Here is a 129,227-nt window from a genome sequence, read left to right as displayed (position 1 = left end):
CTTCAAATATGAGCTCTGAAGTGAGACACTACAGATTCTGAAGAGAGGCCAGTCTTGTCTAGCTACATCACAAGGGTTGCTATAAATGTTAGGTCTACAACAGAGCCTTTCAAGCCAGTGGCCTGAAAATTGAGGTCTTAGATGGAAAGGGTGAGGCTGAAGTGAGGAGCAAAGGAAATTATCCAAACCTGCCAAATTATATAGATTCTGACAAGCATGGAATGTTGGAGGAGTGTGCTGAGTTACTTTGTATGGGGTCTGTCGATCCCATGTTTTCCTTCAGTCGGAAGATACATCACTGTGTCATCTCAGAACAAGATGGTTGCTCTTTTTTTTCTTTGAGCTGCAAATCTTATGCAGTGTGAAGCCATGGAAAACCACCTGCTGGATCTCAATTACATTTTTCTGAGTAAATAACATGAAAAGTTTGCATTGTTTAAAGTGCAGGGGAAAGTCTGCGAGAAGTTTGTTTGTGTTCTACATGTCGAACAAATTGTTCTTCTGTATGAAAGATTTGGCAGCCAACATTGTGCCTTGAGCCCTCTCATGACATAGTATCTGTAGAGAAGAAACGGCTGTTTTTAAGTTTGGTGTAATACAAAGGTTCAGGTTCTATACTTTCCTGATATACACAGACACAGAGATTGTTTAAAAGACAAGTGTGTAAGTTGCTTATCTTGGTTTTCTCTTTTTTCTCTTCTTTTCTTCTGTTTTTGACAGGTTAGCCCATCCCTCCTTAGTTATATCTTTGGGAAATTTCCCAAGAAACCTACGAAATTCTCTGAGAGGAATGTGTTCTCTGAGCTAAAAAAGATACATTAAACTGTACTTCTACAATTTCAAATTACAAAGGAAGATTATGGAGGACATACTCGTATGTCAGATCAGAGTAAAACTTTATAGGCTGCTGTGTAAATATATACAGAGTGGTTCCTGATGTGGTTTCCCACAATAGTTGCTCTAGGCTTTCATCTGGTGCAATTTTCACTGAGCGCCATAATGACAGGTTCCACAAAGCCCCCCTCATTCATTTTTAGCTCTACCAAACCAAAACAGAAAAAATCAGAAGAGAACAGCCAGTAGCTAAAACCAGACTCAGAAACAAGAACTTCTGCTGGTAAATCCTGCCTCCACACACTGGGGACTGGTCACTGTAACTCTGCTGAAAAGCTGTAGATATAGGCAAATATTTAGGATCCAAGTAGATGGAGATGGTTCCAGGCACGTGAGGTAAGGTGAATGTGAGTGGCAGCAAGAAGTGAAGTAATTTTATGGTACGGGTCAGTTTAACCAGGTCAAAGGGGCTAAGCACAAAGGCTCAGGATCACATGGAGCTACCCCCCCAGCAAGTAGCCAGCTGTTCATGTGCAGCCTTGAAACCATGTTCTAGACAAAGTCAAGTAACAACTTTACCACGCTAAGGGACTAAAATCAATGTGAGTTGAAACAAAGTCTAATGAGTTTGCTGTGAAGATACTGTCCCTAATTCAAAGAATTTTAATAAAGCAGTAAAGATGTTCTAAAGGAAAAAGAAAAACTTAATAAGCAAAATTAAAATGATTCAGTTAGAAGGAACTTCATTTCTGTCTCTGCCTGAGCTGTATTTTTGGTTAATTGGAGGAGTTTGAAATCATAAATAGTAACGTAAACAACAAATAACTGTATTTCCTGTCATGACCCTTCCCCGATCATTGCAGGTTACCTTTCTGTGACAAAATTCTACATGATAACCTTCCCCCCCCCCAAAAAAAAAAAAGTTTGTTGAAATATGGATAAAATAGTCCTTTGGCAATATTCCATCTTGTCCTAGTAACAAGACCGTGCTCTTCACTCTGCTCCACTGCCCAGCTCCTACAGAGAGGGAGTTTAAAGCTGCCTTACCTCATCAAGGTAGTCGATGTAATTATTTAGGTAAATTAATGAAGTCAGAGCTCTATGTAGAAGCATTTTGGCTTAGAACCTAACCAACTGAATATTCATGCTTCTTCCCTTCTGTACTGTAGATTGACTTAAGGTAGCACTCTGTTGATTGACTGTCGATTGAGTTATATAGATTGTGTTTACGTGTGGTAAGCTAAACCTAGATGTAACCATTTCTTCTAGTCAAAACAACCATGGTGTTTATTACCCTAAATCATCAGTGAATATGTAAATACTGGAAGCATTGCAATGATGTTTATGGAGCACTGACATTTGTATCTCAAATTTACTCCGGAAGAACAATTTTCTTGAAAGGATGACTCTGTATATGAATGCCTGCATTTCAAGTAATTGAATCTTGATCATCTGCTTTGATTTCCAGACTAATAGAAGATTGAAATGGGAGGCTTTGTATAAAGGAAAATTTGGATATGAATACAGTGATGATTCTGCCAGAGGTACATCTCGCTTTACAAATTCAAAGCTTTCTTTGTTTTCTACCTCATTTAACTTCTTCCGTTCTGCTTCTTTGTCCTTCCTATTCAGATGTTCTCTTTTTTCAAATTACTGTGAGCTTTATTTTTCATTTTCTCATAACATCTTGAAAGATGATTCTGCAGCACAGTTTTCTAGAGAACAAAAGCACACTGTTGAAACATTCTTTTTCCTGCACGGCTGTATTTTATATCATTACAATCCAACTCCGAGTAATACTGTTAATATGAAAAATTATTCATCACAATCATAAATCTCCTAAGATTTCTCTAATTACTATTAGGCATTCTCTTGAACATTGCTTGAGTCCTTTGTGTGAATTAACATGTAAGTGAATACATATTAAACCATGGGTTTTAAAGGCCATATACAGACATAACCTTCATAAGGATTTAGAAATGCCAAACAAACTGCAGTCACATCTGTTATGACCAGATGAAACACAATGTAATGCATGAGTTAATGCTGCCACAAACCAGGTCAATCTGCCCCTTGGACACTTACCAGATTGTGCTGTTTGCTCCCAGTCCACTGGGCCTGGTATGTGTTAAGCTTCTGGAGTCTGAAGAGACTCCAGTTGTTTCATTTGAGTTTGTATTGTGAGGTGCAAACTTTAATGCTCCCTTCTGAAACCGAACATACAGTTCAACAAACTGACTCCTGTGCCTGTTGTTGACTCCTCAGGCTCCTTTGCTGTTTAAGCACACTTTCAAGAAGAATTCGATTTGCATAGACATTTTGGGCTATGTTTTAGTTCTTTGGTCATACACACACGTGAAGGCAAAGACTTAGTGAGTGGCAAAAGAACTAAAATGTGATCTGTCTTTACTTATAAGGTAGCAGATTTATTAGTTAGAAAACAGTATCTAAATGCAATGCGCTTTTTTCTTTCAAATCATTAGAAGTCTATCTGTTCAGTGTGACAGGACTCCTTCCTGCAATTGCTCTACCTGCTTCGGGTGAAAATGCCCAAGTAGATCAGTTCTTATTATTTTTTAAGTTCTCAGCCCCTCTTCCATAAGACTTCTTAATCTTTGTCATCACCTTTTGGAACTAGGTGATACGTAGTGTAAATGCCCCATCCTTTTCTCCTGCTGCAGACTGGAAAGGGTGTGTTGTAATACAAGCATCTCCTTGTCCAAAAGATAATAGCCAAAATGTTACCATCATATGCCAACTTCTCTTGGAATTCTGCTTCAAAATGCAGGTAAAGAAATGACATATGGGCTTACAATCAATATTTTAAGTCCAAGGTAAACGCAGTTCATAATCAGACAGATTACTCAAATCCTTATAAGAGGTACATGAGTACAAATGTGTTCCACATAGACACTATATATTCATGACAATGTTTAACAGTCATCTAGTTTATCTGATTGGATTCTATATTAAATGAACCATTTGATACTGGGGAGAAAGCCTGATATGATTAGAAGTGTTTATGGCAGAAAGGTATTACAACAGAGAAAGATTCATGATAAGGACACATGCTTACAGTGCTCATGAAGTACTGATTCGTTCTTACTGAGACATTTTACAGGCTGACATTTCAGAAAAAACTTTCCCACCAGATATATAGCTGCTCTCCTAGTTTCTTTGCCTCCTTTTCTCTCTCCATTCTTCATATGATGATGAAAGGAGCTCTTTTTACTCCCACGTCAATATGTCCTGTTCTGAAGGCCTCCAAAGCATCATTCTTGGGGCTATGTTTTTCAGGATTTCTTCCCACAGTTCAAAATTGAAGCTTTGCTGAACAGACAGGTACCAGCCTGGAAAGATTATCTGCTGTCACTAAATGGAATGTCAGATTCTGGATGGAATCCCATCTGGTCTGCTCACTGAAGAGTTTGCCCAAGAGATTGGCAGTCTTTTTCAGACCGTAACAACAATTCCAGACCTTTTTCCAGGGGTCATCCTTGTGATCTCATTTAGATCTATGGTTAGGGACCTCTAGTGACTCAAAGGATTACTCCAATGAGATTGCAAAGTTGAAAAGCTTTGAAAGGTCTATGTTTCAGACACCTTGATAAAACTCTTCCTCACATTTTTTACATTTTTTATAGTCATAAGAGAGAACTTTTGAGGAGACAGAGAGGAGTCGAGGTGACTAGATAAATGGGTCTAACCAAACTGACTGTGGCCACGGGAAAGAACAGTTAAACTGCCAGCATTTTTTTGTTGGGTTTTTCCTATTTCAATTTTGCTGGTGTGTTTGTCAGCATAGCAAAGAGTATTGTTCTCAGACATCAAAAGGAATGAAAGGAAATAAATGATTACTCTAGCATTTAGAGATGGATCCTGTTAGCTACTGGGCTGAAAGCCTCTTAAAAAGGGCTAAAACCTTCAGCTCCTTTTGATTTGATTAAGCGCACTAATCATTTGTTCTGACTTAAGTCAGTGAGAGGTCTGGGTACAAACACTTCACAGGTTGTTCTCTGTAGCGCTCTGACCAAAGCCACAGTAAAGTCAGGCTGAAATGAGTATCCGTCTGAGGCACTGAAGTGAGAGATTGCTACTTGGGAACCAAGTTAGCTGTTAGTTAACTAACCAACCAACCAACGGTTGCTGCTGCCACTATTAACCAGAAGGGGGGCCACAGGAAGTGACCAATTCTGGGTGTGAAGTATCACCAAGACAGCTTGCAACAACAGCTCTCCTCATAACTCTGGTTGGTAATGCATCCCGTTGCGGATTAAAGCAGTTATTCTGGGAAAATGTGAATTCTAAGTTCCTTAGAGATGTCTTTAAGAAAGTCTTTCAGTTAAAGCTGCTTCAGACTTGCACATCTGGCAAATAATTCCATATTTTTAACCTTTAGGAAAATGTCTGTAGTTTGATTATTTTAGATCAGAGTTTTCCCTGTTCTTGAGTCACTGGATTTAAGCACCTTATGAACTGAACTAGAAATGTGTTTTGAGTCTCTGTTAGCTTTGGCCCTTGGGTGTTCTCCACCAAAATACATTTTATAATTCTATACTAGTAAATGCCACCATGGTAGAATAACTTTATTTAATGTATATGACATAGTAATATTTAGGGTGTATAAAAAGTCTTCGGTTTCAAAGCATTTTCCTCAAATTAAGTAGCTACAGTAAAAAGAATGATTATTCATATGTTACAGAATGGGAAATTGAAACAGAGAATGACAGGCCAAAAATCTTTAGAGTCAAGTAGTAATTTTGCAGACTTATTTAAAGTACTCGTTTTTCAAGGATGCTTAGTATCTATGTGGCTTTAGTAGTTCTGGGTATTCCTCCAAAACTTATGTCAAAAGGTCTGATACTGAACAACAAATAGTGGAGGTATAATGTATAAATTACTTTTTCCCTTCCAGTATGCATTTCATCATCCTTGTCCTGTTTTCTAGCAAGCAGACCATACTCTTCTGGAAGCCTTTAACGTACTTTTTCAGTGGTGATTCTTATGAAGCTACCTTTCAAAGTTTAGTCATTCTGTGGTAACTCACCAATCTATCTTTTAGTATCCATGTGTACAACACTTGTAGCTTGTAACACTTTCATACAGAATGGTTTTTTCCATCTTTTAAAGTTGTTGTGGGCAACATTCTATTTATGAATTATCTTGGAACTTGCTATTTCCATTTAGAAAAAAATAGAGCTTGAAATTCTGTATATTTGCCAAAACTGCTGAAGACAACTCAAATAACAAAATTTCTTTAGAAGAAATCATTCCTGGGGTAAACATCAGTTACATTCTCAAAATGTGCCATGGTTTTATTAGAATAGAATAGAATAGAACAGTTCAGTTGGAAGGGACCTACGACGATCATCTGGTCCAACTGCCTGACCAATTCAGGGCTGACCAAAAGTTAAAGCATGTTGTTAAGGGCATTGTCCAAATGCCTCTTAAACACTGACAGGCTTGGGGCATCGACCACCTCTCTAGGAAGCCTGTTCCAGTGTTTGACCACCCTCTCGGTAAAGAAATGCTTCCTAATATCCAGTCTAAATCTCCCCTGGTGCAGCTTTGAACCATTCCCACGCGTCCTATCACTGGACACCAGGGAGAAGAGCTCAGCACCTCCCTCTCCACTTCCCCTCCTCAGGAAGCTGTAGAGAGCAGTGAAGTCGCCCCTCAGCCTCCTTTTCTCCAAACTAGACAAGCCCAAAGTCCTCAGCCGCTCCTCACAGGGCATGCCTTCCAGCCCTTTCACCAGCTTTGTTGCCCTCTCTGGACGCATTCAAAGATCTTAGCATCCTTCTTAAATCGTGGGGCCCAGAACTGCACACTGTACTCAAGGTGAGGCCGCACCAATGCTGAATACAGAGGGATAATCACCTCTTTTGACCGGCTGGTTATGCTGCGTTTGATGCACCCCAGGATGCGGTTTGCCCTCCTGGCTGCCAGGGCACACTGCTGACTCATGTTGAGCCTGCTGTCGACCAGCACCCCCAGATCCCTTTCTGCAGGGCTGCTCTCCAGGCACTCCTCTCCCGATTTATACTTGTGCCTGGCGTTACTCCGTCCTAGGTGCAGAATCCGGCATTTGGTCTTGTTAAATTTCATCCCATTAATCATAGCAAACAGACAGTCAGGCTGCTACAGTTGTTTTCAACAGGTGGGTATGCTTGTGATACAGCCCTCTATTTAGCCCCCCCCCAAAATCTTTTCATGATGAGGTAGATATTTTCCTCCTAAACGTATTATTCTTAAGAGGTGGATTTGCATGTTGAGAGTAATAAATTATTGAAAAGCACTCTAGTGGCTCACTTTCCATTTGCAACAAATCAAATGACTGAAGAAGAAATTGTATTACAAATATTTCTGAGAAAGGGATTTCCTCATTAAAGAAAATTTGTTTGTGTTCTAATGACAAAAACTATTATTAAGCTAAATGATCTATGTAGTGAGAAGCAAACAGAAAGTGGTAGAATACTTGTAGCTGGTGAGAAAGCAACTCAATAGCACAGTGACATTAGAAATTACTTTGCAAATCTTTATGTACAATGTATTTACTTTAGTTGAAAACCGTCTATTCTTGGAAGGAACTTCCCTTTCAACAGTTGTGATTTGGCAAACACAGTCCTTAGGGACATTATGTCCTGGGATTGTTGACAAGTGTGAAAGTCCTCTGTATGTCCTCATCCCTAATAAAACAAACTGTTAGTTCACATTCACTTTCTTTCTCAGCTTGTCTCTCAGTAGGATCATAGCTAAGAAGAGCTCGTCCTTCTTTGGCTTTAGGGTAAGAACTGTTGCATATCTTTTCTTCATCTTTTGCTCACCTGACAGGAGCTGTAACTGCTCATCCTCCTCCCAGTTTTCTTCTCTAAGCACCTTCCTATCTTCCTGCTGGATAACCTTCTTCCATTCCACTCCCAATCCCAGAGATCCCACCAGGTTTAGCTTATTTACGGGATTGCCACAAGATTTTTTTTTTTCCACATAATGTCACATCCAGTGATGTGGAAAAAGAAATAAAAAAAAGTAGTTTTCTTCAAATGTTGAACGAAGACTTTAATAGGAATAGAGAAAACACCTTTAAAGTTATCCTGTCTTTAGTTTTGCTTCACTAGAGATCCCTCTGTCTGGAGTTTCTCAGTCTTGCTCCTGATGTTTAAATAAACAATACACCTGTCCTTGTATCTGCCAAAGACTGATGCAACAAGGTGAAATTATATAGTACCTAAATTTAAAATAGACAAAGTTATATGGAAAATAGACGGCTGTCATATAGATAAATATTCTTGACGTTTTGAACATTGGAATCAGGACCAGATTTTTTTAAGGGCATTAATTACCTGAAGACACAGAGAAGCACGCAGAAAAGTATTCAGGTTTCTAGGTGTATGTCTAGTTCCCCATCAAATTAACTAGCACTCCTGAAAATGTCAGCAGTCACCTAGGTCTACTTGCGGTCACTGTGTACCTATAGAGTACACAGATAGTCAGGTATCTTCAGAAATCCAGTACTTAGCTCTCGTGTAAAGTTAACTTTTTATGTTGTTAATGACAAAGAACAAAATAAAACAAATAAACCCCAAACCAGATAATCACCAAACTGAAAGGCAATAGCCTGAATTATTTCTTATTCATTGAATGTCCTCTAGTGGTCATCACAGCTTTTACAGCAGTTGAAATGCCAGCACTTGGAACATTCTAGAGATGTGCATTTTTTGCAAAATACGGAGCATGAAGATCAACTTTTTCAAAACTGTGCACTATGCACTTTTGCTCTACACCTGGAAGGCTTCCTTGTTTCACTATTAAAATCATATTTTATTTCACTTTACAAAGTGAGCACCCTGTGAACTCTACAGCAGTTTTAAGCCAGAATTCTAGTGTCTGCCCCTTGCTGTCTCTCTTTGCTAGCCAGTACCTCCCTCAATCTACCTCTCTTGAACTTTGTCAGAGACAGCCTTCCATCGGACAACACAGCGTTGCTGCGTATCCTGTTACCTTGTATGACATCTGTTCAGCTTCTTATAACATCATTGTATTACCTGGAACTGGCCACCAACCATCATCTCTCACGGCTGGCCAAAATAGACCACTTCATTCTGAACACTGATGGCACATGGAGTGAGTTTATCTGTCTAAAGAGCAAACTCAGCAGATGGAATACTGGCAAAATAATTGGGAAGAGAGCTCTAATCCTCAGTATTGTGGGGCATGAAAAGAAATCTGAGTTGAACATTCAGCAGTATGTCAGAAAACAAATGGTATTCTCATCACCCCGGGTTTTTATTAGCATTTCTGCTGATCTTTCTGTGGCTTCTTTAAACAGCTGGGCCAGATTGTTCTTCTGCTGGACGTACATATCAGTCCAAATATTAAAGAATTTATTAAGAGCTTTTGCTAAAGACAGAGAATGGGTTCCTAGAAATATCTCCTCTATTCCCATCTTTCTCAAATATGGCAGCTATACAGGACTTCCTGCATTCGCGTATTTTTTATGTAGATGAGCATATCTTGTCTGCAAACCCAAGCTGCATTACAGGTGAAGTATGCACACATTAATTTCGCTAATCTCAGGTAGCTTTTGGCGGTCATCTTTTCCGCTACACAAACCTGGTGACAGAAGAAAAATAGCACCTCCAACAGGAAACCACTGAATGAGGAATTCATGGTTAAGAGCCATTAGAGATTGCTTCATGGTCTTACTACCAGTGTCGAAAAATGCTTGAAAAGAGCTTGAACAAAATGCTTAATCTGTTTAAAAGGCATTCTGAAGTTCTCACTTACTAGAATGGTGTCAAAAGAAAATGATTTATGTGAGAAATAAAGTTTGGAAACAATCCTGACAGAACAGTGATGAGCCTTTTCTATGTAGGCAGCATCATCTACATTGAAGATGATATCTTTCTCAAAAAAAAAAAAAAAAAGGCAAAACTACAGACAGCGTGCATGAATACCTGAGTTACACTGCTGTGGGTATTTTTCAAGAATGAATAGATGCAGCTTTACATGACCATGACATGTCAACAGAATTTGATCAGAATGCTTACCAGAGGAGCAATTCCAGTATTGAAGGAATTTCTACCCTAACTTCTCATTTTATTGAAAGTGACTACAGTAGGTGGATTCTGGAGAATGCTTCATTAATACTGTTTTTCTTCCTAGAAATAAGAGAACATGCATCTTAAAGAAAATATTTATAAATAAGGCATTTCTGGGTTCGTATATCAATCATACACAAGTAGATGGTCAGTCTTTAACAGCAGAATACTTTGACTCTAGTCTGTAGTCTAATTCAGACATTCCTTTTATGTTATAATTGATGTCTGGAAGCTACTCAAAATAATCTTGTCTATTTTTGAACATCCTAAAGCTTGATTTAGCTCTGTTGTTTCAATTGACATCTTGGGACAGATTGCCTGGTGAAACACTATATTAAAAAGTAAATATCAGACATCATAATTTTTTAATATTGTGATTAAAGAAATAATTTTTCTTTAAAAGCTGATTTTTCCTCTGCAAATCTGTACATTTCTTTGGAATATAACCTAAGATGAAATCTCCTCCTCTTTTTCCCAATGTGGTCAGTAGCTCAGATTTTACTGGAGGTTGAAACTGTATGGTACCGTGTATCTCTCTGTTTGATAATGTTAAATAATGCACATTGGGACTCTTACGATATGTCTGGGATTGATTGGTATTAGATAGTATAACTGGGTACGCAGAAGCTAGCTCAGTAGAGAATTATTTTCTATGGCATTATCACTTTGTAGAATTGAAGGGATTTCGCTATGAGTTGGTCTGGTCAGCATTTCCATATGTAGAATTTGCTCTGGGCTGTCAGTCCGTCTTCAGTGGTATTATATGGGTGTCAGCTGCTTTGTCTAAAACTTCATCTGTGCTCAAAGTCTGTTTTTCTCAACCTTCAAATCGGAATCCAACACAGTTTCTTTAAGTGGTCCCCATGCTGCCTATAAAGAGTCTAGTAATTCCTTTTTAACAAGTACCTCCATTTTTATGTAATTTCCCTTTTTGAAATTAAGCACAACAGTAGTGGATGTTTTGTTTTTGTTGCTCCTGCAAGAGCGTTAAATCCAAATTTATTATGGTCATTTTACAGAGCAGCTCTTTGACAGAAGTATTCGCATCACAATCAACTCAAGAATACTAAATCCCGGTGGTTCTTCCAGAGGTAGAGTGGGTCTTCTTTTTGGGGGCTCAGACTAGCCAAAGATTTAGCTCATAATATCATTTCTGCTGTCATTCTCTTACCAGACTTTAACGTTTAGTAAGGGCACAGGCATACAGCACGTTAGCTCCATAGAGAAGTGTTGCAAGAGCACCTGCTGTCATGAGAACAGCTTTTGATCTCAGGTTGGAAGCAGATTAAGAAATAACAGTGATTCATCAGAGATTGTTTATTGATTTGAATTTCACTAAGGGCTCCCACAGAAATTTGCTTTTCAAGTTCAGAAAACACCTGGCTTGGATATCTAAATCAATCTATCATGAAAGATTTCAGGAAAGTGGAATTGGAACTTACCCTTTAATACCCATGCAGAACTTACACGTAACCTTACAAAGAATTCATAGTCTGTTCATTTTCCCCAAACCTTTGTATAAATTAATATATCTTTGCTTCCTATGTTTAAAGAATGCTCTTCTCATCTCCCTTTGTAATAGTTTAAGGAGGTTAAGATGTTAGAGGGAAAAAATGCATGGGCAGTTCTGGATGGACTTATATGTCAAACTTCTGTACACCGAAAATGTATTTACATTTTCACTGAAACAGCGTTCACAAGAACTGATGAAATACGACCTATGCTTGTGACATTAGCCTCTGTAAAATATGTAAATGTTGGTTATTGCCTGATGTACATCATCTACACATGTGGCTTTACTATATAGTTAATATTTTACTATATGTATGTATACATTATTTTAGAATGTTAGTGTAATCATAAAAGGTGATCTGTTTTAGGAATTGCTGTTCAGAAATGTTTTTTTATTACCTCTAAGATTATGTCATTTGTTTGACCACCAGTGTCTACATTTGCAGTCACACTTCAGTTTTCACTACTATATGGTCCATTCATATCAGTTTTTTTGCAATATTTTGTGGAAGGAATCATGCAGCTCCCTGCCTTCAGTCTGTTTGGGCAGTATTGTGCATACATCTTGATTAATACAATGGCACTTTCTTCTCTTGTGATTTTCCAAACTGCAAATACCGTTGCCTAAAACTTCACCTGTGCCTAAAGCCTTGTTTTCTGAACTTTCAAATCAGAATCCAACACAGTTTCTTTAGAAACTAGGTGGCAAAAGAATCCCATGATAAGATGGAACTTGCTGGCAAACAGCTGAGCAAGGCAAAACTCCTGTGCAGACCATTTAAAAAAATCCAATGCGTCTTGCTCCCAGTCAATGTGTGAGTATTACAGGGGAGCCAAATGTACCTCTAAGAAGTCACCTGCATAGTTAAGTGGGCTGCCTGTGTTTCTTGATTTAATTTACAACTTTTGCAAACTACCATTTTCCCACTATTGTCTCTCTGACTGCAGAATGAACAGTATCAATCTCTAGCAATACAGTTAGAATAACGTAACAGTAGAATTTTAAAAAGAATGTGATTGTAAATAACATTTAGAATTACTCTTAAGCCACGTAAAACAATGTTGTGGAAAGTGCAGTTAACCAAGCGTGCCCTAGACATAACTGAATAGTCAACAGAGGAAGCCCTCAACTCACTGTTCCACGGCAGTATGCTGGTTCTCTTTCCATGCTTGGGAGAGCATTGTGTGAGAGATTTTGCTAATTAAAATCCAGGCCCTGCCTCTGTCACTGTCATGGTCAGAATGTCCGTATACAGCCAGGGACCACCTGTTGAACAGTTACTTGCAGGGCAGCATGCTGTACAACCTTGTCTTCAAGTCAAGCCTAAATAAATAACTGCAATTGTTACATCTCTTAGTTACATTGTATTAATTCTATCTGACCTTCAGATTGCCTGAGAGCATTTCTAATTATTTTTCCTGATTTCAGAGAGGTCATCTATCTTGCATAAGGATTTTAAGATTTTAATCTGAATTTCAAAATATGCTTTAAAACCAACACCTTAGTATCGTTGGAAGGATGTCTTTCTGATATAGCAGGAGTAAACATTCACCCACAAAGAGGGCCTTTTTATTTCCTGTTTAAACTGTCAGGGAACAAACAAGCTACAGAGATTATAAATGGGCTAATATTTTTACAGTAAATGAAACTCATGTTAGTACAGCACCATTTCCACCATAAGATTAGCACTTAAGTGCTAAAGCAGTTCCTTTCTTGAACTGATATAAATGGACTAATATTTATACAGCAAATGTAACTCCTCAAATGTAATATATCTATACAGCAAATGTAACTCCTCCTCCTTACTCAAATGTGAGGCATCATCTCCACCTTAAGATTAGCACCGGAGCGCTAAAGCAGTTCCTCTCTGGAAGTAAGAATCCAAGAACTTCCGGTTCTAAATTCGCAAGAAGAGACATTTCCTAGAATGCAGCACAGGAGTAGCTTTGTTTGTTGGGGAAATCCTTGTAAGGTGGGAGATTTAATCGAAGCAATGCTTGCCTTCCAAGTCACTCATGACTACATCACCACCGGTGCCCGTCCTGCTGCTTCTCGGAGTGTCATCACCTCCGAGCTAAAGCTTTGCAGCAAAGCCCTGTCTTTCTTCAAAGGCAGGGGAATTGGCTATGTCTTTAGCTTGCCCCTGTCACAGAAACATGAGGCAGCCACTTCGCCCTCCCCCCCCCAACTTTTCCTGGTGGCCTCAGGAGCGTAACAGCCTCTCCTCCATCTCTGTCTGGTAACTGGAGAAGGCGGGGAGCTCCTGGGTTACTGGTGCCAGCTGAGCGATCCTGGCAGCGGGAGCAGGCAAACGGGCTCTTACTGCTGCGGTCGTCTGCAGTTCCAAACGCGTAGGACTGACTGTGCAACCCAAAGCACCACACGCAAGAGATAATACCTCCGTAACGCCGCCCAGCGTAACGCTATAGCGCAGAGCTGCCTTGGCAGCAGGCAAAGCGCCGGGCCGCAGGGGCGGGGGCAGCCCGCCGGCGCGGGGCAAGCCCCGCCGCCCGCCAGGGGCAGCAGCGAGCGGGCTGGCCGGGCCGGAGCGGCAGTGGCGGAAGCGGCTGCCTCCCGCGGCCACCGCCCACCCTGGCGCGCGTCACGGCGGGGCGCACGCGCGTGGCTGGGCTCCTATGCCCCGCCCCTCTCGCCCCGCCGCCTCCCTGCCTCCCGCAGGACCGCGGCTCCTCCCTGCACCACCTTTGGCCAAGCCGCGGGCGGGGACGCGCACACGGCACAGCTCCCCGGCGACAGCGGCTTCATCCGCGTCAAGCATCGGCGGGGAAGGCGGGTTCTCCTCTCCCCTTTCTCCTCTCGCTGCCCCCTCGGCCATGGAGCTGCCCGAGAGCCAGTGCAAGAAAGTCAAGCTGAGCAACAGGGTGCCGAGCTGGGTGAGCGGGCGGGGAGCGGTGCGCGCGTGGGCAGGCGGGCGCGCGGGCGTGGGGGAGAGCGGAGGGAAGGAAGAAGCGGCCGAGCTCCGTGGCGATGTGGCAGTGGGTGGCAGCGGGAGCCGGGACGGGGGGCTCCCTGCGCCGCTCCCTGCCGCCCGCCCGGGGCGGGAAGGGATGCGGGGCGGAGGGCGCGCGCGGGCGGCGGTCGCTGCGCGCGGGGCGCCGCGAGCAGGGACCGTTAACGGAACGGCCGCGCGGGCTCCCTGAGGGGAGCATCGCCACGTAGCCCGGCGGGGGCGGCCCCGGGGCGGCGGCTGCGCCCTGTCCCCGGTGTGCCGGTTTTCCGTCGCTGCCCTCGGGAAGGTGGGGGCTGCCTGTGGGGAAGGACAGGAAGCCCCTCCGCAGAGGATTGGGGGTCTGGGGGTTTCATCCCTGTCTCTTCCGTCGTGAGCCCTCAGCTTCCAGCGTTTTGGAAGAAGGAAGGCTTAAGAATGCGATGTACAATGTGGCCATTCATAAACCTGGGTTGGCCAAAGACTGAGGTTCTTTGTACGGCGGGTGTTATGTGGAAAACTGCCGAGGCAGGGCTTAAAAAAATCTAACCAAAGCCTTCATTCTTGTTCGTAAAGATGGGGGAAGATTGGTTTACAGCGAAGACCAAAATGCAGCTATTTAGAAGATATGTTGCAGGCCTTTGCTGAGAACATTTGATACTTTTGATGATGCAAGACAAGGTGGGGGGGGAAGTATGATTTCTTTCAAACAATGCTGAGCTGAAGTAGCTCAGAATCAAGATCCAGAAAACATTTGATATGAAAGTAACACTGTAAAACAGTCTTTGAAGTCTTGCTGTGAATAGTACAGGCCACAACTTTATTATTAAAATGACAAATCTATTAAAGAAGAATCTCACGGTTGCCTGAAAAACGGGGAAGTTGGTATTGTACTGAAAAGAGTTCAGTAGATGATGTGCCTGTCCAGGCCTCTTCCATTATGTACAAATTCAAACTTGTTTACATAAGAGAGTATTTGGTAAGATACATTCTTTCAATTTTGATGAGGAAAAGGCAAAATCAGATGTTATGAAGGTAGTGAAATAGATCATGTCTGGGTGGAGGTAACAAAGTGTATTCAAAAGTTACTCTGTATCATTTAATTTGTCAGACGCAAAACCAAGATAGATTCGTCCAACCCAGGGAAATCTTATGTTAAAAAAAAGTTGACTGACAACTGTTTGCTGAGTTCAGTTGGGTTAGCAACCCTCTGTATGTTACGTGGCAAGCAGAGGAAGTCTTCCGCTTCTCCCTTTTTCTTCAGAAGACCTCAGCTGAAATGCTCTTTATAACCCAATAAGCTTCACCAGGAGAAAAAAAAAATGCTGCTGATTCATATGCTCCACAGACAAATGTTCTGGCACTCCTGACTCTACGTCTGTTCAGTTGAGAGAAAAGTCAAAGCCACCTATTATACTCCGATGGAATTGGCAGCCCCTAGGAGAGTAGGAAGAGCCTTGGCTTCCAAACTTTCTCTGGGCATCCAGCACTATTCAAAATACACCTCTGTCTGTGGAAATCCCTTCATGAAGCCCACCTCTGAGCACAGCAAACTCCAAGTTAAAGAGCAGCACACAGCATAGCCACAAATACTGCCATTACACTAGCTTGGTAGGAAGACTTGTGGAACGCTTTCTTTAGTGTCGCTCAAATTCCTAACATGACTGAGGTGTTGCATCATTTTGCAGGTAATTCCTAAAGAGAACTTGCTCCAATTCTTGTTTCTGAGAGCATATTCAGCAGAGGCATTTCTGGCTTTGTTTTTGTCCATTCCTCTGATGCCAGCCAATGACTCCGCTCCAGCACTGGTGGACAAGCTGTTGGTCATGCTGTTACTGCAGCAGGTGGCAAGTGACGATATACTCATTATAGTACGGTTATCACTGAGTTGCTTGTATCCACAGTACTGTAGAAGATTCTGGCTGCTTTCTGCTGCTGTGATTTTCGAAACTGTCCCAGCATTAGGACATCTGGCAAAGATGAGCTAGTCTCTGTAAGTGGCAGGAGAGCATGCATTTGGCAGATTGGGTGGTGCTACATGTAAAGGCATTTAGATGCCTTATTGTATCAATATCACTGTGGCAAACTGCATTCTGGAGGGCAGTTGTGAGGATAAAAGTAAGGATTTTTGTTTTAAGTGGGAGAAAATGTAATGCTGTAGGCTACGGCAAAATACGGATTGGTGGATTGTTAGTTTTTTTAGTAACTGTAAAACATCTTATTGTTCAGGTATCATTTCTGGGCTTACTCTTCTTTCCCAAGCACAATTGTTCAAGTCAAAGCACAAATTTTCAAACCAGAATTTGAGAAAGTAGCTATTGGAAGGCATTCCTGGCAGATCTTTTAGTGAACAGGTCCTGAAACCTCATCTAAATATGCGAACAAACAGACTCTCAGGTGAGGTGCTGCTGTTTTAGCATCTGTGGTAGTTGAATATTTATGTTGGAACTATGTCTGTTCTCCTTGCTTGTGTTTGTATGTAGACAAAGAAAATGGGCAATGTTCAGTCTGCTTGAGTTGCTGTTTGGCTATTGAGGAGAGCAGTTTGGAGGGAAAAAGAAACCTATCGTTTGGTTGAGTTAACAGTGCTGGAGAATAAATGTCATAAAAATGTGGTGTTGTTGGGGTATCCCTGACTTATAAGAGGCACATGGTGAGCAAGTTAGCAAATGACCTAGAAAATATCTGAGATGATTAGGCAATGGGAAAGGCATTAAAGATAAGACTACATTTCAGAGAATGATGCTGGGATGTGTTGCTGTTGTTAGCTTATGGGAGTTGTTAGCTTGGGGAATCGACACTGTCACCTTAGAGCAGAAGAATATGGAATTAGCCGCAGCTTCTTGAGTATCTATGGTTTGTATAGAAACCACTCCTGTTTTTTACACGGTTCTTTCCTGATGCTTTCAACCTCAAAGCTGTCTCAAGTTGGTGCTGTAGCTTGGGGAGTCTCTGCTTGCCATTGAAAGCTTTACTTCTTACCCCAGAGGTCTTGCTTTGTGAAAAGTTAAAATTTGATGTGAAGTGACTGTAGAAGCACAATGTTTCATTGTTGCTCTGAAGTAATGAAGAATAAATTCAGTTTATGCCAGTGTAGTGATATGTCTGTTAACTATGAAACAATTAAGCAATAATCTTTTCTTTCTGCTGTCTTCTGATCTTGGTGTTGCAACTTGGGTTTGCTCTTCATCTGGATGTCTGATCTGAGTTCTTACATCAAAGGTGTTTGGCACTGATAGTCAGATTTGGCTTTGGTAAAAAAAAAACAAACTATAGTTGCAACTGGGCAAAATGTCAAGAATAAGATAAGAAAAAAAATATGGGTCAAGTCTATCTCAGCAAATCTTTACATAGAGAAATTGACAGAGTTAGTATTTCCTTTTGGTCCCCAAAAGGAAATTCTTTCTTTCTTTTGTTCCCATAGTTCTTAGATGTCTGTATTCATTTCCCTGGTCAACTACCTGCAAAGCTAAAAGGTTACCTTTATGCCAAAAAAAGTAAGCTGCGGAGTCGTCCTTCCTTGCTCTCTTATCATTACAGTGCACATCTGTGAAAGGCTTGTTACTTTAATACTCCAATTTTTTTATCTTCAGTACAAAGGTATTAGCCTATTATGGCACTTCGGATTTCATGTGAGAAACAAACTAGCATAGTGGGGGAGAAGAAAGGAAGGATATGTCAGCCTTCTCAACTGACATTACTGTTATAATGAAACACAGTGGACTGAAGCATTATTTCTATTTAACATGGTGAGTAGGAGGGAAAAATATTAAAATGCAGTGTTTGTATAAGTAGTGTGGAAGCACTTAATGTGTAACACAGGGTGGAAGAAATACTGTTGTCGGCAAATTAGAGAGGAAATTTCCAATGTTTTTAAGAAAAAAAAAAGATAAATAGACCTTTGAGATTAATGCCCTTTTTTTTTCATTAGCCCCTTTACAAAAATCTAGCGTGTCCTTTCAGTAGGGACTATTATAGTGAATGTAATTAGGCTAAGAAATTTAAAATAGCTTTTTTTAGAGAGTACTTGCTCATCACATTGAGTTTTTCTGTTACTCATTTTCTTATGTTCCATATTATCAATGTTAAAAGAAATGAGTCTCCAAGGTGAGCGAGGCTTTGATATAGTGTAAAAGGAAATGACTGTTCTTTGTTTCTGCTATCATTTTGGATGGCCATTTAATTTCATCAATTGATACTCATCAAATTTTATGTACAGGAATTTGAAGACTGGCTAAATAATTTAAGAGCAAAACCAATGTGAGCCACTGATTTCTGCTCCTGACTATTTTTCTGTGCCACATCAATATTTGTAGTAAGTGTATATATCAGGGATAGTAATTAAAAACTTACGTTGTTGAGGATCCAATGTTCAGCTTTTGTTGCTCAGTGGTGGTAGTGAATCATCCAGTAGCAAAGTGGACATGATTAGGAAACATGACTAGGTTTGTTTGGTTTTTTTTTTTCAGCAAGAGAGAATGACTTGCTAAATTATTAACTCTTTAGAGCACCTCTGTAAAAAGCTGTTTTCTCTTGGAAGATAAGGAGGATTTTGCTACTGCTTTGCCCAGGAGTACTACTGAGCTGTCTTGTTTGTGTGCATGAGCACATAAACAAAAGGTGGGGCTGCTGGTGATGGGTGTGTTTCTGAGTGCATTCAGACTGTTTCGGCACTATAACCTTTAGTCTTAGATGCCTGCTTCTGAAGTACAGATGGATCGTTGTCCCACCACAGAGCTTGCTGCCTGCTCTGTTGCACTTGTGTGCCTTCTCCTCTAGCAATCTGTTGGCCTTCTCGTTGCTGTGATTTGTCGTCTCTGCTGATTCGTTACTTGATACTTTTTTGTTTTTTCTTTTTTAAAGTTGTGTCTTTTTCATCATTTTAAGAATCCTTCTTGCCTGCTTCCTAGTGCAATACCCTGATCAGTTTCATTGCTGCTTTGCTAGTTCTAGAAAATGAATAAAAATGATGTAACTTACTGAATACAGACTGGAAGAAGTCTCCTTGGATGAGACATTTGACCTCCAAAGTATTTCAGTCTGATAATAGACTCATTGCCTGGAGTCAAAAGCAAAGCATGTGTGTTTTTATCTTTTAATGTAAAAGAGCTTACTGAGACGGTGGCATGGCAGCTGTGCTTTGAGACTGTCTTCTGTGTATCCAGTGCCTGATAAAATACAGTACAATTGAAATTAATGAGAAAGAATGTTGCTATTAATGTATTAGTTTGAATTGCTGTGTACGTTCATTATGCACAGTATATATTTCCTTTAATTGAAGGCTAAGTACTTAAATTCTTTTTGTTGTTTTTAATTCCACAATTTATGCATTTGCTTGCTGAGATCTCCAATTTTATGTAGTGCATAACTGTTTCTACTATAAGAAGAAAGACTTTTTGATTTTTTTGACTCTTTGACTTCTGGTTTTAGTTAGCTGTATTGCATTGACTTCGTGTGCAAACCAGCTTTGTTTTAGGAGATAAATTATTTGAAGATAACATGATCAGCAAGTATAACTTCATTTTGTATAGTTATAACCTGTTTGCAGGTGGTGGTTTCTTATGTCTTGGCATTCAGTCTTCATCTAATTTTAGATGCTGGACTGTCACCACTGAATTACTGAATTGTTGTATTTAAAAACTTGAACATCTGTTCCTACCTTGAGTTTTTGTTTGTATAACTATGAGCCCAGCTGTGTATAGAAGTGGGGACATACAATCACACAAATTCATAATTTCCAATTAAGTTATAGATAAACTTTTGAAGTGTTTTTCTACAGAAGAATGATGTAGCAGCAGTTCTTGAAGCCACAAGTAGACACCATTTTTCTGTTAACGCTACTTTGTGGTGTCTCTCTCTAAAACTATGAACAGCTCTCTGCTAGTACTCCATAGATCAATATCCTCCCTTCTTTCTTTTTTTTAATTAAATGTCATAAGTGCTTTCCTTTCCAGCTAGCACTGATACAATGATGAAAGAGAAGATAGTGCAAATATCTTGCAATATGTTTGTGAGCAAGAGAAGTCAAAGCAGCATTACATATACCACTAATCCCTCTCGCCCCCCCCTTTTTTTTTTTCTTAAGCCTGCTCTTCTGTTTGATTGTTCATGATCTGTATGGTTATCTGAGGTCTTGATCTTTTATGAACAAAGTTCATATGACTACATACCATTAAAGCTTAAGGGAATGCTGAGGCTGATCTTCCTGTGGGTTCCCTTGCCTTAGATTGTGAAATGTGTTTGACAGCAGTGTCATCTTACTTAAGATATTTGTACAGCAGCTTATTATGATGAATAAATAGTTTTAAGAAAGTCTGTAACAGCTTTGTTTTAATTAAGACTATATTACAAAAATCCCATCTTTTTAAGTAAATTATTTAATAAGTCACTTAGAAATAATACTTTCTTTAAACACTCAGAATATATGATAACTGTCTCAATTCTGGAGACCGAAGATATAGGTAAAGGCAGAGTGGTTTGGAGGTGTGTCTGCTGAACTGAAAGTTGGACCAGACGTGCATAGTTTCCAATGAAAAGGCCTTTTAAGAGTTAAAAATGAGCCAATGTTAGGCTGTTTTATGACAGAAACCTTTAGCTGAGAGAGAGAGAGAATCCATTTGACCTTCTTAGATTTAAATTACTTGAACAGAAGTCAAGTCTAGCAGCTCTAGCAGTTCATCTCTATTTTTATAGTTGATTTTTCTTAAACAAGTTGTATTTGAAAGTAGTAGACACCTAACCTGGCAATCCCAAGTTTCACAGAAGGAGCACAAGGGATGTGGTTTGCTATGGGTGGCTTTTCTAATTTCCTCTGTGTCCTTTGATCTGTGCTGCGGCTGATGGATTGGGTATTGTTTTTACTTCCATTGGTCTGTCTCCAAGTCTTTCTTTGTGTCTGTGAATAAAGTTTTAGTATGCTTTGCCAGCTCACCCTTTCAGAAGTTAAAGACCTAATCAACTGCTTCTTTTACAGGGAATGCAGAGAGCAACCAATGTTACCTACCAAGCTCATCATGTCAGCAGGAATAAGAGAGGCCAAGTGGTAGGAACAAGAAGTGGTTTTCGTGGCTGCACAGTCTGGTTAACAGGTACAGTCACGGATTTCTGAGGATCCTTTCATTTTAGTTACTCTTCTGAAAAGCTACTTGGCTGTAGCTCCTTTTTTTCATGCAAAGCTGAATGTTTGTGGAATCTAGGACCTTGATGCAATTTTATTATTATTTTTAGGTAGAATTGCTCTAGGACAGATAGTAACTTGAGAATGTATTTTGTTCAATGCTCGAGGAGCATTGTTTATTTGGCACTGTCTGCTGCTTAATTCTGGTTGAGTTTTGGAGTGTGTGGGGGGTGGTTTTCATGTTTTAACCAATTCTGGCTCTTCTCACTGTCCATTTTACCTATTAACAAATGAAACCTAACTTTTTTTTTTAGTCCGTGTTTCTGAATCTTTGTTGTAAAGGTCTCTTTTCTTTGGAAAGTTCTTGTCTCCTTGGGTTGAAATAACATTTCAGTATGCCTTTGGACAGCAATTGCATGTTAAGGCAATGCATACTGGGAGTTATTTTTTTAAATCAGCACCATGTTTTTTTCACTGAATTGTTTTGACTGTAAAAAGAGGAGGTAAGTAAATTATGGAAGACAGCTTTGTTTCATAACTGTGAGAGGATTTTTTTGTTCTGTCTTTCAAAGTTTGTGGAAGCTTTAACATATTTCCTTTGGAGTTTTTTTTCAGTTAAAACTGAAAATAAAAAATAAATAAACAAAATGTGTTAGTTAGTTTGTAAACCATTTAGAGCACTGTTGTATTGCGATACAAAAGATCTTCACAGAGTATTAGAGAAACTTACTACACTAAGTAAAATTTGTTTCCACTAGTGTTAATGAATGTGTGTGAAAGGTAAAGCAGTAGTTGATAACAAATTGCTGAGAGACATTCCAAACAGATTTGATACAGTAGCTTGCTGTCAAGTATTCCTTTGGTAAAAGAATGGAGCCCTTTCTCTCCCTATTTCTGTCACGTAGCTCCAGCCTGTCTCTCAATGCTCGAATGATCTGGTAGGCTGCCTTTCTGTTTCTCCTGGTAATTCATTAATATCCTTTTGAAAAAGGTCATGATAAAAATGTTTTCTCAGTTATCTACACGGCAACATTTTCCAGTCGTCATTCTTCTTAAACAAATGTAATCTTAATGCCCAATTTCCTTTTTTTCAGGAGGAAGAAGGGTGGTGGTAGAATACAGAAAAGTAGGAAGGCTGTAAGGTATTAAGAAGAGTGTGTTGGGGAAGCTAGATTATTGAAGACGTTTGAGCACTAATGTTAGGGAGTGAAATGGACTGTAGGTATTGAAGTAAGCAATACTACCCATTCTAGAACTGTGCAAACATGAGTCTTCAAAACTCTGCTGAGCTTTAGAATAAAAGCTGAAACGGTGGTATACTCCCTTCAAGATTCTCTCACTTCTTCAGCACTCATGGGCTGGGAGTGTGTGGAAAATTATTTCAGAGATCACTTTTCATTTTTAAGCTAAGATTTGTTTGAGAGCTAAATTCTAATGAATGTCTTGTGCTGTCGAGTCAGAGGGTCCTAGTAAAAAAAACCCTGAGGAATGTATCAAAAATGTGGAAAAGCATTACTTTCATGTGTAAAATAATATGCAATTTTGAGAGTGTAAGTTATTTTGAAGACTTGTCAGCTCAAAAGCTGTTTTTAAAATTCATTATTATATAACGTTAACTTTTGCATTTCATTACACATCAGAGACCAAATGATGTGTGAAAAGCTAGAGCATTTGAGTGAATAGCAAGCTAGATGTGGGGACAAAAATTGCAAGTCAAAGACTGCATCAATGAGAAGTAAATGATGAAGTTGCTGAAATCTTAATTTGGACTGCCATGCTTATTTTCTAGGGCGGGGTGTGCTTAATTACTGCCAGAAGACGACTATTCTGTTTCCAGCCTTGCTTTCCTTCTCTTGCCTCGCACAAGCTGTAGTGTTTGCGCAGCCCAGCATTGAGCTGATTCAACTTGCTAAATCATCAGTGAACTTAACACAGCCTCCCCACACACAAAAAAGGGGGGGGGGGGGGGGGGGGGGGGAGAAAAAGGAAAAAAAAATTAGCAAACTGAGTTGGCTAATGGGCACCAGAGGTTGTGGAATAATAGAAGTAGGATGGTGTGAGTGGAGAGAAGGGGGAGAGCAAGAGAGCAGGACCTCCCCTTTTGGAATCTGGTTCTGGCTTAAGTCATAACATTCAGCTTCATCATGTATAGCTGTTGCTGTTTTCAAAGTAGACGGGTAAGCATTGACACAAGGAACTTGAGTTGTCCAAGAAAATGTAGATAATTTGTATAGATGATGATAAGTCATTATTCACAACTCTGCAATTTTTTTTTTTAGAGTTTTGAGTATGAGCCAAACCATACTGAAATCTGTGAGATGGATGCGGGGGCTTTTTTTGAGACAGAGGTGTTGGCTTAAGTTCTTATGTAGGACTTGTTCTGGGATACACATATTCTTATGTTTTCAGTAGACTGCTCTGCATCTTCTGGATATTAAATTGAGTGAAGGAGGAACTAATGCAATGACTCCTCTTCTTTAAATTACCCTAAACTATTGCAGGTGTCAAGGTTTCCTTTGCACTTTGTGTTTTCTTGGAACATGCTTGTTAGCATGATTGTCGTCCTTTGCTGTAAAGTCTTGGAAGTAATACCAAACTGTTCTTTTGTGTGATTTTTTTGCTTCTTTCTCTGAAAGCTAGAATAAATCTTAACCACCACTAATAAAGATCAAAACATTTTTCTTCACCCACTAGTTCTATTTTTTTTTTAGACTACCATTACCCTTATTCTTTTTTCTTATTCAAAAGATTAATGTCATCTTATGAATATTTGAGTTTGTGTCCCATTTAGGAATTGATTGCCCTGTATAAGCTGAAGCATGTGCTCCATTTAAACTCCTGAAATCCAGTCTAGAAAATTATTTAAATACATTTCCAACTTAAAGCAAACGGTAGACTTCTTAGTGCCAGCAAGACTTCTCAATTGTTCAAAGGTTTGTTGCCGAAGATTCTGAACTGGACCAAAGTTGAATATTAAAATTGTCTTTGCTTGTTTCTGACACACTCCAGTTAGTGGAGCATGACTGTGGTGTGTGAGTCTTGAGTGAGTGAGTTTTGTTGTGTCTGTGGTGTCTAATTCAGTGCTGTTATTCTGCAAGAAATAAGAACAGAGTGTGGTTTGGTCTGACCCCATTTCTTTTGTTGACTGAAATTCACTTCAGTGTGAGATCTTCCTCTTCTGATATAAATGTAACATCTTAACTCTGTGTTGGGTTTCTGAATTTAGTTCGCTCAGGTAGTAACAACTGCCAGCAGCAGCACTGGGGAATGTGCACCACCTCTATAAGCAGCAGCAGTTCTCAAGGCCGAAGTCTTTTGTCTGCTTTTAATTGCGCACTTAACTTTGTGCCTTACTCTCCCTATACCTATTGTCTGTGTAAAAGGCACTTGGCTTATATTGCAGGTAAGCATCTCCGAAAGGCATTGCTGCTGCCGCTTGTCACTTTGGGTTTTTCATACTAGCAGTGGTACATGTACTACAACTTGCCCTATCTTGTTTCTATGTGTATAATATTCAATAACAATATAAATATATATTCTAGGTCTATCTGGTGCTGGGAAGACTACAGTGAGCATGGCACTGGAGGAGTATTTAGTATGCCATGGTATTCCATGCTACACATTGGACGGTGACAATATTCGCCAAGGCCTTAATAAGAATCTGGGTTTCACACCAGAAGATAGAGAAGAAAATGTCCGTCGTATTGCTGAGGTTGCTAAACTGTTTGCAGATGCTGGTTTGGTGTGCATTACTAGTTTCATCTCTCCTTATACTCAGGTAAATGTGAAAACCCTCTAGATAAAGTGTAGGGAAAATAAAAAATGCAAAATGTCACTCAGAATTTTAGTTGTAGGAATCCCTCACTGAACCTAGCCAGAATCAAATGCTTGCCTGTTTGTTTGGGTTTTTTGACATTTGTGCTTTCTAGAGATGATTACTCAAATTTCAGAAACATTAATCTTAAATATAAAAAAAGTTTACATTAGCCCTATAACTGGAACTGTCCTTCAGTCTATTAGGCAGAATTATTAATCTAATATTAGGAACAAACCCAAATGATACTCCAAAAAGAGTCTTAAAATTACAGTATCTTGTTTGATCCATGTAGATTCCAGTACTTCATAAATATGAAGACTAGGTATACACTTAACCTGAAGACTCAGTTAAATTGTTTCTAAAAGCAGCTTCTCCCTCAGTAAATGAATGGCGTGAGCTGTATTTTACCAAGTGGCTTAAGGGAAAGATGTTTAATTGCCCATAGTTCTTTTTACTTTATTTCATGCTGTGTATACAACATGACATTAGATAATAGTGAAAATTAACCTAAATCTATGTTCACATTGTTTTGTGAAGACTTTTTTCATCTGTGTATGAGAACACGGATAGGAGAGACAAAAAGGATGTGTGAACACCAAGTATCTTGAAGAATGACCCAGGGGCTGTAGCTCAGACATTTCACAGCATGAGAAGGTGTTATTTCTTTGGTTATAGTGGTATAAACAGTTCTTCTGATAATAATTTGGGGAACTCAAGATCCTGCAATAAAACAGAATTCTTTAGATATGAGGAAAAATAACCATATTTAGTAAGAGATGGTTTTAGTGGATTTCTTTGAGTGTTTTTTGTTCTCTAAATGAAATTCACCAATTGTTTCAATGCTTGGCAAGCCATACAAATACAATAATATTTGGAGTATACAAGTCTTGTCAGATTAACGAATGTAGAGAAATCTGGTGCTCTGGAGAGAAGGGTGGTAGTATCAGGAGCAGCAGATAATACCTCCTCTGACTTTAGTGAGCTAGGCAGATGTAATTTGGGGATGTAACTCTTAAGATAGGGGCAGGTATAGAAAATTCTGCACTCTATGCCTGGGTTGTTTGGTTTGTTTTGTTATAAATCAGGTTAATGTAAACTGTCTCAGATCTTCATGTCAGCTTTTACAATGTGATGAACTGTAGCCAAACTGATGTAGCTTGCAAGGCACCGGTTGATCAGATCATGTTTCTTTTTTCAAACTTTGAAAACTTGTTTACATTTTACTATCAGCTTCTTTAAAATGAACTTCAAAAGCAGAAAGACAATAACAATATGTGGGTGCAATCTTTTAGGTTTTTTTCTATTTTCTTTCAGGATCGTAATAATGCCAGACGAATTCATGAAGGGGCAAGTTTGCCTTTTTTTGAAGTATTTGTGGATGCTCCATTGCATGTCTGTGAGCAGAGAGATGTTAAAGGACTCTACAAGAAAGCCAGGGCTGGAGAAATTAAAGGTGAACCTAGATGTAGTCACATACTTTCTGTATAAGTGAAACATTGGTGTAATTTGACTCCACATAAGCGGGTGTGCTCAAGTCTGTGAGTGTACCACCCTTAAAAGCAGCAAGGACTGGGGACAGGACCGAGCAGAAAATTGGCATTGACTTCTAGCTCATGCAACTGAGTAGTTAAATGCATAGGAGAGTAAAAGGGCAAAACTGGCTATCCTCACATCGAAAAACCTTGAGCAGATTACATAGTTTCTATTGCAAGCTCTTATGATTGACGATTAGTCTATCTCCCTTGTGTGTCCATTGACTAGTTAAAAAAGAGCCTAATTCTCTCTGAAGTTTATAAAGAATTGCATTAATAAGAGTTACTAACTTCTTACAAAAAGTAAAGCATGATCACCATCTTTCTGTAAAGACCATTAAGTACACTTCTGAAGAGACTAACTTTTATTTTGAAATTAGGGTTCTATGCTAGTGCCCATGAAAATGCTTTCCTATCCCCAGCCTCAGATCAAGATTTAAGTACAGCCTGCAATAAAAAAAAGCTTAAATGTATGATCACTCTTTGCAAGTATTGTTTCAGGTGCTTCTTTGCTCTGTGTTATAGTTTGCAGAGGCTGACGACAGCACTTTTTATGTGTATTAAGAAGCAAAGCAGTTTTTAAAGTAATCACTTTCAGGTGCTGTGTTAGCAGATGCTGTAATGATGAACTCACCATTAATCAAAAGTGATATAAAATTCAAGAAATCTAAGACATTCCGCATGACTTGTTGCTCGATACTTCTAGCGCTACCAAATATATCATGTGAAGACCAGGAATAAATAAGGCTGAACTAAGGTTTGCTCAGAATCAAAGCAAGATGGCTTGAGATAGCATGATACAAAGATATAGTTCTGTACAGAATCCTATTTGTGCTGTAGTACTTCCTTAATATTTTGTTAATTTTACAAGCCCCATAACAGAATTGTGTCACTTTAGAATCATAGAATCATTGAGGTTGGAAAAGACCTCTAAGATCATTGAGTCCAACCGTCAACCCAACACAACCATGCCCACTAAACCATGTCCCTAAGTGCCTCATCTACACGTCTTTTAAATACCTCCAGGGATGGGGACTCCACCACTTCCCTGGGCAGCCTGTTCCAATGTTTCACCACGCTTTCAGTAAAGAAATTTTTCCTCACATCCAATCTAAACCTCCCCTGGCGCAACTTGAGGCCATTTCCTCTCGTCCTATCGCTAGTTACTTGGGAGAAGAGACCAACACCCACCTTGCTACAACCTCCTTTCAGGTAGTTGTAGAGAGCGATGAGGTTTCCCCTCAGCCTCCTCTTCTCCAGGCTAAACAGTCCCAGTTCCCTCAGCCGCTCCTCATAAGACTTGTTCTCCAGACCCTTCACCAGTTTCGTTGCCCTTCTCTGGACATGCTCCAGCACCTCAATGTCCTTCTTGTAGTGAGGGGCCCAAAACTGAACACAGTATTCGAGGTGCGGCCTCACCAGGGCCGAGTACAGGGGCACAATCACTTCCCTACTCCTACTGGCCACCCTATTTCTGATACAAGCCAGGATGCCATTGGCCTTCTTGGCCACCTGGGCACACTGCCCGGCTCATGTTCAGCCGGCTGTCGACCAACACCCCCAGGTCCTTTTCCACCGGGCAGCTTTCCAGCCACTCTTCCCCAAGCCTGTAACCGCTGCATGGGGTTGTTGTGGCCGAAATGCAGGACCCAGCACTTGGCCTTGTTGAACCTCATACAGCTGGCCTGGGCCCATTGATCCAGCCTGTCCAGGTCCCTCTGCAGAGCCTTCCTATCCTTGAGCAGATCAACACTCCCGCCCAGCTTGGTGTCGTCTGCAAACTTACTGAGGGTGCACTCAATCCCCTCATCCAGATCATTGATAAAGATATTGAACAAGACCGGCCCCAGTACTGAGCCCTGGGGAACACCGCTCGTGACCAGCCGCCAGCTGGATTTGACTCCATTCACCACAACTCTCTGGGCCCGGCCGTCCAGCCAGTTTTTGACCCAGCAAACAGTACACCTGTCTAAGCCGTGAGCCGCCAGCTTCTCTAGGAGAATGCTGTGGGAGACAGTGTCAAAGGCCTTACTGAAGTCCAGGTAGACCACATCCACAGCCTTTCCCTCATCCACTAGGCGGGTCACGTTGTCATAGAAGGAGATCAGGTTGGTCAAGCAGGACCTGCCTCTCATGAATCCATGCTGGCTGGGCCTGATCCCCTGGTTGTCCTGCTCATGCCTTGTGAGCGCCCTCAAGATGAACCGCTCCACAATCTTCCCTGGCACCGAGGTCAGGCTGACAGGCCTGTAGTTCCCCAGATCCTCCTTCCGGCCCATCTTGTAGATGGGTGTCACATTGGCAAGCCTCCAGTCATCTGGGACCTCCCCCGTTAACCAGGACTGCTGATAAATGATGGAGAGTGGCTTGGTGAGCACCTCCGCCAGCTCCCTCAGCACTCTCGGGTGGATCCCATCTGGCCCCATAGACTTGTGAGCCTCCAGGTGGCGTAGCAGGTTGTTAACTTCTTCCTCTTGGATTATGGGGGGTTCATCCTGCTCGCCGTCCCTGTCTTCCAGCTCGGGGGGCCGAGTACCCTGAGGATAACTGGTCTGCCTGTTAAAGACTGAGGCAAAGAAGGCATTGAGTACCTCAGCCTTTTCCTCATCCTCGATGACAATGTTCCCCCCTGCATCCAATAAAGGATGGAGATTCTCCTTGGCTTTCTTCTTGTCATTAATATATTTGTAAAAACTTTTTTTGTTGTCTTTAACGACAGCGGCCAGTTTGTGTTCTAGCTGGGCTTTTGCCTTTCTCATTTCCTCTCTGCACGACCTAACGAGATCCCTGTACTCTTCTGGAGTCGCCTGCCCCTTCTTCCACAAGCGGTAAACTCCTTTTTTTTCCTGAGTCCCAGCAAGAGCTCCCCGTTCAGCCAGGCCGGTCGTCTTCCCCGCCCGTTCTTCTTACGGCGTACAGGGACAGCCTGCTCCTGCGCCTTTAAGACTTCCTTCTTGAAGATCGTCCAGCCTTCCTGGACCCCCTTGCCCTTCAGGACCGTCTCCCACGGGACTCTCTCAACCAACGTCCTGAACAGGCCAAAGTCCGCCCTCCGGAAGTCCATGGTTGCGGTTTTGCTGCCCCCCCTCCTTACTTCACCAAGAAGCGAGAATTCTATCATTTCATGGTTGCTAAGCCCAAGACGGCCTCCGACCACCACATCTCCCACCAGTCCTTCTCTGTTAGTAAACAGCAGGTCGAGCGAGGCACCTCCCCTGGTAGGCTCACTTAGCAGCTGTGTCAGGAAGTTGTCTTCCACACACTCCAGGAACCTCCTAGACTGCTTCCTCTCTGCCGTGTTGTATTTCCAGCAGACATCCGGGAAGTTGAAGTCCCCTACGAGAACAAGGGCCAGCGATTGAGAGACTTCTGCCAGCCGCTTGTAGAATGCTTCATCCGCCCCTTCATCCTGGTTGGGTGGTCTATAACAGACTCCCAGCAGGATATCTGCCTCGTTGGCCTTCCCCCTCATCCTTACCCATAGACACTCAACCGTACCATCATCACAATCATTGAGCTCTAGACAATCGAAACACTCCCTAACATACAGGGCCACCCCACTGCCTCTCCTTCCTCGCCTGTCCCTTCTGAAGAGTCTATAGCCATCCATTGCAGCACTCCAGTCGTGAGAGTCACCCCACCATGTTTCCATGATGGCGACTAAGTCATATCTCTCCCGCTGCACAATGGCTTCCAGTGCCTCCTGTTTGCCGCCCATGCTGCGTGCATTGGTGTAGATGCACTTGAGTTGGGCTATCGATTTCACCCCCGGCATCGGCACGCCACCCCTCGGCTCATCTCTAGTGAGCCTGGTTTTATCCCCTTCCCCCTTTGAACCTAGTTTAAAGCCCTCTCGATGAGCCCTGCCAATTCATGAGCAATGATCCTTTTCCCCTTGTGAGACAGCTGGACTCCATCTGCCGCCAGCAGGCCCAGTGCCATGTAAACCTCTCCGTGATCAAAAAAGCCAAAATTCCACTGATAGCACCAGCCCCTGAGCCACGTGTTGATCAGGTTAGAAGTGGTAGTGAGGTATACAGTGCCTGAGTAAGCTACAAGTGGGTCTAGCAGTGGCTGTATCTTATGACCTATCTGATATATGAAGGATGAAAATTAACTGAACTTGCCTGTTCACAAGGAATGTCAACAACTGTTATCTTCTCTTTCTCCTGCAATGGTAATGGGACGCTTTCTTTGCCCCCTATTCCCACTCCTCCAGTAATCAGATGCTTACAAAATATACAGTTTTTGGAACGTATACCGGCCTTTCTTTATCACGTGGGGTACTGCAGCAATTGATCTTTTTCTTAGATGGGGAATTAAGCTACTAATTTTAATTAGTATTAATATTAGAATATTAGTATTAATATTAGAATATTTAAGTCTGAAGTGAAAAACTTGAGTTTTAATGTTTGTATTTACAATTGCAGAGTATGCAGATGTTCAGTTGCTGTAGCCCAGCTGGTATTTCTGCTGCAGATCTGACTTGTGCTTGCATGCTTTGCCTTTGGGCTTGATTTTTCCTTTTTGTTTATGCATGGTTAGTCAGAATCTCCTCTGTTTCAAAGCAGATTGCTAGCTAAGTAGGCCAGAACAAGTGTCACTGGTAGCTTGTACAGTCTGTGACAATAGTTATTATAACTACAATAAACACACACATCTACCTTACATTAACAGCTATCTTAAGATGGGTATGTTAGCTAAACTAATGTAATAGGTATTGGGATTCCGTATTCTTCAGAATATTGCTTGGTGGCATGAGTGTAAATTTACATATATACAGGTCATTCAACATCAGGCTTTGTGTTAAAAACAAACAAACAATCAATCATAGCTAATAATGAAGGACAGCTGATGGATGACTAACTCTGGGTTGATGTGCACAGTTCTGCCTGTGCCCCTTTCTTTATTCACAGTATAAACCAAATAACTTCACCAACAAAAATGTGCTATGTATGTGCTGCAGAATGCTGAAGTTTGATGCAGTCATGTAGTAGGATTAGCAGATGGTCTGATAAAGAAAAAAACTGTTCATTTCCTTAAGAAATCCTGTATTAAGGAAGCTAAAACTCTGTGCTCTTGCCTGTTGTGTTGGTTTATATCTAGAAAACTGTGAACAATGTTAAAATAGTCATCTTTTGGAAAAAGTCACTTCAAGATTTTTGTCTTATATTCTGTAGGTTTTACTGGGATTGATTCTGAGTATGAAAAACCAGAAGCCCCAGAGCTTGTGCTGAAAACTGATTCCTGTGATGTGAATGACTGTATACAACAAGTTGTGGAACTTCTTCAAGAGAGGGTGAGCAGAAATGCAGATATATCTTAGTAACTTCTTTCAAAGCGTTTGTGCCTGCAATCTGAATGTGCTGGGAAAAGCAGAGACAGTTTTTATGAGTTAAAGGCTTATACATCTTTAAAATCTAGCTTTTAAACTTGTCCTATTGTGTGTTTCCTTTTTAAACCTAAACATTGCAACAACATTGATCTCTGTCAAATAAGATTTGGACAAGTGGAAAATTAATTTATATTAATTATCATAATTGATAACTGGAAGGGAGAGAAGGTTGTCTCAGTTGTTACAGAACCAATGATGAATGCTGACTTTAAAATTGGTTGCTAGCATTTGCAAGAGTCTGAAATTTTTTACTTGGTCTCTACAGTGTACAAATTAATATATACTGCAGATTTGAAGAGGCAGGGATGCACTTACACAGTAATTTCAGCTGGGCTAAATAGGGGCTGCTGTGGTTGTGTCTGGTTTCCCTTGTTTCCACTGTTTTTCTTGCACTAGTAAAAGTGGTCTCCTGCAATTGTGTAATGAGCGGTTCAGGAAGCTGATGTTCTTGACATGACTGAGTTGAGTTAATGGTTCATAGCTTCTGAAAAGGTAGGTCTCTTTCCTCATTCATGCCTGCAATCTACACCATCCCTTTTGAAGCCTCCGGGCCTCCTCCTGTTGTCTGCTAAGTGGATTCTGATCATTACCCAACGTAAACAAACAAACAAACAAACCCCAACAAACCACCCACAGAAAACAAAATAGACAAAAAACCCCCAAACCCAAAACTCACTAAAAGTGAAGGCAGCCATGAAATGGCTTTATTCTCTTGAAACCATACCCCCAGAATTTGCTGATCTTCATGTAGAAGAAATGTGTCTCCTTACAGTCTTATCTATAGTCAGTGGGTAGTAGGATGACATTTCAGACAATTATTTTAATTTATATACTCTAGCAGACAATTATTCATGTGTTTTTTTGTGAGGTGGATGTTCTGGAAATTTAGGGTGTAGGCAGTAGCTTGAGTAAAGCTCCATCAAGTCTTGAAGTTGGTACAAGCAAAAGACCTCATCATGTAGCCAGCATGGAGTTAATTTTAACCCTCTGAGCCAGTACAGCTCTGGAGAGATTTAGTCTCTTGTATCTAAATTTTCAAGAAAACTCTTAATAGATAACTGCTTGCTCAAGGTTGCTCAGGAGATAAGACAGGGCAGAAAACCACAGCAGAATTCTAGATTTTTACCCTAATGCTCATCTGAATATTTTTTTGAAGAAAAAAGGAGAGAGCTGTGTAGGAGCTCCCACCTATGGGAGGTGGCAGTTCCTGACTCTGGGAGGCCCTGCGCCTCCTGCTCAGAAGAACAGTTCAGTATGTTTGGTAATTGTAGAAACCAATGTCGCATGGGCCAAGATAGTGATCCCCAAAGTCTTGCATTAGTACACTTGGTACACAGTGCCTAATGCTGGCTCCTGGCCCAGTCAGCTTTTCTCTGTCCTTTGCTTAAGGCATATTTTAGCACTTATTTTTTTTTCTTTCCAGACAACAGTATCATGAATGCCGAGATAACTTAGTGGTTGCTTACTTTAATGAGAGACAATGAAACCAAGGCATGACTGAACAGGCATGTCTTGTTCTCAGGCCATATTAATACAGTGATATCTTGAGAATCTAATTTCTGTAGGTTTCCTTTATTTGGAACAAGCCGTGTCTGTGGTTTTTTTTTAGTAATCCATTGTGATTAGTAAAGAAAAAGACCATAGGCCAGCAGCATTAAAAATAATTTGGGATGTTTGTTTTGTTTCAATAGCTGTGAAAAACGTTGGGAAGAAGGCTGCTTAAAGTATTGGTAATCCTTGAATTTCAAGGACTGTTTTTATACTAGTTCAGACAATAATGGCAGCGAAGAGAAGACAGCTGGAACTGTATAAACGTGTGTTGAGATAGACAGATATACACACCTATATATTTATTAAACAAGGATTTGAAACATTGTTCTTTTATAGGTAGTGGAATTATTTGGTTCTTAGAATTTTTCATAATATTTGAAGAGAACTCTGAAAAAAAATTTACCAGGTCTTTTCCAAAAACATGTTCAATCCTTTATGGAAGAAAAAGGAGGTAACCACACACAAATAGGAGTAATAAGCAGCTGTTGAATCTGGAAAGTTATTGTGTGGTATAACTTGGTTTTGAGGGTCACCTGGTTTGGTTTCTTTGCATGTAAATGCAATAGATACTTTAAAGTTCTTTCTAGGGACCTAGAATGCAAGCTGAGTATCTCCTAAAGCTACTGAGTCTGAGTCATATGAAAAATTCCTTCCCCCCCAACTGCTTTCAGTACTATACAAATCAGTGCTTGCACCCCCCCTTTTTTTTTTTTTCCAGCCAGAAAGACTTGTGTGGCTTTTGAGCTTGATAAATTTGGCTTTCAATCTGCTGATGCTTTCCAATGGAGTCAGACAAGCCTAGCGCGGGTGTTTGGCTGTAAAGATTTCATTGTTTTCATTCTTGTTTTTCCTGTCAACAAATATAGCTGATCTAGCCCATTGCACAAAGTTCATATTTCCTTACTATGGAATAAGTTCAATATTGAGCCCGGAAAATATTTTCCGAAGAAGTCGTAGCTCAGGAATGCCACCTTTATTGTTAAGGAAGTGCAAAAGTGTACAAGGAAAGAGTTGCATTTCCAGTAGGTAACTTCAAACTTTTAACTACCTTTGTATAAAAGTTCCATTCTTAGGGACATCAACTTGCAGCGGCTCTGCGAATACCACCCCCCAAACTGGGATCTGATTGTGCAATTCTACTGCTATTTAGATCAATCCACTGTGAGTGTATGTATAAACTTTCTCTCCCTTCTTCCATCTCCCACCCATCCCCCAACAGTTACAGCCAACTTCTTATCTAAGCTTAGCATTCTACTTGTATTTGGGAAGGTGGTCCTCATGGTAACTTATAGTACTGATTTCCTAGCTATATTCACACAATTGCCTGCAGTTGTATTAAAATTCTGTATTTTGGAGTGGCAAGAATTTGGAGCAGAGTAGAAGTTAGGGGTTGTTCTTTGTTGTGGTTTATAAGGTCAGTCTCTTTTTTTGTAAGATATGAAGCTTGAGGCTGGAAAATACGTAGAAATGGGTTCTGCTGTTCTGTACATCTGGGTTTTGGGGGTTTTTTTGCCTCAAATTATGCTGCAGCTATCACTGTAACAACACAATGATTCTCTCTGGAGCAAAGTTCTCAATCTTGTCTAGTTTCTCTTTCACTTATCAAAAATTTGATAATAAAGAATACTCCATGTGATCACCTTGGTCATCGACGTGAATTGCAGCAGGCTCCAAAACATCTTTCAGTATTTGTTTTTATTGAGAAACTTGCAAACATGGGAGCTTAGTATTTTTAATATTTGTAACATTCATGTAGAGCAGGCATTACAGGTCTTCAGCCCACTTTTTCATTATTTGACTGTAAATTAGGCCTTCAGTAGAGTATATGTGACACAATTAATTATACCCAGCTGCTAGCTGGGTACTGAATCATTATTTTACATGAAACCTTGTTTCCTGTATCCTTCTGCTTTCAAAATCATTTCAGCAGAAAATTTGTATGAATACAACTGTTATTTGTTTGGACGCAATGTTCAAACCAAATACCTACAGCAAAAGGTGATTGGGTGGGACAAACTGGGATTCATAAGACAAAGTGCAGACCATGGGGATTTTATAAATGGTTTATAATGCTGGAAGTAAGCATTTGTATGAAATACAGTACAGTGACATTAACTTGCAGCATACCTACCTTTTAACTTTGATATACACTGACATTGTGTGGAATAACTCACCTTTTTGATAACTAAACAAAGTATCTTTCTTCCTAAGACATGAGGAGGATACAAGAGAACTGAAATAAATTGTTCAGCATTATAGAAACATTTGTCAGCATTATGAAAACGTGCCCATGCAGCAAAGAAGGCCAACTGCATACTGTACTGTAATAGCAAGAGCATAGCCAGCAGGTCGAGAGAAGCAATTCTCCTGTTTTATGTGGCACTTCTGAGACCTTATCTGGATACCATGTCCAGGTTTGTGCCCTTCTCCTTCACCCAGTAGGAGGCAGACATTGATGCACTAGAGTGAGTTGAGCGCGAGGCCACCAAGATGGTCAGGGGCTGAAGCATGTTGCCATACAAGGAGGGGCTGAGTGGAAGTAGACTTGTTCAGCCTGGAGAAGAGACGGCTAAAGGAGGTCTTGTTGCTGTTTCTAGCACCCCAATGGGAAGGTATAGAGAAGGCTTTTCTCAGAGGTGCACAAGGGTAGGATGAGGGGCAACAGACATGAGACGAAATATGGGAAATTCAAACTAGACATAGGGGAAAAAAGCCTTTCACTATAAAGATGGTCAAATATTAGAACAAGTTGCCCTGAGAGTCTGTGGTTGCCTCCATCCTTGCAGATACTCAAAACTTGATTGGCCAAGTTCCTGAGCAGCCTGCTGTACTGGGACGAGTTTTGAGTAGGAGGCTGGACTAGATGACCTCCAGAGGCTCCTCCGTGATTCTGTGATAAGGCTAATAGTTATTTAGTGTGAGAAGCTGGGGAAAAAAAACACGCTCTGTGTAAAGGATATGCAAGATTATACTATTAGTTTTATACTGTTACAGTGAAGATTTAAACACACAACAGTAAAGATGTAAGTCCATGAGCAGAAACCAGTATAAGCTTTTACATATAATTTAAAAAAACCCACCTCAGTATTCAACTTCTGTGATTCCCACATCAATAAAACATTGATTTCTTCTCATGCTTAGGAAAGTAAGCAGAACTTCCTGTATTTTAAGTTATGGATTTCCTGTTTTTGAGGTATGTGTGCTTTGGTTGTGGTTGTTTTCTTCTGAAAATATACTACTGAATGTTATAGAAAGAGATTTCAGTAGCTCAAATTGGTAAAAAAGCATGTATAATTTTGGAGTTATTATTAAAGAACAAGCTTCAGTTACATTGAATTGTGTAATCATTAAATACTGTGATGGTGTCATTTTTGTTACTTATTTCTTCTGCTTTCTTTTCTCGTTTTTAACTTCTGTATTCTGGGAAAAGGCACAGACAAGGTTTTTGTTCAGAGCCATTCTATATTAATTGCAGAGACTCTGGTTAGGCAACAATCATCCAGTTAGATCTGCTGACTCATAGGTTTGTATGAGTATTTCCTAGATGTTTTCGGTCAAAATGATTTAGGTTGATACAGATGTACTATGTAAGCTAAACATGACTTACTTTGGCCAAAACAAATGTGTAAAGGGTGTCTTTACACATTTGAGAGAAACAGCAGTGAATGGCTGGGGTCGAAAATTCCTCTTGTTAGCACAAGAGGAGGAGTGTTTCTATGGCTCAAGTGAATTTGAAACGTGATAGAACACAACTGAGAGGCAGAAAAGAGGCCCTCAGTCCAGAAAATTGTACCTCTCTCTGTTAAGATCATAGCTGTCATTGCACTTTTCAGTTTTCCCCATACTTAAAGTACTGACAAACTTCCCTGCAAGCTGTAGGTACCCAAACTTAAGTGATTATTATAGTCAAGCAAATACTTCTGTTTGTTTTTTCCATATATAAATAATTTAGCAGTCTCACACCTCAATTAATATGAACTTATAAGACTAGTCATTCAGTAATGTAAATTGGATGTCACTTGTGAATGCCCATTTAATGGAAACTTGCCTGAAGGCCCTTTCTTTACAGACTGTTGAGGATGTTAGATAGCATCAGCAAAGAACCTACCACTGCAGTCTAAGGAGGCACGTTCCCATAAAGCATCTAGCTTATTTTTGGATCTAACTTATCCTTTGGTAGAATGAACCTTTGAGTAAAGTTACTACCTTAACGCGGTCACTAGATGGCTTGCTAGCCTAGCATTTTCCTAAAATTCATACAGTTTAAAGACCTATGGATTCCTCTTGCTGCTGTGTTTATTTTTGGGGTTTTTTTGGTTTTTTTTTTTAAATCTAAGATGTTATTTTAAATACCATTTTTATGTCTGCAAGGGAATGTAGGTTTACTAATCCTACAAATTCTCTAAATGTCTGACTTGGTGTTGCTAGAACTGTCTTCAAGCTGTTTACATCCTTATAATGAGGTAAGTTGTTGACAGGAACTGCATTGTGAAACCTTTTCCTTCACTGTTTTGCCCATTAGTGGGACACTAAAAACAGGATAGTATTTGAAGAGACCTTTTTAATATGCACATTTATTTTAAGCTTTTGATGGTTTGTAAAATTAGGACATTCTAGCATGGTAATGAACTAGGGTCCAGAGGGGAAGCTTCTGTGAAGCAGCATAATGTGTATTCAGTCATTATACTTTGCTTGCAAGGTCTGCTGTTCTTTACAGCAGGCAATACCTTTATGTGATTCCGGGCTTATTGGTGTGGTGGGAGTCTGCTGCAGGTCTCCTGGGTTGTAATGCTGCTGCTCAGGCAGAGAAAATAGAAGGCAGGTTTTGCCTAACTTACTGTCTAATAAAATCAGCTTCCCAAATGATGTCTGATATATAATGGACTGAGTTTAAGTTGTTTTCCTTTTATTTGTCTTTGGAGATACGAATTATGTAACAGCCAGTGAGACTCACCATGTCTTTTTACTCCCGCAGTCATTTTATCTCCTACTTGCTTTCATCATCCCACTCCCTTTGTTTTATTTTCATGGAGGTAGTGCCTAATGTCTGATAAATGCTTGGAAAAATGCTTTAAAATGCTCGGGCAAACTTTGTGTTTCCTACAGACATACCTGTTTACTCTGGGCTGCATATACTGGAAAAATAAATATAATTTCTTTATTCTTATTATCAGTCTGTATATACTTTGCTGTAAGGGTGAGCTTTTTTTGTCAAAAAGTAAAGCATTACTTTACAAAAGTTTCCAAAACTCTGAAAAACCTGTTTTAAAAAGAACTGGCAGCTGCTTTTCACTGATTTTTTTGCTACTGAATATCACTGGAATATTTGACTGGGTTTTGACATTTTACACCATCCTTTGTCAGAGGAGATTCTTTAAAGTTTTATCATCATGGCCTTCTCCCCCTTTTTGTTTTTAAATTATGTTTTTATCCTTATATTCATATCTTACGAGAAGTTTAAGGTCTTGAGCATCGCGGTGTGAGAATGTCTTGTTTAAAACACATGGAGAAAAACTGAATTTTTTTCAAATAAAAAATGTATATTCTGCGGTATTCTGGTTATAAAACTAGATTTCAGTTCATTGCATATATATGCACAGATGGCCTCATTTAAATGTTCTAAGTGTTAGTATATAGATTAGGACACTGGTGTTATGTCATTAGCTGTAGGTAATACATTTAATTTGTACTTCTGTATTAATCACTTTCAGTTGAGAAAGATATTTTTTTTTATCTCCATGTTACCACTTCTAATGTATGTTGTATAGTGAATGACTTAAATTATAAATGCTCAGTCTCTAAAACTTTTTTTACTTCTTTAGCAAGTATAAAAGCATAGTCTTCCTTTCTGCTGTAGATAATGTAGACATTAAGTCAGAAAAACTGCACTTAATTCAATAGTTAAATATTTACTAGTTAAATATTATATGGGGTACTTAAGGTTTAGAAAAAAATCTCTTGTCAGAATGTTTCACTTTAGTTACTCAAGCCAGCAGCTTGGCAAGCAATGTATCATAATCTTGGAATAGTGCTGGTTTTTTAAGTAAGTGAATATTGCTTAATGAATAAACTCTTGCTACAGGGTGGTGCAACATTAGAATTTTACTTCTTGACCATGTGTTCAGTGTCCAAGAAGCATTCTGAGCAAACATTAAGTTCTGCTTATTCCTTTTATACAGGACATTGTACCAGTGGATGCCTCTTATGAGGTGAAAGAGCTTTATGTGCCAGAAAACAAGCTACAGTTGGCCAAAACTGATGCTGAGTCTCTGTTAACCTTGGAAATAAATAAGGTATTGTGTGTTTGGTTGTCTCATTGCTGAAGTTGAAAGACAGTCTAATCTGTTGCTCAGCAGAAGTAGTTATAGCTGAAATACCTGTACTGGTTACAGAATCTAACTTGATATACTTTTTCCCCTCTTTTCTTGAGAGAAATCACAGCATCTGTGTTTTCTTTGATCACTTACTAGAGATAACAGTTGAATCTTTGTGATTTCATAATGTCCGGTATAGTGTTAGTTTATCCCAAGCCTGGAGATTAAATTTACAGTGACTTCCTCCCATGCCTCTCCCCCCACCCCACCCCGCATCCATGGACTAAACCATGCCTGGCATGTCTTGTATGAGTAGTTGTTTCTAGAAGAATTACTAACTTTTTTTTTTAGTTTACTTACACAAACCTTTTTATTTTGAATTGTAATGACCTAGAAATATGAAGGAAATCAGTCACTGCTTCTTGATTCTCCTTGTTGGTAACCTTCAGCTGAATGATAGTAACCTTATATACCGGGCTCACACAGTTGCAAACTTAAGTCTACAGAGAGATGATCACATCTACTTTATTGGGTTTTTTTCTGGTTAGAGCATATTCATGCTACTTTTCTGGCTTTCAGCAGAGAAAATGTGGAAAAGCGTGGATCAGCTTGATCAACTGTTCTTATTTTGGTTAAATGCATTATTTTCCAACTCAGATAAATTAGACAAAACTGCTTCTGGCTGTGTTTCTGTTCTACCTCATCTTCTTTTTCTGAAGAACTAGGCCTAAACACAGATACAATGCGTGAGTTTTTTCACTGGCTTTTTGACAGTATTACTAGAACTTAAAGCTAAGCATTTGATCTAGGACCTGACTAAGCTCAGAGTTGAGCATCTGCAGTCAGCAACTTGACTTTGAAGGACTGAGACGACATACTAAGCACTGAATTAAATAGTTTTAAAATTTGCCTAGCCTTCTACTAATAATAAATTTTAATACTTCCTTTCACTGCCTCTTACTAGATGCCTTTCACATATGTGTCTGTAAAACTATTTATTGCTTTGATAAGGAATAAATATTTAAGGTCACCATTATTAAATTTCTCTAGTGTCCCATTCTAAATTGCTCCCTATCTAGAAAAACAAATCCTTTCCCCCTCCACTCCCAACCAGGGGTTTGTTAAATATCAAGCAAGTATATAACGTAAGCTTGGGAAGAAAATGTGTGTTGTACTTGCCTCAGCATAAATTAAACAGTGTAATAAAATTAGTCATGCTCTTTGCAAAAGAGACTTGCACAAGCAAAGCCTGTCTTTGTCAAAGACTTGACCAAGTCTTAGTAATGCACATGCAGAAATAATAGAGGCCACACACTAAGTCATAGTGTAACTGTTTAAGTGCTAAGGAAGGAAATTCCCTGTAAGCTGATACCTCTTAAACTAAAATAAGTACTAGTCCCGAGAGAATTTTACTTGTGGATTGCCTCACTAGTTTCTGCAATAAAAATTTTCTTTCTGATCTGTTTTAAGATTAGACCTCTTAATATTCACCTCCATAATTCTCATATTTTTGTGGTAATTGTATGTGTTGTGGTTTTTTCTTGGTTATCTTGCTTTGTTAAAAAAATAAATGCACGTGGGACTCTCTAATTCTGTTAAGTTGAACTTTATCAAACATTTACAAATAAAGTTTGTTGTGGGGTTGTTTTTTTGTTTGTTGGTTTGGTTTTTAACACATGGAAATTTGATCTAGTGTAAGGACTGGAAAATAGCCAAAAATATGAACAGTGAGGAACAAGTTGTTCTTTTTTTCTTACTTGTAGAAACTTTGAATTCTTCGTGATTAAAAACTGTAATACTGAGAAATCTTCCATTTATACTGTCCTGCATTTTATGGGTAAATCATGATCTATTATGATTAATACCTGATGTCAATCATTAAGCAACAACTTTTATCTGCTCTAAGTCTATTTCTCCGTTTCTTTACAAGGTGGATATGCAATGGGTGCAAGTGCTAGCAGAAGGTTGGGCAACACCCCTGAATGGCTTTATGAGAGAGAGAGAATACCTACAGTGCCTTCACTTTGACTGTCTCCTCGATGGTAGGGTAAAACTTACCATTTGTAAAACTGAACAAACTAATCCTACTTCTAAAATATTGTTGATGTTTTGCTTCTTAGTGATGATGTGGTAACACGTTATCAGGCTTGTTCACAACCTGGGGTAAGAGAATAGTGTATTATAATCATCAGTTTTAAACTTGATGGTTTTATTCTTTTTATACCTACCATTGTGTTAGAATTTAAATGTCTTGTCTTTTTGCCTTTACAAATTATGTTTTTCAATTGTTTTCATTTTTGAAAAACATTTAAACCTAAAATTCATGTTTCTAATTTGTATTGAAGAAATTGATTTTAGAATTCAGAATTGCAATTTAATTGCTGTTTAGCTCTGTGTGCCAAAAGATTTGTTCTGTAATAGTAATGAAGGAAAAGACAACAAACTGACTTGAGTGCTGGAGCTATTGCAGATATGAAATCAGAATTTGAGGAGGTGGCTTGAGTATGGACAATTGTCATGTGTAATTGAATTACCATGACTTAGTAATTATCCTGTGATGATTTAAATGAATATATTTTATTTTGCATTACCAATTGGCTAAGAGCAAGCATTAGTTAAGGTAACCAACAAGTGATAACATACTCAGGTTTTGGAATTTGATTGTGATACTCTGTCATTTTTCATTTATTCCTCTTTGAAGGCTCTGTTTCACTCCAGCCTTTTAGGGTTTTTTTGCACTCTATATCAAAGAGGGATAGAAAAAATTCCTGTCTTCCCACTTCCTTCTGCATTACTCATCTCTTGCTGGAGACCAAATAGCAGAAAAAAAAAGTCACTTGTCTTTCAGTTCTATGATCCAGACACCTGTTGTCCCTCTTACATTTTCTAGTTCCCTTTTCTGTAAGTCTCTTGGATACTATCCTAGGCAACATAATGCCATCCTGTTATTTTGGAGTATCTAAAGTTTTCAGTATCATTTTGGACTGCTAGTTTTGTTTTCATTCCATCTGCCTTCTGTGTGTCTATCCAGGTGAAATGTACTCTGCAGATGGCATGCTATGCATTCAACTGCTAAAATAGCTTGTAGCTTCTTATTCTGCCCTGTAGTCTTCTATAAATCAGAATTTTTATAAGGCTTTTAAGACCTTGTATAGGTGAGTGTTTCAGATATGGCAATATTACAAGTTTTTAAGCTTCTCTTGCAATTGTTTTTAGCACCTCACGTATGCTGCAAAAAATATAAGAAATGAATGAGGAATAACTTATTGATGGAAACAATTATCAGTCCTAAGCTTGAATAGAATAGTCATGTTCCTCTAGATGCTACCATATTTCCTCTTCTTAGATATGTAATGCAACATTTACGTATTAGAACCTTTTTAGAAAAATGTGATTGCCTTAAAACTGCTTTGCTACTTGAAGCAGTGGCAACGGTTAAATCAAAACAACATCCTGAAAGTTTCCTCCCTGATTGGTATGTTAGTTCTGGAGTCTCACAGCAGCAGTCATTTTCCAGGGTTTTGATTTTGAAGAGAAGGAAATTGTTTAATACCTGCAATGCATCTCATCCTTTGGGCTCTAAATGTGATGTTCATACTGACTGACTTATACACTATGGAGATCAGTGCAGGTGTGTTGATATTCTCACTTTAAAGCCTAATTATCTGAAATAGTCTTAAGCTGACACTGTGCTCATCTGTGACTTAACAAACTCACTCTGCTACCTTGCCTCAGTTTGTCATTTGTACAGTGGCTGAAGACAGATGTCAAAGATGTTCTATATTTATTATTGGTCACTGACAAAATTTTAATAATCAACAGGTTTGAGATCTCTTCCCAGTTTGAAACAGTTATTTACTTGTTTGCAAAGCAAAAGGATTTTTTTAATTACCAAGTTAGGGGTGGCAAATCACCTTCTCTGTGACTGTTGCCAAGCTCAATTTTATGACCTAGTTGCTTTGAAAATAACTCTGAGTACTAAGACTGAACTTGGGAGAAGATGGCAGCATGCTTTTCACTTTGCATTATGAAGGAAGGGGGGACCTATTTTTCTCTTAAACTTTTCATCCAACTTCATAATTTTTAACTTCCTACCACACTTAAGGTAAAATTGAGAGAAGGTTATAAAAATTGTATTGGTCAAATAATGAGAAAATCAACCTTATTTAGAGTCTTGGTCCCACTAAAGTCAATAGCAAAACCCCCATTAACTTCAAGGTGCCCATGACTTTTCTCCTGGAGACCACCCAAAAGTTTTGTACTCTTTCGGCAAGTGTATGCTCATTAGAATTCAAGCCTTTGTATGAGACTTACAGTATTTACTCCACTGGGTTTCTCAAATCTCACTCTTGTAGTCAAGAAAAATAAGACTTCCAGCATCTAGCAGTGAAGTAAATGCTTAAAAATGAGGACCACATGTAACCTTAAAATTCAGATACATTGGTTTAGTTTTAGAAGTAAAGTAGCTGGTAAGCTTTCAGCTGAACAAACTATGCAAAATGTCTGCCTGACTTAACATTTTTTTCTGAAATAGATATGCTTGAATCTGAATCCAGTTTTAAGTAAACAGCAAAAGTCACCTTTCGAAATAGTTGAATTATAGATGCTAACTACTTGGGTACATTTGGCTGCTTCTATCACATTTAACTTTTCTTGTGGACCAAAAGTATGGCTACTGAGAATGCTATTTCATTTTTACTCATTATCCACTCCAGTAGCAATCTTGCCTAATATATTAGATGTTCTGTTTAAAAATGTCAATTGTGTATTTCTGCTTACTATATAGCTTCTTGTTCAAGATATTAATTTGAGATCCCAAAAGAGTAGTATCATCGTAGTCTAAATACTTGTGTGCATCTATAAGTACTTGCTATTTTCAGTACTGTCTTTGCTCTTTCTCAAACCTCAGTGCTTGCACATTTTTATAGCACACATGCCTTCTGCAAGAGTTCATTCTAAAAGTTGCTTTTAACCCCTGTTAAAATAAGCACTTGAACTACCTGTTGTGTGATACACATACAGCCTGGACTGTAGCTTGTTAGGAGGGTAGATTTTCATAATATCATGGATGACCATTACTAAGGATAAGGGCCTTTTTTTTTTTTTCTTCCCCTTCACTTTGCAGGGGGAGTTATTAATCTGTCAGTGCCTATAGTGCTAACAGCTACTCAAGAAGACAAAGAAAGACTGGATGGGTGTACAGCAATTGCACTGGTGTATGAAGGTCGCCGTGTGGCCATTCTCCGTAATCCTGAATTCTACGAGCACAGGAAAGAGGAACGCTGTGCTAGGCAATGGGGAACGACATGCAAGGAACACCCTTATATCAAGGTGTGTGTTTAAAAGTTGAAAATCTAGTCCTATTAGCTATACTGTTTGTGGAGCTGCAAATTAAGCGAAGCTGATGTCTGTGACTGGTGTATTTCAACAGCAAAACTACTTTGAGAACTAATTAAAACATTTGAGCAGAAACAAAGGTGATTTTTTTTCTTTTTGTTCTATGCAGCTGTTGAATAGTCTGCACTTAGTGTGAAAATCTGTCAATATGTGCACATGAAATAAATTTAGAATGTACGGTAGAATCTGTGCTACAGAAGAGGGAACTTTGCCCTCTAGTGTGCCTAGGAAACGCATCCCTCTGTGTAGGCAGATGGATCATCAAAGCTCCTTAATCAGTGGATATATGCATTGTGAAGGCAAGAAGACTTCTATTCTGCCTGCATGTGGAGCACATGAGAACTGCCTGGTTTAGATACTTTTGAAATAGGCCCCGTTCCTGGAGAGTTCATCATTTAACTCTCTGGGGAGCTATTTCCCATCCATTGTGTTCAGTGTGTTTTATTATCTTGACCTTATGTGTATGTCATACTGAAATACTCCAATCGTAACATACTCATAGCAATGCTGTGTTGGTTTTGCAAGCTGATGTAAATGTTGCATCTTAGCTCTGCATTGGCAAAATATGTTTCTTTCTCCATTTGTCTCTATAATAGCATTTTGTTTACAACTATGACAACGTCATATAAAAAGAAATCAAACAAACCTCAAATTATGAGCTTGCTGTTAAAAAGGGAAAGCCTTTGATGTGTTCTAAAAGTATCTGTATCACTAATACTTATGTGAAAACTACGGAGTTTTTGACTTCTTTATTAATGTATAATCAATTTTTTTATTAATGTGTAATGATAATTACTGACTGAAGTTGTATTCAGGAGTATATCTGAAAAAGGACATCTCCTGCTAGATACAAGTAAGAGTATTCTGGAAGATTTTCAAAGCTCTTGATGTGTTCTGTGCTGATGAACATAAGAGTACATCTTTATTGAAAACTGAACACAAATTTAAGAAATTCTAAGAAAATCTCATGCAGACAAGATTTGAATGACTTGTTATAATGCATTAGTAATTACTGAATGACATGGCTGAAACTAATGTAGACGATGAGGAACTATGTTCTTATGTCTGTACTGGTGTGCATAGTAGTATCACAACAGCATATGAATGTGTGCATAGTAGTATCATGACAGCACACGAATCTGGTGGCCCTTCTAAATTAATCAGAAATCTTTGGGTGCCTGAGAGTTACTGTAGTGCAGAGTTTTCTCATCTTCATATCTTTATCACACATTCCCCCCACCTTGGTAATATGTCAAAGTTGGGCATTTTTTCTGGGAAGGGGGTGGTGACTGTAGCATCATTTAATTCCAGCAGGTCCTCTGTCTCAAAGCAAAAATAAAATTAAGTGTGGATTTTTCAATTTAACATCTTGGCTCGTGGGTTTAGTATGTAATGTGTTATGTTATATCAACATTTGTTGTCATCTTTGATAATTTTTTAGCCTTATCTAATTTAGAAATGTGTATGAAACTTGGAAGTTTTTTGTGGTTCTATCTTCAAAAGAAAATGCATTGTCAGAAATTAGCAACTTCTGAGTGATTTCTGTGGCCATTGCTAGAGTATGTTAAGCAGCTTGCCATAATTATTTTTTGATAACAAGTGAGGTGATATTTGAAGATAAAAAAAGAATTCTAGTGAGTGTACAATATATGTTGCCTTGGTAAAGTGCGACCTTGAAATAAATCCAAAAGCTGTCCTACTTCAAAGATTCTGATTTTATTCGTAAATTAAAGTGTGTGAGTAGTTAATCAGAACTGTTTTATTTGTTACTCTATTGCTGACCAGAACCCTGTGAACTGCAGGGTGATACTGGAACTGCATTTGCTTTGACCAACAACTATAAAGCATGCAACTTCATTGTACTTAATATATTAGGCTTTCCAGCCACTATCTCTTTTTGTCAAGTAATAATGTTGGTTAAGAATACTGGCTACTTACATTTCTATATATTAAAAAAATCCTTTATTTTGAAAGAACAGCATATGCCTACTGAAGATTTGTGCATCTCTCCTGCACCATGGTATAACATGTCTGGACTATGTTCCAGTAATTTTATTCTTTTTTTTAAACATTGATGCTTGACTTGAGACTGTCAAAATTAACCTGAAACTCTTCCCTTCGTAAAGATGTACCCACATTGCAATGCTCTAGATGCTCAGGGGAAGCTGACAACCAATCCTAACAAGGATTTTCCTTTCTTTTCTTAGATGGTTATGGAGCAAGGGAACTGGCTTGTAGGTGGAGATCTACAGGTCCTTGATCGTATTTATTGGAATGATGGACTTGATCAATACCGTCTCACTCCAGCTGAACTAAGGCAGAAATTCAAGGAAATGAATGCCGGTGAGTAAATTTTTCTTGTTCTGTTTCTTCCTGCAAAGTTTTATTCAAATGCCTGCTGCCTCAATACCACAGGGGCTAGCATTGTTTCAAGGATGAAGATTTTGAATGCTCTCTTAGGTGACATTCTTTGCCTTTTACTGGTATTAGTTTTTATGATCTCAGGCATTGCATTGCCTAAATATACAGGAGAAGCTGATAATGCCTGAGGTTCTGTATTTTATCTTTCCATGCACACTAGACATGTTACTAATGCAAGAAAAGATAATGTTAAAATGTAGTAGAATGTGACTGAAAAACTACCAGGTTCGGCTAAAACCGTAGAGGGTTGAAGGCTGAGCTTTTATGCTCTTCTATTTTTAAGTCTGTTCCATGCTACTTCTGGGGAGCAAAGCTTATGACAGTAATGCAAGTAGACTGGTGCAAAGTGGAATGTATCACAGTTTAAAAAAAATTGTGAGCTAACTGCTAGCTTTATATTGCAGAAGAAACAAAACAGTTTTTCTCACTAAAGCAGTTGCGTTAGGCAGATAAATAAGAGGCTGAGTAATGTCATAAAGCAGAGAACAATCAAACACATTGCCTTCATTGTGGCAGCGACTGGCAAGCAGCTGCTAAGCACTTCTAAGTGTGAGGGAAGAGATTAATCTCAAGAATGCAAACCGAGATTGGTTCTGAGCTCCTGTCTTTTTTCAGTGTGGTCAGTATTTCCAGGATCTGCCGGTTTGAGATACTAGTCTTTGTTTTAGCTAGCCTCTAAATAAATATATTTGATACCTGAAAAAACCCTGTTCTCTAGATTTCATTGGTTCCTTATTGGGAAACCTCTCAGTTATGGTGATTTTACTGTCTTGCAGGGTACCTTAGTTCATCTTAATTTGCAGAAGGGAGAAATCCTAGTTGTGTCAGGGTTTTTCATTGAAGGCTTTGTAATACTTTGGAATAGCAGTTAGCCTTGCTTTGTTCTTACTGTGCGTAAACTCTACTAAGCTGTTTAGGTGGAGAAAACTTATTAAGGCACATTAAATCCCTTTTTATTTGTTTTGTTGCAAACATGTCCATTTGTTCTCCTGATGATACATTGACCCTTTAAGACAGGTATCATAGTTTGATTTCCTCTTAGAATTTAACTTTATATTATATGCTCATGCAAGTGAAAAATCCAAAGAGAAGATTATAGCTATTGGAGAAACTAGAGTAATTCTGCAGAAATCTCAAAAATGAAGGAAGTTGACTTATGGTTTTTTTAGTATGGTTGTTTTTTATTAGTTTTGCTTATTGAGTATAGTGATTTTATAATAATTCATAATCCTTTAATGACCTGTGACTACTGCAATTATACTTGTTTAGTAGAGTTCAGAGGAAAGATTGTACAGAGGAAAGATTCCCCCCCCCCCCCATGGCTGTACAACTGATAAAATAATTTACTTTCCTTATATCTTTTGTCTGTTTCTTCTCCATAGATGCTGTCTTTGCATTCCAGTTACGCAACCCGGTACACAATGGGCATGCTCTTTTAATGCAGGATACTCATAAGCAGCTTTTGGAACGTGGCTACCGGCGCCCAGTTTTACTCTTGCATCCACTTGGAGGCTGGACAAAGGAGGATGATGTTCCTCTCATGTGGCGCATGAAGCAACATGCTGCAGTACTGGAGGAGGGAATCTTGAATCCAGAAACAACAGTGGTGGCTATATTCCCTTCCCCTATGATGTATGCTGGACCAACTGAGGTAAATACATCAAGAGTTTAAAACAAAACCAAACCCCTTTGATAGTGCACTAAAGTATTTCGTGCTATGCCTGATGTTTGTGCACTGTGGGTTTTTTTTTTAATGGAGAGAGGAGACTAATTTTCCTTGGGAAACCAGATTGCAAAGGCTCCCTCTGTTATCAACCAAAACATTCTTCTATGAAGAAACTTCTATATTGGAGGATTTTGCTGGAAATGGTGGGAGACAATATAGGGTTTATGTGCTCCTTTCTTTACAGTTATAAGGGTATGTCCTTTTTTACAGTATTTTTCAGAAGGAATTATCAAGACCTGTTAACATACCAAATAGTTGTCCTGAATGTTAAGATACTTAAGTTTCATGACTGTTAAGCAAAAGTTTGTATGTTGGAGGGCTATACACAAAAAAAAAAAAGTCTTTGTTTATTTTTTGGCAAACTTAATTCAGAGAGAATTGTTTCAAGGCTTTTGTATGAAAAAAATCTTTGGCAACACTTTATTTAGAAAGTCCAACCTCAGGTCTTGGGTTGGAATCCCTAGAGGTTTGTGGGAAGCAGCAGAGAGAATAAATGCTCTCATTTGAGGGCAATTCCTTTAGGGGATATTGGTTCTCCATCTCATTACTTTTTTGGTGGTTCTTCCCTCCCCCCCCCCCCCCCGCCATGAGTCGCAGGAAGTTGCAATTCTGACCAGGCTGAAGAGGTTAACTTTGTGGTAGCTTTTTGATAGATAGGAGATCTCACCAGAGGAATTAAATTAGACAGGTGTCGCTTATTTTCTGCTGGCCAGTTGTCTGATCAAACAGAGCTTGCACTGCCTTTCAGTCCAGAGAAAAAACTGTAGTCCAGATCTAGTTGAGGCATCTAAGTGAGTTACTGTAGGGAATACTGTGCTGTTCCCATAGACCCTTTGTGAGAATTAACAGAAATCTTCTACTTTGGTCTTGTATTCACGAGCATATGAGGAGGAACAAGGTCCATGATCCTTATTCTGAACAGAGTAAGAGTTTTCTCCTAACCTATATGGCATTTCCAGTGACCTCAGAGTACGGCCTGACAATAACGTTTGTAGCCAAGTAATAAAAGAGACTCTTCCTTTAATCATTTTCCATAGGTCATTTAAAAGATATTGGTACCAGATTTGTTTCTGTAGCACAGGTGCTTTACAGAACAACAAGCAGCTGTTAGTATGGTTATCCACAGGATGGATGTGGCCTTCCAGTCTGTAAAGATTTTAATGGACATGTTTCATAAGCGTCAATTTAGCAATTTTGTATTTTTAACATTCCTGATAATTACCTTGGAGAAAAGAAACAGTTCTATAAGGGAAAATTCTGTATCAAAATGCAATAAATTCACTTGCTTAGGAAAGTAAATATGTTCTGAAGTAGCATGGATGCATAGAAATGGGACAAGAGGTGCTAGTTTTATGTCTCAGTCATGTGGTTTACATTGTTCTAAATTGTCTTAGTCAAATAGCTTCACTTATTCGAAATGGAGTTCTTACTTGCTGTTACCCAAATGACAACATGAAACTTAGATTTCTTAACTATGCTAGAACAGTTTCAGAGAATATGCTGCTAGCTGCTGTGGTATGCTGGAATTTCATGTGTATGGCCCACTCTGTACTTGTAACATAAATATTAAAATTATTAGCACAGCTATCAGCATCCGGATGCTTCCATAGCACCCTATATGCTTGAATAGCAGTTGAATCCATCATGTGTAATGTCTGGCTGTGGTCAAGATGAAAACTGATACCAACAGTACCCTCATAACTCATGACTTGTTCCTAATTTCATTATGTGACTACTGATTTACAGAACTCTGTCCATATTAACTGCAAAACTTCCTTCTTGAATGGTTTCTATAACGATTAGTTGTAGAACTAATGTAGAATTAACAGTTAGTTACTACTTTGAAAAATCACTTTTGAGCTTCTTGCCTACAGCTTATTAACATAGAACAGCATGCACAGTGCCTAAAATAGGAAACACTGATTTTGTTTTATGTAAAGATTTGCAGTAAGCAGATGAAAGTTTGTTTTGTAATGGAAGGAAAATTTATCCATGACACTGTCCATTTACTACAAGGTAGCGGCAGCAACTCTTGTTCTATGATTTGCAGGGTTTTTCCCTCCTGCCTCCCCTTCTTTTTTTTCCCTTTAGTGCTTGACAGATGTTTTGACAGATGTTTATTACTGTTCAACTTGCAAAGCTATTTTACACTATGTAGTTACTGGGTAGGCCCTTTACTTTTTTGTGAAGGTAAGGCTGCGCATGTAAGAAACTACTGTTATATACTTACTAGGTTTTTTTTAAACTCTTCTCTGAGTATTCTTTGGCAGGTACTAAGCTATATAGATGGTATGACAGTTCTTTCAGGGGAACGCTTCCCAGTATGAGAATATATTGATATTTCCTGAAGTCGTGTGTCTGTTACCTAAAGTAATGTAATAGTTATTTTACTTTTCCTGTACTGTACAGTTAAATTTTCTTTTGAAAATATTACATATAAAAATGAATTAAGAAAATTCACTAACAGTCCTATAACATGAGAAGTCTAAAAACTGTCATAAGTGTAACATATCTAACAGTCTAGGATCTAGTAAATACTGCAAACAGTCTTTGGGAGGAAAAACAAATCCTCTCACCATATTTAGTAAAAGAGATGCATTTCTAAATAATTTGAAAGCATTTCTTTGGTTGTAGGGTGCAGATGATTGAATAGTCTGTGTGCAGAATTTCCTTTGGAGTATTTTTTTACCTTCAGTAGTAACTGAGCTATAAGGAAAAAAGTAAAAATCAAGCTGTTCGTCATGAAACCACTCATTTTGAAATGTGCAACAAAGTAATGTGGGAAAGCTGTTTGTCTTCAAATACTTCAAATATTAGGTGGAAGGGAGTTGGTGCATCCCAACAAAAATTCAGTAAAGCTAAAGTTTCTGATTTTGACATTGGTTCCTCCCCAGTTTATATAGATGTGTTAGAATCAAATTATTTCAGAATGGTTGGGGAAAAGTGACTAAATAGTTACCAAAACTAGAGTTGCTTTATCAGTTTTCATCTTGGAAGCTTGTGGTATAAGTAGGAAGTCTTAGTGACAGGCAGGCTGTGAAAGCCTATTCCGAGCATTCGTGTGCAGTATGTACCTAGTTTATATGTCCTTTGGGTCTTAATATTGACACAGACTAAGTGTTAAAGGCCTGCCTTGGACAACATCCTTGCCACATGCACCAGGTGAAAATGCTGAGCATGGCTAATTTTTCTGTTTTAATGTGTAGATAGGTTGATTAGATCACTTGAGAACACTGTGTTTTAGAAGCCTATCTTGTCTTTCTTCCAGTGAGATGTTTGGCAGCTATCTATTGGTCAGGGTGTCTTTTTAGAGGAATTACTGTGGTTAAAATAGAGCAATATACGGCTAGATCCCACTAAGCTTCCCAAAGCAGTTGCTTTTGCATTAATTTTTTTATATAAAAGGAAAGGGATGGAGGGTGACATCAGGAAGAACTGAGCTAAGAAATGGATGAGCTCCATCTTTCTTGCCCTGATTATACTGTTCCAAACACTGTGGTAAAATAGTTTAAGTATCCTAATGTGCAAATGAAACGGGAATAGTATGTCTTAACTGTAAGTTTGGTGGTGATTCACATAATTGATTCTTTGTTTTGTTGTGGCTCCATAGTAAAAATCATGTCTGATTAGGGAAAAAGTGGTAATTATACAATGCATGCACATTTTAAGGGTCATATTTTGACTGTTTTCTTCTGTTAACTGTTTTTTCCTGTCTCTGTTCTAGGTTCAGTGGCACTGTAGATCACGGATGGTTGCAGGAGCTAACTTCTACATTGTAGGGCGAGATCCAGCAGGGATGCCACACCCTGACACTGGGAAAGATCTGTATGAACCAACCCATGGTGCCAAAGTGTTGACAATGGCTCCAGGCCTCAGAGCACTGGAAATTGTACCCTTCAGAGTTGCAGCTTATAATAAAAAAAAGAAGTGCATGGATTATTATGACTCTGATCAGTAAGTTGTATTTTCGTTTTAAGACTTTTTGAGCAATAGCTGCCTTTTACACCCCCGCCTCCATAAAAAAATTGGTTTTAATTAAATTCTTATTGCTCAAAGATGGCAGTGTTTAGATGTGGTTTTACATCACGAATGCAGCTTGACTTCAGCATGATTTGGGTGCGGTTTCACAGCACAACTAACCCGATCCAACTTTAGCTGCCCCTGGAAGCTCTTCTTTTCCTCCCAGGTACTGGAGTTTCTCTAATTCTGGAACATGTTGGCACAGATTGCTAAATCCACAGAAAAATATTACTATTTATTATAATGGTAAGATTAGCTTTCTGCTGGTTTATCTTTCTAAATATGCTTCTCGGGTGTTAAGTATGCATCAGATACGATGGAAGAGAAACAATGAGAGAGTGCAGCAGGGGGAAGATAGTGGACAGGAAAGGGTGACAAATAGCTATTTGCTCTGTTTAACAATAATGCAAAATGATGCCCTAAGTCCATTGTATGTCCCAGGGTTTTCAGCCATGGTTTTTTTTTTTTTTTGTTTGACCCAGTTACAGGACAGGTAATTTCACCTTCTGCATGTTCCAGTATTATTTTTCACTTGTGTGGCATAGCGGAGTCCAAAACTCACTGTATGTGTTGCTGTGGTGCCAATGAGTGGGACTGGGAAGATGACTTGTCATTATAGTTTAAACCTCTTCATTTAGATTATTGAGCTGTACTTTTGCTTTACATCAAACTGCAGTTGTAGTTAGTACTGAAATGCAAACTGTTAAGCAAGATGTTTTTCTAAAAAACATTTGTATCTTTTATATTCTGACTATTTCCTACTGCTTCTAACTAAAGAAGTATGTCTGTACAACACAGTTCATCTTTGAAAGCATGAAATCAGCATGGGATGGATTGATCTGTAAAAATGAACCCATCTCTTACCTCTTGTTCTTCAGCTGCTTATGCTGCAGTTACGCTGAGTATAAAAGTCTCCAAGGATGTCACTGTGGCTTGTGACAGTCGACCAACAAGTTTTATTCAGCAGTTTGTGTCTTTCTTACAGTGAATTATGTTTATTAGTAGATAGTGTGCTGGCTTAACCTTGATTGTAAATTATGTAACTGCTTTATATTTCAGCAGTAAATTCCAAGCACCTGAATTAGTCTGCTTTATTTTTAAAAGCTGCAAAGTGTTATCGTCTCTTACATAACTAAATATAACTTTATGGTATGTTCTTCTGTTGTTTGGAAATCATAAGCAGCATGATAAAGGCAAGTCTGTTGAAACCTGACAAGAATTAAAATAGTTTCGCTGTGTATTACTCTACAATGTCCATATGTGTTTAGAAATTTGATGATTTGCTACATTGCAGATGTTTTAAAATTGAAGCTAATCAGGGACGCTTATTTAGCAGTTGTAGTTTGCTGATGCTGTTCTTCCTTCCTCCTCCCTCCCATATAGGCAGCATTCCAGAGTAAGGTTCTCCTTAGTGCTGTGAAGCTTCTTTTTGGATGGCATTGCAGCAGGGTTTTTTTTTCTCAAGTGGAGCTATGGACAGTAGCGTCAGATCAGACCTATGCCCTGGTACATATGGTATTTTCATTAGGAGGAATAAAATCAGCAGGAAGGATACTCCTAGCATATATGACATGAAAGTCTTTTCCTAAACTTATTGCCTCTTAGCTAGCTATTGAACGCTTCACTACCTTTGTGCCTTTCGTTATTTGAGATGCATCTAGAAGTCCTCATTGCTGTGCACAGTAACTAGATTGTGATGTAAATATTGCTAGTTTTATGCAAACATTATAACATAAGGTTCAAAAAGCTGTTGTAGTAGATACTATGGGTATTTGTCCTGTTTGTTGTCCCAGTAATTCAGCAAGTTTTAGAAGATAAATACATAAAGATTAAAGTGAAATAGTTGTACTGGTGTGTCATTTCTTAATAATTTGGCACAGAAGGGGAGCAGCAACGTGAGAGGCCAGAATTCTCATTGTATAGAACAGAAAATCTTTGTAGAAGAATATTGATTCTGTGATCATTGATACTGTACTCTTAGGATAGATTTGATTTAGATCAAGGGGAGTAAAATGTTCTGTCATTAGCCAGAGCAAATGATAAAAAAATAAATAAATCTGTGGTAACAGGTTTTGCCTTTTGTCACAGACTGCATTATGTGCACCCTATTATCCTTTCATCATGCCTGTGGGGACCCTTTGGTTTGAGACTTTTTTTTTCTGTTTCTGTCACTGTCTTGGAAAAAAGACCATGCTGCTATTAGTGTGCAGTTTTGCCCTGCTGCTGTCAGAATGTAAGACCATTTGTCCTGTCCTTCCCTAGATGCTGTTTGTAAACTACAGGGTGGACTGGAGTGCAGCAGCAATCCTCTAGATGGCAATGCGGACACATGCAGACTCCCTGAAAAGAGAGCCATTATTGCTCCTGCTTGCCATAGACAGAACACTGTGGTAGGCTCCAGACAGAATTAGAGCTTGGGTGGGTGCAGCTGGCTGCATTTCAAGATAGTCTGTGTAATGCTGAAAATGTGGCAGACTCCTGGACCATGTGGTGTTTGACTCTGTAAGGATGATGGCAGGGAATAGAGGATTGTCTGGAAATATGGGAGGATCGGTACTGGTGGAAGACCCTTGGGTGTGAAATAGTGATGTTCGTGGAAATCTTTCCTGAGCTCACCGCTTACCTGGTGAAAAACACAGTATGAAAATGTGGGGAAGAGGGTTGTATGCATAGAAGCGTTGCTCTGACTTGTTTTGGAAATGGGTAACTTGATTTCTATTGCACCTTTCTCAGTTCTTTGAGGCTTGGAGACTTGACAGCCAGCTAGGCAATTCAAGAATTTACATCACTAATGGATTCACAGAAGGTTATGGCAAGTGGGTTTCCCTTGGACCGAGCTATGGCTGAGCTGTGTGTCTTAGCTGCTGGAAGTAGTTATTCTCTCCCTGAGTGGTCATCTCTTCTATTCTTTCAGGCCTCCTAGACTTCTCTATCTGGGAAGGTGCTTGTGAGAAGCCATAATGGGCACCATCTGCTATCTTGGGTGTGCCTCTAATTTGGCAGAGTTGGGCCCACACCTGGCTTGGCAGCAAAGACATGCAGAGGTTATTGCAGTTGGGCTCTTTGATGTTAGTGAATTATCTTTCCACTTCTGAAGGCAATCTCAAGCCATGGGGACGATGGGGGATGAATCTTTGGCTAGTGGTGAGAGGTTACCAAAAGCTTGATCCAACTGCCAGAAGGATGTCTGACAAGTTGGGGCTGCAGCATTAGCAGTGGCAGAGTTGCTTTGCTTGTGACATTTCTAAACATTAATGCTCAGCTTTTATGAGAAAGGTGTAACAGTTGCTGATAGCATTCCATGTATGCCTATGGGGGCTAGGTTTTCACATGCTGGGTTGGTACTGGTCAGCTACATACCATAAGATACTGTGCAACTATGTGATACCTTGCTGTGGCTAAGCTGCTCGTGACCTGGTGGCAAGCCTGGGAAGCATCAAAAAGCCTACCACTGGCCCTGCCTCCAAATTAGTAACAAAGGCCCTTACTTCTCAGGTGTGCTGCCTGTGATTCTAAGAGGTCATTGTTTTAAGGTCTTCAGCTCCCAAAGGTGTCCATGCAAGTGCAGTTTTGTGGAGTTGATACAGAAGTTAAGTTTGTTTCTCACTTCCATTAGTATCCTCCAGAATGCATGCTGCCCTTGGAGTTTCAGTAGATCCCGTATCTCTGCTTGGGAACAGTCTGGAGAACATGATCGTTAGCTTTGAGCGTAAGGGCCTCAACGCTGCTGGTTAACAATGTTGAGCTGCTGTGGTGCTGTGCTGGAGCTGAAGTCACTTGGCAGCGCGTGTATCTACATGTACCCCTGTTTATAAGGAAAGGCAGAGATATCCTCATTGCATTCAGGGACAATCATGGAGCATTGTGCGTGAGGAAAGGGGGTAAGAAAAGACTGATGTAAAAGCCTTTATACTAGCTGCGCAGCAACTGTAGCTGCAGAATGGTGCACAAAGTTTAACTTGTATAAATTGTTTGACTAAAGTTACCCTTTAAAATATTAAGACCTGCGAACAACCAATGACTTTGAAACTGTATTTGTATTTTACATTGTGAAGCCACCACAATTTTAAATTTGTTTCTTGGACATCTTAGAATTAGGTTTAGCCCCTCATGGAACCACAGTCTTAAAACATATTTTTGGAAAAGTTGTGTCTAAAACTAAGATTTAGGAAAGGGATTTGAGGAATGCATTTGAAGCGATGTATAGCAGCACAGCTAGAGCTAAATTCATTTTCCCTTTGGTCAAAAAGAGGATAATAATAAAAAAAAAAAAAATTCCCTTTTTGTTGTTGCTGAAGTCAGATAGCAAGCCTAAACTAAGTTTCTGTGGGAAGCTTGAGCATTTCCACTTGCACAGTATTCTGAAGAAATAATATGTATAGAAACTAGTATGAATATTGGTACAGTCCTTTGCTTATCATAGTTTTTACCCTTTTAGATTTCGTAGAATTTTGGATCAATCATTGAATATGTCCAAACACGTTTTGGGAAAGTTTATAGGAAGAATTCTGGTTATAATGGAGAAATTCCAAATGAATGTCTGATCTGTGAACCACTGTTAGACTGAAGTGTAAAGAAAAAACAACTGAAGAACTAAGCAACCAACAAACACCACCAGCCCCCAAAAAATCCCTATCCAATGCTGAAATCCCTTCAGAAAAACAGTTAGTGTGTTTCTTCAGCCAAAAAGGCCTCTCAAAGAGTTACCACAGACAAGTGCAATTTGGGATTGGTGGCTTAATAATAGTAGTTGTTTGGGTGAGCAGAGATTCCCAATTCTTTACAGAAGATCAGTCCTATAAAATGCAGCCACAGGCTGCTGCTGAGAAAAAACTCAATTAAGAAAGGAAATTAGTCTGGCAATTAAAAAAGCCACAGCAGTGTCTGGACAAATGGATTTTTTTTTTCTTTTTTCTTTTTTTTTTTTTTTTCCTCCCCTGAAAGAAAACTGATGAGATCATTTTGGCTAAAAGAAACCCATAAGTAAGGTTGCTGGAGCAGACTGTTCATGATTTCTGTAAAATGTGAATGAAGCATGGGTATCGGTGAAGAGGAGCGATTTTAACTTTAGATATATTTTATCCCCAGGACCTTTAATATGGTTGTCATAACTGCTTTAATATTATCAAGTCATACTTATAGGACAGCTGTTCCAACTAAGTATATACTATTCCCAAATTTGTTTGGTGTGATACCTGATTTTTAAAGTGATAGTAAGCGGCTGATAAGCACACTTGGCTGTCCTCCTTAATTTAGCTATGTGAAATATAGTTTCTCAATTAACATTAGTACATAATTTAGGATACATTGAAACACTACAGCAGCTCAGAAGACTTAAACCCTCCTGCCAGTCAGAAAGCAATTTCATTCACAGCAGGTAAAGGATTTGCTGTGCATACATTGACATGAATCGCATTATTATGTTCTATTTTCACGAAGAGTTTGTTTGTGGCCAGTTAGGTTTTGAACCTAGCTGATACTAGCTGGTTCATTCAGTATCGTGGGGCATTCCCAAGGCATAACATAGACTGACATAACAAAGACTTGACACTGTAAGGGACAATGTCCTGTTCCTGTAGGAGTTACGGTGCAAGTCATGACTTCATGCTGCAAAGGCAAATTTAAATTTGGTGAAAATCCTTCTGAAAAGGGTTGTAAGGTTAGATTTCACCTCATGAGAGATCCTGTTCAGGAAGTGTGAAGTTGGAGAAGAATAGTTAAAGGACTGAACCACAGATAAGGAGGCTGTGAATTGTCCTAGGAATTAATCGGATCTAAAGTTTACCAGCTGAGTAGAACATGGCAGTCATTTTGAAGCCAGACCAGGGTGAATAAGTCATGTTACTGTTTAATTTCCATACGTTTGTTTCCAAAAAGCGTATTTTTATGGATAGGTGAAACTATGAATGAATGGTCTGTACTTTTATCATGAGTCTTGTATTTAAAAGTAACTTCTTAAGACCTTGACAGCACAAGACATTGCCCTGCACAGAGAATGGGAATTCCAAGAAGGTCATTTGCACAGTGCCAGATACCCTAACGGAAGGTCGGGGTTCCCAAGATTATGACTGATCTTTAGTGCTCCCAAGTGACAAATCAATTATGTAATATATTTTATACTTAGATTAAACCTGTAGGGAATAATTGTTGAAGTGGAAAAAATATTCTCCTCAGTCACTGTATTAAGGTACTGTATTGACAGTACTGTATTGACACCTCAGAGATAGAGCAGAGGTTTCCTGTAGGACTGCGGGCATCTTCATGCAGTCATTTCCCACTTGCAAACTGGTGATAATTTCTTTGTTTTATCACAAGAACTGTAAGGTCTTTGATGTCTTAACCTCACACACTGCTCTTAGAGTGTTTGAGCTCATAACAAAGCATAAAGAGCTGTCGTTGCTGGGGTCACTTGTGGTATTATAGTAAAAAATAACTACTGAATGCACAAAAAAAAGGGAAATCATTTAACAGATTAAAACATTAGTCTGTAAATGAAAGAAAGGAAAGAACTGGTGTATGAGTTCTTAATCTTCTGTGCATGGTTTGTAGTGTCCTTGGAGACTGATGCTCAGTTACTGTGAATAGTTTGAAGATTAATTAACAGCACAAACTTGTTCCTATGTTATTCTGAATAAATCACTTACTGCTTTCCAGATATATTATCTTGTGCACCTATGGGTGTCTGTATATACATACAGCTCTGAGTGTGGAAGGAGGGCACAATGTGAAGTGAAGATTCCTTTTCTCCTTTTCCTAGATGTATGAGAGCACAGCACAGTTACGTACTTTGTCTGCCTAGCCCTGTCCTCCATAAGTAAGGAGATTTCACAGCGTGTGTATGTAAGGCTGTTTTCACACTGTGAGTGTAATAGGGTTCTAGGATGCTATGCCATGGAGCAAATACCAGTCTCAATGTCATATGTTTCAAGACTGGTTTTCTTTTGACAAGTTTTTGTTGTGGATTTATTTCTGCCTTTTTTTCCTCTTTCTTTTGGAGAATGCTTTTAATTGCATTGGCACCAAATACTACATCAATACTAGTCAAACTCAATTGGTAGTAAAAGGTCAAATCAATGTTACAAGCATTTACTACCATACAATGTGGCTCAAAGAAAGCTAATTCCAGGAGCCACTGAATAAAAATTTCAAAAGCACTTAAATCCCATGCTCAGAAAAGGCTTGGGTTAAGTTTCACTGAGAGTCATTCCAAATCTCACTTGAGAATGGAATTTGGATGGCTTTGGCATTTATATTTCATAGCAGCTTTAATGGTCAAATGTTTCCCACTCTCATGTTCCACTCAAATCCATTTTAGGTAGAGTAACTCCTAGTATCCTCAAAATTCACTATTGAACAAAATTACTTGACTCTTCTTTCTGGTTTCTTTTTTCACAAAAGCAAATTACTCATACTGATATGTTTTATTTCAAATGCTCGTGGTTCACATCACACTGCAGTGCCAGTACTGATAAGGTATTTCTGCTTAGTGTAAATCTCAGTTTCTGATATTCAAGAGATTTTATTTTTACCGTTAGTAAAGACAATGAGTATTGAGTGGTTATTCAGACACTCCGTTTTAGGCATGAAAGTGGAGATTAGTGCATTTGCAATTTTGTTTCCAGATTAATTTTTAAAAAGGCAAAACACACTGTGTTGTTTCAACATACAGTATATACTGCCAAAGCTTCATTTGAGTCACTTTAGTGATTACTAATTAAGGTAATTTTTTTGTTAAAGAAAAACCCATTCAAAAGAGAAGCTTGGAATAATGAGAGGGCATCATTAGTACTTTTGTACTTTTTAACTGTATTTTTGAAATGTTTCTAGAAATGTTACGAGATGATGAATGTAGTGTTTCTTCAATGATTCTTGCTCATGTTTTTCTTTCCTTTTCTTATAATTTCTATAGACCTCCTTAGCTTCTTTTCATGTTTCTCTCTTGATATCTCTGATTTCTAGAGCTGCTTTTTATGCAACTAGGGATAAGAAGAAGCTAAAGGAATTGGAGGTGTTACTAAAGCAAACTTATATGGCATAGCTAAATTTATTGTCTTAGTACCTTTATTTCACTTGCAGGGCACAGGAGGAAGTTGAGTGCTTTTCTGAAAACTTAACAGGCGAAGAGGGGATAAAGCAGCTAACGTTTTTTTAATGCTCGAACTTTGGTATTGCTACCACACTGTGGAGAAAACCACACATGGAGCAACTTTATAGCACTTGCTTTACTCTTCTCTTCCTGATCATCTGAAGACTTAATATTTTTTCACTAGAATTAACCAGGCTTATCACTTCCCCACATGTATTTTGTAGAAATAGTTCTTTGCAAAGAATGCAAGTTACCTTCAAGCAGTGTTAGTGAACAGTAGGCATCTCTCTGCCAAGGAACAAAATTTTCAGGCATTATAAATAGCAGTGACATAACATTTTTTTTCTCCCATGGGCTTACATCAACTTTAAGTTTTCATTTTTATGTAATTTATATCTTGCAGAGTTGAAGCACAGTAGGGTTTTTTGCCTTGTTGTGACACTTCAGGAACCCACAGTCCCGAATTGAGAGCAATAAGAAAAGAGCAAGTATGGTAGTGCTGCTGTGTAAATGTATACAATCCAAATCAAAAAGTTATGGGGCTAGTGGTTTTGTGAAAGGGAGCTGTGGAATGCTTTCTGCATCTTGCTAACTTCCATACCCTACTGATCATAGCTCAGCACTTAGAGCCAAGTTCTGCCCTCTGATGCACACACTTGGCTCTTGTTTCTGTCTAAGGCATGTGCATCTGAGATCAATACTTGGCTTTTATTTCAAACAGACAAGTAAAGAATGAGTCATGCATACATGTTGCAAATTGAGCAAATGGCGTAAGTAAAATTGCATATTTAATTTAAGAATATTTTTTCCTTTGGAGCATTTGGTAGAACTCTGGAATTCTTGTCTTGCTTTTACTGTTTCAGTCCTGTGAGGAGTAAGAGTTTAACTTGCGGAGCTTTTGCTGCTTATGACCACGTACCTGAGAAGTTAACATTAATTTAGATTGTCATGTTAACAATGATAAACAATCCTGATCTGGGTTCACTTGTGCATTTGTCCAACTGAATTCTGTTTTTTAGGGAAAAACATCTTTAGGGGAAGGTATTTTTATTATTCCCCTGCTTTTTTCTTTATTTTGAACTGTATGTGCCACATTACTGATATGCATATATATGTATATGCATGCTCAGTGGCTTGCAATGGCCCAGTTGTGGAAGCTGTGGAGCTTGCCTCTAGGCTCTGAGGCTTTTACTTTCTCTGTTCTGCAAACTATCCTTCACTAAGATTTTGTGCAATGCTGTTTTTTCACATTCTCTAATGGCACTGAAATGACCTTCTTCAACTAGCACCGGAACCTTCAACCAGCACACAGGGCTGGTCTGCTGCCATGGCAGGACAAGGTGCAAAATAGGATGGCTGCTGTTGGTTGGCAGAGGGCTGAGATAGGAGCTGGAGGAGATGGTTCTCTCTCAACAGCAGTTCCCTGTTTCCTCATAGAGAGCGAGCCAGGCTAGATGGAAGCACAGACTCAATTCAGTCCACAGGAGATCAGTTGGACCATGCTGCTAAACCTCAGGAGTTACCTAAGCTGAATATTGTACAGGGTGTATATTCTAGAGATTTACTGGCATTGCTGGCCAAATGTCTGGAAATGACAGTTGCTATACAGCATTATACTCGCAAGAAGAAATTTATAAAGTATCAAGAAAGCAGAAGGAATATGAGCAACTTTGCCTGCTTTTAAAATATGTTCTTTTCCCCCCCGCCCCTTGTTCCTCTCCCTCTCCCCCCTTGCCCCAACTCCTACTCTCCCAGCCATGAAGACTTTGAATTTATATCGGGGACCCGCATGCGCAAGCTGGCTCGAGAAGGACAAAACCCGCCAGAAGGCTTCATGGCTCCGAAGGCTTGGACTGTGCTGACAGAATACTACAAATCCTTGGAGAAGGCTTAGGCCTCTTATTAACTGCAGATCAACCTTTGACGCCTGATTTATTTACGAGAAGGGGACCACACAGTCACCGTTCATGTTGCTTTGTTGTGGTGTCTGTCAGGAAGTTCTTCTCTGAAAACAGACTCTTTCTCCCTAACTTAGCATCATTCTCTGCCTATCCTTATGGGTTCTATTATGTCCTGGCACCTAACTAGCTGCTGGTTTTAATGTCTTCTCTTTTATTACAGTTAATATTCTTGCAGTAGGATTTTTAACTCTTGTCTTTTTTTTATATTTTACTGCCTCTGTCCTATGAGTTCTGCAGCTGTTAAATAGATGCAGCTTTTCTCATATGTTATTTAAACTGCTGGGTAGTGTCTGGTTTTAGTAGTTTGTAGGAGAAAATGTAATGGTTAGATCCTTAACTATGGATAGATTATCTATAAATCGAAAAAGTAAATAAGTTGTAAAACATCCGTAAAAGTGTCCTCATCTTTATCTCATCATCATCTCCAGAAGCACTTAACATCACTTTCTGACTATATGTAATCCAAGAGCAGAGTTTTTTATGAAGCATAATTAAACTTTTTTGCTTTCTTTGTTTAGTTTTGGAGTTCATTGAGTTGTCCGGTGATTCTCTCCTGCTGTGGACCTGTAAAGGTGGCCAAGTAATGAATAAAAGAAAATATCTAGTTTTCACTTTGAACTGATAACTAATCCAGATTTTTTTTTAATATGTGCTTGTTGCCATAGGTGTCAGTAGAGAATGTTTTATTTCATTTGATATAACTTGCCAGTTTTTGGTTCCAGATATACTTGTTCAGCCTACTACAACTTTAAAAAAAGTATGGCAGACCAACCTTGAATTCATGTTTAATTATTGCAAGAAAAAAAAAAAAGTCGTTAGATCTTGGCATTTCCTGTGGTACAAAAGCTTAGTCCTGAGGTTAATTTTCTGGCTATTTTTCAAGGTCTCCAGAGAGTAATCTGCTTCTCTTGGTTCAGCTTTGCTTGTTTGAAAGACAAAGCATAAGTTCTTCTAGGATTCTTCAAAAATCCTGAAGTTGGTTAATTCAGTATGTGAAACATTAACTGCTAAAGGAAAACATAAAAAATGAAAAGTAAAACACTTCTTAAGTGTAAAGTAACGCTGACCTATTGGGAACTTTTCAAGCATTTGCAGGTAATCAGTGGAACAGTCATAACCCCTCTTAGCCTATTAGCTAGAAACTATCTCCTATCTTTCTCACAGAAACTTACTTTTCTGTTGTTAAACAGTGTATATAGGAGGAACCAGCTCAAAATTGTTTTTAGAATGCTGATACTGGCCTGCTACTGAGCCTGGATGAAGCATATGTTCATCTAGATGAAGGTTGTGATGAGGGGACCTGTGTAATGAATGGGATGAATGCTACTTGCAATCTTTGTTTACTTGTTCACAGTAGTATTTAAGACAAATGCTTTGAGAATTACTTCCTTCTCTTTTCTTCCTCTGCCTCTTTGAAGAGATGTAGAAAGTATCTTTTAATGGGATTCTTACCTCTGATATAAAGTGAGGCAGAACTGGGAAAAGACAAGTGGCATGTTTATTAGCGAACCACAACAATTACTTGAGACTGTGTTTTGGTAGCGTAAAGCTTATTTCTTCAGAATTGCTGAACAGATTTTGTAGGATGTGCAAAATCCAGAAGAAAGAGTCAGTTCATCTGTGTGCAGCTGTTCATGCAAAACTTCAAGTTTAACTATGAAGGTGAACAAGAGTTATCAGCTGCTAAAATGGGATCTGCTGTTGGGAGTTTGGATTCTTTGCTGTCAGGTTTGATTCTTCTGCTAGCTATGATGAAAGATAAAAGTATTTTTGCAGAATAGCAAACACAGGTGAAAGTTACAGAAATTAACGTTTGAAAAATGCTACGTGTGCTATGTGAAGTCCAGAAAATAAGTGGGAATGGTGAGCATGAATGTGAATCATCCTGTAAAGTTAATTTAGAAGCAGGAATGCCTTCAAGCAGATTAATACAGTGATAATCAAGCAGATCTAGTTTTCATACTTAGCTGGTTTGATGCTGAGGCCTTGTTGTTATAGTGCTTCTGGAAAGCATTCCTTGCAAGGCTCTGTATTAAAGAAGCTTTCAGGTTTGTTCTAACTTTAAGCCAACAGCCACGGCATTCCCAGCATAATGCTGATTAAGAACAGGAGCATCTGGTTGATTTGTGGGCAGGACTTGCTCTATACAACAATATTTTCCTGTATCATGAGAGTTTTCTCTCGTCTGCAGCTGCCTTATTTAAGGAAGCTGTACTTACAGGTAAGGGCTACCCCAGAAATTATTCTTTTGCCAGCATCTCTCTTTCTTTAGCTTTTCTCTGCCTTATTTCAGTGGGTAGCGTTATCAGCTGGCCAGTCCTAACGTTCTGTTTTTAACAGTAGGTTCATCTTCATTAAGGGTGCTATGGCATTTGAGGCTCTTCTGAGACAAGTTGGGTGTCTTCCAGGAGGCAGCAACAGGAGTAATGAGATAATGGTTGTTGCACCCAACACCTGTCTTCCCACACCTGCTCTACCACCAAAGACCTCAGGAACATGCCATACAAAAGTAATAATACTCTTGAACCATGTGATGGATATGAGGACAAGCAGGACCTAACTTTCCAGCTGTGGGAAAATAAAAAGCTCCATTGTCTCTTCTCTTCAGTTCCTAAAACACCTCTTTTTTTACTGGAAAAATACTTATATGTACATGAATCATGAATCTAAGCAGTTATACAAGTGTGTTCTTTTCTTATGAAGAACAGCAAAATCAAACTTCCAGGTATGTCCTTTTTCTAAACATCATTTTGCTTTAACAATCGAGGAGTTTTACTCTGTTCATTAAGATGAAAATTGTCGAAAAGTGTTCCCCCTGCCACCCACCTTCTGCCTCTACATTGATCTACCTTATAAATGGTTCTTTACCTGCTACTCTTGCACAGGATAATTTATGGCTATTATCCTGTGCTTTTTGTACAGTCTCAGGATGATTATTCCTTTCTAGCTGATCATTCTGATATATTGGGCATGCGATGCATGAAAGTAATAACACTCTCAATCCATATGGCTGATACATGGACAATCTGGACCCAGCTTTCCAAAATACAAGGATTAATGAGGTAGGTGGAGATTATCAAACCCTAATCCTTGGGGTTAAATAAATGGTACAAAATTACTACCTCTCTTAGGTGAAATGATTAATTCCAGATAACTGATTCCTGCAGTACCTATGAAAAAACTTGCCTTTTTCTTAAGAACCTCATGGCTGAGAGTTCTGTTTTCCTATGTGAGCTCCCATATGCCTATTTTTGACTAACATGAATAGTCAGAGTAACTTTTCAAGTAAGGATCTACAGGCTGTGATGGAAAAATAGTAGATGAATGCTGAGGATACTGACTTCTGCCTGATTTTTTTTCTTTCAATAGGGGATCTGAGCACTAACAACTCAGTAATACATCAGAGATGCGAAATGGAAAATGTAGACTAGGTCACAGGGTTTTTTAGATGCAGTTTGGAGCTAACCAAGCTTCTACATCTGGAATAATTCAGTAGAAGTCGGGGGGCGGAGGAAATGAGTGGATGTCCTGGCATGGTGGTGCTGGAAATAGAACAGGGCTACCATAAGCTGTGTAGCCAATACTGTAATTGGCTTGAGTTTGGACTTCCCTTGCATTTCATATTTCCTTAATTTCAAAAAGTTCCATAGGCGAGTCACACAGAGGGTTAAACTTACTGCCTTTCCACACTACAAAAAGAATAAAAATTACTTTGAGCATCCTGACCAAATACTAACAGTAGTCCAGATCCTTTTCCTTTCCTGACGGATTAAAGGTGCTAATCAATGTATTACTTCCTTTCCCTGTAAAAGCTGACAGCTTCAAAAACAAGTGTGTGTGTGACACTTTCAGTATTTACACACACGGCATCCCTTGTATCTCTTAAAGGTCACGAACCTTTAAGATTTTTTGTGATAGGCACTGTAGGAACACAGAAAAAAGCTCTCATCTCTGCTTCCCTGTGAGTCAGAAGGTAAGTTTACTACATCTGTGGCACAATCTCCAAAGACAGGGAAAGGGAAAACTATTCCTTCACTTAATATAGGAGAATCCACAGGAAAAAAAAAAAGATGGAAACTGAATCTTCATTTAACTTTGCATGCATGTCTGTTTATCCATCTATAGGAACAGGATTTACTGCGGTGCTTGAACATGAGTAAGAAATGTGTAGGAATGGTATTCTACTCCTCAAACCTGACACAGAATCCTTCACCACCACCACCTGTAAAATAATAGGGACTTCAGCCTGGAGTGAGTTGGCTGAATTAAATGCTAGAATGAAAGCAACTGATAGCTCAGAATTAGTATTTTGTTGTTCTTTATTAATTGGTCTCGGAAACTTGCTTACCAAAACTCCCAATTTAGATGCTGTTAAAGAGGAGAGCGACGCTAGTTCAATTTTTTTCATGTTTAGAGTTTTTTACAAGATGGAGCTGAGAAGCATGATTGCCAAGGGTAAATTTAAAGCCTTCAGTGGCCAATTCATTGGATACGAGAGTTCCTTGCCAGCAGCCAAACAGGTGTCGGGTAAACGTGATTTAAAGGAAGACTGTGCTGAAGTTTCTGCTCAGTTGTGGTGTTTTACCTTGAAGAAAGCCTGAGGGCTGGAATAGCGGGGCCTCTTTTAAGTTTGCTTTCTCATTTCACAAAAAACTTTTTGATTATGAATATTAGCTGGATTTTTGCTAGGCTTTTGAAGTGTCCATTGAAGGGTTTTCTTTGTGTCTCCTGCAAGCTCTGTGTCTGCTCTTGTGGTGTTAGGATTGTTTTTACCTGTATCCCTTTTCATTATTTAGTCTTTATTAAAATAACTTTTTTCTTCTTTTTGGGAGGGTATATATGTGCATGAGCCAGCATCATGCCTTCAACATTTCCAGAGCTGTTTGCCCTAGAAACCTCATCTTGATACCATTTTGAAGTTGAGGGGGAAAGGCAACTACACTGAAAGCTAGAAAACACTGCTTTAAAGCCACATCTGGAATTCTTAGACAGTAAATGGCTCCAACTTAAAACAGAGAATACAGAGATTTTATATGCCATAAAACTCAAGGAGCCTTGGATTCAGTATAAGGACTGTCACCCGGCCTTCATGTTAAAATCCATCTACACAGTGCTTTGAAGTATGATTGTAGTCAGAATGCTACCTGTCTATGTATAAAAGGAGAAAAAAAAAACCAAACTTGTTTCAGTATAAACTTCAGTGGGAGTGGAAATAGTGCCCAAATCTTGCTTTTGTCCTCTGCAAACAAAGCTGTTTTGTCTGTGGAGTCCTACACTCATCACTCTAAATTGCATCGTATGAGAAGAGTACAAACATTTCGGCCATATCCACTTATTTTCATCTCATAGCAGCAGTTAGACTGCAAGTCTTTTACTTGCAATCTAAGCTGTGAGCTTTCAGCTTTTGCTGAGCACCTGCAGATCTCTAGGCTTTCCACCCAGATGACCTGTGTCTGAATTTTTGTGGTCTAAATCAATTATTTCTGTAATGACTGATAGTAAAGTTTGTTGCGGTAATTGTGATGAGACAGATGAGAGAGACCAGTACCCATGTGTTAATATTCCCTGAACTTCGTTGGTGCATTTTATTTATTACAAAACATGACATTTTGTTCAGGAGGACAAACCCACTCCTTTAACATGGAAACATTTCTCTGATTTCAGGAGTGCTCCTCAGAGAAAGAGAAAATGTTTAGGCTTTTGTACTATTAATTTGATTTCATCAACAGCTTTCTCAAAGGCTTAGGTAGAATCAGAAGAGAGTCCTTGACCCTTAAACAGTGGGTTCAAATGGGTTGCCCACTGTAGAATGGAAAACTGCAGCTGGATAGTCCACGGAAGGTTGTTTGCAGGATTGCTCATGTGTCATTAAGTTCTGCTTTGTTTATAGTTCATCTACCACCTGTGAAAAACAGTATTTTGATCATTTAATTCAATTGTTTCCAGACAATGAAGACAATCATGAGACGAGATCATGTTTAAGCATAACTTTCCACTAGGAAAAAGTTTAGCACTATTATAGTTTATATTTAAATAAGATACAGTCTGAAAGATCCAGTGTTATAATTATATGAGCAAAAATTTCCTATCATACTATGTGACAGCAGAGCAATAACCATGCCACCAGAGTCAACATCAGTACAGCGCAAAATGCTAAGTATTATTGACACTTCATTAGAGACAGTTATTTATAACTCCTTTGTTCGTTATTTCTTCAAGGAAAAATACTGCTTCTTTCTGAAAACTGAAAATCTGTTTGCCTTACTTGGTAGTTAGAGACACTCAGAATGGCAGTGATTCTTCATAGTTTTTACTGTTTTGCTGTGAGTATTTTTAAATACATGCATGCTTTTGAGCTCCACAATGAAATGGCTTTGCAAAGAACATTAAAGTTTTAAAGTTTTTCTTTGTAAACATTCGTGGCTATTTTACTTATAGCAGCTTGGTCATTTTTCCCTCTGTACAACGAAAAAAAAAGTCTCATAAAGGTCAATCTTATGTAGAGATTGGGTACAGAATTTTCATCAACTATTAAAACAACTATAGCTGGTTTCCTTTTCATACAAGCTTTTGGTTCAGGGATGTCTTTCATTCATGTTGTGAGGATTTCTTGTCAAATACATCATGTGCTGGAGCAAAGTGTATTTAAAAATGGTGAGTTGATGGTGGAGAATTCCAGGATAGCCTCATTCAAGCACTAACAATAAAAGACCACATCTTGTAATATGTAATTCTTGCAAAAGAATGTTGTGCCTTTTCTATAATCATAGTTGGGATATAAATGCAAATTCAAAGCAGCATGTTCTGTCTAAAAGATATGCAGAAAGAAATGAACATTCTTCAGTCAGTGGTTTTCTGGAAAAAAGCTTCCTTTTCACATTTTTAATGTACTTGAAAAATGAAACATAAATGTCCTGATCTTTCCGTTTCCATACTTAAAGATGTGTCTTGATGGGGGACAATGTATTTTCTCTCTCTTATTCAAACAGTTGTGTTGTCTTCAGTTTGAGGATTTGCTGAATATTGGCAATGAACTGAAAATAGTGGTCTATCTAGACCGATCCTACACTAGACAGTTTCAAACAAGCAAACTCATCTTTTCATTTAGACATACTTCATTGACTTTTCTCACCTGTATGTAACTTGCAACAACTCCTCATTTCAGATTTTTCTACGTAACTGTGTAACTAATGGAAGAAAATTCAGCCTCTTTACCCATTCTTGGTTTGATTATTATCCTACATGTGTCTGTAGATCTTGAAACTAATGCTAAGGAAGTAGGTGCCTTTCCACACTGATTTTGTGATGTTAACTCTGGAAGACATCATTGATGTTCATCAATGTGAACTTGAAGAAAGATCTGGCTGCCTGTGGAGAAATGAACCTGATTGTATTGAGAGCCTGCAGAGTGTGTGTGCTAACTCTCCTCTCTTTAACTCTGTGAGTGAATGTTGGAATACACAGAGGCTTTTATTTTGACAGAAAAGGGGTAAGTCACTGTTTTCTTAAATGTGACACAATGGGGGTTTCCAAGGAAAGAGGCTTATCTTAACTAGCCAAATAAAGAGAAAAACATAAACCAGGAGCTTTTCAGCCAGTGGCTTACAAAATGATCAGTACAAACTAAGGAAGGCCTGCCCACTAAAACCCAGAGATTTGTGCCTGTGTATATCCCCAGGGAGACTAACAGTAATGTGAAGAATTCCAGCATCGAAGAGGATTTTATGCAGTATGAATTTATTATGCATTTCATGGTTCCTGTGGAATTTTCAATGTCTGCTCAATCTCCACGTGCAATTTTAATAAAATATGTGCTCATAGTACATTCCGCTCTTGTATCTTTTTCTTCCTTTTCTCATAAAAATACTCTGTTATTGTTTCAGGCTGAAAATTTTCTCGACTTTGATGTGCCGAGGGAAGCATCGCAGTTTACAAGGGGAATTCATGCAGTTTACAGTTTCATCAGTCAGCCGTGAAAACTATGAGAGAAGGGGCTGGAGAGTATTCTGTGGCAATGGAGTTTCTGATTTTGGTCAGGGCCAGTATAATAGGGGCCTACAATCTTTTTTTGGTTTGCAGACTACTACAGGTGTGTAGAGGTTTGGTTTTTTTGGTTGGTTGGTTTTTTTGTTTTAGTAAGCATTAGTCAGCCTGTAATCTTGTTATTGTTTAGTTATCTTCTGAGGTTCGTTTAATGGTAGTCTGTGAGCCTTTCTGGAAAGTGCAGCTCACAAGCTTAAAATCATTACTCTAGAATAACAGTTAATCTTCCATGAATTTTGTCTATATAAAATTACAAAGTACAGAAGCATTCAAAGAAACAAGAATAAAAATAAAAGGAAAGAATAAAAAGATTATAAATGGAGTAGGCAGTATTTGAGGGGTGAGCATGTTCCCATTTAGGCCAAACTCCATTTTACATCCACCACATACAAGAAAGTTGCTGGTATATTTTGGCTCTCTGGGTTTGTACGTTACCACAAATGCAGGTAAGAACCCCGTGAAAGCTAAGACAACAGCTTGAAACCAAGCAAGGCTTAGAAGGCAAGCATCTGAAGGAAAGACGAGACTTGCCCTCCAGTTAAAGAAGTGGAGCAAAAGAGGAACTGAGACCCTGAACTTTGGGGCTGGATCTCTTGTACATTAGATATGGAGTTGGGGCCAAGGCAAATACCACTACTTTATCTGGTGGAATGTTCATCTAGAATAGTCTTGTGTACACACAATATTGAACCTTGTTGGTGTAAGAAGAAATCATGTAGAGTGCTGAAGTTTCTTCTACTTTTCATTAGAAAAACAAGCATTGTCTGCCATGTGGTTGCTGGTTAAACTTGGCTGCTTTGGGATTATTTGTCTTGGTCCTGACGGCCTTGACCTTTCATACTTAGGGTTTACCTGGACTCTAGCTATCTTTGTGGGGCTCCAGGAGTTGGTTCTCTTTGGACTCTCAGCTGCTTTCTCACTGTGGCAGACGCCGGATCTCTTTCACAGCCAGATTTTTTGGGGGTTTCCTAAGCATGCTTCTCAGTGAGCTTTGCTGTTTTTACTATCTCTGGAACACGTTTTTGTGGTCTGTGTTTTTTGGGGGGGGTGTTTTGTTTTGTTTTTTTGCTCCCCCTTCATATTTGTGGAGCTGATAGCAACAGTTACTGTAGTATGAACCAAAATATCCTACTTAACCATCTCTTTATGCTTCTGCTGATGCTTTTCATGTCACAGCTTCCAGTCAACAGCCTACTGGCTGAGAAACAGAGAAAGCCTTGATATTGTGCAAGCATTGTCCAACAATAGCCAAAACATCAGTGTGTTACCAATACGATTTTAGTCACAAATCCAAAATGCAGTGCCATATGGGCTGCTGTAAAGAAAGTTAATTCCATCCCAACCAAACCCAGTAAAGCTTTGCCTCTTAACTAGAGCTGTGAGGGCTGGAGCAGCTGCAGCTCCAGAAATCCTGAGATTTTTCCATATTGGGCAGAAACTGCTCTTCTGATGTAGCCAGAGAGATGGTAAAGATAGTTGCAATTGCTTGTGACTGCTCTACTTCCATATGCTTCTCTCTCTACTTCTGTATGCTTCTATCTATGGAACACCAAGTGGCAATGTAAGTGTGAAGCCTGCTGAAAGAATTTGTGCCAGAACTGGAAGAGCAGCACTGCAATTATTTGTAGGAGGTTTTTTATTCTTGCCATGATATATCACTTTGTTAGTACAACAATCAGAACGGTTTCTCCTCAAAAAGGAGGAAAAACAGTACGAGCTTAAGTGACATGGAAGCAACTGAAATTAAGAAAGTGAGGAGCTCTGAATTACCTTTTTCTCTTAATGTCTCTTAATAATACATACTTCATCTTTTGACCTCATCTCTCCATTGTTCTATATTTTGTTTTCTCTAATGCTTCCATGATGAGCAATATGGATCAAAGAGATTAAACCTTGTTTGCTACTAATCTGACATAAAGGCCGTGATTCTTCAGTATTTCAAGGTAAAATGATAAATAATCACGGTAGCAAGGAAAGCCTCCTTGTTTGCAGTATGACACAGTTAAGCTGCATCTGGTAGCGCTTCATTTGCAAAATGTTCACAGAACTGTTCTAACGCCATCCATGGTACTGATGCACAAACTGGGAAATAATCAGAAAGGCGTATTTGTTACAGGCTTCTTTGGAAACAGAGCAAAAAAGAAGCCCGCTGTTCTCCAAGTAGAAACATACCAATCCTGCAATGAGTGGGGGGATGGGGGAACATTAAAACTTCAAATCAGCACAGACAAAATACTAAAGGAATTTAGTGTTTTCACTAATACTGCTCTTAAGCAGGGTTCTTTACTAAAGAGCTGGTTGCATAAAAGCTGCAAGATTAAGCTTGTTCAAAGAACTGAGTGTCACCATTTCTTGTTTTTTAAACTGACTTTCAATTATCCAAGAGCTGCTAAATTTGTTTTAATCAATAGCACTTTTAAATTGTAGGAGGACAGAAAAGGGCACTTGGAAAGTGGTAAGTTTCTTGATGTTTTAGATTTTTCCCTTGTCTCTGGTACCATAAGTGTTTTCAACCCAGCCTGAAAAGACAAAGTTGAATCTGCAGATTGATGGTTATTACACATGAGCACGTCTATGAGCTCTGTCACAGCCTCTCTGTGGGCCTATTGACCTTGCGCTAATTAGGAGGTGTCATTCCCTATGGGATAACAGCAGATCTGCCCTTACTGCTTATGCTCTGGGATTAATTTAATGGATGCAGTGCAAAACGCTGCGTAGACTTCTGTGACAACAGGCTGCTATGGGAACAGCTGGCTTAGCATGTTCTTGCTTTGGTAGACTTTCAAGTCACTTGGACCTTCTTTCTGCGGCAGTCAGTGCTGACGGATGCCCTCTTATGTTCAGAGGTGAATCTTGTCCCTGGAAAAGTTATTTTGTAAGTGCAAAAAAAGGGCATTGCGGTTTCACTGCCCGAGTCAGCACTTGATCTTTTCCTGACATTGCTGAACAGGCCTTGCTGTCTTGTATATTAGAATGACTTAATTGGAAGATTGGAATATTGTCGAAAACTTCAGCGGTTGCTGAGGGATTTCTTTTTCCCCTTCTGTCCTATTTGGTAAAATTGAACATTCTCTGTAAATATGTGTAGAAGAATAAAAGTCTTCCCTTTGCAGAGTTCTGCTGAACAAGCAGGACTGTATTGGTCTTCCTCAGAATTAAATACCAGCCAGACCTGCTGTTCATATGTGACATGCTTATTTGCATTTGCTCTGATCTTTTGCCCAAATAAAAAAGCAGGAACTGAATAGGATTTAATTATGAGCTTATTTAAGCTTTCTTTTATGCAGACAGTTGTGGAGTGTATATTTATCTGAGTAGAACTTTTGAAACATGGTCCTTTCTGCTCTCCATTTTCTCTTTTTAAGAAAGAGATATCTAGCCACTGATGTTTGGTTTGGGGATTTTTTGGTTTTGCTTCCTTCTGACAGAAGCCTACGTTTAGTGTAATGACATCAGGCTACTTCTGTCTTAAAGAAAAAAATGAATTAAATTATTAATTTTTCTCTCACTTTAAGTCCTAAGCAAAAATATTTGCTTGTTTGTTTCTGGGGTATGGAGTCTTATAAGCTTCTGTTTCATCTTAAGGAATTCTTATTCATCAGAGTGTGAGGGGCATAAAATTAGACTAGATTCATCTTTCTACTGTTTGATAGGGCTTTTCATTGCTTCTCAGAGGAACTTGCCAAATCTAACTTCTATCACTTTTGGTTTTTTTGTTTCTCTGGATTTATACAAAATGATACTTATCACCCATAAACCAAACTGTTTTACTTGTGGCATAACCAGTTAAATTAACATTAAAACCAGACATAAATCTTCAGCCATCTTTAGAAGCAAAATTTTTTTTTTTCAAACTAAATTTGCATTCATTTTTCATGTTATGACGACTTTCTCATTTACTGGGAATGTGCACTAGAAATGCTAGCCTGGTTCCACAGGACATGTTGCCTGATGGGTGAGCAAGGTGTAGTCAGTATAGTGAAATCGTGTTACTAGATCAGTTTCATCCTAACTTATCATCAAGAGGTGAGCTTGTTACTGATCCTTTCTGGCTTGCAGAATTAGTTCTGTAGAGTTCTAGTTATTGTTAAGTTATTGCTAAGTGTTATTTAGTAGGAATCATATAGAGAGACATACAAGAGAGCTTTTTTTAAGAAAACTCTGCCTGTAATATAAAGATTTTTTTTGATAATGAAGTAACAATTAGGAGGCATTTTTTTTTTCTTCAATGTTGTTCACATTCAAGAGATACTAAGGTATTTGTGTTTGTATATACACGTATAGATATATATAGAGAGAGAGATGTGAAAAGAGAGGAAGTATCTTAACCACAACATATGTTTCTATTGAGTTTCTTCTGTTTTCTTTAGTGACAAAGCCACATGATATCCCTGTTGGGATTGCAGGCTGATACAGATTGGAAGAATGAGCTGGATGCCGTATTGCTTAATCAGCCAAGTGGTTGGTTAGTCTCGTTATTTTGTGCAGAGGACAGATGCATAGCCTCTGGCAGAAACAATACAACATGATTTTTCAGATCCTGTCATTCTTTCTCTGCTGGCAGTTGGGAAAAAGATATATGGTATACAATGAAGCTTTGCATATTGAAAGTCAGTAGTATGAAAATCAGTGACGAAAAGCAAACAGTATCTTTTTTAGTGTTGGAATGTTTCTTGGAGGTTGAGAGAGTATACAGAATATTATTTTAAGCACTCTCAGGTTACTCACTTCAGTTGTCAAAGTTACCTAGACAAACCTCCTAGGCCTCTTAATATTGTCATTAGAGAACATAGTCAACATGTAACACATAAGGGAGGCTTTTTAGAATTCAAGATTGTGTCCTCCCTACTTAGAGAAGTACACTCTGTGGTTTTGCAATACTTTGTTTTAACTTAATGGTGCAGGTACAGTGGCAAAGAAAGAATAGTTAATAACACTGAGAAAAATTTTCTTGTTAAGCCAAAGGTAAAGAGACTTTCACTGCTACAAGATTTTATTACTGTTCAGGATTTCATAAAAGCCATTTTAGATTCAAGCAAAGCTCTTAATTTTTTTTTTTCTCTTATAGTACATAGAATAGAAAAATCATGGTTTGAATTAGCTTGATATTCATGGAGAGTATAGTAAGGAAAAAGTCCACTGTTAACTTTCATTTAATCACGTGGTAAAATTCAGTTTGGTGTCGTTTTAAGAGATTAATTCTACTCTATAACACTGAGGAGTTCTGTGAGAATTAACTTTCAAGTAGGTATAACTTTGTCCTACGCTTAGGAATTTTTTTCTATTTAAGCCAATGGCAAATCTTGAAGACATTATGTCCCTGATGATACAAGGGTATTTTTCCTGTGTCCAGTTTTTTAATTAAGTTGCAGCACAAATGAATGCTCAAGATTTCATAGGACTTGATTCTCTTTTTCTCTTATGCCTGAGAATACGCTGGCTATATTAACAAGAAAGTGTTTCATACCTGAAAGTAGTAGTAAAGGAGAAAATGGGATACCGATATGACAGAAAATTCACAAATGTATGCATTTATGCATACAAGAAAAAGCCTGTTCTATTGCTATGTAACAGAAATATCATGAATTAAAAATAATCCATTAACTGAATTGGCAGATCATCCTGGAAAGAAAAGGGTCACATGGAATAGTCTGTAACCTCTGGAGAAAGAAATCAAGATAGTTTCCTGGAATTAGTTTAGCTTGGGATCCTAATAGTACCCCTGGATAAATCCATCCATGACTTTTCCACCGTCTTTTGTTGTTACTCTTCTGTCAACCCCATTTCCCTCTCTATTTTGATTTTGTATTTTGTTCTCATGTGTCCTATGATTCTGTGTTTGGGACTATTGTGGTTAAGAGGTACGAAACTTGTTATTGTGCACAAACTTAGTATTTGCTGAAGTAAAGCCTTCTGCACTTGATTATGTGCTAGCACTTAATGTCCTTGATTTTATTTAATGCTTTAGACGATTAGAACACGTCATTTGAATACATTATTTTTGCAGCTATTTCATCCCCATTTTAATTTCTATCTATATGTTAAACTTTGGAACTAGATAATCTCAGAGAAAACCTTATTTGTTTAGCAATGATGGCAACAGAACACTTTTGGAACCAAAGTGTAGCATGACTAATGGTTGTTAGAAGGGAGCCTATGCTTTTCCAACTTTAAGCGCAATGGTAAAATCTGTCCCTGTACGGAAGGCTAATAAAGGCGCGCTTACCACTTGATCAGAAAATCCATACTGATGGAAACGGGTGTTGCTCTGCTGACTTCATGGGAGCAATGCAAACGTACACATTTGGATTTGGCTCAGAAACTTGAAGTGATGTGGGTCCTTGAAGGTTCAAGTGGAGAACAGGCCTTTTAGCCTGGTCTTTGCATAAGGGTGAAATTTACCTTGGGTATATGGATTATCCTACATAAAAGGCCTTCATCAGTTTTTACCATATGGTTAAAACACATATACATATTTTTTCTGTTACCTCCAGGCACTGTGAAGCAGCTGGTATTAATGAATAAAAATAGCCAGCAAAATCATGGCATGTGGTTGCTAGAAGGAATAATTTATAGCCAGGAGTCTTGTAGATTACTAGAAAGAAGAAAAAAGGAACAACCCCAAACACATGACCTCTGAAAGCATGTATGAACTCTAAGTTTAATCTGCATTTTGGGCACCTGTACTGCTCAAGGCAACAGAATACGGAACTGATTAGAAGATATTAATTCTATTCCTATTGCTAGAAATTATAGGGAAGGGAATCGGAGACAGTGTGGTGTTTTGGGTTTCTTTTTTAAACACCATTTCTGTAGTTTGTCTTCTAGCTGATCATAATATCAAGATATTTGTAGCTTCTGGAGAGCTTTGGAAGAGATGATGTAGTTTTTTTGTCTCTCGGAATAAATGAAATATAACTTACAAGGTGAGCCTTGGAAGGTGGTCTTACTGTAATGCAAAACTATGAGCTCTAGTAATTTATTTCATAGCCCTGGTTTAGTTTTTTACCTTCTAAAAAATAAATCTGACCTTCCTTCTACACAGAACAATGACAAAATGCAAAATTCTTAGGTTTCAGAAAATCACTCTTTAATAGCCCTTAGTGTTTCATAATTGATAGTTACCAAGCTCAGTGGATGAGCAGCGAACTTTCTTTAAACTTTCACTGAGGCTCATCTTATGGGTTTTTTTCTGGTGTTTTTTGTTTGGGTTTTTTTTTAATGTGAGCCAGTGAATTCATCATTTATTTCTCATAAGGGCTGTGGTTCGAATAGTGGGAAGATCAATATAGCATGCAAATTCTGTACGGTGCGAACACTAAAAGGGATTATGGCATTGTAGTGAGAGAAATGTGGAAACTTTATTTGCAGTGAGACTATAATGGCTACTACAGTTCTTAATTTTTATAAACAGTGAACAGGAGCAGCAGTAGAAAGCGATGTGGGATTCTGTTCTACAGAACAGGGAAGATTGGCATCAGATTTTATCTTAGGTTAGCACAGGAGGGAAAAATACCAAAAAATCAGAATAAGATGATAATAAATTTAGAACTGGAAAACATTTTACAGGAAGACATTTGAAATGCTCCATCATTCCTTCAATTCATTCAAAAAGAAACTGAGAAGTGCCCAAGTTAGGTCAAAGTTGGGGAGGAACAGACATCCTTAATCTAGAGAGAGACACAATAACAGTGTCTCAAAACTGGTCAAAGAAATTCAGATGAAAAATAAGGATGTATTTTGCAGTGAGCTTGATTACCAGTTGGAACAAATTACCTAGAGATGTGATGGCTTCTCTTTCTCTTGTTTCATAAAAAGGCCACATGCCTTTGAAGGGTACTGTAGACAAAACCGGGCATGATGTAGGAGTATCCAGGTGAAATACTGTAGGTAAGAGGAGGAGATATACAAAGGTATTCAGTTGATCCACAGGAAGGTCTCTCTACAGAGTATATTCATCTGTACTATAATTTGTCCTGAATGAGAACTTCCCGGTTCGCATATGTCACTCTGACTGCAGTGACAAAGGAATGTGACTTGCAGAAGCATTCAGCTGTGACCAAATTTTTCTTCCTTATAAGGTTGAGTGGAACATAGGCAGGCTAATGATGTCAAAAGAGGAACAACGTATTTCCTGATTATGCTGCTTGGTGGATCTATGAACTCCAGAAAAGCCAGTAAGGGTAAATGCCTGGTGGTTTTGTGGCTTCATTACAGAAAAACTCTTGGAATATGGAAATCATAAACAGCAGGCAGGCAGGCAATTCTAGTGAGAACTTGTTTCACGATTGAAACTGCTAAACTGTGTTTTAGCTCTTTTAACTTCTTTCAAAAGACAATGCTGCTCAGTATTGTTAAGTTTAAATTTTTGTTTACCCACCATTGTTGGTAATGGCTTATTAAAAGTTTGAAAATATGTATGTTATTAGCCAGTATTACCCATCATGCATTTCTGTTTGGCAAGTGAAATGCATCTTTCATGCACACATGAACTATCCATACATGTGTGAAATGCACATGTATGGATAGTTCTAATACACTGCTTTGGCTATGTGTTTGAAAGCTGATCACCTGCATTTTTTGCTGATTTCCAGTGACTAGTGTCAGCAACCATTTGCTGTGAATGTCAGATGAACAAGAGTACCTAGGAGAGGCATACCTTGATATTGGCAAGAAATGTATGAAGATGGAAGGTACTTTTAGTTTAGATGTTTACCTAATCCTAACAGAAGATGCAATTGCAAAGAAAGAAAAATAAAAATTACTTTAGGACAATTAGTCTTTCTTGTAGCCAGATATTAATACAAGCCTTGAACAAAACATAGTTCGTTGTAGTTTATAAAGGTGGAAATAAACATCTATGGTAGTGAGGGACTTTAAAACCTCTTAGAACAGAAGTGTTTGTACACAGAATTGTTGCATTTTTGCTAGGCAAATTCAATTCCTAAGCTCCCACATGTGAGGCATTTTACCCAGCTGAAATTTAGCATGCCTCCTGCCAGCCCTGATTGCTGTGGGTTTTGTTGCTGGGAGAGGGTTGGAACTCTTCATTTTTGGAAAATTCTTGCTTGTAAACTGTAAATTATTCTTCATTGTGGTTTGGAAAAAAAAAAATCCTTGAGTGTTTTATATCAAGTAGTGTGACTCTCCCTCTTAACATATTCTTCTTACTAATGTTTTTAAGTGGATCTGCTGCATGACTTGTAGCATACAAAGTGTATTTAAGAGGAAAGTGCTGATTCACGCATAGAGGTCAATGGTGCAAACTTACAAACTGGTAGTGGATAGCAGGGATGTTAACACAGAGAGAGCAAGCTCCCCCTGGAAGTTGCTTGTGTGTGCAAGTTCTTACTTCTACTGCTTCACGGTAAGTTACTTCTCTTTCAAAAGAAGTAACCCAAGTGTGCACATCTGTGGTCCTTTTGGAGTAGTAGGCTCGCTGTAACCACACGGTCCAGCCCCTACCACGGTAACTTTGTTATCTGCTGGTAGGAAAGTGTGTAGAAAGTAAACAACTTTTATATAAAAAAATCCTGGGCCCTATGTACTCTATTATGCCAGTGTGATGTTATTGTTTGTTACACAGAGAGTCGTAACAGTATAAAGTAGGTGCAAGTAGACAGAGATGGGGAATAAAATAACTCCTGTCTCTGCCATGGTCAGAATACCTTTCCTGTTTGATGGAAGCAAAAACTTTTTTTGCACTGCAAACATTGTTTACAAGGAATTGAAGTATTTCCATTGCTAAATAAATTTTGAATAAATCCTCAGTTACAGCCCTTTGTCAAAATCCTGAGAGTTCTGAAGTATGGATTTGGATGTCACCGTTAGTGCTGCTAATAGGCCCAAAGGGGAAAGGCAGGGGGGAGTGCACTCCAAAAACACCCAAGTTTGAAGGTGGCCATTTTTCACATGGTTTCAAGGCTTTTGTACGTATTTGAATTCAGGCATACAGGCACACACACTCATAATCACAGGGTTGCCATCTGAAGAGTGAATCATTAGCTGGCTAAAAATGAAGTATGTATAAAACCACATTGGTATTCATATTGAGTGGATGTATGTATCGCATCATTGCCTACTATATAGTCATCTCGCACACAAATTGATATCAACTGTCCTGCATAGAACACTATAGTTGTTTAAATGTGCTGTTAATTCTGAAAAACAATCTTATTTTGCCACAAAATATTCTATGCCATCTTAGAAATGTAGAGTATTAGGATACATCTAAAAATCTCTACATTAAAAAAATCTGAAAAAAGAAAATCTATATAAAATATCTATAAAAATACAGATAAACTATTGTATACTTTTGAAGTACATGACTTAATGCCCCTCTTCTCTGTATTCAATACACTGGAAAGTTCATTCAGAGTGTATGGGATATTATACCTATTCATGCTTTTAAATTGACACTTGAAGATAACATTTTAAAATCTTATGGTACAAACTGTGCTGTTATTACACCAAATTGTTGAGGGTGATAAGAATTATAGAGATCTCAATGGATGTTTTATTGCTGGCATACATTGCACATGCCTGCTGAAATGAACGCTGTGTATTTGAGTTAAGTAGGCAGCAGTCTGCTAAAGACCTTACAGCCTCTCGGTATCATAGAAGAAAACATTGCAAGATAAGAAAATATAATGGTAATAAGGCATCCTGTGATGAGAAACAAATGCTGAGTACATTTGGTGTCCTCTCCTGAGACTTATAAACTTTTTGAATTCCTCTATTCTCTTTCCATGCTTGAAAGAAAACTGCACTGTTATTTACCCCGAGAACAAGGTCTGAGGAGGTGATTTGACTAATCTTGATAAGTAATGCTAGAAACAGTTGTGGGGGGAGGTCAGAGATTTACATGAACACCACTTGGATTCATTAGTTTTACTACAAATAGGATAGTTTTGTTTCTTAGTTAACTCTAGGAGAACATCTTTCTTCTATGACATGCAAAATTAAATAAGCAAACAAAATATGTAGTCTTCTCTGATACAGGAATTTCATACAAATAAAATGTTTAAAAAATACATCGTAAAGGCTGGCTAAATCTTTTAATGAATAATAGAGCCTTTATCTTTTTCTTTTTTTTTTTTTTTTGTATGATGGGGACAGCATAATCCTTTCCCCAGAAGGCCTTTCTTTCAAAAGAGTTTATTTATAAATTCCTCCTGTGTCTTGGTATTATGTAAGTGTGCTGGTTTTGGCTGGGGTAGAGTTAATTTTCTTCATAGTAGCTCGTATGGGGCTGTGTTTTGGATTTGTGCTGGAAACAGCGTTGGTGGTGCAGGGATGTTTTAGTTACTGCTGAGCAGTGCTTACACGAAGTCAAGGCCTTTTCTGCTTCTCACACCACCCCACCAGCGAGCAGGCTGGGGATGCACCAGAAGTTGGGAGGGGACACAGCCGGCACAGCTGACCCCAACTGACCAAAGGGATATTCCATACTATGTGACGTCATGCTCAGCATATAAAGCTGGGGGAAGAAGAAGGAAGGGGGGACGTTCGGAGTGATGGCGTTTGTCTTCCCAGGTAACCATTACGCGTGATGGAGCCCTGCTTTCCTGGAGATGGCTGAACACCTGCCTGCTGATGGGAAGTAGTGAATGAATTCCTTGTTTTGCTTTGCTTGCATGTGTGGATTTTGCTTTACCTATTAAACTGTCTTTATCTCAACCCACGAGTTTTCTCATTTTTACCCTTCCGATTCTCTCCCCCATCCCACCGGGGGGGAGTGAGTGAGCGGCTGTGTGACGCTTAGCTGCTGGCCTGGGTTAAACCACGACAGTAAGCTAAGAGTCCCTTGGCTATAATAAATATTGGTTAGCTGACCTTTTTAAACAACAGTTTAAATAGTTTGGTTTCAGCCCAAAGTTATTTGTAAATGAAGCAAATGAAATTATTGCTTTTATTTATTACTCACATTGAGTCAATTCATTTTTCCATAAAAATTGGATTATTAAGATGTGACGTTGGACTGAGAAGTAAAGATACCTGATTCATTATTCATCATGCACAGTTATGGTAGAACAGCCCCAATAACACATGCAAGAGTGCTCTAACTGTAGTTTTTATATTCTAAGGGCATTTGTAAGACTGAATGTTTGCCCAATCATCTTTTCACAATTTAAGACCAAATCCAAGCTCTTCAGGAAGAGAACCGATAGAGTTCTAAGACCCCGGTAAAGTGAAAAGCTAGGATCTTTCACCAGAATGCCTACTTAAAATTATGAATATTAACTCCTTTTTTTTGCTTTAGGGTTAAGTGACAACTATGCCAAAAAGGACCTGGGATTCCTAGGAGACCAGGAGCACATGAAACAAGTGTGGTTTTGCTTTGATGTACTGGAGCAAGCCCAGGGGAGGGCCACCAGGATCATCAGAGGACTGGAGCACATGAAGCACAAGAGGAGGGTGAGAGAGCTGGCTTTGTTCAGCCTTTGAGAAGGCTAAAGGGAGACCTCATGTCTGTCTACAGCTATCTAATGAGAGGGTTTAGAGAAGATGAAGACAGACACTTCTTGGAGGTACGTAGCAACAGACACAAGTGGCAACAAATGAAATTGTTAGTTATTAGAAAAAACATTCACAGCAAGGGTAGTCAAATACTAGAAAAAGTTGCCCAGAGAGGAAGTGAAATCTCCATCCTTGGGGGTATTCAAAACTCAACTGAACAAGGTCCTGAGTAACCTGCTTTGAACAGGGGGTTGCATCAGACGAACTCCAGAGGTCCCTTCTAACTTAAATTGTTCTGTGAACACTGGGGAAGAAAAGGGAAGAACAAAAGGTATTATTTAGGGAAAAAAAAATAAAAATCTTATTGCTCTAATGAAAATTGCTTGTTGTGATGTTAAAACTGACCCCTGGAAGAAAATCTGGACACTTTGAGGGACATGCTTTGGAATAAAAATACTTGCTTTTGTTTGTTCTAACAAAGCTAGATGTATGATTTTTTTCCCCCGTCTTATAAGACAACAAAATTATTTATCTTTATACTGTATCACCTTCCTCAGTTGTAGAAGAACATCTGTTCCATGGGAGTTACCCTCTCTTTGTTAATCTATATCTTCAGGTGGCAAAATAAAAGGAAGAAAGGAAAAAAAGAAAAGAAAAGGTGAACTTCAGGAAAAACTAAGGAAAAATACGGTCTTCTCAATTGTTTTCTCACTGTAGTCTTTCTCTCACTTTAAGGAAGAAAGTTATCCTTGCAAGCTAAGAAAAGGCTTTGAGGCCAAAGATTGCTTAGTATTAGCAATACTGAGTAAGGCAAATTAGCCTTAGACTTTCTATGATTTCCATAAATCATTTTATTCCATAAAATGGACCCAAATGCTTTTAAGCTCAAGGCTAGGTTTTACTACAATAAAAAAAAAATAGAGTAATTAACTTTTTGAGTAAAGTAAATTAAAAGTGATTGATAGGGAGAAGTATGACAGGTTTAACGATTTCCCCTGCTCCCACTCCCCCCCAGTTCTCCTTCCTGCTCTATTTTTGCAGGCTCGTCCTTACCATTGTCAATTCAGTGACTGTCCCCTATATGAAGCTTCCTGCTGCAACTCTTTAGCCTGCTGCATCTTGTAATCCCTCTGGCCTTCTTCCATCAATCTTGCCTCGTGTCTGCCAAGCACAGTCTTTCACACCCCTCTCCAAGTTGTCCACCTAATTTCTTAGAGGAGCAATGAAATGTGGTTAAAAAAAAAAAAAAAAAAAAAAATCTTGTCTGTCACAGAGGGTTTAGGCATCAATCCAGTTCTCTTGGTATGAGGTTTTTCTGTAAAGAAGGGCTTGTAAGAGGGCACTGTACAGTTCCCATGAGGAGGGAAAATGGACATTAAACCACCATCTTGATTTGTGGGTAGAAGGAGGAGCCTGAATTTGAGGAGGATTTACTTTGGTTGTTGGACAGCTGAGTTTCTGCACCTGTAAGTCAAAAAGTAGTGAATATTTTGCTACTTGTTTTCCACTATAAACTTATTGTATTCAGGAAGGGAAAGAACAGAAATAAGTCCCTTCAGCTATATTCTTACTTTTACAGGAAAGGGAACATCAAGTATATTTTGTACCAGAGCCCAACTGTGTTGAACAACTGTATGCACAATGTTTTATTATTTCATTTTTCTCTTGGCCCTTCTTATGATTCTATTGTTTCTAGATGTGTCCATTCCAAATAAACATCCACCAACTTTCCTTGGAGCAGTCAGAAATCACTAATGAGCTGTTACATAGCAGCTGTGTCAGACTACTACCTGTTTTCAACCAAATTCTCAGCTCTTCTTGTTGCATTTCTGAGAAGCATCTGATCCAAAGCAGCACTGGATATTTTTGATTTCCGACGAACTCAAGGGTGGCTAAAGAACTCAACATCATGCAGAATCAGCTTTATGAAGATATCCAAGATGGACCTTTGCTAATGTGTCTTCAAAATGTCAATTGCGGACACATTTGTTGCACAAAACAGCCAAAGGCTTAAATCTTGTCCCAGTTCACATTACAGAACAATAGGCCAAATCAGAAAGATCACATCCTAGGATGACTGCGCTGGGTTAGGATGTGTTTTTCTTTTCCACTTATTTCTGTTGCTTTGAATGTCATAATTGGTCTCCATGTTGGGCTGGCTTTGACTAACTGCTGTCATGCATATGCTCTTTTCTTTGCCACTTTCTTCTTCTCGTCCCACAGACGGCTGAACAAGTTGCATGCCAGAAGCTTGATGGGAGCTGGAAGGAGCATGAAAGTGTCCTTCCTGGCTTTATTTCAATATCTTTGCCAGATCCTGATGTTGGGTGGAACCCAGAAAGTATTCACATAGAAAAACAATTAAGAAAATACCATGAACAGTGTTAATTTGGTTTTCAATGTGAATTTATCTGACTCATTTGAATAATATTTATTTTAAAGACTCAGAAACATTTTTTTTTTTTAAATTAGCAATGAAAATGTATGACTTGATCTTTTTTGTAGGTACAAAGTGAGCTGGATTCAGAGTAAAAACTATAATTCCTTAAATTCAGAAGGACAAAATAGGCTTCAGAATAATTAAATTTGTCCTGATTTGTAAATATTGTCCATTCTTGTTGCTTCTAATAAGGATTATATAGTATAATAAACTATGTAACAATAATTATTCTGTAACAGTCTATGGTTCAATAAATGCCTCATATGCATATTGACATAGGTGAATTGATAAGTTCCAAAGGAAATCAAACAACTTTGACTAAGATTGACCAGCAATGGATGAATAATGCATCTGGACACTTTGGAGAATATAGAAGCGGAGCGTCTATACCTTTAAAATAGGTATAGAATTCTTCATTGTACGGCTTGACCGTTTTCAGGTGTTGTTCATCTGCCTTAGTCTCTTTGACACGGTTTTGTAAGTATTCCTTCCAGCTCTAGCTCCTCAGCCATTAATTTTCTTAACTTCAAATATGCTGTGTTTGCCTTACAAAAAAGCACCTCCCACCAATTGTCTCACCTTTTAGGCAAACAACAATGTTGAGCAGCAGTAATGCTTTTTGATTCCCTTATTCTATTTTGATCATGGCAAGTATAATTCTATTTTAGCTGGAGAATTGAAGATTGAATTTTGCTTAAGAAGGCGTCTCTTGAAACAGGACCAGCATAGCTGAGTAACACTTCAGTCATGGGGTAAGAACATAATAAAAATGTCAGTAGATGATCAGATGTAACACTTACTGCAGTAGTGCTACATACAGTTGTATGTAACTTTTCAAAATTCTCTATTTTCATTATGAAAAACATAGACTTGCATTGTAGTGCAGAGGTTGGGAATTCTGAGACTAAAGGCAGACTTCAGTGCCAGACTTAATGTCAGAGAATTTCCTCTCTTGAGAGCACTCATATTATCCAGATTCCAACCTCTAAAGGCAATCAAGTGAACTAGAAACATTATCTCTTCAGGAATGGGAGTGTAAGATTCCATATTTCTACTGTTTTTTCCAGAAAACAGTGAAACCTTTCTAGAAAAGGTAAACCTGCTTGTTCATTTTTTCAGACAAGTTTGTTGTAGAAGCATGAAGTCCAAGTATGATCTCGTCCCTTCCTCTGTCTTAGCATATATCTGGTGATTAATCTAATTTCTTTTATTTTAATGTCCAGATTCTTTACTGTATTGTTTGAGTAAACATAGTCAAGTGAAGCCTAAACTTTGCTCTGTGGCAGATACTCAATTAGGCTTATGCTGAAATATTTACTGAGCTCGGCCTTAAAAAAAAAAAAAGGGGGGGGGGTGTCAAACTTGAGACCATCTTAAAACTTAGAGAAATGTTCTGTGAATTTGCAAAATAATTTTACTCTTGGTTTGGCTGTTGCTTCCTTATTTTGAGTATTCTGATATACCATGCCCTTTACCCTTCTGCTTGAATTTTGGCTGAGTGAGCCACAGTGTAAATTGTATAATGAATGGAAACCACCTGTTCAGCATTTGGCATCTTTAAAGGAAGGCAAAACTAAATTTATATTACATATAAAGACTGAGAATATAGCACTTCAGCTATCAGTTATTCTGGCAGTAAGTAAGGAACCAGTGAGAACAGGTTGGGAATGCTGTTGCAAACAATTTTAACCACCATTTTACTGAGAGGAAATTACAGAGACTGAAAGCATGCTGCTGGTGAAGATTTCTCTGCTGGAGAAAGATTTAAATGTAGAAGTTATGCTGATAAACTTTTCACTGTAACTTAAAGGCAAGAAAGCTAAGGGCAAAGGGGAATTGAAAAAAGTAAATAATTTCCTGAACAGTGAGGTACAGATTGATGTCAACAAGCTTTTCAGATCAGTGCTGATAAATAATTCCAAATGAAGTTATTAAGCTCATCTGGCAAAATCTCTCACTTGTTCCACAGTAGTCTCAGGAAGACAGGGATCAAACCATTTGCTTTTGCATTTTGCTAGGAAACCTATTCATCCCAAACCCCTTCAAGTCAATGGAAAGATTATTTTTCTACCAACAGCAAGACACTGTCGTCATGAGTTGCACCGAGTACCCTGTTACTTTGCAAGAGATATGGAGGATTATTACATGAATAAAAGGATAGAATTTAATAAGTCAGGTATAGTTCATAAAGTTATTGTCCAAGTTATAGTTACAGGAGATTTTGTGCAACTGGCACAATGTATATCGATAAATTAGTAACCCATTTGTTGGATAGTGAACACTAAACCCCAGTGAATAGTTTGCATCAAGTGCCTGAATGGTCTGGTTCTTTCTGTGTAATGTCTGTGAATGTCTTGTGTATTTACCAGAACTGGTCCTTCTACAGTGGTTTATCTGTTTGATGTGGGTTACGTGTTGATAACAAGTATCATTTGTTATTTGTGGTATAGGAAATAAGAAGTCTGGAACTGGCTTGCTGTGCCTTTTAATGCCTGAAACCTTCCAGATCAGATGCATTAGTTAAAAAACAAATTAACAGCTTCCCCCCCCCCCCCTTCAACCTCCTCTCCCCCATTCAAACAAAAGCCCCAAAACAAAAGAGCCCCAAACCTTTTGACTGCAATTGCAACTGTTTCAAGGGGAAAAAAAGTACATCTATATCCTAGCACTCCTGTTTCATTCTTGTCTCAGTGTTCTGGCGACACCGTTCTTATTCTAAACATAGTAAATTCAACCCCGAAAAGAAGGGCTCTCTTATGATTAAGAGCTAGGCTGGATCTTGAAAGAAATGCATTTGGCTTTGCTGCCTCTTTCCCATGTGACCTGGAGCAAGGCACTGTGGCCAGATGTTCAGAGGTGCCTAGCTGAGTGGGATGCAGCTGTCCCACAGGATGGAGAGCGCATGCTGCTCTCTCCTACCACAGCTATTGCTTCTGCCTTGTCGGTGAATCCACCCTCCTTAGGCTTCTATCTCCTACTGCTTTCATTGTTTCTAGCTTTGCATTATCTGTCTGTTGATCCTCTGTCTAGAAGGAATCTTTTCCTCTCTATTTAAATGCTAAGTTTTCTGTGTCAGCGTGACCCCACTTTCCTGTAGCTGCTAGTGAATGCTGTCGTACAAATAATCATCACTTAATGTGGTTGAATTAAAAGAGACATCTGGCAAAGTTGATGCAGAGAATAAATGACTATACTATTCCTGCCTCCTCAATGGTAATTTTTAACTCTTCCAGACTCTATTTCACTAACTATACAGGATTACCAAGTGTGAACTAGTGATTAAAAGTATATCAGTACCACAGTAGTATTGTGGCTTTAATGTAGTAGCTGTATAAACACAGCTATTACACAGCTATTACTGTACTGTAGTACAGTATTTACAACACATTTTCCTTTCTAGAGCTTGGTTTGGTCCTACTGTGCCCCTGCTCATCTCTGTGCCCATGCCCAAACCCTCCCAAAACTATGTGTGCTGATACTTTACACATTTCTTTCTACGTCTACAGCTGGCATTGCTCCTGTCTCTTTGGCAAGGACTTGGAGCAGAGCTACTGTGTTGGTGTAGGCAATGCAGTTCTGCTGGTGGGAGTTGTGTTGGTGTAGGGGGTTGCATATGCCTAAGGGACACAGGCTTAGCTCTCCCTGCCATCTTGAACGGCAACCTTCAGAGGGGTGAATTTCCTTAGGGACAGTTTTGGGGAACAGACATGGGACTAGGCAGAAAAGGGAAAAAAGAAGTTCCCTGATACACCTGAAGCACTACTAATCCTGCCTCAGAAAGGTTTAAGAGGGATGGGAAACTATGGTATTGGCGTCAGAACAAGATTTTCAGTGGTATCTTGCCTATCTTAAAAAATGCATTTTGAATTTATTGGAGGCTTTCCACTGACAGTAGTTTGTTGTTGGTTTATCAGGGTCAATATAAATTTAGTTAGCAGTGCTGTTAGCCCCTATAGTCAGCAATGCTGCTGTTATTTTTTGGAAGCTTTAAGTTCCTTACTGAATATATTACCCACCTAATTTCCCATCTTGTTATTGTATCTGGTGGCCGTTACAAGCCAATGGCATGTAAAATTACATTATTAGATCAAAACCATTGTTAGAGTATTGTTGCATGTATCAGGTATATTTACTTGGGTATTGCTTATATCTTGCTTCCTAATATACGCATTTATTTAGAGGATCTCATGAAAAACATTAACCTGTAATCACTGTACCTAAATGCAGACAGTTTTCAAACCTGCACAGGGGTCTTCACTGACTCATGTTGGAATATGGGGCTATTGGGACTGCGTTTGCTTTTGTTTAAGCAGAGACAAATCATAAACAACATTATGCAAATTCAGAGAGATCTTCAGCAGTGTCACTGTGTAACAATACAGTGCAGATGACCAGAGCAAAACTAAAACCCTGCCATACAAACATATTTAAGAGTAGTAAACAGTTCTTAGTATTCTTCTTCAGTGTTCCTTAACAGTTGAAGTGAATGAGTGGGAAATAGAGGAAAAGATGTTATTTACTGATGATACATAGCAAACAGTTGAAGGTCAGAATAGATTTCAGATACTTTGCTTTCTAATCTCTTGGCCTAATAATCACTGATTTATAGTATTAATAAAGGACATGAAAAGCAGATATCATTTAAGAATCAGAAAGTTCATCAGATATTAAAAAGCTGTTCAGAAAGTTGGTTATCTGCAGCCCCAGAAAGCCGTAGATAGTGTTGTCAGTGTTTGAGACAAGGCAGATATTCCCCACTAGTTTTTAACTTGATATGGATCCGAAGACCAGTAATAAACCCAATCCTGAACTGCTTTCTCAGGCAAAACTTCCACTGAAGTTTCTTTGTCTGAGTGAAGACCAGAGGATGTAACAACTTTTGTGATTAAACTCAACGTTAAAAAAATCTCTTCCCCATGTTTTTGATGCTGACTTCGGAGTTGGTTCTACCAGATTTTTTGCCTGCAACAGCATGGCAGCTTCTGTTGGATAATTCATAGTATTCATGAAAGATTATAGCAGTGGATGGACCTCACTGAAGTGTTTTGAATCATTTGGCGATTCAGAAAATAAACATGGTTTTTTCATTCAGTCCAGATCCAAACTGTTGGGGAGTAAACAGTGCTCTTTTTGTTGGAATGGACTTTGCATAAAGACACTCAACTAGCCAACAGTGCACCAAAATTGTATGTTTAAAAAAATTCAGTGTCAGTGGTTTGTGTTTTAAAAATATTGTAAAAATAATCTGTGGCTAAAAAAACTGTGCTCAGCTGTAGCACAAGAACAATTTGCCAAACAATCAGCTGAAGCAGGAGGTTCCAATTTTGCAGAGCTTAGGGGCTCCTGGCAGAGAGGAAAGCTGTGTTATATACATGCTGACAAGTACAAGATAAGCAAGCTTTCCACTCACTGCAATCTTGCTGGTTTAATTACCCTCCAGTGCCTATTTGTGATAGCCACTTGGGAAGTCAGTACCAAGGATACAAGTTTAAGTCAGATTCTGCTAGTTATCAAGTAATTGTGCATTTTGGCAGAAAAACTAGGGCCTGGCTTAAAAGGGGTGAAAACTACCACAGCAATAAAACTCAAAAGAAACATCTCTTTAAATCAGTTTCCAAACCCATAATCAGTAAAATTCCAAACCCAAAATACTTCCTTGCAAAGGGAGTTAAAGCTACTTAAGGACTAAACAATACTATGTCATTTGCATAACAGACAACTAACAGCAAAGCTTCTTGCTTTCTGTTTTAATATATGTAAATATACTGGAAGGGATCTATAGTATGGGTTGAAAAAATGCAATTTTCTATTAACATAACGTAATTTCTGTTTGATGTCATGTGGGATTGAGGCAGATTCTGTAACATTTTGATGATTTGTTGTTGTTGTTGTTCCTCCAATGATGAAATTATATGAGGAAGTGTTACCTATCTGGTAAAGTAGTTATAATTTCCTACTCTTGGACATGAAGTAGTTGATCTTGTTACACAAGGGAAAAAAAAACCTAATCGCTTTGTGATATGCTAATACTGTAGAGGTTTGCCCTTGAGGGTGACATTCTATTCACGTTAATAATACCTAACTGTTTTCTCTCTGCCTTTCAAAAGTACTTCTGATATTTATTTCCGTTCAAATTTCCAAGTTTTCACTGTCAATGTTTGAAAAGACCTTTTAATCATACACTACTTTTAATATTTAGCACTCTGAATTTTTCAATATAAATTATCCCCAAATTATTTGTAATTCTCATATTTGAATTTCTTTCCCATTTCATTATATTTTTCTAGTCGTGTAACTGTAAAGGGCATGGTATAAGAGCACATTGTTAACAGCTGTGACTTTATACATAATTAATAGCAGAAGACCACCTCTTTAGTCCATGACATGATGTAACTTTAAACCAAGCTTTCCTGGTTTGCTGTCAGAGAAAGAAGTCTTTGGGGATTGGACTCAAGCTGTTTGTTGTTTTGTTTTGTTTTTACACAACTCCTAATACAGTAGGGCCATGTTCTCAACAGGTCTTCCAGGCACTGTTACAATATAGATACGTAATAACATTAACTCTCTTTGACAACACATTCTCCTTCCAGTTGACTATTGGTGTTATCAATTATTTTTTCTCCAACTGTACTGTGTTAGCTTTCATCCCCCTCCCCCTTTCCATATTTATTTCATCATTTACAACCCTGCTAGGTCTTTTGTAAATGATTTCTCTGTTGTTAATGAAGTTCAGAATATGTCCCAGATCAATATAATACTCAATTTTTTTCTTTGTTGTTGTTACCAAGTTCAAAGACAAATAGATTATTAAATATAAAATTGAGATATAAAACATTCTTATCCACTGTGATACTTCATGTGGTTGTGTTTTTTATTTTTCTTCTGCTTCCTTGAAAACTTCTGATTACAGTGACAAAGACTTGCTTAGGATGTCATTTAGGTTGGTGGTCATGTGCCTGAGAGTAACCTTACTCTCTTAATATGGAAGAAGCTACATCAAATCCATGCCTGTGAATTCTGTACCATGCGAGTTATACAGGACAAAATTTTTCTTGGTGTGGTCACAGAGCAGATTACTTATTTTAGTCAACAGGGTCAGTGCGTCTTCATCATTTGCTGTAAACCATAATTTAACATACTATGAAGATACTGCCTGTGAAGTCTCTGAAGTTGAGAAATGTTAGCAGCTGAAAGCGTACTCTGGAACAGTGTCCCCAGCTGCTTGCGCTGTTCTTGTACTGTTCCCTCGTCATGTGTCTGACCACTTTTGGAGAAAGGGTAGGGGGCTCAATGGAGTGTTGATGTGACCCCATATGGCTGCTCTTACATTCTACCAGTGCCATAAATTTCCCACATCTGCATATCTGTGCAAAGGAGGGAGAGGAGGAGTTTAAGAGATAGAATAGGCAAGTGCCCCAAGAGTATACTTTTCTTAGCTTGCATCGAAGTTCATGTGAAACAAAGGGATAAAAGCAAGAAAGAAAATAGAAATGAGGATATAGAAGCTCCCATAATGAAAGAAAAGTGAAACTCAGATCTTAATGAACTGAGAGAAGGAGAATTAGATTATATCTTTCTCAGAGTTCTGAAAAAGCTTATATTAAAACTTTAGGTATAATACCAAGTACTTTTAGTATGTCTGTCTATTCTGGTTGTCCCACAAGAATATCTCAGATAGTATGCATATTTAAGGCAAGGCAGAAAGGAAACCTGGGATGATTATGAGCTTCACTGCAATATTATTCAGGACTTTGGAACAAATTTCAAAGGAAAGCATAATTTGAAGGTAAGTGGAGTATGGAATTAAGTACAAAAGGGATTTACTAAATGTGGGTCACAGCCAACCAACCTGACAGTGTTTTTTTGAAATTCTAATACCTGCCAATGCTACACACTCAGATCCCAATGATCTTCCTGAAGTCAAATACTGAAATTAAGTAGACACCAGACTGAGTTGGATCAGCCCCAGAGCTTGTTTGACAATGATCATGCAGTTCTTTCTGTTTGTCATTAACAGAAATAAAGATGTTAGGACAGTTTGGTCTTTTGCTGCTGTTGGTTTCATTGGCTTTCCAGTGTTATGCTAATAAAACCTTTTGTCAGCAGATGCAAATGAGACCTCGTTTAGCAACAGCAGAACTTTTTAACAAAACTTTTTTTTTCCCATGCAGAGTTACATTTTAAGTGCTGAATGGAAACCACATGAAGAAGGCAGATATAAATGTCCTTAATGCAAATCTGCAATGCTGTTTCTGCTGACTTTTTTTTCCCCCTGCTTTCATGTCCAGCCAGGTATGTCCTATTAATGTAAGACTCTAACCTTCCACAGATTCTTAGAAAACTCAGATGGGGTCTGAGGGATAAAAAGTTTGATATTGTAATTTGACTAAACTCAGTTGGAAAGAAAATGCAAATGAATCAAAACAAGTTACAGGATCTTCCTGCACTAAAGATCCAAACTTAATTGCTTAGGTCCTTATTAAATGCCCTGAGACAGGCTTGGAAGATTATTTTTTATGTTAAGCAAACAAACAAAAGTTTTCTCCTTTAAATGAATAATGAAATCTGTTTTATTATGTCCATAAAGACACAACATTACTGATATTTGAGACTGAAATTCTATTGAATGGGAGGAAATGATGGCAGGGTTTGGTTACAACTGTGTAGCTGTCACAGGCTGCCAGGGATTCTCCATTAGCTGGAGTAGTAAAGACTTGTGCTTTGAAGAAGAAAGTCTTACGCAGTATTACCATTTCATTATGAAGTTCTTAGTCGTAACTCATTTTATTTGAGTTTATTATTACAATAAATATATTTACCAATATGGTTTCAGTATAATATGTAGAAAACTCTCATAAATGGCCTGTTCTGTAAATGAAGACATGGTAAAAAGAATAATAATTCATAGAATCATAGAATCACTGAGGTTGGAAAAGACCTCTAAGATCATCGAGTCCAACCGTCGACCCAACACCACCACCCACTAAACCATGTCCCTAAGTGCCTCATCTACACGTCTTTTAAATACCTCCAGGGATGGGGACTCAACCACTTCCCTGGGCAGCCTCTTCCAGTGCTTGACAACCCTTTCCGTGAAGAAATTTTTCCTAACATCCAATCTAAAGCTCCCCTGGCGCAACTTGAGGCCATTTCCTCTCGTCCTATCGCTAGTTACTTGGGAGAAGAGACCGACACCCACCTCGCTACAACCTCCTTTCAGGTAGTTGTAGAGAGTGATGAGGTCTCCCCTCAGCCTCCTTTTCTCCAGGCTAAACAACCCCAGTTCCCTCAGCCGCTCCTCATAAGACTTGTTCTCCAGACCCTTCATCAGCTTCATTGCCCTTCTCTGGACATGCTCCAGCACCTCAACGTCCTTCTTGTAGTGAGGGGCCCAAAACTGAACACAGTATTCGAGGTGCGGCCTCACCAGGGCCGAGTACAGGGGCACCATCACCTCCCTCCTCCTGCTGGCCACCCTATTTCTGATACTGGCCAGGATGCCATTGGCCTTCTTGGCCACCTGGGCACACTGCCGGCTCATGTTCAGCCGGCTGTCGACCAGCACCCCCAGGTCCATTTCCGACAGGCAGCTTTCCAGCCACTCTTCCCCAAGCCTGTAGCGCTGCATGGGGTTGTTGTGGCCGAAGTGCAGGACCCGGCACTTGGCCTTGTTGAACCTCATACAGCTGGCCTCAGCCCATCGATCCAGCCTGTCCAGGTCCCTCTGCAGAGCCTTCCTACCCTCGAGCAGATCAACACTCCCGCCCAACTTGGTGTCATCTGCAAACTTACTGAGGGTGCACTTGATCCCCTCATCCAGATCATTGAAACTGGCCCCAAAACTGAGCCCTGGGGAACACCACTTGTGACCGGCCGCCAACTGGACTTAACTCCATTCACCACAACTCTCTGGGCCCGGCCATCCAGCCAGTTTTTTACCCAGCAAAGAGTACGCTCATCCAAGCCACGAGCAGCCAGTTTCTCTAGGAGAATGCTGTGGGAGACGGTGTCAAAGGCCTTACTGAAGTCCAGGTAGGCCACATGCACAGCCTTTCCCTCATCCACTACGCGGGTCACCTTGTCATAGAAGGAGATCACGTTAGTCAAGCAGGACCTGCCTTTCATAAACCCATGCTGACTGGGCCTGATCACCTCGTTGTCATAGAGACTCTGTTTATTATCCAAGCCAACAAAAAATAGTAAGTAAACTTTATGACTTTCAATATGAAAACACAAACTGCCACTATAAGCTGTGTAAACAACATTAGCAACAACTGCTACATCTCATTCACTAAAGAATTACAGGTTTCCAGATTTATTTTTTTTCTCCTGTACACATAGAAAACTATCTCCTTGGTCCCTAAATAATCTAAACTTGAACTATATTAAAACAAAAAACTCACTAATGGAAGAGAAAAATGTAAGACCCCTGAAAACAACACAGTGTACAATGTCATTTGTCACATTTGAGAAAAAAATGGCCACTGTTTCTGCAAACAGGTGTATTTCATACACATTTGTGAAACAGAAAACAGGTCACCTAAGTATTTCAAGCATATTTCTACTATGACACTTGAATAATGAATAAAAGAAAACTTTAGCTTAGCAGTCCACAGGGTAACGAAAAACAGGCAGCTTTTCCCTGTATCTCCAGCTCAGCAATTGCTTTATTGGTTGGCGTTATCACAGAAAAATTTGAACATTTCCAATTAGAACACTGAAAAAGAAATCTTTTCCTCTCTCAAACCTAAGGTGATTTTTAGATGAGTATGGTTTACCTTTAGTACTAAGCCATGATGAGGCATGGATCACAGCATCAGACAAGGTTAGGGTTGCCTCTTCCTGCACTACAACTGTTGAACACAGCTGGTTTGCAAGGGAACAGCTACCAAGATGAAATAAAAGATGCTTCTGTCAAGCAACCCACCTAGAAATTCCCTCACATTCTCCTGTAGTTTGAAGGCTCAAACTTTTTCTGCAAGCATGCATTAGCAAGCTCTTTTAAGAAGTGAGATCTTCCTGAGAAACACTCACGACAGAGATAATGACTAAGAGGAAAACTCATGTATCGTGTGACACCACAGACACTGCCACACTTACAACATCCCTTCTGCTACCCACCATCTGCTTCCGTTTTCACAGGTGGTCTAGAATATGAAACAAGATAATAATTCACAATGATCACTTCTCATCCATCTTGCTGACAACAGCTGTAAAGAAGAGGACCAATCACATTACCTCCACCCTCCATGCAAAAGACTAATAAAGATAAAGAAGAAAAAACAATTACATTACTCTGCAAAATATTATTTTATAATTTCTACAAAAGCAAATATGAGAGAATAAATGCATATGCTAGCTATACAATGCATGATCTCGTTTGCAGTGCATTAGAGAAAATATGCTGAGCAGTGTACTCTTTGGACATATGGGTCACATTGACTTTTTGGCTGCTTATCATCAAATGCCAAACATTGGCATGCAGAATAACATTTGCTTCTTTTATTCTTCTTCTAATGAAAAGCATTTCCTGTAGGTCCTTAAAATATAAGAATCTTAAGGAACACAAAAGGCTTCTCCTACTGCAGGATTTGCTTTTAAATTTTATTTTTTCCCTAAAAGGCCTGATTTTGGACATCAAGAGAGCAAAGGAAGTAAGAATAGAGGTCTCATTTCTGATTAAAGATGTACCAATTAAAGAATGTCCTAATTAAGGAATGATAAATTGTCTACGGTTTAACAAAGACATTCTTATTTTCTAGATTAATTTTTAGTCTCTAGAGTGGCCAGATTTTCCAACATAAAATAGAAAAAGTTAGCGGGTTTCAGATCATATGCACTGTTTGGCATTATTTTTTCCAACCTATGGCCTGACTTGTGTTAGGATATGCCATTATGTCAGTGCATTCAAACAGGATTAGTGGCAATCCTTGCCATTTTTCAGCTTCTCTGATGTTCTCTTTTGAGCCTGTTACCTTTTAATTTCATACTCTGTCAACAGAGATACATTCATATAATTCTGGTGGTCTTCCAAAGAATACACCCAGTGCTTTCGGTATGTAGCACAGATTACAAAGATAAGCAAATGAAAGGGAGATACGATGGTTGCCTTTTTTTTCCTGCTTGGATGAAAACAAGGAAGCAGGACTGACTACAGTCCAGCTCTTCATTTTACATATGTTTCTTCTTGTCAGCTCAGTTTGTGACATTTAAGGGCAATTAAATGCAATGCAGACCAGTTATCCTCAGGGTACTCATCCCCCCGAGCTGGAAGACAGGGACGGCGAGCAGGATGAACCCCCCATAATCCAAGAGGAAGCAGTCAATGACCTGCTACGCCACCTGGATGCTCACAAGTCTATGGGGCCGGATGGGATCCACCCGAGGGTGCTGAGGGAGCTGGCAGAGGTGCTCGCCAAGCCACTCTCCATCATTTATCAGCAGTCCTGGTTAACGGGGGAGGTCCCAGATGACTGGAGGCTCGCCAATGTGACGCCCATCCACAAGATGGGCCGGAAGGAGGATCCGGGGAACTACAGGCCTGTCAGCCTGACCTCAGTGCCAGGGAAGATTGTGGAGCGGTTCATCTTGAGGGCGCTCACAAGGCATGAGCAGGACAAACAGGGGATCAGGCCCAGCCAGCACAGATTCATGAGAGGCAGGTCCTGCTTGACCAACCTGATCTCCTTCTATGACAACATGACCCGCCTAGTGGATGAGGGAAAGGCTGTGGATGTGGTCTACCTGGACTTCAATAAGACCTTTGACACTGTCTCCCACAGCATTCTCCTAGAGAAGCTGGCGGCTCACGGCTTAGACAGGTGTACTGTTTGCTGGGTAAAAAACTGGCTGGACGGCCGGGCCCAGAGAGTTGTGGTGAATGGAGTTAAGTCCAGTTGGCGGCCGGTCACGAGCGGTGTTCCCCAGGGCTCAGTTTTGGGGCCGGTCTTGTTCAATATCTTTATCAATGATCTGGATGAGGGGATTGAGTGCACCCTCAGTAAGTTTGCAGATGACACCAAGTTGGGCGGGAGTGTTGATCTGCTCGAGGGTAGGAAGGCTCTGCAGAGGGACCTGGACAGGCTGGATCGATGGGCTGAGGCCAACTGTATGAGGTTCAACAAGGCCAAGTGCCGGGTCCTGCACTTCGGCCACAACAACCCCATGCAGTGCTACAGGCTTGGGGAAGAGTGGCTGGGAAGCTGCCTAGTGGGAAAGGACCTGGGGGTGTTGGTCGACAGCCGGCTGAACATGAGCCGGCAGTGTGCCCAGGTGGCCAAGAAGGCCAATGGCATCCTGGCCAGTATCAGAAATAGGGTGGCCAGCAGGAGGAGGGAAGTGATGGTGCCCCTGTACTCGGCCCTGGTGAGGCCGCACCTCGAATACTGTGTTCAGTTTTGGGCCCCTCACTACAAGAAGGACGTTGAGGTGCTGGAGCATGTCCAGAGAAGGGCAACGAAGCTGATGAAGGGTCTGGAGAACAAGTCTTATGAGGAGCAGCTGAGGGAACTGGGGTTGTTTAGCCTGGAGAAAAGGAGGCTGAGGGGAGACCTCATCACTCTCTACAACTACCTGAAAGGAGGTTGTAGGGAGGTGGGTGTCGGTCTCTTCTCCCAAGTAACAAGTGATAGGATGAGAGGAAATGGCCTCAAGTTGCGCCAGGGGAGCTTTAGATTGGATGTTAGGAAAAATTTCTTCACGGAAAGGGTTGTCAAGCATTGGAAGAGGCTGCCCAGGGAAGTGGTTAAGTCCCCATCCCTGGAGGTATTTAAAAGGTGTTTAAATGTGGCGCTTAGGGACATGGTTTAGTAGTGGACTTGGCAGTGTTAGGTTTATGGTAGTCGATGATCTTAAGGGTCTCTTCCAACCCAAATAATTCTTTGATCAGATATAGGTATCTGATTAAGAGGCTTAATTTTAATTTAATTTAATTTTACTCAGTGGATTTGAAAATTGAAACTTTTAATTAAGTGCCTTAACATGGATTTGAACAAACAGCTTTTTTCATTCCTGATCAAAGTTTGATGGGCATTGTTGAACTTTGTCTTCTGGCACTTTGTGTTATTTCACAGGTATGTGTAGAAGTGTGCCTATACATCTGTGTATATAAGCTATCCCCAGTGTAATCCCTTACAGTTTTGCAAAAGTTAAACATAAGAATCCCTCATCAGGGGCAGGGATGGGGAGGACTGAAGGTCAGTAAATCATTCACATAGTCAGCAGCTTTCAAACTCACACTAAGAAAAGTTTAGACTGGGATGGAGTGAGTTCTTGGGGGACAGTGGCTAGAAATACTGTATGATGTGCTAAAATTGGCCAAAGGTCTTGATGCATCTCTTAGCTGTGTTCTACTTTGGACTAGGAAGGAAAAATGCTGCTTTCAGTTTTGCTTATACTTCTATGAACAATTTTGAAAAACAGAGAGAACACACAGATACCAAAAGTGGATGGAGTGCTCCCTTGTGCTTTGTTGCATGCAGAGATGAGATCCTGTCTTGTCTTCCACTTGCATTCCCTTCTTTACATCTGAAAGGCATGACAGCCTCTTAAGTCACAGCATAGCTCTGAGAAGCTGGTTTTCATTAATTGCCTTGGCTCCTGATTGTTGGTCCCCATTTTGTAGGTATGGTCTGCATGTCATGTTCCCAAATGCATTACTTTATTTTTCACAGAATTGAAATTAGTATCATCTGAAAGGATGCAGGTTACTAGCAAATTCAGATCAGTTTGTCTTAAAAACCTGTCTTCCTTGTTATTGCTGTATTTTACTATATCTACTGTCATCATCATTAAGGACTTCTGGAGGGTATAGACAATGCTCATTTGAGTGAGACTTAATACTGTAGAACCCACAAGAAATAATGCCATTTGATGTTTTTTCTAATACTGACTCTAACACTTTGTTTATAAGCCATCTAAGGTGCATTTCACTTGTTCATGATTTAAACTGAATGTGACGTGGAATGAGGTCAGAGATCTTGTAAAAGTCTCTGTTACATCTGTGCAGTTACTTTTTCTGTGATAACCCTTGAGAAGGAAGTCAAGTGTCTTTGATAAGAGTATTGCTTTCTAAGACAGTATCAACTGGCATTTGTTACCTTCATAAGTTATTAGTTCGGTAGCTGTCAACTGTAGACAAGTGTCTAAAGACAGTCTGCAAAGAGAGACTAGGAGGAAAAAAGCACTTTTTCAGAGGGCTTAGACTCACTATCAAGGAGTCTGAGATCCATTGCAAAATACGTATGGATATGGAAATTAGGAAAGGCAGAGGACTACTGTTTAGCTCTGTATTAAGTTAATTCCACATAAGTTTTTTTCTTAATTCTGTCCTGGAGTGCTGTCAAGCTATCTGGCCTACTGATACCTTGTTGTCTTCTGTATACTACATAGTGAATGAAGTCTTTCAGGCTTATTTTGGCACTTACCAAGATTTCAAGATCAATTACAGAAAACTATATAATTTTACCATCTGTTGAAGGACTCATCAGAAATCTTTTTTCTTTTTAATTTGTAATTGTTGCTTCACATTATCTTTGCTTTCTGAAGTAATGGATGATAAAAAGGCAACAGTCTGCTGATAATTTCATTACATCCATCTTTTAAACGTTTTACTTGTTCTTCATCTATGGCAAAAAATATCCTTTACAGTTTAAACTTCCAAAAACCCCAGTTATGATATGTTGGTTCAATAGTTTCACATGCAATACTCTTGACAGAATATTATCAACAGTAGTTGCCTTCTGTTTGTATACACTTTGTTTTCAAATCTCAGTTGAAGATGTTTGGTTTTCCTTTCTTGCTTCTAATTTCCTGTTTTGATATTTTATGACTTTGTGAGTAAGTAGTGCAAAATGTTGGGAAATATTAATAGATATTCTCAAGACATATTATTTTGATTTTCTGCATGTTAAATTGTTTGGTTTATTCCTTCTTAAATAAATATTTCTCAATTTTTTGTTAGGTTAAAATGCTAAAATGTGAACACAATATTTAATTGAGGACTCAAAAAATGTTTAATCCAACTGGATAGTAAGTTTTCAACTGCTCAGAAATGTGTGAGAAAAATATTTCATATTCACTAAAACCATCACCCTTGGCAATTTTGCCCCATATGCCAGCGAAGATAAGATCAGGTACTAGTAGATTTGGTTTGTTTTCTCTTTTTCCCTTGCCAGGTCTTTCTCTCTTCCTTATCATCTCATTGTATTTTTTCTTCCTCTTGATTTTCTGCCCTTACACTACCAGAAAACTCTTCTTTTGGATCCACACTCTTGGTTGTGCACTTTCCAATCTCTTTTGCGTCTGTACTCAGCCTCTTGGTTGCTGAGGTTTGGACTGATGGAAGCTGCTTAAAATGGAGTGTTCTTAGGTTAAGGGCAATGTAGCAGATGTAATGTGCAGCCCAGGAAGAAGGGCTTAATGTGGCAAGAAAGGATATAACTGTAAGAGAGAGAGGGAGATGAAGAAAGATGAGACAGCTGAGTGCCTTCTTCAGGTGTGCCTTCATTAGGTCTAGCTAGAAATCTGTTTGGCATAAAACTTTGAGATTTTGGAACCTATGTTTATTCAGCATTGGGAAAAGGATAGAGATGCGGATAAAAAAACAACTATAAAGAGTGACATGCTAGAGAAGAGACAAAGAGGCCTCCTTCTGCAATGCAGGAATGATGTGATTTGCCTTGTCTGATACCTTACTCAGTTTGGACCTCCCAAAGGTTGTTTTACAACTCTTGGCTACAGTGTTGGTTTGATACAATTAATGTTTATTTGCACAAAAAAGAATGGCTCTAGCAGATGAGATGAACCCCATAATGCAAGTCCCTAATTTAAATCAAAGACAAAAAGGTGCCAGGAGCCATTTTCCGAGCAGTGAAACAGCGTTCCAACAATGAAGGGTAGGAAAAAAGATAAGCTCCTGTTCTGGCATTTTTTGGTTGCTTGGTATGTAGTCTGTTTGTAGTAGGTATTTTAATAGTGGTAGCACTGTGACTTTTCTTAGTTCAAATCCTAAATGAGGCTATTAAAGAAGCATTGACTTTGTTGTAGTCACTCTGAATGTTGTGGTTTTATTATTGGAGTATAATGGTTAAACAGGGCATAATATTGTTTGTGGCTATCTTTTTTAAATGTTTGTTCTGGATATATGTATACAAATAAAAAGTAGTATCCCTGTTAACTAAACATAAAAAAAAAATTCAAATGCACAAAATTATTTTCATTCATTGTTTTCTTCCTGTGAGTGAGTCTGCCATATCTCTTAGAACACAGAGGGACAGATTTACTGTTTCTGTATCATTATACTGCAGATGAATACCTGATTATGCAGCCGCCATGCAGTCTTTGTCAGGTTGTTGCAATCCAATCATGAAAAAATTCATTGCATGCATCCTCATGGAAAAAATCCCACTTAAGAACTTGGATGGCAGGGTTGCACCTTGAAAAGAACAATCATGATGTCTCAGTTGAACTGCACTTGCACTGTCTTGTCTTACTGGTTTTACTCTGGAGGGGCTCAATGTAAAAGCTTTTGATTTTCCGAAGTGACTAGTGATTTTGAATGCCTTGCTAAAAAAGTCTACAAGTTTCCAATGTGAGACACATAGAAGAATCTGAATTTTCTTCTCATTTTCAGACAATCAAGTCCATGTCATGTCTTCTACAGACTGCTCACACACTGAAGAAATCAAAAGTGGAAACAGTTTTTCACTTTTTCCTGCATTTTTGTGAAAGGAAAATAAATTCCTTAGATTTTTTTTTTTTAATGTAAGTACATATTGTGAAAAACCTATTGGTGCTAATGAGTGTTTTTCCCAGAAAAGGGGGAGAGGGACAAATCTTTCGGTGAAGGAGATTTAGTATGAACCACAGCCTTCTGAAACAAACAAGAATGAATTCCTGCATCTCTCTCTGACAATGACTTTGGTTGTGATTTTTTTTTTTTTTTTAAGCTTTCTGCCAGGTATGTCTTAGAAATCATTAATAAGTCACTGTTATTTGCTCCTGCTCAATTTCTGACTAGTTGAGCAGCACACTTCATTCAATGGAGTGGAAAAAGAAGCTGAGTTGGAGTACTAGTGATTTTATGTTTTAAATTAGACACAGATCATACAGAATGCATAACTAATTCAAATGGTGGAGATTCTTTTGTATCTATAAATATCCTTGAAAAATAGATATGTTCCCAGTTTTATTTGGATATTTTTCCAAAACTTTTGTCTTGTGAATATGTGAAGGAACAGCTCTTCATTTCTTTATGGAGCCTTGACCTTCTTCATTATAAAAAACCTAATTTGTATAGAATAAGGGAGTTTTTCTTTATGCTAACCACAATAAAATTGGAAGGAGATCTATTCTTACTAAAACTGCCTCAGGCAAAACAATTTATTACAACCACAAAAGTACTATTGGTGCACCAGTTGTAAGGAATGAAATTTTAGAGACATTTCCTGGGTTTTTTCACCAGCCACAGAGTTCAGGAGGAGGCTAATGTAATGCTTTCATTTATTTTGGAGGAGCAAGAGAAAATGAAGGGAAGCATTATTATTATTATTATTATTATTATTATTATTATTATTATTATTATTATCATCATTGACCATATGAGAAGTTGAGAAAAAGCTATGGTAAGCCTATAAATTGTTGAATTTTGCTTTCACAGGATGAAGTTCAACCAGAAATTGTCTTTTTTTCAGATGCTGTTAATGGATAGCTCCATAAAATAATGCAAACTCCTCCAAATATTTCATTTTATTTATTGTATATTTAATTTTGCTGAAGAATTAATGCAAGGCAATGACTTTGAAAGGAAGTGTTTGTGAAATCTGCATAAAGTTAATGTGAGGCAACAATAATTGTGTTATGTTCCTTTCACAATAAGGTTCAGTCTCCCAGTTGTTTGGTTTTTATGGTCCAGTGAAGACCTAATTTTTTTTAAGTCTAAACCAGTCTCAGTTGCTTTCAGTCCACTTTTACTGTACATGCAACACCTCAGGGTCAAACCAATCACTACCACAAACTTCAGTGAGAGTGAAATGTGTTTTTGTGTCTGCAGTTATGACTTTCTTTCCCACAGTCTGCTTCCACTTTCTTTAACAATAGCCTCCATGTCTGATCCAATAAGCTAACACATAAAAATACGTCAACTGCTGAGCCATGAGTACTTTAAATGATAAAGAAATGTCTACCTCATTTTTTATAAAGGCTTTTTTTAGAGCCTTTCAGAGCCTTTTGCATTTACTTACTGTAAAAATATTCTCCTCAACTACAGTTACTTTTATCATGTTGGTTGGAAATGGAAAGAGAGTAACAAACCCCAGACTGGTAACACTTTAAATTAGCAAGCAGTGAGCAATTAGAACAAGATCACAGGAAAAAATGAGGAAGTCTGTTGCTCAAACTATTACGGTTTTAATAAAAACATATTTATCTAATTCTTGGTCAGTGTAAACTGCTGCTGCTGCTTTGAAGTCAACAGATCTAGATCATTTAACTTAATACAGGAGTAGGAAATTATTGCTTTCTATATAGGAAGTGTCATTTTTTAAAAAGTAAACAAACATTAACCCACCAAACACACAACCCCCGCTATTCCAAAAGAGCTCCCTCCCATCCCTCTTTAAATTGCTGTTTTACTTCTTAAGTGTTCTTCAGGCCCATGTCATGTATTGGCTGCTCTCTACCTGCCCGCACTGTGAGAACAAGCTTATGGACGGTCTCTGACCCAAACACGTGCATGGCTTCCAGTCCTGCTACCCACATCGCCCCGTCAACACCAGGGAACAGGACAAGCTACCACCTCTGTTGGTTCCAGGTGTACCTTGCTCCCACCTGCAAGAGAGAAGTTGGTGGGAAGACAATTTTAGTGCTTTTGGATGGTGACCAGGCTACCATGCTTTAAGCCGATGTGTTTCAGTGTGGCTGAGTTTCCTAACTAGCTGCAACCCTTGGCCTTATTCTCAAAAGCCAAGGTAAAAATGTGGTGGTTAGTAGGTGAAAGGCGACATGATTGGCTTAGCGAGTTAGTTAATAGCTATACTCCCTTCTGGAGTCTTGTTCTGGTTTCGAGACAAGAGTAACTTGATGGCTATTCAGCTGTGCTTTTTCCATGCCAGATCAGGCTTCCCTGTGATCCATGTCCTACTTACTCATCACATTTTGCTTTGTGTTTATGTGCGTAACATTCCTTGCTGAAGCTGTGTACTATCATGCCCCACATGTGAACCAGAATGTTGTCCTCAGTGTGGGAAAACAGTGGAAAATGAAAAGATTGTTGTTGGATTTTTTTTGGATTTAATGTTTATAGCTGAGAAACCTGAGGTAAATGGTATGTTACTACTAGGCTAGGGGGTCACCCTGTTTCCATAAAACTGCTGTTTGCAGTGGGATATGAGCCATTGTTCAGCTCTTGGGACAGGCAGGGAGTTAAATGGTACGGCTGTCATCCTCCTTCTGTCCCTTAGGTGCAGTGTGTTACAGAGACAAATGCACATAAAGGGAAGATTTCTGACCATGAACGAGAGGAAGGGTATTTCAATGTAATTAGAGTTCATCAAATCTGACAAAACTGTGTAGACCTGTAGAACTAAAGTGAGTGCAGCTGTGTTCTCTGCGTTGTACTTTATGTTGTATTTCATGGGTAGCCATTACTATCGGTCACAAAGCTTGTTTAATTTATACTGGCAACACTAAGTGTCTAAGAAATAATAATATAGTGGTGATGTGTGAATCTCAAAATATTCAGAGGTTTGTTCTAGTTTGGAGAGCAGTAAAAAGTGCAGATGCTGATCTGAGTCATGGGATCTCTCAAAATGGGCTGGGGACCCCAGTACAGAAGAAGTCTCCTAAGTTTTTTAGCCACTGTGAGAATTAATTTTGAACTGGATGGAGCAGTGCCCAAGGCAGCTGAAACCAAATGGTAGCAATCAGCAGCAAAGACAGCAGGAGAGAAACGCAAAAGCTACACAAGTAATGTAGCCAGTTTCATTTCAGTTTAACTCTGGCATGTTTTTTCTTACTGGCTCTGAAATTTCTTGGCATGTAGATCAAGATATCCAAGCAACTTGAGCAGAGATTTACTCTTCATGTCTTTGCAAATGCTTTATGCCTGCAGTTAAGGAAGTTCAGCAGAAACCTGCATCTTCAAACTGCGAGTCCAATGTCAAATTCGAGTCTGTTCGCACCCATACTAGTTCCACCAGAGCAAGTCTGCCTCTAGACGTCATGCTCCCTTCAATATTTGAAGGCACCAAAGGAGACTAATATACTGTCCAGTGTGGAAGTCAGATGCTGGGGTAGAGAGTTGTCCTGTCTGTATAGCAAAAAGAGTTGGCATAAATGGTTTGAGACAGAAGAACAGTGAAGTTACAGGATCAGAGATGAGGAGCTTAACTACGAATTTCCAGGTTTTCTGACATTTAAGGGGCATGTATTTTAAAGGACGATGTATCCCCAGCCCTAATTCTGTTTTACCTAAGCGTTTTTATTAAGAAATGCCTTTATCTTTAATAAAATGGCAAAAAAAAAAAAAGACTGAATAGTTTGCACTTCTAGGTGTAGTGAGACCTCCGTTGCATCAGAAGTTCACCTGAGACTGACAGCTCTCCAGAAGGCTGCCAAGAGTGGTGATGTCCCATGAGGCACCACGTATAGTTCTCAGGAGCTTACAAATTTATAATCAGCATAAGCAAAAAAAGTATTGGAGGCCTCACAGAAGTTTATCAGCTTTGCTGGCATGACCTGTGGAGCCTGCAACTTAGAATCACAGAATAGTTTGGGTTGGAAGGGACCTTTAAAGGTCATCTAGTCCAACCCCCCTGCCGTGAGCAGGGACATCTTCAACTAGATCAGGTTGCTCAGAGCCCCGTCCAACCTGACCTGGAATGTTTCCAGGGATGGGGCATCCACCACCTCTCTGGGCAACCTGTGCCAGTGTTTCACCACCCTCAGCGTGAAAAAATTTCTTCCTTATATCTAGTTTAAATCTACCCCCCTTTAGTATAAAACCATTCCCCCTTGTCCTGTTGCAACAAGCCCTGCTAAAAAGTTTGCTGCAATCTTTTTTATAAGCCCCCTTTAAGTACTGATAGGCTGCAATAGGTCTCCCCGAAGCCTTCTCTTCTCTAGGCTGAACAACCCCAACTCTCTCAGCCTTTCTTCACAGGAGATGTGTTCCATCCCCCTGATCATTTTCGTGGCCCTCTTCTGGACCCGCTCCAACAGGTCTGTGTCTTCCTTATGCTGGGGGCTCCAGAGCTGGATGCAGTACTCCAGGTGGGGTCTCAGCAGAGCAGAGTAGAGGGGCAGAATCCCCTCCCTCGACCTGCTGGCCACGCTTCTTTGGATGCAGCCCAGGATACGATTTGCCTTCTGGGCTGCGAGCGCACATTGCTGGCTCATGTCCAGCTTTTCATCCACCAGTACCCCCAAGTCCTTCTCGGCAGGGCTGCTCTCAATCCCTTCATCCCCCAGCCTGTATTGATACCGGGGGCTGCCCTGACCCAGGTGCAGGACCTTGCACTTGGCCTTGTTAAACCTCATGAGGTTCACCCAGACCCACTTCTCAAGCTTGTCCAGGTCCCTCTGGATGGCATCCCGTCGCTCTGGCGTGTCGACCACACCACTCAGCTTGGTGTCATCTGCAAACTTGCTGAGGGTGCACTCGATCCCACTGTCTATGTCATTGATGAAGATATTAAACAGTGCCGGTCCCAATACGGACCCCTGTGGGGCGCCACTCGTCACCAATCTCCATCTGGACATTGCGCTGTTGACCACTACCCTCTGGGTGCGGGTTAGATTCAATTCCTCGCCTTTTACCGGACAGTCCATCCATCAAATCCATACCTCTCCAGTTTAGAGAGAAGGATGTTGTGGGGAACCGTGTCAAAGGCCTTACAGAGGTCCAGATAGACGACATCTGTAGCCCTTCCTGTGTCCACTGATGTAGTCACTCCATCATGGAAAGCCACTAGGTTGGTCAGGCAGGACTTGCCCTTGGTGAAGCCATGCTGGCTGTCTCGAATCACCTCCCTGTCCTCCATGTGCCTTAGCATAGCTTCCAGGAGGATCTGTTCCATGATCTTCCCAGGCACAGAGGTGAGACTGACTGGCCTGTAGTTCCCCGGGTCTTCCTTTTTTCCCTATCTAAAAATGGGCGTTATGTTTCCCCTTTTCCAGTCAGTGGGAACTTCACTGGACTGCCACGACTTCTCAGATATGATGGATAGTGGCTTAGCAACTTCATCCACCAGTTCCTTCAGGACCCGCGGATGGATCTCATTAGGTCCCATGTACTTGTATGCCTTCAGGTGCCTTAGATGGTCTCGAACCTGATGTTCTCCCACAGTGGGTGGCTCTTCATTCTCCCAGTCCTCGCCTTTGCCTTCTGCGGCTTGGGCAGTGAGGCTCGAGCACTTGCCAGTAAAGACTGAGACAAAAAAGTCATTGAGTACCTCTGCCTTCTCCGTGTCCCGGGTAACCAGGTCTCCCGTTTCATTCCGGAGAGGGCCCACATTTTCCCTCATCTTCCTTTTATCCCCGACGTACCTATAGAATCTTTTCTTGTTGCCCTTGATGTCCCTGGCCAGATTTAATTCTATCAGGGCTTTAGCTTTCCTAACCTGATCCCTGGCTGCTCGGACAATTTCTCTGTATTCCTCCCAGGCTACCTGTCCTTGCTTCCACCCTCTGTAGGCTTCCTTTTTGTGTTCGAGTTTGTCCAAGAGCTCCTTGTTCACCCATGCAGGCCTCCTGGCGTTTTTGCCTGACTTCCTCTTTGATGGGAGGCATTGCTCCTGAGCTTGGAGGAGGTGATCCTTGAATATTACCCAGCTTTCTTGGGCCCCTCTTCCCTCCAGGGCTTTGTCCCATGGCACTCTGCCAAGCAGATCCCTGAAGAGGCCAAAGTCCGCTCTCCTGAAGTCCAGGGTCGTGAGCTTGCTGTGCGCCCTCCTCGGTGCCCTAAGGATCTTGAACTCCACCATTTCATGGTCACTGCAACCCAGGCTGCCCTTGAGCTTCAGTTTGCCACCAGCCCCTCCTTGTTGGTGAGAACAAGGTCCGGCGTAGCACCTCTCCTCGTTGGCTCCTCTACCGCTTGGAGAAGGAAGTTATCATCAACGCATTCCAGGAACCTCCCGGATTGCTTATGCCCTGCTGTGTTGTCCCTCCAACAGATATTGGGGTGGTTGAAGTCCCCCATGAGGACCAGGGCTTGTGAGCGTGAGGCTGCTCCTGTCTGTCTATAGAGGGCCTCATCCGCTCGGTCTTCCTGGTCAGGTGGCCTGTAGCAGACCCCCACCATAATGTCACCCGTCCCTGTCTTCCCTTTAATCCTGACCCACAAGCTCTCGGTTGGCTCCTCATCCATCCCCAGGCGGGGCTCCATGCACTCCAGCTGGTCCTTGACATAGAGGGCAACACCCCCTCCTCGTCTCCCCTGCCTGTCCTTCCTCAAGAGCCTGTATCCCTCCATCCCAACACTCCAATCATAGGAGCCATCCCACCACGTCTCCATGATGCCAGTAAGGTTGTAGCCCTGCAGGCACGTGCACGTCTCTAACTCCTCTTGTTTCTTCCCCATGCTACGTGCGTTTGCATAGAGGCATTTAAGTTGGGCCCCCGATGAAGCTGTCTTACTGGCTGGAGTTCCTTTGTGCTGCTCTTCAGGCGCTCTCCTGCTGACCTGTGTTCCTCCTCCAGGCTCTGGGCATCTATTGCTGGCCCTGGCATCAAACTGGTAGGAGTGGGATGGACTGAGGTTCCCCTCCCCTGGCAGCTCTAGTTTAAAGCCCTCTTCACCAGCTTGGCAAGCCTATGGCCGAAGATGCTCTTCCCCTTCTCTGACAGATGGACCCCACCAGCCACCAGTAGACCAGGTTTCTCAAAGCAAGTCCCATGGTCTAAGTAGCCGAACCCCTGGCTGGGGCACCAGTCCCGTAACCATTTGTTGACTCGTCAGATTTGACTGGCCCTTTCAAACCCCTTCCCTTTCACAGGCAGGATTGATGAAAAAAAACCTTCTGTGAGCATGTTTCATGCCTTACTAATGAGGCTTTTAACTTTTTGGCAAAACCTGGGCTTAAAAAAGCCTAAAATAGATTGCATATGGCCAGAACCCGGGGTCCCTAAAGCAACCACCCATCGAAGAAACCCTTTCTGATTCTATGATACTCAAGGAAATCTGTGTTATTTAGATATAGTAGTTTCTCTATAATGAAAATTAGGACCAGGAGTTCATTAGAAATCTGATTGTCAGTATTTACTCCTGTATAACTCTTGCTGGCAAAATTCTTTGGCCTAAAAATTCTGCTGTTAATCCCTGGCTCAGTTAGATTTATTTTTAAGTGTCAAGTAAATTGATCAACCCTTTCTTGTTTTTATTACAGAATTTTAAAAATTGCCAGATGCTGCTGGCGAGTGGTGGTTTATGAGGGTTTTTGTCAATAGCCTGAGGCAGCGTAGAAATACAAGGGCAAGGAGGTTATTTTTGGAATGTGCAATGTGATATTTTGTATTGCACATTTATTTTAAGAGAGGCAATGGACTGTGAGGGCATTTAAAGTTTTCACCTTTTTGCCCTGATAGTTTTGGGTTTCTGTGTTTAGAGGAAAAATTGTTTGGGTTTTTTTTAAGAAAATGACTGATGATTGTCTGAAACTTGTCATTGGTCCTCTTCAGCACTACAGACCACGTGACATTGGATAGTCCAGAAGAAGGAAATAGGTCTATAGGGCAGCAGTATTACTTCTGGGTGTCTATAGTCTAAGAAATTATTCTCCCTATCAGACCTTCCTAGCTGGCAGAGGCACTTGAAGTTGTTGGTAGTGGTGGTTGATGCTCACTGGGAAAGAAGAGTTTGTGTCTATGGGTCCAGATCCTTCTGATCACACCCACTCTTCAGAGAATACCAAACGTGTGGCAACTGCCCTGCCGGTTTGTAAGAAAACTATAGAGCTTGGGCTAATTGCTTAGACTTCATGAAGTAAATTTGGTTTTGGTCACTTGAACCAGCTGTGATTCTTGGGGGAAGAAAAAAAATCTGTGACAGGTTTACAAGCTGAGCTGCTGGTTATATGCTACAATTTACTTCCATAATGAAAAGTTAACAGATCACTTGCCTGAAGTTAGGCCTCTAAATATACAAGCAAAAGTATTTTTTCAAAGCTGCTGAATATCCAAATTGTTCCCATGATTTAAGTGATGCAGGAGTTGACCCGCAGCTGTACAGACCCAGTGTAAAACCAAAGCAAACATGTCCTTGAAGATAAAATGTAGACAGGTAAAACACAAATATGAAAAATTTATATAAGGCATGGCAAAGACTGTAATTTTTGTCAGTTATGTCAGGGAAGCTCTTGACCCCTGTGCCAATCATTTCACGTATATCCAAATTATTCTTTTTGTTGGAAACAGCCCTTTGTGCCCATTGAGGGATGGTTTGCATAGGAATTTTTTAATCTCTGAAAATCTTTAGCCTTTGAATGGGGGGGGGGGGGAGGAGAAGAAAGAGAGGAGTGCAATTTTCAAACAGCACCCCCCCAACTCCAAACTTTCAGATTTTTCAGTGTCTCATAATTAAAAAGTGGTTTGTCTGATTATTTTGTGATAAATATCCTCCTCTGGGTATGGTCTAGACAGGAGATATTTTAAATCAAAAGGCACCTTTCCTTCCCTCTGTTACAGGAATTCAATATTGGGATTATGGTTTAAAGGAAACTCTTACCTTTGACGATGGAATTATTGGCATGTCCTCATTATAGTGTGTTGGAAAGCAGTTTTACTAGTTGTTAGATTCAGGAATTTTTCTGGTCCCTCCACTTCAGGGAACAAAGTCAGGTTGCTCAGGAAACCTGATGACTGCAGTGCAGAAACTGGTGAGGAAAGTCCTGATCCAGTTGTTCTGGCACATGCATGAGCAGTAAAGGATGCAAATGAGACATTCCAAAAAGAAGTGATAAATTTGGCAGCGTCCATGTGGCTAGTCTCAGTGAACGGAAACAGACCTCAGAAAGCCAGAATTACTTTATTCAGTCATGATGAATCTCAAATAAGAATCTTCTAGTTCCATTAACTTAAATGTGTTAAAAAAATTAATGTTATATATATATACCCTTTAGCAATGTAAATCCAGCATCTACATTTCTGCTACTTAATCAGTTTATATATTTAACTGAGTGATATTACGTAGAGAAAAATTCATCCGTGTTAGGCTAAAAAGGGAAAAATTGTTCCTTAACTCATTCTCTATGGTGTAAGCTGGCACAGTTTAATGAGGGCAAGGGAGTTATCCAAGGGACTCAGTTTGGCCCTGCATACAGAAACACAGAGAGGCAGACCTGTAACACGAATTTCAAAGCTATGCTTGAGAACGTCATTAACATGCACCAGCACGAACAAGAATTTTTATTTCCAAGTGGCTGATTTTATGTCCACTAGCTGTTCATAGTATTTGTCCACTCACCTGTGTACTCCTGTTGGCAGAGGGCACAAAATTTCCACTGAAACTCTTTTGGTTACTTCCAGAAAGCTGATCTGTATTTCTGAAAATATGAAAGAGATCCTGCCACCCTGGGGGGAAGCTGAATTGTTTACCACCGGTAGAGTAAAAAATACTGTATCTTGCTTAAGAAATAGCACTGGTGGTATTTTCTTTCTCTTCACAGCTACCTGCACTATATAGTTGTGGTTTATTAATTTGTCGTTATTGCAATGTGGCTGTGCTTTGCCTTACATACTGTACATCCAAACTATATCTTGATTTAAAGCTGAATATCATGCTTTCTTTTTGTCTGGGGTTTGATATTCTTAACTTTGCCTGGGAATATGGTTTGAAAGGGAGGACACATGCTATTTTATGAGAATCTCTGGTCTCAGGTCAGAAACCAGAATTACCTCTGGACTGCAGACTGACACCTCCTTTCTCTCTCTTTAAGTTCCCACAACTATGCAACAATTTCAAATTAAAGCTCAATTCAAATCCAGGTCACTAGAAATAAACAGCTATCATTTTAGTAAAAATTTAGTCACCACCTACTTATCTATTACATAAAAGAACCCCAATTTAAGGCCAGTTTTTGCTTTTTAGTTGCTCCTTTTTGGTAGAAAACTTGGAAAATTTTTGTTTAGTGTTTCACACAGCCATTATGTGGAACTGCAACTTTTACTGCACTTTGGTCTCATCACTTTAAACAATCTCTGGTTGCTAGAGCCAAAGAAGATCCTGAACCATACAGATTTAAATGTTTAAGCAAATCAGTGACATTATTAATTCATAAATCCCTTGTTAACAAGCTGGAGAAAGAATGTTTATTTTACCACGTACAACTGAACTATGCAGATGGATATGTGATTTCTACTGAAATATGATCCTCATCTGAGCTGAGTTTTAGGATTTTGTGTTTATCATGTGTCAGCATATTCCAGAACAAGTTCTGTTAGTTCACAAATAACTAAAGTAGTAGTAGTAGTAGTTCAAGCATCCTTTCAAAGGATTATATTCTTATTACATGTTCAATAATAAAGATTTTGAAATCATATGCTGTTCAAACCTGTGTATGTTCAAGGCCAGCACTGTAAAATTCTGCTTTTACTGTATCTTGCCTTCACTAAAATTTCACTAAAGTAAAGAATAATTTGATAGAACTATATCGGTTATGATATCAATCATGTCCATGAAGCGTAATGTAAATTCTTGCCTTTGGCTTTACAACGGCAGTGGGCGGATAGGACTTTGCATACATACCTCTTGAAAACAGTTGTTAGCAGCTGTTGAATGAGAATGTGCTGGGTGCAGATAATTGCCTTTATGGGTAGAACTAAACTTTGGATTTGGAGACATTTCTTTTCTAAGTATTGACTGCTAAATCATTGACTAAAATTACTACAAGTTTTCTCTGAAGATCTTTATGGATAAGAAAGCTCTAGAAAAGAAATAGAGCATACTGAACAGGCAATTAAAGCTACATTGTTATTATCTAAAATCACGGGGCAAAGTTGTGTTAGTTTGAGGTGGTCCTTTCAGACTATACAAACAGGACGAACAGGTAGACATTTACTGAAAGCAGGGGATAAAATTGGAGCATGTACAGTTATATACTCTCTTTTTACGTTATTTTTAGGGGAGGAATATGCCCGGTTGTAGCTTTGGAAGACAAAACAAAAGGTTGATACTATAGACTATGTTTGTCCAGTAAACATATCTGTGACCAGAAGGGAAAGGTAAGACTAGCCACAAGCAGCTGTCTTAATTGTAACATGCTTTTGATCAAAATCCCATAAATCTTCATTGTATTCATGGGCAATTGTATTTTGGCTTGCATGAACCTGAAGCCTTCATGTACCTGAGGTTAGGGAAATGGGATTTCTGTCCCACATTATTCTTGGCCATTGCCACCCACAGTGCGCTGCTGCATAAATAAAGTCTAAAGAGAAATCCTCCAAAGTTTTGGTGAGTCCGTTTAATAAATCATGTACAAAGAAAAAAAAAAATCCCTTAAGCCAAAGGGAAGTGATAGAGTGGAGTATGTGGGTTCATCTGGTCAGAGTCATGTAAAAATATGTTTACTCTTCATTTTACATACCCTCTATGTGTTGATATGACATCATTCCCTATAAAGCTAAGAATACTGTGCACACATAGCCATGAGTTTGTATGTGATGCAGTGAATATCCCATGAGAGAGGGAACAAGACATAATTTAAAGTTGGAACCTGGAGTGATTTATGAAGGTCATTGTCTTACTGATTCAGATACTTTCCATATGTTGTTGTAGAACCCCCTTTTTGTATTGTAAGTGTAAAACATGTGTAGCAAATTAGTTTTTATACAACTTTCCGCCTTCAAAATGTTTTGGTTTTAAAATGTTGATGTGTTTTTTTTATCTCCGATCTGTGATAGCCCACCATATTTTTATTGAAAGAACACTTTAAAGTGAAAGACTTTGAGGTGACTTTGCTGAAGTTTGGTGTGGTTGACAATAAACCTGGAAGTGCTTTTGATGCTAAAACATCCTATTGCACGGGATTTATGGCTTGACTTCTGTATCATGCTTAGCTGATAGGGAGTATGACCTGTATCATGCTTAAAGCCCTGAAGGTACTGACCTAGTGTGGGAGGAATAGAAGAATTTTTCTCTTACCAGCTGTAGCACATTATAATTCTATCTCATTTTATTTTAGAAATTATTTGAAAATGGAACTGGTTACATTAAAATTATGTCATGGGAAAATGATTACTAAAAATACATTACTGTTTGAGGCATTGAAAGACTCAATTTAATTTACTATAATATATAAAATACTTTTATTGCAGGGAGACTTTGTTTCACTGGTTGCTTAGTAAGTGAACGGACATTAATTAATCAAATAAATCAACACCACCCATGGCAACTTGCCCCAGAAGTACCTGCTGAGGAGAGATGGATGAACAAAGCATGAGGAGAAAATTACCTGGTCCATGCTGTGCCTTTCTGCTTGCAATTTTCTAGAATTTATTCATTATTCAGCATTATTCACCAAACAGTGTCTGCAGAGTAGTTTGGCTTGTAGCTTGTTCAGAAGCAATTTGTAGTGAGTATTCAAAACATACTTCAAATGAAGATTATTTGTCACTAATATGGGGGTCAGTTTTTGTTCTTTGTGTATGATCCCTTACTCAAAAAAGTCCATGGATCACAAACGAGGCTCCTAAGTGTTACTGTGATGCAAATTAATAATAGCATGAATCACGATATTCCTACAGCTTGACTTTAGACTCTACATAATGATCTCCACAGACTTTAGTGGTATTCAGGACAAACTTTAAAATAAATTTTTTAGCACAGACATTTGGGACTGCCACTTTAAAATACATTAGGCACACTTTCTGTATTCCTCTTTTAGAAATCCTTGTTTTGATGGCTGTGTCTGCCATTAAACTTTTTGCAGAGTATCCATGGAAAGCGAATTGTAAAGAAGACACAAATCCACCTGAAACTAATAAAAGGCTCAAATGTCATTAAGAAATTGTGAACTTCATTTTCCTATAACCGTAACCCAGGATCTATGTTTTTAGACTCTTTCTCCCACCTTCCTATCTTGTAAAGCTTTTAAATGTTCTAGCTGTGAAGTTGCATAAGAGAGCATAAACCAAGCTCGTCGGTCCCAAAAGCTCACTTTGCAAGTGTTTAAGATATTTTCAGAAACATAAAACACCATCAGTGCTGAAAAACAGTAATGGTAATTAATTTCCTTGATTAAATGAATCAAAAATAAGCATGCAACTTGAGCAACAGTTGCATTTCTTTGGTTCTTTCCTCGGTGCGCAGCCATGAAGCTGCTGAGTGTGCAGAAGGCCGGTGAATAGCACAGTAGTAGGCCTTTGGACACCCTTTATTGTATCCTGCGCACTGTTCATGTACCAGTGCCCCGTTGTTCTCCAGACTTCCACGCTGTGTGAGCTTGCTGCTGGGAGGGGAGAACGAATGTGGCTGTAAAGCTTTAACATCTGCTGTAGCCATGAGTGGTTTGCTGGATGAGCTCTCCAGCAGGTAGGACAACTAGTTCCTCGGGTCTGCTATCATTAGCCAGAGCCGCTGCTGGTCACCCCGTGAGGATTGCTAATGTATCTTTCTGGGCTTGAGAAAAGTTAGTCAGCCAAATAGGTATTTTCCTCACAGGCTAAAGGGAAGGACAAACAACTCTTTCCAAGGCAACTGTGGCAGCAGCTTCTACATGCATAGGATATAAGGCAAATTTGGTGGGCAGGTTTGTGTTACTCATTTTCATTTTTGTGTTTTCACAGAATGAAGTTTATCCACAGGCAGGGGCCTGAAACAAGGTGTACGTCATTCTTCCACTCTCAGAAGAGGATCTGAGGTGAAAACGAGAAGTGAGGGGGTAGAATGCTGGCTCTCTGAGTGGGAATTGTTTTTACAGTATGGTCATCTCTTATTGTATTATCCTTGCCTACAGGGAAGCAGTAATGAATCAGTGTGTGTGCTCAGGCCCTAGCCTGCTGGCCATAGATTAATGAATTATGAGCACATCAGTTGGCAAATTCAAAATGAGTCCACAGTTGCCTCTTCCAGGTTTTTCTTGGTGCTTAAAACAATTTATCATCAGCTGCTTTCTGCTGCTTGTAGAACCACTGGAAATCCCATCCCAGTCTACTGCTTATTCTCTCTAATGTCAATCAGTTTCACTTCTTTGCTCTCACTGGGTGATTAGAGAAATGGGAACTTGCACATCACAGCGCTGGGCGACCCTCTTCCAAGCAGAGTCCTTCCTAGGCAAGGACTGCCTCTCTTCTCTTCACTGGTTTGGACTTACCTTCTGCCCGATGCTTCTCTGTTTCAACAAGCTCTGTGTAAATCTCCTCGTTTTCATTGAGGCGCATGGGCATCCATCAATTTTTCTGATTCTGCAGTGGGTCGTCTTCATCAGATTCATTCAGGTTCTCAGCAGAAATGAAAGTGGAAACAAAAGTCATCCTCAGCATGGAATAATTCCAATTGTCTCAGCTGAAAAGATGAGTAATTTATTTTTCTTGAAGGTGTTCTGTTCACTCATGAAACTGGTAGCCCAGCCTGAGACATGATAGCCAGAGATTAATATTAAAGTTTTTCTTTCCAGAAACACAGGTTTTGTACAAGTGGTATACAGCAGAAGTTTGTCTCTGAGGACTGCGATGTGTGGAAGATCCATAATTTGGTCTTTTCTTGGCTCATGTATCATCAATTGTTTACTAGATTCTGGTTTCAAAATCTTTATTAGCAGCAACAGTATAGGGAAAGAAGCAAACAGCTAGAGTTTCAGATCTAGAGCAGGCTTTGTGGCTTTACGGCACTGACAGAGGGAAAAATCATCATTCTTTGAATACCTTCGCTTTAACGGTTTGTTCCTAGAATAATGTAATAATTATTTAATAAATAAATTTAATAATAAAATAATTTAAGTTGGACAGGCCCGCAGGAGGCCATCATTTCCAACTCCATGCTCATATGGCTATTCCTACATTCAGGAAGGAAAGTTGCATTTTAAACTTCGACAAACGCCCGCCCATTCGCTCCCACGCTGCGTATTGCCCCTCGTCCGCAGCAGGTGGCGCTTCAATCCCTGAAATGCGCCATTTATTCGGCGCTGATGCGGTTTTACACCGCAGGTTCTGCGTAAGCTGTGGAAAGCGCCCTGGTAACATCAGTGCCTTCTAATACAAGCGGTTTAAAAGCGGAGTGATAGCCCACGAAACAGGAGAGATGGGGAATAAATAGTAAGAAGAAAGGAAGTTTTGGAATCAGTGAAGTTAGGCTGGGGTATAAGGGCTATTATTAATTTCCTTGGAATGGCTATGATCCAGGAAAGGATGTGGTTCGTGTTCTTAATGTCCTATTCTTAGTAGGAAGCACTTTCCAGAATTGGGAACTGCGCGCCTAACAAATGCATTTAAACATAACAAAAATTTATACCAATGTGAATGAAATCAGTACAAGGAAATAACTAGACTACGGGCGAGCAGAAACAGCCGGTGCTTTTTACACAAAAGCCAAAAGTATTACTGAATTACAGTCTGATTTTTGATGTGTTTTATCTTTTTTAGGAAAGGTGTTTCAGTTCTCCTGTGCCAAGCACAAAAGAATTTCAGTTAAGAACACGCTGCTATCTTTCCAGTTTAATCTAGCAAAAGCATGACTTCATTTTACCCTATTTGACAGAACACAAGGATTTTGGCAGTGATTTTATACTGACTGCCTACTCTAGTGAGTAAAACAGAGTTAGGCAACTCTGATATTTAGGGCCATAATGTATGGTTTGGAGCATTAATAATGCAGACCTGATAGGCCTTGGCTCTCTGTGCAGTTAATGGAGAAAGTAGATGCAATTCCTGAGGCACAGGACACTGCACTATGAATGCTTATTTCAGAAGCTTTTTTTTGTACTTTTCTGTTCTCTGAACCAGCAGCCACTGCCTCCCAGTGCTTGATAATCCCTCCCATCTTTTTATAAAGATATTCTGTTTCTTTCCAAGATAGTAACTAATGGGAAGGAGTAAATGCTAATAGAGAGGCCCTAGGAGAATGCAATTAGACATTTCAATGAAAAAGGATGAAGAGGAAGTAAGATCCATCTTTCTGGGTCTAAAAAAAATAACTTGCAAGCAGAGTCAATGACAAAAACACTGACAGGACAGGAGTTCAAGCGATATTAGATCATTATGGGGCCATCAAAGGTCCCTCCTGTTGCTGTTCCGTCTGAGTACTTATAAAGCCCCTATAATCATGCTTCACCTCTGTGGCCCTGGAAACTAAGGAAACTGGGCAGATTGTAAGTGCTATGAAGATACCAAAGATGACGTGACTCCTACGTCATTAGCCATAATAACAAGTAGGATTCTAGCTAGAGCATAAGTAGTGCATTGAGGTAGGACTATTCTTGCAAATCGAGATATAAAAAGGGTGTTAGAAAGAATTGGGTGTTAGAAAGAATTATGCCTAACCATGTTTTGTGAGTGTCTGTGTGAAGGTGTATTGTTTTGTGTTTCAAAGAGACTTTAACCTGTGGTTTACCTGTGATTTCTGTAACTAGTGCTGGTTTCTAACCCTATAGTCAAGACACCAGAAAACAGGAGAAACATCTAGTAGAAACACGCTGAGTACTAAGAGAGTTTCTACTGATGGGTGACAGAGATGAATTCAGGCAAGAGTCTAACTGCTAAACTGCCTGTCTGCCAAAGTCTTTCTTCTTTTCTCCTAGCATTGTGTCATTACTTCCGCACAAGAGCCATTTATGGCCATTACGTACTCATCTTCATAAAGTCTGTTTTTTTCCAGAAAGATGTCTATATGGTCAGTCACATTTACAAGATTTGATTTGTCTGGCACCTCTGGTCCGTGTACTTTTAGACTGGAGACACACAACTATATTTTTGTATCTAACTTTGAAGTACTTGGCCCCCATGTACTCTCTCATGACTTGGAATGGGAGCAACGTGGTATCATGACATTGGACACTCTACTTGAAGGGACATGATCTGGATCCCAATTTCCTGGCTGCATTGTGGCCCAAATATGTTAATGAACCTGCCAGTCCATTGAAAAGAAGTTATTACTTACCATTCTCCTTTTAGAGGGAAAGGAATGAATAACTTTTGCTTTTCCTTTTCTATATTCTAGAAAATGCACTTTTAATACCTTTGCGTGGCCTTCCTTCATTGGTAAATACTGGGCTTGATTCTCCCCTGCTTTCCATCCTGTATAGATATTACCCATTGTCCTAAGAAGTTGTAATATATTAACATGTCAGAAACAGTGGCATTTAAAATCTATTTGTCAAAAAGATGTTATGGATGAATCATATCCATTAACTTTGCCCAAAGCTCCTGCTCAAAAAGGACTTCACCCAGAGCTGTAATACTGAATTAATGGTGTAAATATAATTACAGAATATACAACCCTCAAAACTAAGTTCAAACAAATAAATGACATGGTATATGTACTATCACTGAAAGGATATGGAGTGAAAAAACCCAAAACACAAACATTTGTGGCCATTGTTTGTTATCAGTGTACATTGCCAGTCAAGAATGGCTTCGGCATACAGAAGGTTCTAAGAATGTGTTAATAAATTCCAACTTAAACATAAAGCCTGTACCAAGAAACAAATAGTATGCTATGGCGCACAGTTGAAACTTTGAGCCTACCACAAATCCCAGAAGCACACATTCCCAAAACAAATGCTTTCCAGCAAATACCAAACAAAAATAACTTTTCAAGAGAAGATGTCTCTGGAGCATAGAAAAATACCAGCCCTCTTCGGACAGTCATGTAGGAGAAAGTTAGTAAATAGTCATCATAAACTCCAGCTTCTTCTGTGGACTCTGCCAATAACCATCATGCCTGGGTGGTGGTGAGAAGAACAAGATTATTTTCATCTTCTCTATGTGACAAATTCCTCTGTTCTCCAGATTAAATGAAATAAAGCCCTTCGCTGCATCTGGTGTAATAAAGTTGTTCTATTACCCACTTCTAGTCCAGATGAGGCAATCAGAAATGAACACTTTTCCCTTACAGCTGCTGCTGCTGCTTCTTTTGATCAAAATTGCTCTGTGTTCTTAGTGACTGTAAATCTGAAGGAGGAAGTGTTTTAAGGAGATGGAATAGACGTGCATCACCCTCCTTGGTAAGCATTCAAGGCTTTCTGTACTCTGGGGATTGCAAAAAAACCTCTGCATATTTCAAGATCTCAGATGTTGTTCTTTATTAAAGGGATTTTCCACAGCAAAATCTCCAAGCATATCATGGATATTATTCAGCCCAAATGAATTCATAAGAGTTCAAACAAAGCAAAATCCAGGATTTTTTGAGAATCTTAATAGATCTCACATTACTAGGCTGTTACCAGTCCAATCCAGAAGGGAATGAATAATGCTTAAACCATTAAGCCATCAGGGTTTTTGAGGAAATGGAAAGCATCCATCCTATCTAAGAAATCAATTCCACAGAAACTGTTCCATTGTCAAACAGTCTGGGAAAGCAAGTCCATTAGTTTGTTGGGGTTTTTTTAAGCTAGCAGGGTTTTATCAAGACAGCTTCCTTTTTAACTGTGTAATATTATGTACGTTATTTCAACATCCGTTGACCGCGAACATTCAGATAGGGTGTATTCAGGGCAAGTGCTGGCACATAAGCTGCATTCCCAGATTAGTCCATTCTTACTTCTAAGTAACTGGTGGCCATGATCCTTTCTTCTTACTACCTGCTGCAATAGCACTTCAAGCTATTTATCTGGATCTCTGCCATCTCAGAACAACAAGGATTCTGGGTACATGCTACGGCTGACTGAAGGTAGAATCACAATTTGGCAGCAACCTGGAAAGAGGAAGATGAGGAGACTTAGTGCTCCATATAGCCTCATGGATTCATATTGGGTAGCTTGGATTTCAGAAAGTACCAACTCAGAAGGCAATTTTAGATTATTTTGCCATATGTCTGGTCTATCACAGGAGATTTACTTCACCCAAATATCCCTTTTCAAGACCAACCACTTTGTACATAGCATTTTAGACTGAGCAGGAGATTAACTCAAGGCAGAGAAGAGCAGTATTTGAGGCTCTTGTAGCGACTCAAAGCTGGCTCTTCCAGCTGGTCACTGGAACCCAAGCAGATGATGTATTCCTCAGTGATCTGTGAGGCAGAAGAACTTTTCCCACAGAGTCTTTCACTAAGTTGGGAAAAAATTGTTTTATGACATCAGACCTGGTGATCTCCCCGGTCCCAAGAATTCAATTGTTATAAATTTCCTTTTGAGTCTGTAGGATCAGGTGTGCTTCACATCTTTGCCATGTGCCCATCGGCTTTCTTAGCTATTGCTGGTCACTAGAAAATTCTTTTTCTGCATATGAGTCATGGGATACCAACTCTACAATCGGTCTGTACAGATACTATTCTGTTACGGCCTACTAGTTTTTGGACAGCCTAGGATGATGTGGAGGGGAGCTGAACACTCGTTAATAGGTCCTACTTCACCCAGTTTCACATCTGCCATACCATTGGTTGAAGAATAAATGGTTATTATCCCATTATCTTGAACTCAAACTATGATATAGTAATACGCAAACAGAATATTTGAAAGAGACAACACAGGTAAAGATTTTTATTAAAAATGTAGGCTAAGGAATGTAAGAAAATCTCAGGTATTTTGTACCAAAATAAAACCTATAAAGTGTCTCTTTGATTTGAACAGATTGGTGTAGGTAGTCAGCAATTCTCTTTCCCTTGATTTTGTGCATGTCAGGTTGAGCTTCTCAGAAAGCAACGCTTCTTGGTGAAATATTTGAGGTTTCATAGCCAATCTTTTTTCTCAAAGTCATTCAGACACATCATGTACATTCAGCCTCCTCTCTATTGTCTCTCAGCTAGGTAATTATCTCCAACTTACTCAGGAGGCAGCTTTGAAATTCCTCCCATTAAAAACAGTCCCACTTCTTTCGAGGTGTGAGTGCCACTTTGACAGGCTCTGCATCTCTTTCTGTACATGACTGGCCTGCGTAACATTCTCTGATTATGATTCTCCTTTTGCTTCTTTGACTTAGTGTGTTACATTTCAGTATGAAGTGTTTTCATCTAGGTGCAATATAATAATCAGACATGTAGATGATGAAGGGTTTGGGAAGACTGGCACCCAGTATTTTTCCTGAAAAGACACAGCAGCAGAAAGCAAGACTAGCGATATACCTAAGAGGATTCCCTGTTCACCCCATGGAATCAAGTTTACCTGATCTGGTATCTTGTCCCTGGCAGTATTCCACACCCAGTGCTTCAGAAGAAGATGGAAAAAAACCCCTATGCTATGAAATATCTAGCCAAATATAGGTTTATATCACTGTGTAACTTAGGACAGTGAAGCTACAAATTCACTGAAGGTCATAACAGGAGAAGGCTGTGGAGTGCTCACCAGGGATGGGAGTCTGCGGAGACAGAAGGTGAGATAAAGGTTTCTGGAGAAATCTGGGTTCTGAGAAGCCTCAAACTTAAAAGGAAGACACAGGACTTGGTCTAATGCCTCTTAATGGAACGTCTTGACTGGCCTACTGCAATCTTTGTCACCTGGGAAACAGCACTTTTCATCTTTTAATGGAAATTTTAAAGAAGTTGAGTAAAATAATCGGTAATCTCATTAATAGGAGCCTTTGAAGTATTCTCTTCCCGCTAGTTTGCTTTTGAACTTCAAGACCTTGAAAGATTCTGGCTTTGCTGGAACTAATACTGAATCTTTAGTTGAGTTGACCCCAAGCCAATCCTTTATTGTGATCAAAAGTGGGTGACAGTCCTGCTCCTGTTGCATTATTAAATCTATACCTGGAAGAATGTATAGCATAAGGAAATGAAGGCTCCTATGCCATGTTGAAAATTATTCTTCAACTTTGGTTGTCTTTCTGGCTTTGTCATTGACATCAGAAGCTCCTGCTGAGCGGCACTATAGTCCGAGGAATAAGGCACAGTCTTAGACTCCAGAGAGTTAGAGTCCTGAGTGACCAACTCACCAATTTAAGCAAGGTGGGATTTCTGTACATCTGTTTCATTACATGCACTGTTGCCAGACATACTTCATATTCATGCTAGCAGATTCTTCCTTTGACAAGCCAGACAGAATCAGTTTTTCTTCTGTTTTACAGTGAGAAAATTGATGCCTCTCTAAAGACCAGGGCTCTTCAAACTAGAGTCTGGGCTCTGGCAGTGGCTGGATCCAGACCTGAATTGCAGGTAATTCTGCTGAGCTCTATGGAACAATGGTTATAAAAAGGGGTGTAAAGTAAGAGGAAAATCAAGATATTTCCATTTAGATAAGCCAATAAAGTTCTCCACTGAAGTGATTAAGTGCATATTTTTTTTAAAGCAGAATGGATGCTTATTCTCTTCTCCCATTTTCTTCATCTTCACTTTGTAGGCCATATGGAGTTTATTCACTGCATATGGTAACTACAGAGTAACCCAAAATTTCCATGTTTCATTGACTGTCTTCTGGAGGAGAATTCACAGACTATAGAATTCTGATTATTTTTTCCAACTTCATTAGTAAGTCTGCAATGAAAAAGGAAAAAAAAAAACCTCTCAAAGGTTTTTTTTATTAGTGAGCTATAATGATAGAAGGTAAAATCGGTTTATTTCAGATGAGAACAGGCTTTCTAATTCTAAGGTCGAAAAAACCACCTGACTCCCTTGTGGTTTTCAGGGTTAGAGGTTTTAGGCTTGGGATTCAAACAACTGCAAAAAGTCCATTTCATTCCAAATTTTACTCCTTTTTTTAAATTCTGCCTGATTTCAGATGAGTCTTGTGGATCTGGATGCTTTTATACATAGATATACTATTGCAGGAGGAATAAACCAGCTTATTTCATATGAAAACTATCTTTTTGATCTATTTCTACTGTATTTAACCTGCTGCAAAACATTTTAGCTCAGAATAATGGAACATGATTAATTTTTTTGTTTGTTTATCAAAAAGATGAAGTCTAAGTTAAGGCACAGTTAACAACAAAAGCACTTAAATATATGAATGTAAATTCTTTTTTGTGTTCAGTATCACAAACTTACTTAAATGTAAGGAAAGGCTATACAAGAAGAGGCTAGTGTAGAAACAGTACATCAATGCATTTAAATCACCTATGGTACCTTTCTATTTTTTCATCCCTTCCGCTCAATCTAATGTCCATTAAAAAGCTTTTATGTGGAAATCTTTAAGAACATACATTGCTATCAATATATTCAATGCTGTGTATATCATCCCTTTTAGAAGTTTCATGTCACAACTCGTGTGCCTAAAGTAAAACATATACACGCCAGATTTGCAGGAACACCGGCCTTTATGACTAGCTTTGATCCACTGAACACTCCAGTAGTTCCTGTAGAAAGAATGTATTTGGTGGCAAAGCCAAGCAAAAGACCTATTTTATGTGTGCAGAAGGGGGAAAGCTGACCTAAGATGGTAAATGACAATAATTTTCAGCATTTTCAGTCCATGTAAATAATTTAATCAAGTGCAATTTTAAGCTATGACAATCATTTTGTCTTAATATCTTTTCTCCCCTGACTTGTGTACAAGAAGGCGCAACAAGTAATAAAATAGCTAAATGTTTATGATTTTTATCATATCACTGCAAAATTGCATCCTACATATTTCCAGCTTATTTACTGAAGGAATAACTAGCTTTAAAGCAAAATGATGTGCTAGTATTTCCTACTAGCACTTGCGAATAGCTATAACTATCAACAATGTTGGGGTTTTTTCCAAATTGTATTCCTGACCTTTGAGGTGCATATCAATACTTTTAAATTTTTGTATACAAAACCCCCAGCTAACTATTTCTAATTGGGTCTGTTCCAGTTTCACTGTCAAAAAATGTCCATATTCCATAATCGGTGTATTGTATTCTATAACAACCCACCTTCCTCCCAAGCAACAGAACCTCTGAAGAATTGTTTAGCTATGGATTTTGTTTTAATACCTCATCTATCTCATACTGTCAATTTGAAAATCACGCTGTTGTTTTTTTACCCCATGGTTTACAGTTAACCTTTAGTGATTAAATCTATTTCATAATGAGTCCTGTGTCTAGAATGCCAAGGAGTTTCCTCCCTTTTCTTTGGTGAGGGGTGATTTATACTTGTGCTTTTCAGGGAGCAGTGTTAAGGCTGTACCTTCCTTTCCCTGATGTTCCAGAAACTAGCAAATTTCTGCTTATTTCTACTCCAACATTGTTCAGGGTTAGATACTCTTAAAAATGTGTATGACGGCACAGTTCACAAATTATGGAATAGTTTTGTGGATAGTTATATCATAAAAGGGAAATATTTAATCTGTACTCAGTCTTCACTGTTTGTTAGGTGTTCTGTAGAGCAGAAGAGGAAAAACACTTGTTGAAAATGACAGTGCAATTACAAGAAAAACTGATCTGAAGACTTGGGGCATGTAGACAAGGAACTAAGTTTATCTTGTTCAAAGCATTTACTAGATTTTAGGATTATGGTGACTATGTATCAATTGTGACTAAAAAGTATGGTAAACCAGACATAAATATTTGTTTTGTTGCATCTGATATGAATGCATGTTTTTATTTATGGAGATGTGTGCAGATTATGGAAAGAAAGAATAATATAGCTGCCTTACTATATGAGATGTAAACTTTGAACATTGAAGGAATGAGGCAAAAATGATTATGTTGTCTATGTGTTACATGGACTGTACTGTAAGACTGATTCTACATATTGGAAAAGCGTAGGCATCTGTCGCTGAGGAAGTTTTACATTTGCTATGATATTTGCAAAGAGTGTAAAATAAATAGCTTGAACAATTCAGATTAAATTAATCAAAAAAAGTCAAAATCCCCGAAAGGAAGTTTTTTCATAATAATCAACACAATAAAGATTTCAGGCAAAAAAATTTACAATTGGCTGCAACATCAATTTATAAATAAATAAATCATCCTGCAAAATGCACTGTTAAAAGTCTATTTGGAGAGAGCATAACATTATGTGAAGGCTACTTATTTTTTCTCCCCAAAATAGAGCAGGAGCTCCTATTGCTAATATAAAACACTCCTTAGTCTGGTTCAGGCAAAATGTCGCTGAAAAGATGGAAAGCCCGAAGTCAGCTCAAATCAGCTCCAATTTTATGCACCTATGTGGTCTCCTATGTAATATTAATGATCTGTAGTTAAATGACTTTGCATCCTGGGAAACTGGGCTAGGAGGACACTTATTAATGGTAATGTCTGCACAAAAATGGTTTTGGGGAAATCATTAAGGATGACTGATGACATTGGAAACACAGAAAGAAGATAATGAGTCCTTTCTTAGTGAGCACTTGTATATCTGTAAGGACCTAACTTGTCCTCACTGCTTAATATGAGAATATTGCTCAAGTGTTTGTGTGTTTGGGAAAAAAAATTGTCATTTTCCAGAAATGGCATTTGAGGAAGAATGTGCCCTGTTTTACTGTTACAGTGTTTCAAATGAAGGAAATTACAATTTCAGTGTGATCTGAAAGGCAAAGTCATCCTAGGTGTTAACTGAGACTCAACA

At 39.2% G+C, this 129,227-nt stretch overlaps 1 protein-coding gene across 2 annotated transcripts; it reads left to right on the top strand.

The window, feature by feature from the left end:
- The first annotated feature begins 7,601 nt into the window (after positions 1-7,601).
- Positions 7,602-64,241, top strand: PAPSS1 (3'-phosphoadenosine 5'-phosphosulfate synthase 1). 2 transcript variants are annotated; one of them, XM_076336865.1, is made up of 12 exons: positions 7,602-7,621; positions 21,369-21,483; positions 25,055-25,290; positions 26,644-26,782; positions 32,042-32,160; positions 39,987-40,100; positions 42,052-42,163; positions 45,247-45,452; positions 47,726-47,861; positions 49,322-49,590; positions 53,390-53,619; positions 63,527-64,241. In XM_076336865.1, exons 2-12 carry the CDS (start codon positions 21,372-21,374, stop codon positions 63,663-63,665), a joined length of 1,812 nt encoding a protein of 603 aa, XP_076192980.1. In that variant the 5' UTR covers positions 7,602-7,621; positions 21,369-21,371; the 3' UTR covers positions 63,666-64,241. The 2 variants fall into 2 exon arrangements, with proteins under 2 accessions (XP_076192980.1, XP_076192979.1); XM_076336864.1 differs by lacking the exon at positions 7,602-7,621 and adding an exon at positions 14,114-14,342.
- Positions 64,242-129,227: the final 64,986 nt, after the last annotated feature.

The sequence above is a fragment of the Aptenodytes patagonicus genome, chromosome 4, assembly GCF_965638725.1.
Source record: "Aptenodytes patagonicus chromosome 4, bAptPat1.pri.cur, whole genome shotgun sequence".
In the NCBI taxonomy this organism is placed as follows: domain Eukaryota; kingdom Metazoa; phylum Chordata; class Aves; order Sphenisciformes; family Spheniscidae; genus Aptenodytes; species Aptenodytes patagonicus.
This window is presented reverse-complemented; position numbering and strand designations above follow the sequence as displayed.

Coding starts and splice junctions, on each gene's coding strand:
- PAPSS1 (XM_076336864.1), top strand. CDS start 14,283: ATGGAGCTGCCCGAGAGCCAGTGCAAGAAAGTCAAGCTGAGCAACAGG. Junction 14,343..21,368: donor GCAACAGGGTGCCGAGCTGG/GTGAGCGGGCGG, acceptor CTTCTTTTACAG/GGAATGCAGAGAGCAACCAA. Junction 42,164..45,246: donor CTTTGACTGTCTCCTCGATG/GTAGGGTAAAAC, acceptor TTCACTTTGCAG/GGGGAGTTATTAATCTGTCA.